Source organism: Scyliorhinus torazame, chromosome 11 (assembly GCF_047496885.1).
Source record: "Scyliorhinus torazame isolate Kashiwa2021f chromosome 11, sScyTor2.1, whole genome shotgun sequence".
NCBI classification, from domain to species: Eukaryota; Metazoa; Chordata; class Chondrichthyes; order Carcharhiniformes; family Scyliorhinidae; genus Scyliorhinus; species Scyliorhinus torazame.
Window position 1 is genome coordinate 214,181,662 of NC_092717.1, and position 144,179 is coordinate 214,325,840.

At 51.2% G+C, this 144,179-nt stretch overlaps 1 long non-coding RNA gene across 2 annotated transcripts; it reads right to left on the bottom strand.

The window, feature by feature from the left end:
- Window positions 1–8,923: 8,923 nt before the first annotated feature.
- Window positions 8,924–81,776, bottom strand: LOC140385781 (uncharacterized). 2 transcript variants are annotated; one of them, XR_011933475.1, is made up of 4 exons: window positions 80,879–81,776; window positions 76,633–76,817; window positions 19,510–19,633; window positions 8,924–10,095 (listed from the first exon to the last, which is right to left on the bottom strand). It is a non-coding gene; the product is annotated as an uncharacterized lncRNA (long non-coding RNA). The 2 variants fall into 2 exon arrangements; XR_011933474.1 differs by lacking the exon at window positions 80,879–81,776 and having other exon boundaries at window positions 76,633–76,963.
- Between the last annotated feature and the right edge of the window lie 62,403 nt (window positions 81,777–144,179).

A 144,179-nucleotide genomic window follows, 5' to 3' on the forward strand; every position in this document is an offset into this window, starting at 1 on the left:
GGGACACCCAAAATGGCGATTCTCCGCTGCACCCGCTACTCTCTGGCCCGGATGGGCCGAGCGGCCTGCCCAAAACGACGGCTTCCCGCCGACGCCATCCACACCTGGTCGCTGCCGGCGGGAACAGCGCGGGAACGGCCTGTGGGGGGGTGGGGGGGCGAGGGGGGTTCTTTCACCGGGGTAAGACTCAAAAGGGGTCTGGCCCGCGATCGGTGGACACCGATCGGTGGGCCGGCCTCTCTGAAGGAGGACCTCCTTTCCTCCGCGCCCCGCAAAATCCATCCGACATCTTCTTGCGGGGCGGCCTCGGAGAGGACGGCAACCACGCTTGCGCAGGTTGGCGCCGGCTGGCGCGGGGTTGGGGTGTCGCCAGTTATGCCTTTTACGCGGCGCCAATGGCCGGCGGGCGCTGACACGCCCCCCGAGTTTCTCGCGGCCCCGATCCTAGCCCTTTTTCGGGCCCTGAATGGGTCGAGATCGGGGCTGTTTTGCGACGGCGTGGGCACTTAGTCGCGGGAGCGGAGAATCACGCCCAGGATATTTGGTAGCCATGAGAGGGGAAGATAAGGCTGGCTACATGCAACAACAATGGAAAACAACAGGCAGTGCAAATGCAACATGCAATGATTGGGCCTGGGTTCATTGCACACCAGGATCCCGGCCAACATTCTCAAAGGTCATCCAATTTAACGCTCAAGCCTTACAGTGACATCTGCTGGCAGGTCCATGCAAATGATTGACAGACGACAAAGAAGCTGTAAAACCTTCCTCTGTTGAAGAGCCTGCTGAATATCCCACAGGGGTCTGCATGTTACATGGGCAATGATCGTGTAGAGCTCGCTACATTGTCAGCGCTGACGCACAGATCTCGACTTCCACCTGCTGCTCTGTTTAATTTTGGTGACCAAATTCCAGGAAGGATCTATAGGAGAGTGTGGAGCTCACAAAGAAACAATATACCCCAATCGGGGAATCCAGAACAAGAACTCTGCCATATGACTTTATTTTGGGATCAATAGAGCCTTTCCAAACCTTTGTTTTTCCCCCATAATTGGTGGAGAGGGAGAAAGCCAAGAAACATAATTCAACTGGGTTCTGATGGCAACAGACACTTCCAGGAAATAAAACAATGAATGTTGGTGCGATTGAACTGATAGTTGCCATCTAATTAAATGTTCAGTGATTTACCACAGTGTGATTAAAAATGTTAATTGCAATGATGAAAAAAAATGATAATTATGGTGTGAATGATATTAATTGCAGTGTGTCTCAAATCAATAATTCAGAGCAGTATGATTTGTGGAGATTAAGAATAAAGTAGCAGCTCAAATGCGAAGTCACTCCCTGCACCCCCTCCTTTACCCAGACCTGCCCACAGCTCCATTTTATAGCTAATAACCTGTCCACGAAGCAAAGGAGCGATATGGCGTGTCTGTATCGGGGAAAATCAATTCAGCTGCAATTGTGGAAAGTTTCTATTCATACTGACACCTTCAAAGAAGTGGTAACTGAGCCCAAAGTATTAGCCACTCGGTATAAAATACTGATGCTGCATTTTGCTAAATCGAGATAATCGACCATGGAAGGAACTGGACTTCAACAAGTTGTATTTAAGTCTTAAAACCTACTTTATTTTTAAGTTTGAAACATCTGCAAACCAGGTTAACTATACGTTTTGCCTGAAGGGCAGAAATACAATGGATTTTCAAATGTTGGAAAATGCATCAAGCGTCTGGGGCAATACCTGGAAAATAAACATTGTGCCTTTAATGTCTCTTTCATATTCCTCGAAATGTACAAATCAGTTTCTGCAAAACCCCAGGTTTTGGGGATACATTTGGGGATACCCCAGGTAAATACACTTTAGAGTGTATTTCTTTTTCTCTGATAGAATATTGTGTCGAACTAGTTTAATTCACAACATACCAGTGTGCTACTGTACTTAGTGTAACTACTTGCTTTGACATACAACACAGCCAGGCTTTTGCCCAGTTGGGCGATCTCAGGAACCCTTTAAAAATGTTGGTATTCCTGCTCCATTCCAATTTCCAGCCATTTTTGCAGCTGTAGGACAAGCGTGTGGGCAGCCAACACCGCACAGTACTCCCGCCCTTATTGGCTTCAGTTGAAGGGTCGGGAAGTCCAACTGATACCCCTGTGATTTTTGTGGAGTTGGGTTCCGCCAGTAAGAATATGTGAACATGATCACTCAGAGGGGGAATGAACCATGTGGGGCCCCAGCCCCAAGGTTGGAGAGGGGGCCAGTCGGGAAGTCGCGCCGTCGGCTGAAGGACCTGCAGGAGAATGGACATGTGGTCAGTGGGAGGGATGGGTCAGTCAGCAAGGCAATAGCAACTCACGTTTGACAGGTCCTCAGGGTGGAGCCCGATTGTTCCTCACCTCTGCGACATCCACCCTGTCCTCAGCCACCCCAGTCATCTCCAGGGCCCATTCCTCAAAGAAGCTGAGGATTCTTATGTCCGGCACACCTCCGCCAGCCAGGTCCCTCTCCCGGTGATTGCGGGGGACCTTTTCCTGAGGAGACACTGAGAGGACATCGTTAACCACATGCATGGTTGACAGTGGTGGGAGGGGAGGGGGTGAAGGGAGGGTTGGGGGGGGTTGAAGGGTGATGAAGGGAAGGTTGGGTGTCACATGGAGTAATGGGGAGGATGCTCGTGTGAGGGCGGAAAGGTCTCAGGCGGATTGGTGTTGACGCACTCGTTCTGCCCGTTGTAGGTTGTTGACCTTGCTTTGGCACTAGAGGCCGGAGCTTACCACCACCTCATCCCAGGCAGCACTGGCTGGCCTGTGGCTGAGCCTCTGGGGCCCTCGGGGGAACAGGACATCTCTCCTGGCCTCCATTGTGTCTAGGAGCCTCCCCAAGTCTGCAACCCCGAATCATGGGGCCGGTCTCCTGGACGCCATTGTTGCAAGTTGGCTGGGGTTGGCTGACCAAGTGCTGCTTAAGTGCAGCTTGACATTTTTAGCGAGGGGCTGGCGAGCGTAGTGCTGGTGAATAGGCTGGCAAGCCTTCATTAGTGGCGAGAAGCCTGTGCAGCCTCGTTAAGTCGACCAATTAACGGTGAATATCATTGCCGGCCTCACTGGGCCGAGCGCCGGATGCTCGTGGCAATTCCCGCTCACTGCCACACCTCGCCCGAAGGGTCATAATGTGGATCTGTATTGCTCTGAATTTGAAATGAAATTAAAATCGCTTATTGTCACAAGTAGGCTTCAAATGAAGTTACTGTGAAAAGCCCCTAGTCGCCACATTCCGGCACCTGTTCGGGGAGGCTGGTACGAGAACTGATTCACTTCAACAATGCATCAGTGCTCAGAACATGACAAAAGAATGCAAAACTAGAAATATGTTATGATGTGGAGATGCCGGCGTTGGACTGGGGTGAGCACAGTAAGAAGTCCTACAACAGCAAGTTAAAGTCCAACAGGTTTGTTTCAAATCACGAGCTTTCGGAGCACAGCTCCTTCCTCAGGTGAATGTGTTGTCACTGAGCTCACAGCGCAGTTGAGGTAGCTTATGAACATAGGAACTGGAATAGACCATTCAGCCCCTCGAGCCAGTCCCACCATTTAATGAGATCATGGCTGACCTGTGGCCTAACTCCAGCCTTTGGTCCATATCCTTTAATACCTCTGCTTAACAAAAATCTATCCATCTCAGATTTAAATTTAACAACTGTTCTATCTTCACCTGCTGTTTGTGGGAGAGACTTCCAAACCTCTACCACCCTTTGAGTGAAGAAATTCTTCCTAACATCTCTCATGAACGGTCTAGCTTTAAGTTTTAGATTATGGTCTCTAGTTTTAGAATCTCCAACCAGTCCACCCTGTTTTTACCTGTTAATATATTGAATACTTCAATCAGATCACCCTTCAACCTTCTAAATTCTAGTGAAAACAGGTCCATTTGAGTAATCTCTCCTCGTAACTTAACCCCTGTAGTCCAGGTGTCATTTTTGTAAACCTAGGCTGCACTCCCTCCACGCTAAAATATGCTTCCTAAGGTGTGGTGCCCAGAACTGCTCACAGTGACTCCAAGTGGGACCTAATCAGGGTTTTGTACAGCTGCAGCATTACCCCTGTGCCTTTATACTCCAATCCTCTGGATATAAAGGCTAGCATTCCATTAGCCTTTTTGATTACTTTCTGCACTTGTTCGTGGCATTTTAAAGATCTATGCACCTGAACCCCCAAGTCTCTTTGGACATCCACTACACCTAACCTCTTCCCATTTAGAACGTACTCTGATCTATTCTTATTGGTCCAAAATGGATAACCGCACACTTGCTTACATTAAATTACGGCTGCCACAATTTTGCCCATTCACCTAGTCTGTCAAAATCTACTTGTAATTTTCTGCTATCATCTATGCTGCCTACCTGTGTATCATCCGCAAATCTGGATACATGACTTTCTATGCCATCATCCATGCCATTAATGAGTAGTGTGAATATTTGAGGCCCCAACACAGATCCTTGTGGTACATCACAGGCAGGCTCAGTTGTAAGCTGATTAAAACCACGGTTTACTTCTCAACGTGTCTCTCAGTGAATTGATGGTCACATCACGTGGTGAAGAGCAATGGAGACCCACTAAAAGCTGTAAATGGAAGTATTGTCAGTGATAATGGGAAAATGGCATTTCCTGCCAATTAAGAGTAATTACCCATTATCCCCACCCTCTGTTACCTGTCACTCAACCAATTTCCTAACCATGTCAATAGTTTGCCCTCAGCTCCGTGGGCTTCCACTTTAGTGAACGGTCTCTTGTGTGGGACTTTATCAAATGCCTTCTGGGAGTCCATATAAATGACATCCTTTAACACCCTTGGATGGAAACCGTCAGGTGCTGGGGATTTGTCAGTCTTTAATTCCATTGATTTCCTAGTTACTGATGCTGTACGTACATATATTGTATTAAGTTCCTGTCCTCTATCGATTAGTAATATTTTCAATACTTCCGGCAAGATGTCCTCCTTTTCAACTGCAAATACTGAGGCAAAGTCATTGTTCAACATGTCTGCCATTTTCCCATTATCACTGACAATACTTCCATTTACAGCTTTTAGTGGGTCTCCATTGCTCTTCACCACGTGATGTGACCATCAATTCACTGAGAGACACGTTGAGAAGTAAACCGTGGTTTTAATCAGCTTACAACTGAGCCTGCCTGTGACCGGTACAACAATGAATGTGGCCCCGCAGGTCAGCTGCCTTTATACTTCCTGTAAGGGGTGGAGCCATGGGCGAGCCCATACATGCCCCGACATATCCCCCTGTGGGTGAAGCCGTACAATGGCCCATAGGTGGAGCCCACAGGGTTAAACACATAACGTAACATGATACAGCAGTGACATAATATCACAGTGCACTGGTGAATTAACAGTAGTTCCATTCACCACATTCACCCCCTGTTTAAAAACTGAAGTCCGGCAGGGGTGATGGGTTTACAGACTCAGTCGGTCTGGTGCCCGGATCGTACGTTGCGACCGCCAAGCACTGGTGTTGCAGCCGTTTTGGGTGGCTGTGGAGCTGGGCCCGGAGCAGGCACAGGCGTGGACTCCTGGAGCGGCTCTTCCGGAGCTTCATTCCTGTGGACCGGTGCGGCGGGTGGGAGGGAGTGCGAGAACCATATCGGGGTAGGGACGCTGAACATGGGAGGTTGGATAGGGGTAGGGGCGCTGAACATGGGAGGTTGGACGGGACCTAGTGTGGGGGATGCAGTAGTGGTCGTGGTGTCAGAGCCTGCGGGCGCCAGGTCCCGGAGGGAGACGGTATCCTGCCGGCCATCGGGGTGTCTGGGTGTCTGTGGGTTGGAGTGCAGGAGCTGGACCCTCTCTACCAGGGGGTCGGTCTTATGGCTCCGAACATGTTTTCAGAGGAGGACTGGACCTGGTGTCATCAGCCAGGGTGGAAGCGAGGTCCCCGAGGTAGCTCCCCTAGGGAAAACAAACAAGCGGTTATGAGGGGTCTGGGTTGTGGCCGTGCAAAGGAGGGACCTAACAGAGTGGAGCACATCGGGGAGGACCTCCTGCCAGTGAGAAATCGGGAGATTCCTGGACCGTACTGTCAGTAGAACGGTCTTCCAGACCATCGCGTTCTCCCTCTCCATCTGCCCGTTTCCCCTGGGGTTATAGCTGGTAGTACTGCTCGAGGCGATGCCTACCCGAGTACCTGACTACCTGAGCAGGTACTGATGCAGTTCGTCGCTCATGAACGACGAGCCCCTGTCGCTGTGGACATTGCTGGGGAAACCGAACAGGGTGAAGACACTACGCAGGGCTTTGATGACTGTGGGAGTGGTCATATCGGGGCAGGGAATGGCGAACGGGAAATGGGAGAAGTCGTCTATGATGTTCAGGAAGTACATGTTGCGATTATTGGAGGGGAGGGGCCCTTTAAATCGATACTAAGGCGTTCAAAGGGCTGGGACGCCTTTACCAGGTGGGCCTTATCTGGTCGATAGAAGTGCGGTTTACACTCCGCGCAGATTTGGCAGTCTCTGGTTACAGCTTTGACCTCCTCGATGGAGTAGGGCAGGTTGCGGGCCTTGATGTAGTGGGCGAGCCGGGTGACCCCCCCGGTGGCAGAGGTCATCGTGGATAGCACGTAATCGGTCATCTTGCGCGCTGGCGCACGTGCCGCGGGACAGGACATCTGGGGGCTCGTTGAGCTTCCCAGGACGATATACTATATCGTAGTTATAGGGAGAATTCGATCCTCCACCTCAAGATCTTGTCATTCTTGATCTTGCCCCGCTGCGTATTGTCAAACATAAAGGCAACCGATCGTTGGTCGGTGATGAGGGTAAACCTCCTACCAGCGAGGTAGTGCCTCCAGTGCTGTACTGCTTCCACGATGGCTTGGGCTTCTTTTTCGACCGAGCAGTGTCGAATTTCAGAGGTGGTGAGGGTGCGGGAAAAGAACGCTACCGGTCTGCCTGCTTGGTTGAGAGTGGCGGCGAGAGCGACCTCTGAGGCATCGCTCTCCACCTGGAAGGGGGCGGACTCGTCCACCGCGCACATTTCAGCTTTGGCGATGTCCGCCGTGATGCAGTTAAAGGCCTGGCGAGCCTCGGCTGCCAGTGGAAAAATGGTGGCCTTAAATAGTGGGCGGGCTTTGTCCGCATACTGGGGGGCCCACTGGGCGTAATAGGAGAAAGATCCAAGGCACCTCTTCAGGACCTTGGGGCAGTGAGGGAGAGGGAATTGGAGGAAGGGGCGCATACGGTCAGGGTCGGGCCCTAGGACCCCGTTTTCCACGACGTAGCCGAGGATGGCTAGCCTGGTTGTGCGGAAAACGCATTTCTCCTTGTTGTAGGTGAGGTTGAGTTTTTGGGTGGTTTGGAGAAATCGGTGGAGGTTGGAGTCATGGTCCTGCTGATCATGGCCGCAGATGGTTACATTGTCCAAGTACGGAACCGTGGCCCGCAGCACGTACTGGTCCACCATTCGGTCCATTGCTCGTTGGAACACCGAAACCCTGTTTGTGACGCCAAATGGGACCCGGAGGAAATGGAAAAGGCGGCCATCTGCCTCAAACGCCCTATAGTGGCGGTCCTCCGGGCGGATTGGGAGCTGGTGATATGCAGACTTCAGATTTACCATAGAGAACATGCGGTAGTGCGCGATCTGATTTACCATGCCTGCAATCCGAGGAAGGGGGTACGCATTGAGTTGCGTAAAGCGGTTAATGGTCTGGCTTGTAATCAACCACCATCCAAAACTTTTCCCCGGTCTTGACGACCACCACCTGAGCTCTCCAGGGGATATTGCTGGCTTCTATGACCCCCTTTCCGCAAGAGACGCCGGACGGCGTGATCGGAGGTGCTGGGGCGGCCCCGCGATGGCTGCTGTCCATGTCGTTCGTACATCTCGGGCGGTGTAGCAGATGACAGCCAAGATGACGGCCCCCGTTGGTCAAGCGTGGCGGGCGGTGAGGATGATGGCGTCCAAGATGGTGGCCCCCATGGATCGCACGTGGCCGGCCGCGTGGGGGAGGATGGCCAAGATGGCGGCCCCCATGAGTCGCACGTATTGTGTGGAAGCGGAGTCGGCAGACACGCTGCCACTTTGCGGGGTCTGCGGGCCTGTGGATCGGGTCTGTGAGTTCAAGTTTTTAGACCTGGCCAGGCAGACCTTGGCGAAGTGTCCTTTTCGCCTGCAGTTTCTACAGTTCGCGTTGCGGGCTGGGCAGTGCTGTCGGGGGTGTTGGGACTGCCCGCAAAAATACCAGGGCAGCTCCCCATGATGGGCGGGTGGCCGCGCGGCACAAGCCTGGGGTAGTCTCTAGTCGGGGGCCCACGAGGGGGTCGCGTGTGGGGAACGCAGTAGGGCTCTGAAACGTGACCTCCAGAGAGGTAGCTAGTGTTACCGTGTCCTCCAGGTCCTGGGCCCCTTTTTCGAGCAGGCGCTGTCTTACATAGTTCGATCGGACCCCCGCCACGTAAACGTCTCGGATAGCGAGCTCTATATGCTGAGGGGCCGTAATGGCCTGGTAGTTACAGTTGCGTGCGAGGGCTTTGAGGTCGCGTAGGTAGTCATCTAGCGACTCCCGGGGGCGCTGGCGGCGAGTGCTGAAGATGTGTCGCGCGTAGACCTCGTTCACGGGCCGTATATATATATATGCGTTCGAGTAGTGCGAGGACATCTGTATAGGACGCGGCGCCGTCGAGCTGGACAGAAATACGATGGCTCACCCGTGCGTGGAGAAGACTCAGTTTCTGTCCGTCCGTGACGGATGGCGTAGACGACACGGCGAGATAGGCCTTGAAGCATCAAAGCCAGTGCGAAAAAATTTCTCTTGCCTCTGCGGCCTGTGGATCGAGTTCCAGTTTATCAGGTTTGAGGGCTGATTCCATAGTAGTATTTTAAGCTGATTAAATTGATGCGAGAGACACGTTGAGAAGTAAACCGTGGTTTTAATCAGCTTACAACTGAGCCTGCCTGTGACTGGTACAACAATGAATGCGGCCACGCAGGTCAGCTGCCTTTATACTTCCTGTAAGGGGTGGAGCCATGGGCGAGCCCGTACATGCCCCGACATATCCCCCTGTGGGTGAAGCCGTACAATGGCCCATAGGTGGAGCCCACAGGGTTAAACACATAACGTAACACGATACAGCAGTAACATGATATCACAGTGCACTGGTGAATTAACAGTAGTTCCATTCACCACACCATGCTTTCCCTTTATATAACTATAAAATGTCTTCTTATTGGTTTTGATGTCCCTTGCAAGTTTCCTTTCATGATCCCTTTTAGTAGCTCCGATAAGCTGCTTTGTGATCCTTTTCTGGTCTTTGTATCTATCCCATTCTTCCAGATCTGTGCACTTTTGTCAGCCCTTTCTTCAAGTTTTATGCTGTCCCAACCTCTTTCATTGGCTCTTTTTGTTTGTGAAGTGGCAGGCTAATTTTTTGTGAAGCATGCAGTCTATAATGTTCTGTTATACTCTCAGCATTTTAAGGTTCATAATATATGGCTGCAACTGAGTCAGGTCAAGCAGAGGGAAGTGTTAGAAGGGCCTACCTTTTTGCACTTGTTGGCTGATGTTCTCGATCGACAGGTTTTAATCTATACTGAGAGTTCTTCCACATAGATCTGACAGCTTAATTGAACGTTAATGGATAATTTAAAGCTGCAGCGGATTGTGGTTAATCACAATTCTCCTGCGAGGTAGTCAAAATTATTTAATTGTTGTGCAATTTTGTTCATGAGTGGAATGTTTATTGTCTCTCTCCAATAAAGCACCTTGGGAATTCTGATAGCATAATATGCACTGTGTAGCCCTTAATAATAAATGCTAATTCTGTGGGAAATTCAATAGCTTGAGATATTTAATGAATAAATGACTCACACTGTTAGTTGTTGTCAACACATGCCATTCTTATTGTAAAAATCAAAGGAGTTCAGTGTTTCTAGGCCACAAGATTATAAGACAAAGGTAATCTTCCACTTTCCATGACTTGGTGTTGAAAGTTTTGGGATTTCTCATCTTTTTGCGATTCTCTTTAAGTAGCAGCAGAAGTCAAGGAGTTTGAAGGAAAGTGTTGGCTAGCAGAAAAAGGATTCTGAAAAATGCAAAAAGTAGTGGAAAATATAACAAAGCAAACACTCTTCGTTAATCAGTCTTTTATTAGCCTACTGAAACAAAATAAGCTCCAACATTCTTAACGGCCCAATTATTAATGGGTGAAGGGCGCATTCAGAGAATCATGGTCGAGGGTCATTTAGCTCATTATGTCTGTGCTTAGACACTGTGGATGTAGCATCAGCCAAAAGCAAGTAAGTAAGTGATCATGTGGAATCCTTGTGTATTTAAATTAACTAAGACTGCACACGTTTGGGCTTTGAAATGCAATCATTACCAGATGCCCTACCCGGCTTGCAGTAGTCATGTGACGTCTGCCATAAGGCACAGGGTTAAGGGGAGCCATCTTAAATTCAGTTCAATAATGACATTTCACGAGGAACACTCCAGACTTTGAGCTTATAGGATGATGCCAGAGGAGGAGCTGAGATTTAATTTTGAAAAGTTGGAAAAGCTGGAGGGAAACTACCGCTACTAAAAAAGAATCACATAAATTTTCATGCCTGCTAAAAAATGCTGAAAGAAAGCCATTGACATGGAAACGCACAGGATTCAAGAAGCAAAATTATGTTTAATGAGAACACGGGAAGTCCACACCGAGTAAAGAAATAAAGAAACATAGTTTTATTTACACACAATATATTGTTGTGGGCCAGCGTTTAGAAACTCCAAAGTATATCATGGAGTTCACCTGACCTCCAGCTGTTTATTAATTTTGGTTATGAGGAGCACACGGGCCTACCTTTCAGGAGCTATTCACGTTTATGCAGAGGCCTTATGCAGACGGATGAAAAGTGGTCAGAAGTTCATCAAGTAGTATTGCCAGTCGGGTATAGAAAGGAGGTGTTGTGAGTTGCACATGAGGTTCCAGGGGGAGGTCATTTGGGAGTAAGGAAAACTCAAGCTAAAATACAAAAACATTTTTATTGGTCTGGACTACACAAAGATGTAGTTAAATTTTGTTGATCATGTCACACATGTCAAGTGATAGGGAACCTCAAAGAGTGATTAAACCAACGCCCTTTATACCCAGTCCAGCATTTGAGGAACCTTTTACAAGGGTCTTAAATGATTGCGTAGGACCGCTCCTTAAACAAAAAGTGGGAATCAATATCTTTTGACTAATGGATGTGTCCACTAGGTTTCCAGAGGCCATTCCAGTACGCAATATTGCAGCTAAAAAGATTGTTGTGGAGTTACTTAAATTCTTTACTAGATATGGACTACCCACGGAAATATAATCGAATCAAGGATCAAATTTTACCTCAAGGTTATTCAAAGAAGTTATGGATAGTTTAGGAATAAAACAATTTAAATCAACTGCATACCATCCAGAATCGCAAGGAGCATCAGAAAGGTGGCATCAGACATTCAAGACAATGTTGAGGGCTTATTGTCAAGATTATCCAGAGGATTGAGATAAAGGAATTCCATTCGTACTGTTTGCAATTAGGGATGCACCTAATGAGTCAACCAAATTCAGTCCTTTTGAACCAATTTTTGGTCATGAGGTAAGAGGACCACTTAAACTGATCAAGGAAACATTGGTGAGTGAGGAATCAGAACTTACATTATTGGATTACGTGTAAATTTTAGGGAACTATTAAAGAGAGCAGGGGAATTGGCTGGACAACATTTAAAAGTTGCACAACATGTGATGAAACGGGTAACAGACAAGAAATCCAAAGTTCATAGTATTGCCTGTGGAGACAAAGTTTTAGTATTGTTACCAGTGGTAGGTGAACCTTTAAAAGCAAAGTTTAGTGGACCTTATCAGATTGAAAGGAAATTAAGTGAGGTGAATTCTGTGGTAAGAACGCCAGATAGAAGGGAAACTCACTGAGTGTGTCATGTGAATATGTTTAAAAGCTACTTTGAAAGGGAAGGAGAGAAAAAGGAGGAAGTTTTAATGTTCTTAACTCAAAGTGACGAAGCAAATCCAGATGACTGTGAATTTGACATACCTCAAATTAAATTAAAAATTGGGATAAATTAGGGCAGCACGGTGGCCTAGTGGTTAGCACAGCTGCCTCACGGCGCTGAGGTCCCAGTTTCGATCCTGGCTCTGGGTCACTGTCTCTGTGGAGTTTGCATTCTCCCCTGTCTGCGTGGGTTTCGCCCCCACAACCCAAAAACGTGCAGAGTAGGTGGATTGGCCACGCTAAATTGCCCTTTAATTGGAAAAAATAATTGGGTAATCTAAATTTATAAAAATAAACTTGAAAAAAATTTGGGATAAATTGTGGAGTTATCTTCCAGAGGAAAAACGGACTGACCTGAAAGAGTTAATGATATGAATGAAATGAAAATGAAAATCGCTGATTGTCACGAGTAGGCTTCAATGAAGTTACTGTGAAAAGCCCCTAGTCGCCACATTCCGGCGCCTGTTCGGAGAGGCTGGTACGGGAATATCACGTGGGCAAGTTTGTGGAGATAAGTTGGGAAGCACTAAAATGACTATACATGACGTAGATGTGGGAAATGCTGTTCCAATCAAACAACATCCATATAGACTTAACCCTTTCAAATGATGTGGAGATGCTGGCGTTGGACTGGGGTGAGCACAGTCAGAAGGGGCTGGTTTAGCACAATGGGCTAAATAGCTGGCTTGTCGTGCAGAACAAGGCCAGCAGCGCGGGTTCAATTCCCGTACCGGCCTCCCCGAATAGGCGCCGGAATGTGGCGACTAGGGGCTTTTCACAGTAACTTCATTGAAGCCTACTTGTCACAATAAGCGATTATTATTATTATTAAGGGCCTTCCGGTGGCGGCTATGAAGGAGTAAGTCGCACATTTGGTGGCTCCTGCTCTAATCGGACTTTTGGACCTTTTCCCCCGATTTTTTACCAGATTTGAATTGTAGAATGGATGTTAGTGGCAATTCTCTACTGAATTCCCACTTCGGTGCATGGAGAAAAGGACTAGAAGTGTTCGTAAGGGCAGAAACAAGAAGAGGGAGAAGACTTCGGCTGTAGTTGCAAAAGGGGACTGCATGGCGGAGGAGCGAACGTCTGGCTTGTCGATCCAGCAGTCTATGGAGCAGCTGATGCAAGTCATCAAGAAGGGCTTTGCTACACAGAAACGGGACTGCTTGGACCCAATAAAAGCGTTGATTGAGCGGTTGGAGCTCAGGTTGGACACCCAGGATCGGGCGATCCAGAAGGTGGAGAAGGCGCTGGCTGAGCACGAGGAGCATCAGACTGCGGTGGAGCTGGAGGTGGGGATGCTGAGGGACCAGCAAAAGAAGCTTCTGGAGAAGGTGGAGGACCTAGAGAATAGGTCCCGCCGGCAGAATCTAAGAATTGTCAGGCTCCCGGAGGGGTCCGAAGGAACGGATGCTGGGGCATACGTCGCAGGCATGTTTGAGAAGCTGCTGGGGGATGGGGCATTCTCCCGGCCCTTGGAGGTAGATAGGGCTCACAGAGCACCTGCGAAGAAGCCGCGAATGGGAGACCCCCTGAGAGCTATGGTAGTGAAATTCCACAGGTTCAAGAAAAAGGTGAAGTTTGGACTGTTATACCCAGCCCGTCTCTGGGTTACGCATGAGGATCAGCACTTTTACTTTGAGTCGCCGGAGGACGCGTTGGACTTTGCAAGAAAGGGCTGACGAAGGACTGAAAACTTTTGAATTTCGCTGCAACGTTCGTGTCTCTGTTTTCTCTGTTTTGTTTCTCTGTTTTTGTAGAGTTTCTCGTTTTGCTTGGAACCAGCAGTAGAGCTGGTCGAGTTTAGGTTTTCATTTGCACTGTTGGGGGATGGAGGTGTGTTAGTTTTGATCTTGGTGTTTTTCGGTTGGGCAATTGTGTGGGGATTGTTGGATGTTGGAGTTTGTTTGCATGAGCGGGGGGGAGGGAATAATAGGTGGGAGACTGTCTGGCGCCGGGGATGGGGGCCACCAAGCTAGCTGGGTGAACTAGCTCTCGGAAGCGAAGTGGGGGGGGAGGGGGGGGTGCATATGTTTGATTTAGGAAAGGGATTGGGTTACAGGGTGTTGTTGCTGGAGGGGGGAAGGGGGGGGCGAATGTTCTGCTGGCGAGGGAGGGACTTGGGCTGAGAGACAGAGAGGTGGTCAGGGGCTGCCTGGGGATGGACCAGTGGAGGCGCGGATCACGGGCTGGTGACGGGCCTAAAAAAACGGGATGACTGATCGGCGGAGGGGGGGGGGCGGGGGGTGGCAATGAGCCCCTCAACTAGGCTGATCACCTGGAATGTTCGAGAGTTAAATGGGCCGGTAAAAAGGCAATTGTGTTTGCGCATCTTAGGGGATTGAAGGCAAACGTGGTAATGTTGCAGGAGACGCATCTTAAGGTAACGGACCAGATTAGACTGAGGAAAGGCTTGGTCAGTCAGGTGTTTCATTCGGGACTAGATTCAAAGACTAGAGGGGTTGCAATCCTGATCAATAAGCGGGTGGTGCTTGAGGCGGGTAGAATAGTCTCGGATGTGGGAGGTCGGTATATTATGGTCAGTGGGAAACTGGAGGGGGTGCAGTTGGTATTAGTGAATGTATATGCGCCAAATTGGGACGATGTGGAGTTTATAAAGAGTATGCTGGGGATGATACCGGACCTGGACTCGCACAGGTTGGTCATGGGAAGGGACTTCAATACAGTTATGGACCCTGGCTTAGACCAGTCAAGCTCAAAACGGGCAGGGTGCCAGCAATCGCAAAGGAACTAAGAGGGTTCATGGAGCTGATGGGGGAGGTGGATTCATGGAGGTTCGGGCAGCCGGGGGCGAAGGAGTTCTCCTTCTATTCACACGTGCATAAAGTGTACTCCCGGATTGATTTCTTTATTTTGAGCAGGGTCTTTCTGGCTGGGGTAGTGGACACGGGGTACTCGGCGAACACAATCTCAGACCATGCACCGCACTGGGTTGACCTGCAGGTTAGTAAAGACAGTAATCAGCGCCCTCACTGGAGGTTGGATGTGGGACATTTGGCGGATGAAGGGGTGTGCGAGCGGCTGAGGAAATGCATTCAGAGCTACCTGCAGGTCAACGACACGGGGGAAATTTCGGCAGCGGTGGTCTGGGAAGCACTAAAGGCAGTGGTCAGAGGGGAGCTGATCTCGATCCGGGCTCATAGCAAGAAGGTTGACAGGGCAGAGACGGACCGACTGGGACAGGAGATATTACAGATCGATAGGTGGTATGCGGAGACCCCAGAGGCAGGGCTCCTGAGGGAGCAGCGGACGCTGCAGGCGGAGTTTAGCTTGCTGACTACAGGGAGGGCGGTGCCGCAGCTGAGAAAGGCGAGGGGGGCGATTTATGAACATGGGGAGGCCAGCAGAATGCTTGCACAGCAGCTTCGGAAGAGGGAGGCAGCTAGGGAGACAGAGAAAGTAAAGGACGGTGAGGAGAACCTGGTTGGCGATTCAGTAGGGGTGAATAAAGCGTTTCGAGATTTTTACAGCAGGCTGTACAGGTCGGAATCCCCTACGGGGCCGGAGGGGATGAGACGCTTCTTGGAGGGGCTGAATTTCCCAACGGTGGACGGAGAGCGGGTAGAAGGGCTGTGTGCCCCAATTGGGCTGGAAGAAATAGTGGAGGGCTTGAAGGCCATGCAGGCGGGTAAGGCCCCGGGTCCGGACGGGTACCCAGTGGAGTTTTATAAAAAGTTCTCGGGGATACTGGGGCCAGTGTTGTTGAGGATGTTCAATGAGGCAAGGGAAAGACGGGTGCTGGCCCCGACGATGTCACAGGCAACGATTTCGCTGATTCTTAAGCGGGACAAGAACCCGGAGCTATGTGGGTCCTACAGGCCTATCTCCCTGCTGAATGTGGATGCCAAGTTGCTGGCCAAAATCCTGTCCGCCAGGATTGAGGACTGTGTCCCAGGCGTTATTGGGGAGGACCAGACGTGGTTTATTAAGGGTAGGCAGTTGGTGGTCAATGTAAGAAGGCTGTTAAATGTGATCATGATGCCCCCGGAAGGTCGGGAGGTTGAGGTAGTGGTTGCAATGGATGCAGAAAAGGCTTTTGATCGTGTAGAATGGGATTAACTGTGGGATGTACTGGAACAGTTCGGACTCGGCGGGGCTATTGACTGGGTCAGGTTACTGTATCAGGCTCCTGTGGCAAGTGTGCGGACGAACAGGACAACTTCGGACTATTTTAGACTGTACCAGGGGACGAGACAGGGATGCCGCCTCTCCCCACTGTTGTTTGCGCTGGCTATAGAGCCTTTGGCAATTGCTCTGAGAGCTTCAAGGGGCAGGAGGGGACTGGTCGGGGGGGCGGGGGGACACACCCAGTAGAGGGGATGGAGGAAATCATGAAAATTTTAGGGGAATTCGGCCGGTTTTCGGGGTATAAGTGAAACATGGATATGAGTGAGATGTTTGTGGTTCAGGCGACGGGACAGGAGGGGGGACTGGGGGTGCTGCCATTTAGGTCAGTAGGGGGTAGTTTTAGGTACTTGGGCATCCAAGTGGCGCGGGAATGGGACCGGCTGCATAAATTGAATCTGGCCCGGCTAGTGGACCAAATGAAGGATGATTTGCGGAGATGGGACCCGCTCCCGTACAAACGGTGAAAATGATGGTCCTCCCGAGGTTCCTATTTGTATTTCAATGTCCCCCATTTTATTCTGCAGTCCTTTTTTAAGCGGGTCAACAGGGTGATCACGGGCTTCGTCTGGGCGGCCAAGACCCCGCTGGTAAGGAAGGTAATGCTCGAGCGGAACCGGGGAGAGGACGGTCTGGCGCTGCCAAATTTTGGCAACTATTATTGGGCGGCTAACATAGCCATGATCAGGAAGTGAGTGGTGTGGGAGGGGTCGGCGTGCGAATGGAGGCCGCTTCTTGTAACGGCACCAGTCTGGGGGCGTCAGTAACTGCGCCTCTGCCGCTCCCACCTCCTCCCCATGGTGGTGGCGGCCCTGAGAGTTTGGAGCCAGTGGAGGCAGCATGTGGGAGCAGTGGGAGCATCGGTCTGGGCCCCAATTTGTGATAACCACCGGTTTGCTCCGGGGAGTATGGATGGGGGGTTCCGGGTATGGCGGAGAGCGGGTATTTAGAGGATGGGGGCTGTGTTCATAGAGGGGAGCTTTCCGAGTATGGGGGCGCTGGAGGAAAAGTTTGGGTTGGCGAGGGGAAACAAATTCAGATATCTGCAGGTGTGGGACTTCCTTCATAAACATGTGGCAAACTTCCCTCTCCTACCGCTGCGGGGGATTCAGGATAGGCAAATTTCCAGATGGTGGATAGGGGAGGGGAGCGTCTCGGACATCTATAAGGAGCTTATGGGGTCGGAGGAGACGCAGACCGAGGAGCTGAAGCGTAAGTGGGAGGAGGAGCTGGGAGGTGAGATGGAGGACGGTTTATGGGCAGACGCGTTGAGTAGAGTGAACGCGTCCCGCAACATGTGCCAGGCTCAGCCTGATACAATTTATGGTTGTGCACCGGGCTCACATGACAGTGGCCCGGATGAGCAGATTCCTTTGGGTGGAAGACAGGTGCACAAAATGCGCAGGAGGACCAGCAAACCATGTCCACATGTTTTGGGCATGTCCAAAGCTTCAGGGATATTGGCAGGGGTTTGCGGGCATCATGTGCAAGGTTTTAAAAACAAGGGTGGCGCTGGGCCCAGAGGTGGCGATTTTTGGTGTGTCGGAAAATCCAGGAATCCAGGAGGAGAAAGAGTCAGACGTTCTGGCCTTTGCTTCCCTGGTAGCCGGATACTGTTAGCATGGAGGGACCCAAAGCCCCCGAAGTCGGAGATCTGGCTATCGGATATGGCTAGCTTTCTTTGTATGGGGAAAATTAAGTTCGCCTTGATAGGTTCACTGTTCGGGTTCACCTGGAGGTGGCAACCGTTCGTCGACTTCCTTGCGGAAAATTAATCATCAGCAGAAGTGGAGGGCGGGGGAGTAACTTAGGTTAGATTAGGGGGGTAATAGGGTGGGACCTGTACGAAAGGTAAATGTTTTTTGCACAATGTTTATGGTTTCATGTATATTGTCTATTTTGTTGTTGTTTCTTTCCCAAAAATACCTCAATAAAATGTTCATTAAAAAAAAATTTGCACCAAATTTTAGCAGTGTGGTCGGTCCACTGACGGACTTTCTGAGGATGCGTAACTAATTCCAGTGGACATCGGAGTGTCAACAGGCATTTGCCGGCCTGAAGGCTGTGTTAACAACTGCTCCTGTGTTAGCCATCCCAAATTACGCAAAACCATTCAAAGAGGCTGTCGATGCGAGTGATGTGGGTGTAGGTGCGGTGCTTCTACAAGATGATGATGAAGGACTAGGGCGGCCTATTTGTTAATTTTCAAAAAATTGAATTCTCACCAGAAGGAATATTCCACGATTGAGAAGGAGACTTTGAGCTTGGTGCTGGCTTTGCAACATTTTCTAATTTATCTGACCAGCAATCCGTCTGACACAATTATCTGTACTGATCATAATCCACTGACGTTTTTGCCGCAATTCCTGAATACCAATGCCAGACTGTTTTGATGGAGTTTATTGTTACAGCCATTTCATTAAAAGATAATACATGTGGCAGGACGAGAAAACGTGATAGCCGATGCTTTGTCAAGAATGTGATGACGAGGAAGAAGAACTGAAATGGACTATGTTATTATGCCTGTTTGAGTGTGTTGTTTTTTTAAACGAGAAAGTACATTTACTGTCTGCATTTCTCAAAGGAAAGTGAAAAGGTGAAAAATGAAACCATCTTGAAGTTGATTGTTTATTTTTTTGGGGGGGGGAGGTGTCATGGGAATGTCACATTAAGAAATGTTTGTCTGCTCAAGTGGCTGCAGTGATGTCAGAGTGTGGGTGGATCTGAGCTCTGGCTCTGCTTTTTTGTTTCGCTTTGAGGAAAAGCTTGGATGTGTCTGTGTTTTTAGGTTTCGTTTTAGTGTTGGAGCTGAAGCCAGCCAATAAAGGTGTAATTTTGATCTCTCTGCCATCTCAAGGCTATCTCTAGATCATTTGGTCAATTCAGAGTGATAACTGCTCTCAGTAGAGAATTTAAACTTCTGTAAAAAGGATGTTTGTCTTATGGATGTCAAAAGGAAAGTTTAAGGATTACTGAGAGTGTTGTATTCTTTGGGGGGGGGGGGTGTATTTGAATTGATGGCTGCGAAGATGTTCACTGTATGTTTTAAAAAGGTCAACTGAGTTCATAGACGAAACATTGTTCTGCTTTAAAAATTACTTTTAAATTTCTGCTGCAGAACACCTGTAGAGTGGGCCGTGTGCTCCCCAGACCACAATCTCGTAAAAGTCGTGGGTCAGGTGAACTCCATGATACACCTTGGGGTTCTCTAAACCGTGGCTCATAACAAGTTAATGTTGCAGGACGGGGTTGCCTTGGTAGAATGTTTTTTCAGAGGGTCGGTGCAGACTCCATGGTGTTGTAAGACTTCTTACTGTACTCACCCCAGTCCAACGCCGACATCTCCACATCAGTGTCGGAGGGGACAGCTCCCTGTGGTTCATTCTTGTTCCAGCTCCTATGGTCCTTATCAATAATGGTGGCCACGTTCCCCGCAGCTGTCGCCATCTTTGTGAGGGGCAAAGATCAAAAGGAAATTTCAAAACAGGGACAACAATCAATCACCGTCCGTTCAGAAACAAAGAAATATAATTCATAGCAGGATGTCTCCGAACGGGTAGAGGGCATCCTGAAGGGGGAGGGCAAACAGACAGAGGTCGTTGTACATATTGGTACTAACGTCATAGGCAGGAAGGGGCATGAGGTCTTGCAGCTGGAGTTGAGGGAGCTAGGCAGAAAATTAAAAGACAGGACCTCTAGGGTTGTAATCTCGGGATTACTCCCTGTGCCACGTGCCAGTGAGGCTAGAAATAGGAAGATAGAGCAGCTAAACACGTGGCTAAACAGCTGGTGTAGGAAGGAGGGTTTCTGTTATCTGGACCACTGGGAGCTCTTCCGGGGCAGGTGTGACCTATATAAGAAGGGTTGCATCTGAACTGGAGAGGCATAAATATCCTGGCCGTGAGGTATGCTAGTGTCACACGGGAAGGTTTAAACTAGTATGGCAGGGGGGTGGGCACGGGAGCAATAGGTCAGAAGGTGAGAGCATTGAGGGAGAACTAGGGAATAGGGACAGTGTGGCTCTGAGGCAGAGCAGACAGGGAGAAGTTGCTGAGCACAAGGGTCTGATGGCCTGAAGTGCATATGTTTTAATGCAAGAAGTATTACGGGTAAGGCAGATGAATTTAGAGCTTGGATTAGTACTTGGAACTATGATGTTGTTGCCATTACAGAGACCTGATTGAGGGAAGGGCAGGATTGGCAGCTAAACGTTCCAGGATTTAGATGTTTCAGGCGGGATAGAGGGGGTTGTAAAAGGGGTGGCGGAGTTGCGCTACTGGTTAGGGAGAATATCACAGCTGTACTACGGGAGGACACCTCAGAGGGAAGGGAGGCTATATGGGTAGAGATCAGGAATAAGAAGGGTGCAGTCACAACGTTGGGGGTTTACTACAGGCCTCCCAACAGCCAGCGGGAGATAGAGGAGCAGATAGGTAGACAGATTTTGGAAAAGAGTAAAAACAACAGGGTTGTGGTGATGGGAGACTTCAACTTCCCCAATATTGACTGGGACTCACTTAGTGCCAGGGGCTTAGACGGGGCAGAGTTTGTAAGGAGCATCCAGGAGGGCTTCTTAAAACAATATGTAGACAGTCCAACTAGGGAAGGGGCGGTATTGGACCAGGTATTGGGGAATGAGCCCGGCCAGGTGGTAGAAGTTTCAGTAGGGGAGCATTTCGGGAACAGTGACCACAATTCAGTAAGTTTTAAAGTGCTGGTGGACAAGGATAAGAGTGGTCCAAGGGTGAATATGCTAAATTGGGGGAAGGCTAATTATAACAATATTAGGCGGGAACTGAAGAACATAGATTGGGGGCGGATGTTTGAGGGCAAATCAACATCTGACATATGGGAGGCTTTCAAGTGTCAGTTGAAAGGAATTCAGGACCGGCATGTTCCTGTGAGGAAGAAGGATAAATACGGCAATATTCGGGAACCTTGGATAACGAGAGATATTGCAGGCCTCGTCAAAAAGAAAAAGGAGGCATTTGTCGGGGCTAAAAGGCTGGGAACAGACGAAGCCTGTGTGGAATATAAGGAAAGTAGGAAGGAACTTAAGCAAGGAGTCAGGAGGGCTAGAAGGGGTCACGAAAAGTCATTGGCAAATAGGGTTAAGGAAAATCCCAAGGCTTTTTACACGTACATAAAAAGCAAGAGGGTAGCCAGGGAAAGGGTTGGCCCACTGAAGGATAGGCAAGGGAATCTATGTGTGGAGCCAGAGGAAATGGGCGAGGTACAATATGAATACTTTGCATCAGAATTCAACAAAGAGAAGGAATTGGTAGATGTTGAGTCTGGAGAAGGGTGTGTAGATAGCCTGGGTCACATTGAGATCCAAAAAGAGGAGGTGTTGGATGTCTTAAAAAATATTAAGGTAGATAAGTCCCCAGGGCTGGATGGGATCTACCCCAGAATACTGAAGGAGACTGGAGAGGAAATTGCTGAGGCCTTGACAGAAATCTTTGGATCCTCGCTGTCTTCAGGGGATGTCCCGGAGGACTGGAGAATAGCCAATGTTGTTCCTCTGTTTAAGAAGGGTAGCAAGGATAATCCCGGGAACTACAGGCCGGTGAGCCTTACTTCAGTGGTAGGGAAATTACTGGAGAGAATTCTTCGAGACAGGATCTACTCCCATTTGGAAGCAAATGGACGTATTAGTGAGAGGCAGCACGGTTTTGTGAAGGGGAGGTCGTGTCTCACTAACTTGATAGAGTTTTTCGAGGAGGTCACTAAGATGATTGATGCAGGTAGGGCAGTAGATGTTGTCTATATGGACTTCAGTAAGGCCTTTGACAAGGTCCCTCATGGTAGACTAGTACAAAAGGTGAAGTCACACGGGATCAGGGGTGAACTGGCAAGGTGGATACAGAACTGGCTAGGCCATAGAAGGCAGAGGGTAGCAATGGAGGGATGCTTTTCTAATTGGAGGGCTGTGACCAGTGGTGTTCCACAGGGATCAGTGCTGGGACCTTTGCTCTTTGTAGTATATATAAATGATTTGGAGGAAAATGTAACTGGTCTGATTAGTAAGTTTGCAGACGACACAAAGGTTGGTGGAATTGCGGATAGCGATGAGGACTGTCTGAGGATACAGCAGGATTTAGATTGTCTGGAGACTTGGGCGGAGAGATGGCAGATGGAGTTTAATCCGGACAAATGTGAGGTAATGCATTTTGGAAGGGCTAATGCAGGTAGGGAATATACAGTGAATGGTAGAACCCTCAAGAGTATTGAAAGTCAAAGAGATCTAGGAGTACAGGTCCACAGGTCATTGAAAGGGGCAACACAGGTGGAGAAGGTAGTCAAGAAGGCATACGGCATGCTTGCCTTCATTGGCCGGGGCATTGAGTATAAGAATTGGCAAGTCATGTTGCAGCTGTTTCGAACCTTAGTTAGGCCACACTTGGAGTATAGTGTTCAATTCTGGTCGCCACACTACCAGAAGGATGTGGAGGCTTTAGAGAGGGTGCAGAAGAGATTTACCAGAATGTTGCCTGGTATGGAGGGCATAAGCTATGAGGAGCGATTGAATAAACTCGGTTTGTTCTCACTGGAACGAAGGAGGTTGAGGGACGACCTGATAGAGGTATACAAAATTATGAGGGGCATAGACAGAGTGGATAGTCAGAGGCTTTTCCCCGGGTAGAGGGGTTAATTACTAGGGGGCATAGGTTTAAGGTGAGAGGGGCAAAGTTTAGAGTAGATGTACGAGGCAAGTTTTTTACGCAGAGGGTAGTGGGTGCCTGGAACTCACTACCGGAGGAGGTAGTGGAAGCAGGGACGATAGGGACATTTAAGGGGCATCTTGACAAATATATGAATAGGATGGGAATAGAAGGATACGGACCCAGGAAGTGTAGAAGATTGTAGTTTAGTCGGGCAGTATGGTCGGCACGGGCTTGGAGGGCCGAAGGGCCTGTTCCTGTGCTGTACATTTCTTTGTTCTTTGTTTTGTTCTCTGCCATGCTCCAAATCCCCCATCTATTCTCCCTGGGACAAACCTATGATTATTTCTTATCGGGGACCGCACCGAGGCTCCCGTCCTTCCCCTATGTCGTCTCCACTGCCCCCAAATTTTTAGCGTTGCCACCACCACTGGACTTGTGGTGTATTTCTTCGGGGAGAAGGCAACGGCGCCGTCACCAGTGCTTGTAGGCTGGTTCCTTTGCAGGACGCCATCTCCAATCTCTTCCACGCCGCTCCCTTCCCTTCTCCCATCCACTTACACACCACTGAGATATTAGCAGCCCAGTAGTATTCACTTAGGCTCGGTAGTGCCAGCCCCCCCTATCCCTGCTACGCTGCAAGAACCCCCTCCTCACTCTCGGGGTCTTCCCGGCCCACAAAAAACTCATGACACTTTTCTCAATTTTCTTGAAAAAAGCCTTCGTGACCATCACCGGAAGGCACTGAAACACAAAAAGGAATCTCGGGAGGACTACCATTTTGACCGCCTGCACCCTACCCACCAGTGTCAGGGGCACCATGTCCCATCTCTTAAAATCCTCCTCCATCTGTTCCACCAATCTTGTTAAATTAAGCCTATGTAAGGTTCCCCAACTCCTGGCTATCTGAATCCTTAAGTACCGGAAATCTCTTGTTACCTTCCTCAGCGGTAAATCATCTATTCCCCTGCTCTGCTCCCCGGATGCACCACAAACAACTCACTCTTCCCCATATTCAATTTGTACCCCGGAAATTCCCCAAACTCCCTGAGTGTCTGCATTATCTCAGGCATCCCCTCCACTGGGCCCGCAACATACAGCAATAAATCATCTGCATACAAAGATACCCGGTGTTCTTCTCCTCCCCTGAGTACTCCCCTCCACTTCCTGGAGCCCCTCAGTGCTATGGCCAGGGGCTCAATCGCCAATGCAAACAGTAATGGAGACAGGGGACACCCCTGCCTCGTCCCTCTATGAAGACGGAAGTAGTCAGACCTCTGCCTGTTCATGACCACACTCACCACCGGGGCCCTATACAGCAGCTGTACCCATCCAATAAACCCTTCTCCAAAACCAAATCTCCTCAGCACCTCCCACAGATAATCCCACTCCACTCTGTCGAATGCTTTCTCGGCGTCCATCGCCACCACTATCTCCGCCTCCCCCTCTGGTGGGGGCATCATCATTACCCCTAGCAACCTCCGTATGTTCGTGTTCAGCTGTCTCCCCTTAACGAACCCAGTTTGATCCTCGTGGACCACCCCCGGGACACAGTCCTCTATCCTCGTCGCCATCACCTTGGCCAGGAGCTTAGCATCTACATTTAAAAGGGAAATGGGCCTGTAGGACCCACACTGCAGCGGGTCTTTTTCCTTCTTCAAAAGGAGCGATATTGTCGCCTCCGACATAGTCGGGGGCAACTGCCCCCTTTCCCTGGCCTCATTAAAGGTTCTCGTCAAAAGCGGGGCCAGTAGGTCCATATATTTCCTATATAATTTCACCGGGAATCCGTCTGGTTCCGGGGCCTTCCCCGCCTGCATGCTCCCAATCCCTTTTACCACCTCCTCCATCTCAATCTGTGCTCCTAGTCCCGCCCTGTCCTGCTCTTCCACCTTCGGAAATTCCAGCTGATCCAGGAAACACCTCATTCCCTCCTTCCCTTCCGGGGCTGTGCCTTATATAACCTCTCATAGAATGCCTTGAACACCCCCTTTTCCTCGGCTCCCACTGTGCGAGGCCCCCTCCTTCCTGCGTCCCTGTTCCCGCCATAATTACCATAGCGCGGGAACAAAGCCCGCGTTTCCCACTCGGCCCCGCCCCTAATGGCCGGCGCCCACAGTTCCTCATGCTCCCCCCCCCCCAACATGGGGAAGAGAGAAAAGTTACACAATCACAAAATTAACAAATTGAAAAATCATCCCCCCCCCCTTCCTCGCCCCACATAATCACCCCACCACTTTGTCCCAAAAGCTCTTTCTCTCGCCAGACTATTCCAGCTTCTCGTCCACAATGAATGTCCACGCCTCTTCTGCCGTCTCAAAGTAGTGGTGCTTCCCTTGGTGTGTGACCCACAATCTCGCCGGTTGCAACATTCCAAACTGGACCTTCTTTTTGTGAAGCACCGCCTTAGCCCGATTGAAACTTGCCCTCCTTCTCGCCACCTCCGCACTCCAATCCTGGTATACGCGGATCGCCGCGTTCTCCCACCTACAGCTCCGAGTTTTCTTCGCCCATCTGAGAACCATCTCTCTGTCATTGTAGCGGAGAAACCTCACCACTATAGCTCGAGGTATTTCTCCAGCCTTTGGTCTTCGCGCCAGAACTCGATAAGCTCCCTCCACCTCCAAAGGGCCCGTCGGGGCCTCCGATCCCATTAGCGAGTGAAGCATCGTGCTCACATATGTCCCGACGCCGCCCCTTCTGCGCCTTCGGGAAGACCCAGGACTCTTAAATTCTTCCTCCTTGAATTATTCTCCAGCGCTTCCAACCTCTCCACACACCTTTTATGCTGTGCCTCGTGCGTTTCTGCCTTCACCACCAGGCCCTGTCTTTCATCTTCGTTTTCAGCAGTCTTTGCCTTCACGACCCGAAGCTCCAGCTCTTGGGTCCTCTGCTCCTCCTTTAGTCCTTCAATCGCCTGCAATATCGGGGCCAACAGCTCCTTCTTCAACTCCTTCTTCAGCTCTGCCACACAGCGCCGCAGGAACTCTTGTTGCGCCGGGCCCCATAACAAACAGCCACCTTCCGACGCCATCTTGCTTTGAGCTTCCCTTCCTTGCCGCTGCTCCAGAGGATCCTCCGCAATCCGGCCGCTATCCTCTCCCTTTTCCATGCGTGTCCGGGGGGATTCCCTTCCGGTTTACCGCACAGTGTTTTTGCCGTTTAAATTGCCGTTGGGGCTCCTATTAAGAGCCCAAAAGTCCGTTCCAACGGGAGCTGCCGAAACGTGCGACCTAGCTGGTCATCGCCGCACCCGGAAGTCCGATGATAAATATGGTTGCGAGCTCTGCACATGCGGACCCGCTCCCGCACTAACGCCTGCGCATCGCTCTCCCCGGATCCACACACTCAACTTCCCTGCCTCCACCCCGGCAACAGGGATTCCCGCTCTGCGCATGCGGACCCCCTCCCGCACTCACACCTGCGCATCGCTCTCCCCGGATCCCCACACTGGTCTCCCCTCCCACCAACCCCGGCCACAGGGATTCCCGCTCTGCGCATGCGGCACTTTCTGCCCAGCGCGGCGGTTTAGAATGTGAGGAGTGAGGAATATGGAGGGTTAATTGTGAAGGAGGAAAGTGGAAGGAGCATTGGGAGAGGGAATGGGGAGGGATAATTCGAAAGGGGTAATTGGGATCATGTAAAATGGAAGTTTGATTGGGAAGAGGTAATTGGGAAGCGGAAATGAGGAGTAATTGGGGAGGGGTAAATGGGGGAGGGGTAATGAGGTGGAGTAATTTGGAAGGGGTAATAGGGAGGTGTAATTCAGGAGGGGTAATGGGGAGGGGTAATGAGGAGGGGTAATTACGAGGGGTAATTGGGGAGGGCTAATGATGAGGGGTATTGGAAAGAGGTAATGAGGTATAATTGGTGAGGGGTTAATGAGGAGGGATAATTGGGAAGGGGAATGGGAGGATGAATTGGGAGAGCGAATGGGGGTGGTAATTGAGGAGAGGAATTGGGAATGGTAATTGAGGAATGCAGAGGGGAGATTGGGAAAGGGATTGGGGAAGGTGTAATGGTGGAAAGTAATTGGAAAGAAGAATGAGGAGAGGAAATAGGGCGAAGGAATGGGGAAACGGAGTACAGAAGGGTAACTGGGAGGGGTTATGGGGAAGGGTAATTCGGACATCGGTCTGTGCATTTGGAGTGGAGGGAAAATTGGGATGGATATTTTTTGATAATGAATTTTAAAATTTGGAGGTTGCAATGGGGAGAGATAATTGGGGGAGAGAAATGGGAAGGGTAATTTTCAGAGGAAATAGGGATGGGGTAATCCAGACAAAGAAAGGTAATTGAAAGCTGAAGGGGGAATGGATAGTTGTAATTGTGAGGAGGTGAAAGGGTATAGTAATGGAGAGGAGAATAGGGAGGTGTAATGGGGAATCCTTAAGGGGATGGGAGGGAGGCTTGTGAGGGGTTAATGAGAGAACGTGGAAACGGAGGGGTGTGAGGGAATGATAGGTGAAATAAAGTAGCAGGGAGTTAATCAAGAGGGATAGTGTGTGTGGTGATATGCCTGTGAAATTGCTGTAGGCCAGGGCTTACAAGCTCAAAAGTGTCTTCTCAAGTTCACCTGACCGACAACCTTTATGTTGAATTTGGCTAGGATGAGCACATAAATTTTCGCTGCAGGTGTGATTCATCAGACTTCCCAGACATTTTAATCAAAACAAGGTTTATTCTAAGAATGTAGTTAACACATATATATCTAGAAACACAGGAAGAGTTTTTATCAATTACAAACATAATGACACCACACAGCTACTGTAATCTACGCAATAATACTTAACAAATTCCCCCTTAACTGTTCCAATTCAATAACAAAATCCAATAAACCAACCCCCTTTTCAAGGGTGTGGTCCAGCACAATGCATTCCCACTTGAATGGGACTGGTCCTTTCCCTGAAATTCTGATCCAGTCTAAACCAGCAGATTCAAACTCTTTCCGGAAACTAAACTATATCTTTAAAGTTACCAAGGCAGTTAGCCACAACCACATGTTTTGTACTGGAACAGATTTTGAAATGAAAAAGTAGAAAGACAGGGAAAAATCACTTTTTTCTCCTTCTGTTGTACAAAACAGTAAAACTGAATCAGAAACCCAAAACACCTCACAGCCACAGCCCAGCTCCACTCACAAAATGACATCACTGAAGCCATGTGATAAGACAAAAACATTTCTTAAAGGGACACACATGACAATAGCATTGCACATAGTTCGCAGGTGGCATCAGACATTGGTCATGGGACGTGCAACATTCGCCAGTTGGTAGTAAGGCCTACAACAGGACAGTCGTATATAGGGTAGTTCCAGGTGAGTTTATGGAACTCAAGTAGTAACCTAGTCTGCATAGTATTGTGTTCATCAATCATCCACATGTTCATCAACCATGCATCATTCTAGTTTTTTAAAAATATATTTTTATTGAAGTATTTGCAAAATGTTTATATAACAAACATAATAATAACATAAACATCAACATGGTAAACTAAACATTTCCCACCCAACCCCTTCGTACATCCCTTATCCATATTGCACCTAACCGCCGCCCCCCCCTTCAGAATGCTGCTTCCGCTGACATTTTAATTTTCCCCGAGAAAGTCGACGAACGGCTGCCACCTCCGAGAGTACCGCAGGATTGACCCCCTCAAGGCAAACTTAATTTTCTCCAGCTTGAGAAACCCAGCCATGTCACTGACCCAAGTCTCCACACTCGGGGGCTTTGAGTCCCTCCACATTAAAAGGATCCGTCTCCAGGCTATAAGGGAGGCAAAGGCCAAAACGTCGGCCTCTTTCACTTCCTGAACACCCGGGTCTTCCGAAACTCCGAAGATCGCCATCTCTGGACTCAGCACCACCCACGTACCTAGAACATTGGACATTGCCTTGGCAAATCCCTGCCAGAATCCTTCAAGCTTCGGGCATGCCCAGAACATGTGGACATGGTTTGCTGGGTTTCCCGCACACCTCGCACATCTGTCTTCTACCCCAAAAAACTTGCTCATACTCGTCTCCGTCATGTGTGCCCGATGGACCACCTTCAAATGTATTAGGCTAAGCCTGGCACATGAAGAGGAGGAATTAACCATGCTTAGGGCGTCCGCCCACAGACCCGCCTCTAACTCCCCACCTAGCTCCATCTCCCACTTGCATGTCAGTTCCTCCACCGGAGTCTCCTCCGCCTCCAACAACTCCTGATAGATATCCAACACTTTCCCCTCCCCTACCCAGTACCAGACACTACTCTGTCCTGTATCCCCCGCAGCGGCAACAGCGGGAAAGCCAACACCTGTTGCCTCAGAAAGTCCCGCACTTGCAGATATCTGAAACCATTCCCCGGCGGCAGCTTGAACTTGTCCTCCACGCCTTCAGAGTGGGAAAACTCCAGTCTATGAATAGATCTCCCTTCCGTCTAATTCCTGCTCTCTGCCAGCTCCGGAACCCTCCATCTATCCTGCCCGGTGCGAACCTGTGGTTATTGCAAATCGGGTCCAGACCGACGCACCCTCCACCCTCTTATACCTCCTCCATTGTCCCCAAATCCTCAGTGCCGCCACTACCACCGGACTTGTGGAGTAACGGGCCGGCGAGAACGGCAGAGGTGCCGTTACCAGTGCTCCCAAAATGGTGCCTTTGCATGACGCCGCCTCCATCCGCTCCCATGTCGACCCCTCCCCACCACCCACTTCCTAATCATTGCTATATTCACCGCCCTGTTGTAGTTGCAGAAGTTTGGCAGCGTCAACCCACCCTCCCCCGACTGCGCTCCAACAACATTTTCTTCACACGGGAGGTTTTATTCGCCCATACAAAGCCCAAAATAATCTTGTTTACTTACCCACTTGAAAAAGGCCTTAGGGATGAAGATGGGAAGGCACTGGAAGACAAACAGAAATCTGGGGAGGACCGTCGTTTTCACGGTCTGTATCCTCCCTGCCAGCGAAAGCGGGAGCATATCCAATCTTTTAAAGTCCCCCTCCATTTGCTCCACCAGCCGGGTGAGGTTGAGCCGATGTAATGCCTCCCATTTCCAAGCCACCTGTATTCCTAGGCAGTGAAAGCTCCTCTCTACCATCCTGAGCGGCAGCTCCTTCAGTCTCCTCTCTCGCTCGCTACCAGCGCCTGGTAGAGAAATCACACCCAGTCGATGAAGCCCTCACCAAACCCAAACCTTCCCAGCATCTCCCACAGATACTCCCACTCCACCCGACCAAAAGCCTTCTCCGCGTCCATCGCAATCATCACCTCCGCCTGCTCTTCTTCTGAGGACATCATAATTACACTCAAAAGCCTCCGAATGTAAGCACTGAGCTGTCTACCCTGAACAAATCCAGTTTGGTCCTCCCCTATCACCCCCGGGACACAGCCTTCAATCCCAGTGGCCAAAATCCTAGCCAGCAGATTGGCATCTATGTTCAAAAGCGAGATCGCCCTATATGACCCACATTTCTCCGGGTCGTTCTCTCGTAAAAGGATGAGTGAAATCGAGGCCTGTGACATCGTTGGGGGGAGGATTCCCCTCTCTTTAGCCTCGTTAAAGGTCCTCATCAGCAGTGGGCACAACAAATCTGAGAACTTCTTCTAAAATTCCACCGGGGAACTGGCCGGCCCCGGAGCCTTACCCGACTGCATGCCCTCCAGTCCTTGAACAATTTCCTCTGCCTCAATCGGGGCCCCCAGCCCCTCGACCAGGTCCTCCTCCACCCTCGGAAACCTCAACTGATCAAGGAACTGCCTCATCCCTTCTATACCAGGCGGGAGTTCCGACTCATATAATTTGCTATAAAATTCTTTCAAAACATCGTTCACCTCCCCTGGGTCCAAGACCATGTTGCCCTCCCTATTCCTTACTCTCCCAATCTCCCTGACCGCTTCTCTCTTCTGAGCTGGTGCGCCAGCATCCTGCTCGCCTTTTCCCCATATTTGCAGACCGTCCCCCTTGCCCTCCACTGCTCCAACACCCTCCCCGTGGTCAACAACTCAAACTCTGCGTGTAGTTTCCAGCACTCCCTCAGGAGCCCCGCGTCCGGGTCCTCCGCATATCTCCTATCCACTCGGAGTATTTCCTCCATTAATCTCTCCCTCTCTGCTCATTCCACCTTTTCTCTGTGGGACCGAATCAAAATTAGTTCCCCTCTTACAACTGCTTTCAGAGCCTCCTAAACCATTGCTGCTGATAACTCCCCCGTATCATTTGTATCCAGGTAATTCTGGATGGACTTATTCACCTGCCCGCAGACCGCTTCGTCTGCTAACAACCCCACTTCCTGTCTCCACGGCAGGTGCTGCCCTCTCTCCTCACTCAACCGCAAATCCACCCAATGCGGGGCATGATCAGAGACTGCAATTGCTGAATATTCCGTCCCGCCACCTTCGGAATTAGCGCCCTGCTCAGAACAAAAGAATCAATGCGGGAGTGAACTTTATGGACATGGGAAAAGAACGAAAACTCCTTCGTCCTCGGCCGTTCGAATCTCCACGAGTCTACCCCGCCCCCACCCCCCCCCCCCCCCCCTCCCCCCCCACCCCAACCCCACCTGCTCCATAAAATCCTTTGACTCCTTCGCCAGGGCAGGTCTCCTTCCAGTCCTGGATTTTGACCGGTCCAGATTGGTATCAATGACCGTGTTAAAGTCTCCCCCCATGATCAGGCTGTGAGACTCCAGGTCCGGGATCTTGCCTAACACCCGCCTCATAAATCCCACATCGTCTCAGCTCGGAGCATATACATTCACAAGCACCACCCATACACCGTCCAACTTCCCACTCACCATAATATATCTACCCCCCTTATCTGCCACAATTCTTCCAGCCTCAAACACCACCCGCTTGCTGGTCAATATCGCTACCCCCCTGGTCTTTGAGTCCAGCCCAGAGTGAAACACCTGATCAACCCACCCCTTTCTCAATCTCGTCTGGTCAATAATCTTTAGATGTGTCTCCTGGAAGAATTGCTACGTCTACCTTCAGCCCCTTTAAATGCACGAAAACGCGACCCCTTTTGACCGGCCCATTCAAACCCCACATTCCACGTAATCAGCCTGGACGGGGGGTTGCCCTGCCCACGACCCCCCCCCACCCCCCCCCCCATGCCGACGAGCCATAACCTTTTTTTGCCAGGCCAGAGCCCACGCCCCCCACTTCCCCCACAAGCAGCAACTGCCCCCGACCTCCCTTTTGTTCCCCGATAATAGTTCCTCCCCTGTCAGTAATGCAGCCTCCCCCTCCCCCCCTCAACGGCACCGGAAACCTGCTCCCCCAGGTCAAGCCCCATCATAGCACATGTTCATCCCCCACCTCGCTTCAGAGAGTCAGGTGAACCATGCTGACCCCGACAGCCCCCGCCCCTGATGCCAAACAGTCTGGCATCCTATTGTTCAAACCCCTCAAACATGAATAAACCATTTAACAACATTGCATTCCCCAGTAAGTAAACAACCTCAAGTAAAAGAAGTTAACATAAACCAATGAAGAAACAATCGCTTGAAACCAGACCCAACCTCGCACAGAATAGCACCAACTTCGGGGCCCCTCTCCCCCCTCCGCATCCAATCTCTGCAAAAACAAAGCACCTTCAAACCAGCACCCCAGCCCAATACTTAACCCAGAACTACATAGTCTTATTTAAACCGATACAAGAATTACAAAAATTACAAACCGCCGCCACATAACTCCTTCAGAACTTAAGTGTACTTTAAGACGTTTCCAACTTCTTTTCTTTGATAAATGACCACACATCGTCCGGTGCCTCAAAGTAAAAATGCCGGTCTTCGTGCGTAACCCACAACCGGGCTGGATACAGCATCCCAAATTTCACCCCCTTCTTGAGGAGGATCGCCTTCACCCTGGGGGGAGGGGGGATATGGGGGAGGGGGGGATATGGGGGAGGGGGGGATATGGGGGAGGGGGGGATGGGGATATGGGGGAGGGGGGGATATGGGGGAGGGGTGGATATGGGGGAGGGGGGATATGGGTGAGGCTCACCCTGCCTGCTCTGACGAGGTCGTTCACCTTCTTGTGGCACTGGGTGCCTGTCCGTGGTGTCAGGGCCGCAGCGGTGACGGCCTCTGCCACCTCCCTCCACAGACGCCGGCTGTGGTGTGGGGCAACTCTGCGGCCGTGCCCGGGATACAGGGCGTCCGTCCTCTGCTCCACTGCGTCCAGGAGCGCCTCCACATCCCGTGACAGGAACCTCGGGGCTAAGTGGCGGCCAGCCATCCAGTCGGGTGTTCCGGTCGGTGTTCCGGTCGGGTGGGGGGGAGCAGCGCGGCCTTATGAGCCGTCACGCCGTGCGGCGTGTATGCTGCACGGCGTGAACCACATGCGCAAGCGCGGATCCCGTCACGTCGCTGCTAGCCCATTTCGGGCCGGAGACTTTTGAACCATTTCTCCAGCGTGACGCAAGTCAGATTTGCGCCGTTTTTTGCGCCGATCTGCGGATTTTGCGCCGATAACGGAGAATTTTGCCCCTTTTCTTTGATAAATGGCCACACATCGCCCGGTGCCTCAAAGTAAAAATGCCGGTCTTCGCGAGTAACCCACAACCGGGCTGGATACAGCATCCCAAATTTCACCCCCTTCTTGAAGAGGATCGCCTTCACCCTATTAAACTCGCACGTCTCTTGACCAGCCCCACTCCCAGGTCCTAAGAGATGCGCACCTCGCTGTTCTCCCATCTGCTGCTCCGCTCTTTCTTGGCCCACCACAAGACGAGTTCTTTGTCCGAAAAACGGTGGAAATGCACCACCATGGCCCTCGGTGGGTCAATCGCCTTAGGCTTCCTTGCGAGGGCTCGATGCTCTCCATCCGCTTCCAGGGGCCGAGAAAACGCCCCAGCTCCCATCAGCGTCTCCAGCATGCTCGCCACATATGCTCCCGCATTCGACCCCTCAATTCCTTCGGGGAGGCCAACGATCCTTAAGTTCTGCCTCCTGGACCTGTTCTCCAGGTCCTCCAACTTCTCCTGCATTCTCTTGTGGCGCTCATCCAACACCTCAACCTTGTGCTTCAGTGAGGTTTGATAGTCCTCCTGGCTAGATAATTTCAGCTCAATTTATTGTATTGCTTTCCCTTGGGCCGCCTGATTCAATACCACTTGATCGATCGCAGCCTTGATCGGGTCCAGCGTTTCCTTTTTCAGCTCAGCGAAACAGTCCTTAAAGAACATCATCTGTTGCTCCTTAGACAACTGAGCCACCGCTCCCTGGTCCTGACCCTTCGCCATGCTGCGCCGCGGTACCAGCTCCGTCTGCTTCACTCTATCCGGGCTGAGTCTTTTCACACGGCCACTTCTAGTCCAATTAGCGATACATCGAAGGGGGAATCTTTCTTAATATCGTCCACTGCACCGATCTATCCCCTAAAGTCCGAGAAAAGTCGTGAGAAAAGGTCTGAAAGTCCGTTCCAGGCGGGAGCTATCGAATGTGCGACCTACTCCTCCATGGTCGTCACCGGAAGCCTTATCATTCTAGTTAAGACACCAGATGTTCTGTGTACATCATTACAATGGCAAGGTCACAGAATACAACATGGTAGTAGGAATGTTGAACATTTAAAGGTAACAGCAGAAAAGGCGAGCTGCAATCGGCCGGAGAACGAAAAAGAGAAGATTCTTCCACCGACCTGGCGAACTACGGCCATTGGCGACTCAACGCAACAAACAATGGTGAAGTTCGAAATGGAAGGTTTGAAGGCCCCCCACCAGCTTCATGTCTCGGGTAACGTAGACGAAAACTGGTGCGTTTGTAAACCGCAGTTTAAACTATGTTTCAGCTCTTGGTCTGCAGGCACAGCCTGACGAGAGGGGCGTTGTGTTGCTGCTCATGGTGGCAGGTCGCGAAGCAATCAAAATCTACAATACTTTCTCTTTTGATCGCGAAAAGGAAAGCAAGAGCTACAATGAGGTGATCAAGTACTTCGATCGGCATTGCTCTCCAAATAAAAATGAAACACTTCAAAAATACATTTTTCGAACCGTACCCAGGAACAATGCAAATCTTTTGACAGCTTTGTAACTGACTGGAGGCTGAAGGTCCAGTCCTGCAATTTCAGTAATCTAAAATCATCGATGATCCGTGAGCAAATTGTGTTTTGCATATCGAATGATATGATTGAAATTGGGAAATGCGATTAAGATTTGCCATGCGAGTGAGTTGGCTGTACAGCAGATCAGGAACTCAGTTTGAAACATTTTGGCACCAACATGGAAGAAGACGCCAGCGCCATCAGCGCTGTGACTCAGTTCAATAAAAAAACGTGGTCTCAGTGTGGGCAGCCATTTTTAGTGGCCGACCTGAGCCGCCATCTTATGCCAGAAATATGGCAATCAACATGGCCCAAGGCCATGTCCAGCATACGGAAAAGTATGCTCCAGGTGTGGCCATACAGATTATTTTGCAAAACAATGTTTTTTGCAACCTATTACAGACCTAATCAGATCAGTCAACGCAGTTGATGAGATGCCCCTGGAAGAACAGTTCTTCATTGATCTCATTTCAACCAAGGACTTGATGAGTCCAACCATAAAAAGTGAAGAAGTCTTCCTGAGCTGTCATAGAATTTACAATGCAAAAGGAGGCCATTTGGTCCATTGAGTCTGCAGCAGCCCTTGGAAAGAGCACTCCACTTAAGGCCACACTTCCAACCTATCCCCATTACCCAGTAACCCAATCTAACTTTTTTGGACACGAAGGGTAATTTAGCATAGCCAATCTACCTAACCTACACATCTTTGGACTGTGGAAGGAAACCAGAGCACCCGGAGGAAACCCACGCAGACACGGGGAGAACGTGTGGACTCCGCACAGACTGTGACCCAAGCCGGGAATCGAACCTGGGACCCTGGAGCTGTGAAGCAACTGTGCTAACTACTGTGCTACTGAGCTGTTGTGACAATAGTAATGACAAAGCTGATACCATCAAAAGCAGATGGACAACTCCTAGTGTTGATGAACATGGGAACTAGGGCCAACCTCTTCTGTCTGCCCAATTTGCACGGGCTCCACGTCAAACTGAAAGTTGTCGAACAGCCGATACACTACAGTGGGAAGGAGATTGAGTCACTGGGTGTATGTGAACTCGAATAATGGGTGCACAACACAACTCACATGATACCATTTTCTATTATGGACATGAAAAGCGAGTCCATCATAGGAGCGAATGCATGTGAGGTCTGCACTTAGTTGAGCGGATGTATGTTCCAGACAGCGAGTGGCCAGATGATTACTGCGACTCACAACAAGATATGCTGCCACAGTTATTCGATGAAAGTCCACTGAGAAATGTCACACTGAATACCATCAAAACGAAGCCAAAGCATGAGGGTCTGAGTACTCGTAAAATAGTCATGAAAACTACAGCAAAACCAAATGACTCATTCAGTCCTCCTGAAGTTGCACAGCACAGAGTGTCAAATAAACGTTCTGCAGCAAGACTCACTGCTGACTTTGAAATTGGTCGTCTCCTGCATGAACACATAATTCCATGTGCAATGTCGTACTTTACAGGTCGTCTTTGCAGATGATATTGACTCTGATGATGATAATTACGAAGACCATGAATACGATGAAGAAAATAAAGGCTTGGAGAGTGAGCCAGATGAGGACAACTATGAAACGCTAGTCAGGTTGTTTCGTGGGAGTGATGGTGAACTAGATGAGGGATCCTGTGAAGCACTGCTCCGGTGGATTGGCAGGAATGACGTGATCACAAGGGACACGCAGTCTGCGTAGGACACCGAGGGGTGTGAAAGCTCTAAGATGGCGTATGCAGAGACTGAAAGTGAGTTAGCACTAGCAAACACTTCGGATGAAAACGACTCAGCTGTGAACAAATTAATAACAGAAGATATAATACCCATTCTGATTGAATGACTGAGTGTGTGACTGACTGCATGTTTATGAGTGACTTGAGTACAGGCATTTATGTGTGGGGGTGCAAATTTGTGGGTGGATGCATGTTTATTTCTGGGGGAGTGCATGTATTTGTGCGTGATGTGAGGGTGAGTGCCTGTCACAGATTACATGTATGTGTGTGAATGATATGTGAGAGTTTCTGTGTCAGTGAGTGTGTGTCAAAGAGTGCATGCATGCTTGTGTGAGTGAATCTCCGTCTGCCTGATTCCCCTCGTAGCCGATAAGCTCTGCGTGTTCCCACCATGGCGATTGGAGTTCAGCCTGTGTCTGTCTCCGCAAAGCCCATGGCATGATGCCCCCATAGCTGATTAGTTGGGACAGAGTGTTGCCCCCACAGCTGCATTTTCCCTGTCTCCATCCCGCTTCGTGGCCTCCCTCGGGGGAGGGGGGGCGGCTTGAGGCGCGTCTCTCCCACTATGAGCTCAAGACAGGCCCCGCCCACCCCTGACCCGGGATTGACCCCTCCCGTTAACTCAGGCCTCTTCCCAGTTCAGTCAGGCCCTGCCCCAGTTCACACAGGCCCCGCCCCATTGGCCGGGCGACCCCGCCGCCCTCTCACCGGCGGGGCCCACAGCTTGATGACGTCACAAAGCGAGAGCCTGCTGACGGAGGCGGCCCCACCCCCTTATTAGGTCACAGTCCCTGATGACGACACAGAGCACCGCCTCCACCCACACAGACGGAGGAGGGGTTTAGGCGGGCCGCATGTGTTCCTGTAAGTGTGTCAATGTTTACAGGTGTGTTCAGGGAGTGTGTCAATGTTTACAAGGTGTGTTCAGGGACTGTGTCAATGCTTACAGTGTGTTCAGAGAGAGTGTCAGTGTTTCCAAGGTATGTTCAGGGACTATGTCAATGTTTAAAGTGTGTTCAGGATGTGTGTCAATGTTTACAAGATATGTTTAGGGAGTTAGTTAATGTTTACAGAGTGTGTTCAGGGAATGTGTCAATGTTTACAGAGTGTGTTCAGGGAGTGTGTCAATGTTTCCAAGGTATGTTCAGGGACTATGTCAATGTTTAAAGTGTGCTCAGGATGTGTGTCAATGTTTACAAGATATGTTTAGGGAGTTAGTTAATGTTTACAGAGTGTGTTCAGGGAGTGTGTCAATGTTTCCAAGGTGTGTTCAGGGTCTATGTCAATGTTTAAAGTGTGTTCAGGGAGTGTGTCAATGTTTCCAAGGTGTGTTCAGGCAATGTGTCGATGTATACAGTGTGTTCAGGGAGTGTGTTAATGTTTAAAAGGTATGTTCAGGAAGTGTGTTAATGTTTACAGAGTGTGTTCAGGGAGTGTGTCAATGTTTCCAAGGTGTGTTCAGGGACTATGTCAATGTTTAAAGTGTGTTCAGGGAGTGTGTCAATGTTTCCAAGGTGTGTTCAGGGAGTGTGTTAATGTTTACAGAGTGTGTTCAGGGAGTGTGTCAATGTTTACAGAGTGTGTTCAGGGAGTATGTCAATGTTTCCAAGGTGTGTTCAGGGAGTGTGTCGATGTATACAGTGTGATCAGGGAGTGTGTCAGTGTTTCCAGTGTGTTCAGGGAGTGTGTCAATGTTTACAGAGTGTGTTCAGGGAGTGTGTCAATGTTTCCAAGGTGTGTTCAGGGACTATGTCAATGTTTAAAGTGTGTTCAGGGAGTGTGTCAATGTTTCCAAGGTGTGTTCAGGGAGTGTGTTAATGTTTACAGAGTGTGTTCAGGGAGTGTGTCAATGTTTACAGAGTGTGTTCAGGGAGTATGTCAATGTTTCCAAGGTGTGTTCAGGGAGTGTGTCGATGTATACAGTGTGATCAGGGAGTGTGTCAGTGTTTCCAGTGTGTTCAGGGAGTGTGTCAATGTTTACAGAGTGTGTTCAGGGAGTGTGTCAATGTTTCCAAGGTATGTTCAGGGACTATGTCAATGTTTAAAGTGTGTTCAGGGAGTGTGTCAATGTTTCCAAGGTATGTTCAGGGAGTGTGTCAATGTGTACAATTTGTGTTCAGGGAGTGTGTCCATGTTTACAGAGTGTGTCAGTGTTTACAATTTGTGTTCTGCGAGTATGTCAGTGTGTACATGGGGGTTCATGGAGTGTGTCAGTGTTTACAGAGTATGTTCAGGGAGTGTGTCTGTGTTTACAATTTGTGTTCAGGGAGTGTGCCAGTGTTTACCTGGGGGTTCAGGGAGTGTGTCAGTGTTTACCTGGGGGATCAAGGAGTACGGCAGTGTTTACCTGGGGGCTCAGGGAGTATGTCAGTGTTTACCTGGGGGTTCAGGGAGTATGTCAGTGTTTACCTGGGGGTTCAGGGAGTGTGCCAGTGTTTACCTGGGGGCTCAGGGAGTATGCCAGTGTTTACCTGGGGCTCAGGGAGTGTGTCAGTGTGTAGCGCACAAAGACTCCGAGAGACGAATAGAGTGAAGTCGATGAGGCTTTATTAAGCGTGTCTGTTCCCCCGCAGCTCGATAGTAGACTGGCCTGCGGGGGAAGACTCCGGCTTCTTATACTCCGCCTTCAGGGCGGAGCTAGAGGTCAACGGCCAACCAGGACCCGGGATCTGTCAGCCAATGACATTAGGGCTTCCAGTCCCACATGACCCCTAATACATACTACCACATTCACCCCTTGTCAAAAATGAACCCGGCAGGGTGATGCTTTGCATGGTGGTAAGGGTTTACAGGGCTGGTCCTGGGAGGAAAACATTCATATGGTAATACAGTATGTACAATTTTGTCCTGTTTCAACTATTTACAGAAGGTATCGGGAGAAAAGCAAAATGTTCTTGTGAAAAGTCCATATATTGATTTAGATCGACGCCACGAGTCGGTCGGGCGGTCTGGTCGTCCGTGTCGATCGCCTCGGCCCCGGTGGTGGTGGTGGTGCTTGTTCCGGTATTGTCGTCTCCGGGAGCCTTACGGTTTCAGCTTGGGTTTTATTCCTGGTCGGGCCTGGGAGGAGGACTGATCCTCCTGGGAAGGGGGCGGTCGCGGGGTGCGGCGGTGGCAGGAAGAGGGGGGGTTGGGTGAATGGTGTCGGGGGGGTGTGTGTGTTGCCGGCGGGCGCCAGATCTCGCAGGGAGACCGTGTCCTGTCGGCCGTCGGGGTACTCCACGTAAGCGTACTGCGGGTCCGCGTGGAGGAGGTGAACGCTTTCGACCAACGGGACCGCCTTGTGTGCCCGCACATGCTTTCGGAGCAAGATGGGTCCTGGGGCTGCCAGCCAGCTCGGCAGCGACGTTCCACAGGTGGACTTCCTAGGGAAGACAAGGAGACGCTCATGAGGCTTTTGATTAGTGCTCGTACACAATAGCGACCGGATGGAGTGGAGAGCGTCCGAGAGGACCTCCTGCCACCGTGAAACTGGGAGGTCCCTGGACCGTAGGGCCCAGACCGTGCCGTTCTCCCTCTCTACTTGCCCGTTCCCCCGGGGGATGTAGCTGGTCGTCCTGCTTGAGGCTATGCCCTTGCTGAGCAAGAACTGGCGCAGCTCGTCACTCATGAAAGAGGACCCCCTGTCGCTGTGGACGTATGCGGGGCAACCGAACAGTGTGAAGATGGTGTTCAGGGCTTTAATGACTGTGTTGCGGTCGGTGGAGGGGAGGGGCCCTTTGAAATCCAGACTAAGGCGTTCAAAGGGGCGGGAAGCCTTAATCAGGTGCGCACCATCCGGCCTGGAAAAATGCGGTTTGCATTCTGCGCAGATGTGGCAGTTCCTTGTGACTGTACGGACCTCCTCTAAAGAGTATGGGAGGTTGCGGGACTTGATAAAGTGGAAAAACCGAGTGACCCCCGGGTGGCAGAGGTCCTCGTGGAGGGTTTGGAGGCGGTTAATTTGTGCGTTGGCACATGTGCCGCGGGATAGGGCATCGGACGGCTCGTTCAGCTTTCCGGGTCGATACAAGGTCTCGTAGTTGAAGGTGGAGAGTTCGATCCTCCACCTTAAGATCTTGTCGTTTTTGATTTTGCCCCGCAGTGCATTATCGAACATGAAGGCTACCGACCGTTGGTCGGTAAGGAGAGTGAATCTCCTGCCGGCCAGGTAATGCCTCCAATGTCGCACAGCTTCCACTATGGCTTGGGCTTCCTTTTCCACTGAGTGGCGGATTTCTGAAGCGTGGAGGGTTCGGGAGAAAAAGGTCACGGGTCTGCCCGCTTGGTTAAGGGTGGCCGCTAGAGCTACGTCGGAGGCGTCGTTCTGGACCTGGAAGGGGAGGGACTCGTCGATGGCGCGCATCGTGGCCTTTGCGATATCCGCTTTGATGCGGCTGAAGGCCTGGCAAGCCTCTGTCGACAGAGGGAAGGTCGTGGTCTGTATTAGGGGGCGGGCCTTGTCTGCGTACTGGGGGACCCACTGGGCGTAGTATGAAAAAAAACCCAGGCAGCGTTTCAGGGCTTTTGAGCAGTGCGGGAGGGGAAATTCCATGAGGGCGCGCATACGTTCGGGGTCGGGGCCTATTATCCCATTGCGCACTACGTAGCCCAGGATGGCTAGCCGGTTGGTGCTAAAAACGCACTTGTCCTCGTTGTACGTGAGGTTCAAGGCTTTGGCGGTCTGGAGGAATTTTTGGAGGTTGGCGTCGTGGTCCTGCTGGTCGTGGCCGCAGATGGTTACATTGTCGAGATACGGGAACGTGGCCCGCAACCCATGTTGATCAACCATTCGGTCCATCTCCCGTTGGAAGACCGAGACCCCGTTTGTGACGCCAAATGGGACCCTTAGGAAATGGTATAATCGCCCGTCTGCCTCGAAGGCTGTGTACTTGCGGTCACTTGGGCGGATGGGGAGCTGATGGTAGGCGGACTTGAGGTCCACGGTGGAGAAGACTTTATACTGGGCAATCCGATTGACCATGTCGGATATGCGGGGGAGAGGGTACGCGTCTAGCTGTGTGTACCTGTTGATGGTCTGGCTATAGTCTATGACAATCCTTTGTTTCTCCCCTGTCTTCACTACTACCACCTGTGCTCTCCAGGGACTATTGCTGGCCTGGATTATGTCTTCCTTTAGTAGCCGCTGGACTTCCGACCGAATGAAGGTCCGGTCCTGGGCGCTGTACCGTCTGCTCCTACTGGCGACGGGTTTGCAATCCGGGGTGAGATTCGCAAACAAGGACGGGGGTTGCACGTTGAGGGTTGCGAGGCCGCAGATAGTGAGTGGGGGTATTGGGCCGCCGAATTTGAAGGTAAGGCTCTGTAGATTGCACTGGAAATCTAATCCCAGTAATGTGGGGGCGCAGAGTTGGGGAAGGACGTGTAGTTTGTAGTTTTTGAACTCCCTCCCCTGCACCGTTAGGGTAACTATGCAGAAACCTTTGATCTGTACGGAGTGGGATCCTGCAGCTAGGGAAATCTTTTGTGCGCTGGGATAGGTGGTCAAGGAACAGCGTCTTACCGTGTCGGGGTGGATAAAGCTCTCCGTGCTCCCGGAGTCGACTAGGCATGGTGTCTCGTGCCTGTTTATTAGCACCGTTGCCGTCGTCGTCCGGGGCCGAGCTTGGTCGAGCGTTATTGAAGCGAGACGTGGTTTTAGTAGTGGAGCGTCTTCCTCGAACCCCGTGGAGCCGTCGACACTGGGGTCCGTTGTTGCCGTCCAAGATGGCGTCGGGGATGAACAAAATGGCTGCCCCCATACATCGCACATGGCTGGGGGTCACAAGATGGCGGCGGGGGTGGACAAAATGGCCGCCCCCATGCGCGTACAGGTCTGGGGTGGTCCAAGATGGCGGCGCCCTTCCTCCCCTCGTGGTGGCCGGGACGCAAAATGGCGGCGTCTGCGGGTCGCACATGGGGCGCTGGGGGGGTTGGGGAGCGTTAGGAACGCGCGGGGATCCCTCATCTCTGGGGACAGCGGTGGTCGGGACCCAAATTGGTTGCGCCGGCGGGTCATACATGGGGCGCGGGGGGGGGGGTTTGGGGGGCGTTAGAGCCGCGCAGAACTCCCTCTTCTCCGGGGAGAGCGGTGGTCGGGACCCAGAGTGGCTGTGCCTGCGGGTCGTACATGGGGCGCTGGGGGGGGTTGGGGAGCGTAAGCGGCGTGCAGGGCTCCCTGTTCTCCCGGGACAGCGGCGACCTCGCAGCTTTTTCCCGCAGCTCTTGCAGATTGCTGCATGGGCCGGGCAGCGCTGCCGGGCGTGTTTCACCTGGCCGCAGAAGTAGCAGCGGGCACCCCCGGTGCGACTTGGCGTTTGGACCGCGCAAGCCTGTGGGGTGTCCGGGGGGGGGGGGGGTGGGTTTGTCGCGACGGGTACGTACGGAGCCCAATGGCCTGCCGCGCGGTCGGGGCCGTAGGCGCGGGTATTACGCGCGGCCACGTCTAGGGAGGCTGCTAGGGCCCGTGCCTCTGAGAGTCCTAGCGACTCTTTTTCTAGAAGTCTTTGGCGGATTTGGGAGGAGTTCATACCTGCCACAAAAGCATCGCGCATTAACATGTCCGTGTGTTCATTTGCGTTCACCGAAGGGCAGCTGCAGGCTCGTCCCAAAATCAGCAGCGCGGCGTAGAATTCGTCAATCGATTCTCAGGGACTTTGCCGTCTCGTCGCGAGCTGGTAGCGAGCGTGGATTTGGTTAACTGGGCGGACATAGAGACTTTTCAGTGCTGCGAACGCCGTCTGGAAATTCTCCGCGTCTTCGATGAGGGAGAAAATCTCCGTGCTTAACCTCGAGTGCAGGACCTGTAGTTTTTGGTCTTCTGTGACCCGGCCGGTGGCCGTTCTGAGGTAGGCCTCGAAACAAGTCTGCCAGTGCTTGAAGGCTGCTGCCGCGTTCACTGCGTGGGGGCTGATCCTCAGGCATTCCGGGATGATCCTAAGCTCCATAGTCCTTTTTAGGCACGCTTAATAAATTGTAGCGCACAAAGACTCCGAGAGACGAATAGAGTGAAGTCGATGAGGCTTTATTAAGCGTGTCTGTTCCCCCGCAGCTCGATAGTAGACTGGCCTGCGGGGGAGGACTCCGGCTTCTTATACTCCGCCTTCAGGGCGGAGCTAGAGGTCAACGGCCAACCAGGACCCGGGATCTGTCAGCCAATGACATTAGGGCTTCCAGTCCCACATGACCCCCAATACATACTACCACACCTAGGGAATCAGAGTGTGCCAGTGTTTACCTGGAGGCTCAGGGAGTGTGTCAGTGTTTACCTGGGGTTCAGGGAGTTTGTCAGTGTTTACATGGAGGCTCAGGGAGTGTGTCAGTGTTTACCTGGGGGCTCAGGGAGTGTGCCAGTTTTTACCTGGAGGCTCAGGGAGTGTGTCAGTGTTTACCTGGGGTTTCAGTGAGTGTGTCAGTGTTTACCTGGGGGCTAAGGGTGTGAGTCAGTGTTACCTGGGGGTTCAGGGAGTTTGTCAGTGTTTACCTGGGGGTTCAGAGAGTGCGGCAGTGTTTACCTGGGGGCTCAGGGAGTTTGTCAGTGTTTACCTGGGGCTTCAGAGAGTGCGGCAGTGTTTACCTGGGGGCTCAGGGAGTGTGTCAGTGTTTACCTGGGGGCTCAGGGAGTGTGTCAGTGTTTGCCTGGAGGGTCAGGGAGTGTGTCAGTGTTTGCCTGGCGTTTCAGGGAGTGTGCCAGTCTTTACCTGGAGGCTCAGGAAGTGTGTCAGTGTTTACCTGGGGGCTCAGTGAGTGCGCCAGTGTTTACCTGGGGCATCAGGGAGTGTGCCAGTGTTTACCTGGGGACTCAGGGAGTGTGTCAGTGTTTACCTGGGGGCTCAGGGAGTGTGCCTGTGCTCAACTGGGGGAACAGGGAATGTGTCAGTGTTTACCAGTATCCTCAGGGAGTGTCTCAGTGTTTACTTGGGGGCTCAGGGAGTCTGCCAGTGTTTACCTGGAGGCTCAGGGAGTGTGTCAGTGTTTACCTGTAGCCTCAGGGAGTGTCTCAGTGTTTACCTGGAGGCTCCGGGAGTATGCCAGTGTTTATTTGGGGGTTCATGGAGTGTGTCAGTGTATATGCAGAGGTTCAGGGTGTCAGTGTTTGCAGGGTGGGGGAGGGGGGGGAGGGGTTCAGGGAGTGTGTCAGTATTTACAGGGGGCTCAAGGAGTGTGTCAGTGTTTACATGCGGGCTCAGGGAGTGTGCCAGCGTTTACCTGGGGGCTCAGAGAGTGTGCCAGTGTTTACCTGGTGGCTTTGGGAGTGTGCCAGTATTTACCTGGGGGTTTAAGCGAGGGTGTCAGTGTTCACCCGGGGGTTCAGGGAGTGTGCCAGTGTTTACCTGGGGTTTCAGGGAGTGTGTCTGTGGTTACCTGGGGGCTCAGGGAGTGTGCCAGTATTTACCTGGGGGCTCAGGGAGTGTGCCAGTGTTTACCTGGGGACTCAGGGCGCGTGCCAGTGTTTACCTGGAGGCTCAGGGAGTGCGCCACTGTTTACCTGGAGGCTCAGGGAGTGTGCCAGTGTTTACCTGGGGCACAGGGAGTGTTTCAGTGTTTACCTGGGGGCTCAGGGAGTGTGTCAGTGTTTACCTAGGGAATCGGAGTGTGCCAGTGTTTACCTGGAGGCTCAGGGAGTGTGTCAGTTTTTACCTGGCGGCTCAGGGAGTGTGTCAGTGTTTACCTGGGGCTCAGGGAGTGTGTCAGTGTTTACCTGGGGGCTCAGGGAGTGTGCCAGTTTTTACCTGGAGGCTCAGGGAGTGTGTCAGTGTTTACCTGGGGTTTCAGTGAGTGTGTCAGTGTTTACCTGGGGGCTAAGGGAGTGAGTCAGTGTTTACCTGGGGGCTCAGGGAGTTTGTCAGTGTATACCTGGAGGCTCAGGGAGTGTGCCAGTGTTTACCTGGGGGCTAAGGGTGTGAGTCAGTGTTTACCTGGGGGCTAAGGGTGTGAGTCAGTGTTTACCTTGGGCTTCAGAGAGTGCGGCAGTGTTTACCTGGGGGCTCAGGGAGTGTGCCAGTGTTTACCTGGAGGCTCAGGGAGTGTGTCAGTGTTTGCCTGGAGGCTCAGGGAGTGTATCAGTGTTTACCTGGGGGTTCAGGGAGTGTGCCAATCTTTACCTGGAGGCTCAGGGAGTGTGTCGGTGTTTACCTGGGGGTTCAGGGTGTGTGCCAGTCTTTACCTGTAGGCTCAGGAAGTGTGTCAGTGTTTACCTGGGGGCTCAGAGAGTGCGCCAGTGTTTACCTGGGGCATCAGGGCGTGTGTCAGTGTTTACCTGGGGGCTCAGGGAGTGTGCCTGTGCTTAACTGGGGGTACAGGGAGTGTGTCAGTGTTTACCTGGGGGTTCAGGGAGTTTGTCAGTGTTTACCTGGGGGCTCAGGGAGTGTGCCAGTGTTTACCTGGGGGCACAGGGAGTGTGCCAGTGTTTACCTGGGGGCTTAGGGAGTGCGCCAGTGTTTCCTGGAGGCTCAGCGAGTGTGTCAGTGTTTACCTAGGGAATCGGAGTGTGCCAGTGTTTACCTGGAGGCTCAGGGAGTGTGTCAGTGTTTACCTGGGGTTCAGGGAGTTTGTCAGTGTTTACATGGAGGCTCAGGGAGTGTGTCAGTGTTTACCTGGGGGCTCAGGGAGTTTGTCAGTGTTTACCTGGGGCTTCAGAGAGTGCGGCAGTGTTTACCTGGGGGCTCAGGGAGTGTGCCAGTGTTTACCTGGGGGCTCAGGGAATGTGCCAGTGTTTGCCTGGAGGCTCAGGGAGTGTGTCAGTGTTTGCCTGGGGGCTAAGGATGTGAGTCAGTGTATACCTGGAGGCTCAGGGAGTGTGTCAGTGTTTACCTGGGGGCTCAGGGAGATTGTCAGTGTTTACCTGGGGCTTCAGAGAGTGCGGCAGTGTTTACCTGGGGGCTCAGGGAGTGTGCCAGTGTTTACCTGGGGGCTCAGGGAATGTGCCAGTGTTTGCCTGGAGGCTCAGGGAGTGTGTCAGTGTTTGCCTGGGGTTTCAGGGAGTGTGCCAGTCTTTACCTGGAGGCTCAGGGAGTGTCTCAGTGTTTACCTGGGGGCTCAGGGAGTCTGCCAGTGTTTACCTGGAGGCTCAAGGAGTGTGTCAGTATTTACCCGTAGCCTCAGGGAGTGTCTCAGTGTTTACCTGGGGGTTCAGGGTCTGTACAAGTATTTACAGACGGTTCAGGGAGTGTGTCAGTGTTTACCTGGGGGTTCAGGGAGTGTGTCAGTGTTTACCTGGGGGTTCAGGGAGTGTACCAGTGTTTACCTGGGGGTTCAGGGAGTGTGTCAGTGTATATGCAGAGGTTCAGGGTGTCAGTGTTTGCAGGGTGGGAGAGGGGGTGGGGGTTCAGGGAGTGTGTCAGTATTTACAGGGGGCTCAAGGAGTGTGTCAGTGTTTACCTGCGGGCTCAGGGAGTGTGCCAGTGTTTACCTGGGGGCTCAGAGAGCGTGCCAGTGTTTACCTGGTGGCTTTGGGAGTGTGCCAGTATTTACCTGGGGGTTTAAGCGAGGGTGTCAGTGTTTACAGGGGGTTCAGGGAGTGTGCCAGTGTTCACCCGGGGGTTCAGGGAGTGTGTCAGTGTTTACCTGGGGATTCAGGGAGTGTGTCTGTGTTTACCTGGGGGCTCAGGGAGTGTGCCAGTATTTACCTGGGGGCTCAGGGAGTGTGCCAGTGTTTACCTGGGGACTCAGGGCGCGTGCCAGTGTCTACCTGGGGCATCAGGGAGTGTGTCAGTGTTTACCTGGGGGCTCAGGGAGTGTGTCAGTGTTTACCTAGGGAATCGGAGTGTGCCAGTGTTTACCTGGAGGCTCAGGGAGTGTGTCAGTTTATACCTGGAGGCTCAGGGAGTGTGTCAGTGTTCACCTGGGGGCTCAGAGAGTGCGCCAGTTTTTACCTGGAGGCTCAGGGAGTGTGTCAGTGTTTACCTGGGGGCTAAGGATGTGAGTCAGTGTATACCTGGGGGCTCAGGGAGTGTGTCAGTGTTTACCTCGGGGCTCAGGGAGTTTGTCAGTGTTTACCTGGGGCTTCAGAGAGTGCGGCAGTGTTTACCTGGGGGCTCAGGGTGTGTGCCAGTGTTTACCTGGAGGCTCAGGGAGTGCGCCACTGTTTACCTGGAGGCTCAGGGAGTGTGCCAGTGTTTACCTGGGGCATCAGGGAGTGTGTCAGTGTTTACCTGGGGGCTCAGTGAGTGTGTCAGTGTTTACCTAGGGAATCGGAGTGTGCCAGTGTTTACCTGGAGGCTCAGGGTGTGTGTCAGTTTTTACCTGGAGGCTCAGGGAGTGTGTCAGTGTTTACCTGGGGCTCAGGGAGTGTGTCAGTGTTTACCTGGGGGCTCAGGGAGTGTGCCAGTTTTTACCTGCAGGCTCAGGGAGTGTGTCAGTGTTTACCTGGGGTTTCAGTGAGTGTGTCAGTGTTTACCTGGGGGCTAAGGGTGTGAGTCAGTGTTTACCTGGGGGCTCAGGGAGTGTGCCAGTGTTTACCTGGGAGCTAAGGGTGTGAGTCAGTGTTTACCTGGGGGCTAAGGGTGTGAGTCAGTGTTTACCTGGGGCTTCAGAGAGTGCGGCAGAGTTTAGCTGGGGGCTCAGGGAGTGTGCTAGTGTTTACCTGGAGGCTCATGGAGTGTGTCAGTGTTTGCCTGGAGGCTCAGGGAGTGTGTCAGTGTTTACCTGGGGGTTCAGGGAGTGTGCCAATCTTTACCTGGAGGCTCAGGGAGTGTGTCAGTGTTTACCTGGGGGTTCCGAGAGTGTGCCAGTCTTTACCTGGAGGCTCAGGAAGTGTGTCAGTGTTTACCTGGGGGCTCAGAGAGTGCGCCAGTGTTTACCTGGGGCATCAGGGCGTGTGTCAGTGTTTACCTGAGGGCTCAGGGAGTGTGCCTGTGCTTAACTGGGGGTACAGGGAGTGTGTCAGTGTTTACCTGGGGGTTCAGGGAGTTTGTCAGTGTTTACCTGGGGGCTCAGGGAGTGTGCCAGTGTTTACCTGGGGGCACAGGGAGTGTGCCAGTGTTTACCTGGCGGCTCAGGAAGTGTGCCACTGTTTACCTGGGGGCTCAGGGAGTGTGTCAGTGTTTCCCTGGGCGCTCAGGGAGTTTGTCAGTGTTTACCTGGGGCTGCAGGGAGTGTGTCAGTGTTTACCTGGGGGCTCACGGAGTGTGCCAGTGTTTACCTGGGGGCTCACGGAGTGTGCCACTGTTTCCCTGGGGGCTCACGGAGTGTGCCAGTGTTTACCTGGGGGCTCACGGAGTGTGCCAGTGTTTACCTGGGGGCTCGGGGTGTGTGTGCCAGTGTTTACCTGGGGGCTCAGGGAGTGTGCCAGTGTTTACCAGGAGGCTCAGGGAGTGTGCCAGTGTTTACCTGGGGGCTCAGGGAATGTGCCAGTGTTTGCCTGGAGGCTCAGGGAGTGTGTCAGTGTTTACCTGGGGGTTCAGGGAGCGTGCCAGTGTTTACCTGGGGTTCAGGGAGTTTGTCAGTGTTTACATGGAGGCTCAGGGCGTGTGTCAGTGTTTACCTGGGGGCTCAGGGAGTGTGTCAGTGTTTACCTGGGGGCTCAGGGAGTTTGTCAGTGTTTACCTGGGGCTTCAGAGAGTGCGGCAGTGTTTACCTGGGGGCTCAGGGAGTGTGCCAGTGTTTACCTGGGGGCTCAGGGAGTGTGCCAGTCTTTACCTGGAGGCTCAGGGAGTGTGTCAGTGTTTACCTGGGGGTTCAGGGAGTGTGCCAGTGTTTACCTGGGGTTCAGGGAGTTTGTCAGTGTTTACATGGAGGCTCAGGGCGTGTGTCAGTGTTTACCTGGGGGCTCAGGGAGTGTGCCAGTTTTTTCCTGGAGGCTCAGTGAGTGTGTCAGTTTTTACATGGAGGCTCAGGGAGTGTGTCAGTGTTTACCTGGGGTTTCAGTGAGTGTGTCAGTGCTTAACTGGGGGCAAAGGGTGTGAGTCAATGTTTACCTGGGGGCTCAGGGAGTGTGTCAGTGTTTACCTGGGGCCTCAGGGAGTTTGTCAGTGTTTACCTGGGGGCTCAGGGAGTGTGTCAGTGTTTACCTGGGGGCTCAAGGAGTTTGTCAGTGTTTACCTGGGGCTTCAGAGAGTGCGGCAGTGTTTACCTGGGGGCTCAGGGAGTGTGTCAGTGTTTGCCTGGAGGCTCAGGGAGTGTGTTTGTGTTTACCTGGGGGTTCAGGGAGTGTGCCAATCTTTACCTGGAGGCTCAGGCAGTGTGCCAGTGTTTACCTGGGGGCTCAGTGAGTGCGCCAGTGTTTACCTGGGGCATCAGGGAGTATGTCAGTGTTTACCTGGGGGCTCAAGGAGTGTGTCAGTGTTTACCGGGGGCTCAGGGAGTGTGCCGGTGTTTACCTGGGGGCTAAGGATGTGAGTCAGTGTATACCTGGGGGCTCAGGGAGTGTGCCAGTGTTTACCTGGGGGCTCAGGGAGTTTGTCAGTGTTTACCTGGGGCTTCAGAGAGTGAGGCAGTGTTTACCTGGGGGCTCAGGGAATGTGCCAGTGTTTACCTGGGGGCTCATGGAATGTGCCAGTGTTTGCCTGGAGGCTCAGGGAGTGTGTCAGTGTTTGCCTGGGGTTTCAGGAAGTGTGCCAGTCTTTACCTGGAGGCTCAGGGAGTGTGTCAGTGTTTACCTGGGGGCTCAGGGAGTGTGCCAGTTTTTACCTGGAGGCTCAGGGAGTGTGTCAGTGTTTACCTGGGGGCTAAGGGAGTGTGCCAGTGTTTACCTGGAGGCTCAGGAGTGTGCCAGTTTTTACCTGGAGGCTCAGGGAGTGTGTCAGTGTTTCCCTGGGGTTTCAGTGAGTGTGTCAATGTTTACCTGGGGGCTAAGGGTGTGAGTCAGTATTTACCTGGGGGCTCAGGGAGTGTGTCAGTCTTTACCTGGGGGCTCAGGGAGTTTGTCAGTGTTTACCTGGGGGCTCAGGGAGTTTGTCAGTGTTTACCTGGGGCTTCAGAGAGTGTGGCAGTGTTTACCTGGGGCATCAGGGAGTGTGTCAGTGTTTACCTGGGGGCTCAGGGAGTGTGCCTGTGCTTAACTGGGGGTACAGGGAGAGTGTCAGTGTTTACCTGTAGCCTCAGGGAGTGTCTCAGTGTTTACCTAGGGGCTCAGGGAGTCTGCCAGTGTTTACCTGGAGGCTCAGGGAATGTGCCAGTGTTTATTTGGGGGTTCATGGTGTGTGTCAGTGTTTACCTGGGGGTCCAGGGTCTGTACAAGTATTTACAGACGGTTCAGGGAGTTTGTCAGTGTTTACCCGGGGGTTAAGGGAGTGTGTCAGTGTTTACCTGGGGGTTCAGGGAGTGTACCAGTGTTTACCTGGGGGCTCAGGGAGTTTGTCAGTGTTTACCTGGGGGCTCAAGGAGTGTGTCAGTGTTTACCGGGGGCTCAGGGAGTGTGCCGGTGTTTACCTGGGGGCTCAGGGAGTGTGCCAGTCTTTACCTGGAGGCTCAGGGAGTGTGTCAGTGTTTACCTGGGGGTTCAGGGAGTGTGCCAGTGTTTACCTGGGGTTCAGGGAGTTTGTCAGTGTTTACATGGAGGCTCAGGGCGTGTGTCAGTGTTTACCTGGGGGCTCAGGGAGTGTGCCAGTTTTTTCCTGGAGGCTCAGTGAGTGTGTCAGTTTTTACATGGAGGCTCAGGGAGTGTGTCAGTGTTTACCTGGGGTTTCAGTGAGTGTGTCAGTGCTTAACTGGGGGCAAAGGGTGTGAGTCAATGTTTACCTGGGGGCTCAGGGAGTGTGTCAGTGTTTACCTGGGGCCTCAGGGAGTTTGTCAGTGTTTACCTGGGGGCTCAGGGAGTGTGTCAGTGTTTACCTGGGGGCTCAAGGAGTTTGTCAGTGTTTACCTGGGGCTTCAGAGAGTGCGGCAGTGTTTACCTGGGGGCTCAGGGAGTGTGTCAGTGTTTGCCTGGAGGCTCAGGGAGTGTGTTTGTGTTTACCTGGGGGTTCAGGGAGTGTGCCAATCTTTACCTGGAGGCTCAGGCAGTGTGCCAGTGTTTACCTGGGGGCTCAGTGAGTGCGCCAGTGTTTACCTGGGGCATCAGGGAGTATGTCAGTGTTTACCTGGGGGCTCAAGGAGTGTGTCAGTGTTTACCGGGGGCTCAGGGAGTGTGCCGGTGTTTACCTGGGGGCTAAGGATGTGAGTCAGTGTATACCTGGGGGCTCAGGGAGTGTGCCAGTGTTTACCTGGGGGCTCAGGGAGTTTGTCAGTGTTTACCTGGGGCTTCAGAGAGTGAGGCAGTGTTTACCTGGGGGCTCAGGGAATGTGCCAGTGTTTACCTGGGGGCTCATGGAATGTGCCAGTGTTTGCCTGGAGGCTCAGGGAGTGTGTCAGTGTTTGCCTGGGGTTTCAGGAAGTGTGCCAGTCTTTACCTGGAGGCTCAGGGAGTGTGTCAGTGTTTACCTGGGGGCTCAGGGAGTGTGCCAGTTTTTACCTGGAGGCTCAGGGAGTGTGTCAGTGTTTACCTGGGGGCTAAGGGAGTGTGCCAGTGTTTACCTGGAGGCTCAGGAGTGTGCCAGTTTTTACCTGGAGGCTCAGGGAGTGTGTCAGTGTTTCCCTGGGGTTTCAGTGAGTGTGTCAATGTTTACCTGGGGGCTAAGGGTGTGAGTCAGTATTTACCTGGGGGCTCAGGGAGTGTGTCAGTCTTTACCTGGGGGCTCAGGGAGTTTGTCAGTGTTTACCTGGGGGCTCAGGGAGTTTGTCAGTGTTTACCTGGGGCTTCAGAGAGTGTGGCAGTGTTTACCTGGGGCATCAGGGAGTGTGTCAGTGTTTACCTGGGGGCTCAGGGAGTGTGCCTGTGCTTAACTGGGGGTACAGGGAGAGTGTCAGTGTTTACCTGTAGCCTCAGGGAGTGTCTCAGTGTTTACCTAGGGGCTCAGGGAGTCTGCCAGTGTTTACCTGGAGGCTCAGGGAGTGTGCCAGTGTTTATTTGGGGGTTCATGGTGTGTGTCAGTGTTTACCTGGGGGTCCAGGGTCTGTACAAGTATTTACAGACGGTTCAGGGAGTTTGTCAGTGTTTACCCGGGGGTTAAGGGAGTGTGTCAGTGTTTACCTGGGGGTTCAGGGAGTGTACCAGTGTTTACCTGGGGGCTCAGGGAGTTTGTCAGTGTTTACCTGGGGGCTCAAGGAGTGTGTCAGTGTTTACCGGGGGCTCAGGGAGTGTGCCGGTGTTTACCTGGGGGCTAAGGATGTGAGTCAGTGTATACCTGGGGGCTCAGGGAGTGTGCCAGTGTTTACCTGGGGGCTCAGGGAGTGTGCCAGTGTTTACCTGGGGGTTCAGGGAGTGTGCCAGTGTTTACCTGGGGTTCAGGGAGTTTGTCAGTGTTTACATGGAGGCTCAGGGAGTGTGTCAGTGTTTACCTGGGGGCTCAGGGAGTGTGCCAGTTTTTACCTGGAGGCTCAGGGAGTGTGTCAGTGTTTACCTGGGGGCTAAGGGAGTGTGCCAGTGTTTACCTGGAGGCTCAGGAATGTGCCAGTTTTTACCTCGAGGCTCAGGGAGTGTGTCAGTGTTTACCTGGGGCTTCAGTGAGTGTGTCAATGTTTACCTGGGGGCTAAGGGTGTGAGTCAGTGTTTACCTGGGGGCTCAGGGAGTGTGTCAGTGTTTACCTGGGGGCTCAGGGAGTTTGTCAGTGTTTACCTGGGGGCTCAGGGAGTTTGTCAGTGTATACCTGGGGCTTCAGAGAGTGCGGCAGTGTTTACCTGGGGCATCAGGGAGTGTGTCAGTGTTTACCTGGGGGCTCAGGGAGTGTGCCTGTGCTTAACTGGGGGTACAGGGAGAGTGTCAGTGTTTACCTGTAGCCTCAGGGAGTGTCTCAGTGTTTACCTAGGGGCTCAGGGAGTCTGCCAGTGTTTACCTGGAGGCTCAGGGAGTGTGCCAGTGTTTATTTGGGGGTTCATGGTGTGTGTCAGTGTTTACCTGGGGGTCCAGGGTCTGTACAAGTATTTACAGAGGGTTCAGGGAGTTTGTCAGTGTTTACCCGGGGGTTAAGGGAGTGTGTCAGTGTTTACCTGGGGGTTCAGGGAGTGTACCAGTGTTTACCTGGGGATTCAGGGAGTGTGTCAGTGTATATGCAGAGGTTCAGGGTGTCATTGTTTGCAGGGTGGGGGAGGGGGGTGGGGGTTCAGGGAGTGTGTCAGTATTTACAGGGGGCTCAAGGAGTGTGTCAGTGTTTACCTGCGGGCTCAGGGAGTGTGCCAGTGTTTACCTGGGGGCTCAGAGAGTGTGCCAGTGTTTACCTGGGGGCTCAGGGAGTGTGTCAGTGTTTACCTGGGGGCTCAGGGAGTTTGTCAGTGTTTACCTGGGGGCTCAGGGAGTATGTCAGAGTTTACCTGGGGGCTCAGGGAGTTTGTCAGTGTTTACCTGGGGCTTCAGAGAGTGCAGCAGTGTTTACCTGGGGGCTCAGGGAGTGTGTCAGTGTTTGCCTGGAGGCTCAGGGAGTGTGTTAGTGTTTACCTGGGGGTTCAGGGAGTGTGCCAATCTTTACCTGGAGGCTCAGCGAGTGTGCCAGTGTTTACCTGGGGGCTCAGTGAGTGCGCCAGTGTTTACCTGGGGCATCAGGGAGTATGTCAGTGTTTACCTGGGGGCTCAGGGAGTGTGTCAGTGTTTACCTGGGGGCTCAGGGAGTGTCTCAGTGTTTACCTGGGGGCTCAGGGAGTCTGCCAGTGTTTACCTGGAGGCTCAGGGAGTGTGCCAGTGTTTATTTGGGGGTTCATGGTGTGTGTCAGTGTTTACCTGGGGGTTCAGGGTCTGTACAAGAATTTACAGACGGTTCAGGGAGTTTGTCAGTGTTTACCCGGGGGTTAAGGGAGTGTGTCAGTGTTTACCTGGGGGTTCAGGGAGTGTACCAGTGTTTACCTGGGGATTCAGGCAGTGTGTCAGTGTATATGCAGAGGTTCAGGGTGTCATTGTTTGCAGGGTGGGGGAGGATGAGGGGGGGGGGGGGGGGGGGGAGTTCAGGGAGTGTGTCAGTATTTACAGGGGGCTCAAGTAGTGTGTCAGTGTTTACCTGCGGGCTCAGGGAGTGTGCCAGTGTTTACCTGGGGGCTCAGAGAGTGTGCCAGTGTTTACCTGGTGGCTTTGGGAGTGTGCCAGTATTTACCTGGGGGTTAAGGGTGTGAGTCAGTGTTTACCTGGGGGCTCAGGGAGTGTGTCAGTGTTTACCTGGGGGCTCAGGGAGTTTGTCAGTGTTTACCTGGGGGCTCAGGGAGTTTGTCAGAGTTTACCTGGGGGCTCAGGGAGTGTGTCAGTGTTTACCTGGGGGTTCAGGGAGTGTGCCAGTCTTTACCTGGAGGCTCAGGAAGTGTGTCAGTGTTTACCTGGGGGCTCAGTGAGTGCGCCAGTGTTTACCTGGGGCATCAGGGAGTGTGTCAGTGTTTACCTGGGGGCTCAGGGAGTGTGCGTGTGCTTAACTGGGGGTACAGGGAGTGTGTCAGTGTTTACCTGGGGGTTCAGGGACTGTACCAGTGTTTACCTGGGGGTTCAGGGAGTGTGCCAATGTTTATCTAGGGGTTCAGGGAGTATGCCAGTGTTTATCCGGGAGCTCAGGGAGTGTGTCAGTGTTTACATTGGGTTTCAGGGAATGTGTCAGTGTTTACCTGGGGGTTCAGGGTCTGTACAAGTGTTTACAGAGGGTTCAGGGAGTGTGTCAGTGTTTACCCGGGGGTTAAGGGAGTGTGTCAGTGTTTACCTGGGGGTTCAGGGAGTGTACCAGTGTTTACCTGGGGGTTGAGGGAGTGTGTCAGTGTATATGCAGAGGTTCAGGGTGTCAGTGTTTGCTGGGTGGGGGGGTTCAGTGAGTGTTTCACGTATTTACAGGGGGCTCAAGGAGTGTGTCAGTGTTTACAGGGGCAGTTCAGGGAGTGTGTCATTGTTTGTAATTTGGAAGTTTATTGTCAATGAACAAACCTAACTGACGTCAAGTTTATCCAACTTTGATGAACCTGCACTCAATTTTAGTTAGGTCGCTGCCAAGCTATGAAACATGGCAAAGTGTGAGAAAACATTCAGTATTTTTGCTAAGACAGCGCACGCACTCAGCTAATTTTGACAGTCACCAATTAATCTCAAGTAATGTCCAATGTTGATTAACAAGTTATCCACAAAGTAACAGGCAATCATTTGAACAAACCGGGAGGTCCCAGCTAAGAATTAGAAGCCAATGACGCAAGTGAGGGGTTAAACCTGAGATGAGAACTCCCGTAAAAATAGGACCTCGTGGTCGAGGTGCTTTGTTCCTCAATTCTTGAATCTTCTTTTGTGTTTAGTGATTTCTTTTGTGCTTATGCTTTTGCCATGTGCTGGACGTTTTTCTAAGTTTTCTTCAGTCCTGCAGTGTGGTGTGTGTCAGTGTTTACAGGAGGGTTCATGTCATGTGTCAGAGTTTACAGCGGGTTCACAGAGCGTGTGTTTACGGGGGCATTCAGAGAGTGTAAGTGTTTAAGGGGGTATTCAAGGAGTGTGCCAATGTTTACGGGGGCTCAGCGAATGTCAGTGTTTATAATTTAGAAGTTTATAGTCAGTGAACAAACCTAATTGAATAGTCAAGTTTATCCAACTTTGAAATACCTGTGTTCATTACTGAAGGTGGTTTTATTTAAAAGTTGGACAGTTTTGTTTTTATGTTAATAGGGAGTACGTCAGTGTTTATGTTAATAAAATATCACCACAGGATTCCCATTAAATGAAAGACATGGCACAGTAATAATAATAATAATCTTTATTAGTATTACAAGTCGGCTTGAAGTCACTGAAAATCCCATCGTCGCCACACCGGCGTCTGTTCGGGTACAGTGAAGGAGAATTCAGGATGTCCAATTTGTCTTTCGAGACTTGCGGAAGGAAACAGTGACCCAAGCCGGGAATCAAACCTGGGTCCTTGGCGCGGTGAAGCAACAGTGCCAACAACTGTGCTATCTTGTATGCAATCCATTGGTCCTATTCAGCCCTGACAGTACGTCATCCCAGTCTGGTTAGATGTCATGAAGGTCGCCGGATCAATCGACCCATACCCTCCCAGTAAGCAGTGACACACTCCCGGAACTCCCAGTAACCTCTGACACACTCCATGAACCCCCCTGCAAACACTGACGTACTCCCTGAACCCACCCTGTAAACCTGACGCACTCGCTAAACCCACCCTGTAAACACTGATACGCAGGGGTTCAGGCAAACACTGACAACACAGAAAGCAAGTAAAGTAAACATTAACAAGCGAAGCAAACATTAACAAGCGAAGCAAACATTTAAAACGAAGCAAACATTAACAAGCGAAGAAACTTTGACAGACATTAACAAGCGAAGCAAAGTGACAAGCCATGTAAACACTGACAAACGAAGCAAAGTGACAAGCCATGCAAATAACAAGCGAAGCAAAGACTGACAAGCGAAGCAAAGACTGACAGGCCATTCAGACAAGCCATGCAAACACAAACACTCCATGCAACTCACACACCATGCAAATACACCATGCAAATACTCATACCCCATGCAAACACTCATACCCCATGCAAACACTCATACCCCATGCAAACACTCATACCCCATGCAAACACTCATACCCCATGCAAACACACATACCCCATGCAAACACTAACACGCCATGAACCCCTATTCAATGTTTACAGGGTGTGTTCAGGGATGCATCCAGTGTTCACAGGGTGGGTTAAGGGAGTACACCAGTATTTACAGGGGGGTTCAAGGAGGGTGTCAGTGGTTACTGGGAATTCAGGGAGGGTGTCAGTGGTTACTGGGAGGGTTGATGGTTCGCCGTGGGCCGATTGGCATGGCAACCTCCATGCTGCTTTAGCTTCAACTCGGAAGTGGGATTCCGTCAAGTCAGGGCTGAAAGAAATTGGACCAATTCCTCCCACAGTCCCGGCGTATTTCCCCACAGCGATCATCTGGGTCTCGGTTATCCCAGAATCGATCATCTGCGTCTGACTCCCCCAGGGTCAATCATCTGGGTCTAGGTTATCCCAGAATCGATCATCTGCGTCTGACTCCCCCAGGGTCAATCATCTGGGTCTAGGTTATCCCAGAATCGATCATCTGCGTCTGACTCTCCCAGGGTCAATCATCTGGGTCTCGGTTATCCCAGAATCGATCATCTGCGTCTGACTCCCCCAGGGTCAATCATCTGGGTCTCGGTTATCCCAGAATCGATCAGCTGCGTCTGTCTCCCCCAGGGTCAATCATCTGGGTCTAGGTTATCCCAGAATCGATCATCTGCGTCTGACTCCCCCAGGGTCAATCATCTGGGTCTCGGTTATCCCAGAATCGATCATCTGCGTCTGACTCCCCCAGGGTCGATCATCTGGGTCTAGGTTATCCCAGAATCGATCAGCTGCGTCTGACTCCCCCAGGGTCGATCATCTGGGTCTCGGTTATCCCAGAATCGATCAGCTGCGTCTGTCTCCACCCCCTTCGCCGGCCCCCACACTTTGACGTTTGCGGAGGTGGCATTAGGCGGGTCCATCGCACTTTGACTCAAGGCAGGCTCCGCCCGCTGACCTTTCACCCGGCATTGACAACGCCGCTGGTCTCACAGGCCCTGCCCCGAGGACGGCAAAAGCCCCATTGGCTGATGCCCGATTGGCCCCGCCTTCTGCAGGAGCGATGACCCGCCCCGCTGCTTATAACCAGGCCGAACTGATGACGACACAAACCCACAGCCTGATGATGACACAATCCAGCCTCCCAGCTGCACAGACCACAACCCTTATTAGGGCACAGGGCCCACCCCTTGTGACGACACAATCCAGACTCCCAGAGGCACAGACCACACCCCTTATTAGGGCACAGACCCCTATCTGTCATCTGTGATGACGGCTAGGACCTCACCCCTTGGTGATGGTTTGGCCCCGCCTCCTCATGACCGCAGTCTCTTGATGACGGCACCAACATCACTCTGATGATGTCGCCCCCCACCCCATAGATGGCTTGGCCCCGCCTCCTGATGATGCCACGTGACCCAAAGATGGTTAAGGGGAGGGGCTATCCCCTTATGACACATGTGAATGCCGCCATTCTGATTCCCACATTCCCAGCAGCTGAAAGAATCAGTCCAAAACTGCACAGAATTTACACAACAAAGAATTTACAGTGCAGAAGGAGGCCATTCGGCCCATCGTGTCTGCACCAGCCATTGGGAAAGAACACCCTACTTCAGCCCACGCCTCCACCCTAACCCAGTAACCCCGCCTAACCTTTTGGATAGTAGGGGGCAATCCATTTAACCTGCACATCTTTGGACTGTGGGAGGAAACCGGAACACCCGGAGGAAACCCACACAGACACCGGGAGAACGTGCAGACTCCGCACAGACAGTGACCCAGCGGGGAATCGAACCTGGGACCCTGGAGCTGTGAAAAAAGTGTGCTAACCACTGTGTACCGTGCTGCCCTAATTGCACAGATTAATAGTAGCCCTGAATATTGGTAAATCGGTTCACACAAGCTGAGGTTTTAGGAAAATATTCCACTGCACACTTCGAAAATAATTCAAAACATCTGGCATGTAAGGAAATCAATGCAATTTACCTGTCTTCTGTGTGTAACCATAAGACATAGGAGCAGATTTAGGACACTCGGCCCATCAAGTCTTCTGCCATTCAATCATGGCTGATATTTTTCTTGTCCCCATTCTCTTGTCTTTTCCCCATAACCCCTGATTCCCCCTATTAATCAAGAACCTATATATCTCTGTCTTGCAAGGTAGCACAATAGTTAGCATTGTGGCTTCACAGCGCCAGAGTCCGAGGTTCTATTCCTGGCTGGGTCACTATTTGCGGAGTCTACACTTTCTCCCCGTGTCTGCGTGGGTTTCCTCCGGGTGCTCCAGTTTCCACTCACTATGTTCCAAAAGACGTGCTGTTAGGTCATTTGGACATTCTGAATTCTCCCTCTGTGTACCCGAACAGGCGCTGGAATGAGCCACTAGCTTTTCACAATAACTTCATTGCAATGTAATAATCTTTATTGTCACAAGTAGGCTTACATTAACACTGCAATGTAAGTCTACTTTTGACAAAGATGATTATGAAAGACAGTCAGTGATTTGGCCTCCACAGCCTTCAGCGGCAAAGGGCTCCACAGATTCACCACCCTCTGGCTGAAGACATTCCTACTCATCTCTTTTAAAGGATCGTCCCGTTAGTCTGGTATTGTGTCCTCTGGTTCTAGTTGTTCCTACAAGTGGAAACGTCTCTCCACATCCGCTCTATCCAGGCCTCGCAGTATCCTGTAAGTTTCAATAAGATCCCCTCTCTTCCTTCAACGACTACAGACCCAGAGTCCTCACCTTTTCCTCATACGACAAGGGATCATTCTTGTGAACGTCCTCTGGACCCTTTCCGAGGTCAGCACATCCTTCCTTAGACATGGGGCCCAAAACTGCTCACAATACTCCAAATGGGGTCTGACCAGAGCCTCATACAGCCTTAGAAGGACATCCCTGGTCTTCAGGTTTGTCAAGTAATTCCAAATAAAAAGAAACATGAACATTTCGGCTGATGCATCAAAATTAATTATTTTGTTTCCGCAGCACCGAAAATGGATAAATGTAACTTATGTTTCAAATAGACACGTTTGATTCTAAAAGGCTGTTCAGAATTGTGATGTTAATTTTTGTTTGATTTCACATCAAATTCACAAGTTTTAAGGAGTGCAGTATGATGACTCCCACAAGTCCAGAAAGACATGCTTGTTAGGTGAATTGGACATTCTGAATTCTCCCTCAGTTTACCTCAACAGGCGCCGGAGTGTGGCAACTCGAGGATATTCACAGGAGCGCATGGCAGTATTAATGTAAGCCTACTTGTGACACTAATAAAGATCATTATTTCTACTTGGGACATGATAACAGACATTATGTTGATGTTGGTACACATTCCAAAATTAATTCTCCAGTAAGAGGGCAAACATTGGAGGAATCAATATTTGTATGGACTGGAGAAAGTTATAGTGATAGGGAGCATTGTAAAAGCTGGAGGCAGTTACAGTTATCGTTGGGCGATTGTGGCTGGAGAAGGTAACTGAAATGGGGAGGGCAGTAGGGGCTGCAGGAAGTTAGAGAGATAAAGGGCTGTTGTGGCTGGAGAAGGTTACAAATATGGGAAGGGTGTATGGGCTGGAGGAGATTACAGAGGTAAGTAGGGTTGCAGGGACCGGGGACCATTGCTGGGATCGGGAAGCTGGTAGTAGCTGATCTGTGCTGTGGGAATACAGAGGGACAAGGGTATAGAGCCATTTGATAATGAATTTTAAAATTGAGATATAAACTAGGATCTAATGTCCGTCAGTGAACACATGGGAGATGAGGCAATGGGACCTGCTGCAAGGTAGGATATGAGGCAGCAGAGTTTTGGATGAGCTGCAGTTTATTAAGTGTTGAAAATAAGAGGCCAGTCAGGCGTTTGGGAGAATAATAAGGTTTGAAGATAATAAAGGCAGGGACGAGAGTGTCAGTGGCAGATGCGCCAGATATTGTTCACCCAGCCGCCAACATTAACATGCTTAGAGACTACATTCAGAATACATAACGCAGGATAATCTCCTCAATCCCCAGAGTGTGTCCCTGGTAACTGGACACGATATCGTTTGTCATGGAGATGTCACTTGAAATGTTTAGCTGCAATGATGTCAGAGTGTGAGTGGAGCGGAGCTCTGGCTCTGCTTTTTAGTTTCACTTTGAGGCAAAGCTTGAGTGTGTCTGTGTTTCTTGATTTCGTTTTAGTGTTGGAGATGAAGCTAGCCAAAGAAGGTGTAATTTCGATCTCTCTGCCATCTAAAGACTTTCAAAAAGAAAGGGAAGGGGAGATACAGATCAGGGAAAAAGATAAAGAGAGAGAGTTTGAACTTCAGAAAATGACCATGAAACATGACAGTCAGTTAAAATTGTCGGACGTAAAGGGAAACGTATAGTTGGAGGATAGTGATGAGGATAGTGAGAAGGAGCGTCTTAGTCGAAGGCTTCGTGGGGATCTATTTAAATATGTCCATGCTGTGCCAAGGTTTAATGAGAAGGAGGTAGAAGCCTTTTTTATTTCATTTGAGAAGGTAGCTAAAGAAGTGAAATGGCCACAGGACCTGTGGTTATTGCTGACTGAAACAAAGCTAGTAGGGAGGGCTAGTGAAGTGTTTGCATCACTATCGGAGAAGGTATCTGTGACGTATGAGGAGGTGAAAAAAATCAATCTTAGGTGCATATGAACTAGTGCCTGAAGTCTACAGACAAAGTTTAGAAATTTAAGGAAAGAATTTGGTCAAACATACATGGGGCGGGATTCTCTAATCCCGAGGCAGAGTGGCCACACCATCGTAAACGCCGTCGCGTTTTACGACGGCGTGAACGGGCCGGCCCGACAAATAATTCTGGCCCCTACAGAGGGCCAGGATGGCACTGGAGCGGTTCACGCAGCTGCAGCAGCTGATACCGGCGCAAATTGTGTGGATCCGCACATGCACAGTGGCACCAACGCTCACATGCAGAGTGGCGTCGGCGCCAACGCGCACATGAGCAGTGGCTTCCTTCAATGCGCCAGCTCCGACGCAACATGGCGCAGGGCTACAGTGGCCGGCGAGGAAGAAACGAGGCCCCCAGCCAGAGAGGCCGGCCCGCCGATCGGAGGGCCCCGATCATGGGCTACGATACATCGGAGGCCCCCCCCGGAGTTGGACACCCCTTCACAGGCCACCCCCAGACCATTCCATGCCTAGGTCCCGCCGGCTGAGAACAGTGGTGGACGAATCCAGAGGGACTCTGTGTTTTTACGATGGCCGCTCGGCCCATCTCGGGCCGGGAATCGGCTGGCCGGTCGCGTAGAGCGGCCCCCGACCGGCGCCGCGCTAACCACGGCCCAGGCCTGGGCTGATAGAATCCCGCCCATGGAGTTTGAAAGGATGACACAAAGTAATTTTGGTGGATGAGGGCTTTGAAATTAGACCAAACGTATGAAGCTCTCAAAGAAAATATACTTTTGGAGGAGTTCAAAAATTCAATTCCTGAAGTATTGAGAACTCATGTGGAAGAGCAGAGGGTTAAAACTGTGAGGTTAGCAGCAGAAATTGCAGATGATTATGAATTAGTTCATAAATCAAAGCTTGGTTTCCATCATCAGTTTCAGCCTGTGAGGGATAGAAACTGGGGACATGAGAAATACTCAAGTGGTAGAGGCAAAGGTGATCTGATGGGAGATGAGAGTGTACCTCAGATTAAAGAAGGAATCTAGGAGGGTGGAAGAGACATGAAAAGTTTAAAATGTTTTCACTGTAATAAACTAGGCCATGTAAAGTCACAGTGTTGGTGGTGGAAGAAAAGCACTGGGAAGGCTGATATGGTAAAGCAGGATAAGACAGTCGGGTTTGTTAAAGTGGCAAATGAAAGCTCATGTGAAGCAAAGGAGGTGCAAAAGGTTGTACAAACTGATCAAGAGTTGATAAGAAGGTGCCAGATCTCTTTAAAGAATTTACTTGTGGGGGTAAAGTTTACTCATGTGTATCAGGTGGAGCAGGTAAAGCGATCACAATTTTAAGAGATACGGGAGCTCGTCAATCTTTAATGGTATGAGATGAGGAGTTATGTAGTTGGGGAGAATATTGCCAGAAAAGATGGTAATATGTGGAATTCAGGGTGAGAGGAGCAGTGTTCCGTCATATAAGGTAAGGTTGGAAAGTCCAGTGAAGAGTGGTGAAGTGGTAGTCGGAGTAATAGGGAAACTATCTTGTCCAGGAATATAATTTATCTTGGGGACTGATATAGCTGGATTGCAGGTGGGAGTGATGCCTACTGTAGTTGATAAGCCAGTGCAAAATCAGACAATTGAAGTGTTGAAGGACGAGTATCATGGGATTTTTCCGGATTGTGTAGTAACAAGGTCGTAAAGTCACAGGTGAAGACAAGAGGAGAAATCAAAGAGTGAAGATAAAGTTGAAGTGCAGTTCTCAGAAACGATTTTTGATCAGATAGTTGAAAAAGAACAAGAACAGGTGGAGGATGAGGCGGATATTTTTAGTTCAGGAAAATTGGCGGATTACAACAGAAAGATGTAGAAATAAACTGGATGTATCAGAAAGCATACACGGAAGAGGAATCTGAGTGTATACCAGAGTGTTATTACCGTAAAATGGTGTCTTGGTGAGAAAATGGAGACCTCTACATATGCAGACGGATGAAAAGTGGGCAGAAGTTCATCAAGTAGTATTGCCAGTCGGGTATAGAAAGGAGGTGTTGTGAGTTGCACATGAGGTACCAATGGGAGGTCATTTGGGAGTAAGGAAAATTCAAGCTAAAATACAAAAACATTTTTATTGGCCTGGACTACACAAGGTGTAGTTACATTTTGTTGATCATGTCACACATGTCAAGTGATAGGGAACCTCAACGAGTGATTAAACCAACGCCCTTAAAACCCATTCCAGCATTTGAGGAACCTTTTACAAGGGTCTTAAATGATTGCGTAGGAACGCTCCTTAAACAAAAAGTGGGAATCAATATCTTTTGACTATAATGGATGTGTCCACTAGGTTTCCAGAGGCCATTCCAGCACGTAATATTACAGCTAAAAGATTGTGGTGGAGTTACTTAAATTCTTTACTAGATATGGACTACCCACAGAAATATAATCGGATCAAGGATCAAATTTTACCTCAAGGTTATTCAAAGAAGTTATGGATAGCTTAGGAATAAAACAATTTAAATCAACTGAATACCATCCAGAATCGCAGGGAGCATTAGAAAGTTGGCATCAGGCATTCAAGACAATGTTGAGGGCTTATTGTCAAGATTATCCAGAGGATTGGGATAAAGGAATTCCATTTGTACTGTTTGCAATTAGGGATGATACACCTAATGAGTCAACCAAATTCAGTCCTTTTGAACTAATTTTTGGTCATGAGGTAAGAGGGCCACTTAAATTGATAAAGGAAAAATTGGTGAGTGAGGAATAAGGGGCAAAATTCTCCCCCAACGGCGCGATGTCCGCCGACTGGCGCCCAAAACGGCGCCAATCAGACGGGCATCGCGCCGCCCCAAAGGTGCGGAATTCTCCGCATCTTTGGGGGCCAAGCCCCAACATTGAGGGGCTAGGCCGACGCCGGAGGGATTTCCGCCCCGCCAGCTGGCGGAAATGGCGTTTGTCGCCCCGCCAGCTGGCGCGGAAATGACATCCCCGGGCTGCGCATGCGCGGGAGCGTCAGCTGACAGTTTCCCACGCATGCGCAGTGGGGAGAGTCACTTCCGCCTCCGCCATGGTGGAGGCCGTGGCGGAGGCGGAAGGGAAAGAGTGCCCCCACGGCACAGGCCCGCCTGCGGATCGTTGGGCCCCGATCGCGGGCCAGGCAACCGTGGGGGCACCCCCCGGGGTCAGATCGCCCCCCCCCCCCCAGGACCCCGGAGCCTGCCCATGCCGCCTTGTCCCGCCGGTAAATACCTATTTTAATTTACGCCAGCGGGACAGGCAATTTCTTGGCGGGACTTCGGCCCATCCGGGCCGGAGAATTGAGCGGGGGGACCCGCCAACCGGCGCGGCCCGATTCTCGCTCCCGCCCAATCTCCGGCACCGGCGGGGGGGTCGGAGAATGACGCCCCAGAACTTACATTATTGGATTACGTGTAAATTGTACGGAATTATTAAAGGGAGCAGGGGACAAATGTTGGCTGGACAACATTTAAAAGTTGCACAACATGTGATGAAACGGGTAGCGGACAAGAAATCCAAAGTTCGTAGTTTTGCCTGTGGAGATAAAGTTTTAGTATGTGTTACCAATGATAGGTGAACCTTTAAAAGCAAGGTTTGGTGGACCTTATCAGATTGAAAGGAAATTAAATGAGGTGAATTATGTGGTAAGAACGCCAGATAGAAGGAAAACTCACCGAGTGTGTCATGTGAATATGCTAAAAAGGTACTTTGAAAGGGAAGGAGAGAAAAAGGAGGAGGTTTTAATGATTCTATCTCAAAGTGACGAAGCAAATCCAGATGACTGTCAATTTGACATACCTCAAATTAAATTGGAAACGAGGATGTCCTTAAAAATTGGGATATATCAGGGCAGCACGGCGGCCTAGTGGTTAGCACAGCTGCCTCACGGCGCTGAGGTCCAAGGTTCGAACCCGGGTCTGGGTCACTGTCCGTGGGGAATTTGCACATTCTCCCCGTGTCTGCGTGGGTTTTGCCCCCACAACCCAAAAATGTGCCGAGTAGGTGGATTGGCCACTCTAAATTGCCCCTTAATTGGAAAAAATAATTGGGTAATCTAAATTTATAAAAATAATTTTTTTTTTTTTTTTTAAATTGGGATAAATTGTGGAGTTATCTTCCAGAGGAAAAACGGACTGATCTGAAAGAGTTAATGATATCACGTGGGCAGGTTTGTGGAGATACGTTGGGAAGCACTAAATTGGCTACGTTGGGAAGCACTACATGATGTAGATGTGGGAAATGCTGTTCCAATCAAACAACATCCATTTAGACTTAACCCTTTCAAATGATGTGGAGATGCCGGCGTTGGACTGGGGTGAGCACAGTAAGAAAGGGCTAGTTTAGCACAGTAGGCTAAATAGCTGACTTGCAGTGCAGAACAAGGCCAGCAGCGCGGGGTCAATTCCCGTACCGGCCTCCCCAAACAGGCGCCGGAATGTGGCGACTAAGGGCTTTTCACAGTAACTTAATTGAAGCCTACTTGTGATAATAAGCGATTATTATTATTATTATTAAGGGACTTCCGCTGGTAGCTAGGAAGGAGTAAGTCGCACATTTGGTGGCTCCCGCTCTGATCGGACTTTTGGACCTTTTCCTGCGATTTTTTAACGGACTGGAATTGTAGAATGGATGTTAGTGGCAATTCTCTACTGAATTCCCACTTCGGTGCATGGAGAAAAGGACTAGAAGTGTTCTTAAGGGCAGAAACAAGAAGACAGAGAAGACTTGGGCTGTAGTTACAACAGGGGACAGCATGGCGGAGGGGCGAACCTCTGGCTTATCAACCCAGCAGTCTATGGAGCAGCTGATGCAAGTCATCAAGAAGGGCTTTGCTACACAGAAACAGGACTGCTTGGACCCAATAAAAGCGTTGATTGAGTGGTTGGAGCACAGGTTACACGCCCAGGATCGGGCGATCCAGAAGGTGGAGAAGGCGCTGGCTTAGCAGGAGGAGCATCAGACTGCAGTGGAGCTGGAGGTGGGGATGCTGAGGGATCAGCAAAAGAAGCTTCTGGAGAAGGTAGAGGACCTAGAGAATAGCTCCCGCTAGCAGAACCTAAGAATTGTCAGGCTCCCGGAGGGGTCCGAAGGAACGGACGCTGGGGCATACGTTGCAGGCATGTTTGAGAAGCTGCTGGGGGACGGGGCATTCTCCCGGCCCTTGGACGTAGATAGGGCTCACAGAGCACCTGTGAAGAAGCCGCGAATGGGAGACCCCCCCGAGAGCTATGGTAGTGAGATTCCACAGGTTCTCGGGTAAGGAGCGGATTCTGCAGTGGGCCAAGCAGACACGGAGCTGTAAGTGGGACAATAGCATCCTGCGGGTTTACCAAGACCTGAGTATGGAGGTGGCCAGGTGGAGAGCAGGCTTCAATCAGATCAGGGCGATCCTTTTCAAGAAAAAGGTGAAGTTTGGACTGTTATACCCAGCCCGTCTCTGGGTTACGCAGGAGGATCAGCACTTTTACTTTGAGTCGCCGGAGGACGCGTTGGACTTTGAAAGAAAGAAAGGGCTGACGAAGGACTGAGAACTTTTGAATTTGGTTGCAACATTCGTGTTTCTGTTTTCTCTGTATTTTTTCTGTGTTTTTGTAAAGACTTTCTCGTTTTGCTTGGAACCAGCAGTAGAGCTGGGTGAGTTTAGGTTTTTATTTGCACTGTTGGGGGATGGAGGCGTGTTAGTTTTGATCTTGGGTGTTTTTCAGTTGTGCAATTGTGTGGGGATTGTTTGATGTTGGAGTTTGTTTGCATGAGCGGGAGGGGGGGGGGGGACAATAGGTGGGAGACTATCTGGCGGCGGGGATGGGGGCCACCAAGCTAGCGGGGTGAGCTAGCTCTCGGAAGCGCAGTGGGGGGTGTGCATATGTATGATTTAGGAAAGGGATTGGGTTACAGGGTGTTGTTGCTAAGGGGAGGAGGGGTGAATGTTCTGCTGGTGAGGGAGGGACTTGGGCTGAGGGACAGAGAGGAGGTCGGGGGCTGCCAAAAAAGGGGATGACTGATCGGCGCCGGGGGGGGGGGGGGGTCAATGAGCCCCCCAACTAGGCTGATCACCTGGAATGTTCGTGGGTTAAATCATAGAAGTTTACAGCATGGAAACAGGCCCTTCGGCCCAACCAGTCCATGCCGCCCAGTTTTTACCATTAAGCTAGTCCCAGTTGCTCGCACTTGGCCCATAACCCTCTATACCCATCTTACCCATGTAACTATCTAAATGCTTTTTAAAAGACACAATTGTACCCGCCTCTACTACTACCTCTGGCAGCCCATTCCAGACACTCACTACCCTCTGAGTGAAGAAATTGCCCCTCTGGGCCCTTCTGAAACTCTCCCCTCTCACCTTAAACCTATGCCTTCTAGTTTTAGACTCCCCTTCCTTTGGGAAAAGATGTTGACTATCTACCTTATCTATGCCCCTCATTATTTTATAGACCTCTATAAGATCACCCCTAAGCCTCCTACACTCCAGGGGAAAAAGTCCCAGTCTATCCAGCCTCTCCTTATAACTCAATCCATCAAGTCCCGGCAACATCCTAGTAAATCTTTTCTGCACTCTTTCTAGTTTAATAATATCCTTTCTATAATAGGGTGACCAGAACTGCACACAGTATTCCAAGTGTGGCCGTACCAATGTCTTGTACAACTTCAACAAGACGTCCCAACTCCTGTATTCAATGTTCTGACCAATGAAACCAAGCATGCCGAATGCCTCCTTCACCACCCTGTCCACCTGCGACTCCACCTTCAAGGAGCTATGAACCTGTACTCCTCGATCTTTTTGTTCTATAACTCTCCCCAACGCCATACCATTAACTGAGTAGGTCCTGGCCTGATTCGATCTGCCAAAATGCATCACCTCACATTTATCTAAATTAAACTCCATCTGCCATTCGTCGGCCCACTGGCCTAATTGATCAAGATCCCGTTGCAATCCTAGATAACCTTCTTCACTATCCACTGTGCCACCAATCTTGGTGATATCTGCAAACTTACTAACCATGCCTCCTAAATTCTCATCCAAATCATTAATATAAATCACAAATAACAGTGGCCCCAGCACTGATCCCTGAGGCACACCACTGGTCACAGGCCTCCAGTTTGAAAAACAACCCTCTACAACCGCCCTCTGTCTTCTGTCGTCCAGCCAATTTTGAATCCAATTGGCAACCTCACCCTGGATCCCGTGAGCTTTAACCTTCTGCAACAACCTACCATGCGGTACCTTGTCAAAGGCTTTGCTAAAGTCCATGTAGACAACATCTACTGCACTGCCCTCATCTACCTTCTTGGTCACCCCCTCAAAAAACTCAATCAAATTTGAGAGACATGATTTTCCATGCACAAAGCCATGCTGACTGCCCCGAATCAGTCCTTGCCTCTCTAAATGCTTGTAGATCCTGTCTCTCAGAATACCTTCTAGCAACTTACCTACTACAGACATTAGGCTCACCGGACTGTAGTTCCCAGGCTTTTCCCTGCTGCCCTTCTTAAACAAGGGCACAACATTCGCCACTCTCCAATCTTCAGGCACCTCACCTGTGGCTGCCGATGATTCAAATATCTCTGTTAGGGGACCCGCAATTTCCTCCCTAGCCTCCCACAACATCCTGGGATACATTTCATCAGGTCCCAGGGATTTATCTACCTTGATGCGCTTTAAGACTTCTAGCACCTCCTCCTCTGTAATATGCACACTTCTCAAGACATCACTATTTATTTCCCTTAGTTTCCTAACATCCATGCCTTTCTCCACCGTGAATACCGATGAGAAATATTCATTCAGGATCTCACCCAACTCTTGTGGCTCTGCACATAGATGTCCTTGTTGATCCTTAAGAGGCCCTACTCTGTCCCTAGTTACTCTTTTCCCCTTTATGTATCTGTAGAATCTCTTTGGATTCTCCTTTGCATTATTTGCCAAAGCAATTTCATGTCCCCTTTTTGCCCTCCTGATTTCCCTCTTAACTCTATTTCGACAATCTCTATACTCTTCAAGAGATCCACTTGATCCCAGTTGTTTATGTACGTCATATGCCTCCTTCTTCTTTTTGACCAGAGTCTCAATATCTCGAGTCGTCCAGGGTTCCCTACCCCTTCACTCTAAAGGGAATGTGCTTACCCTGCACCCTGGTTAACACATTTTTAAAAGCCTCCCATTTACCAGCCGTCCCTTTGCCTGACAACAGTCTCCCCCAATCTACCTCTGAAAGTTCCTGTCTGATACCATCAAAATTTGCCTTGCCCCAATTAAGAATTTTAACTCTTGGGCCAGACCTTTCATTCTCCATAGCTATCTTAAAACTAATGGAGTTATGGTCACTTGTCCCAAAGTGATCCCTCACTAACATTTCTGTCACTTGCCCTTCCTTATTTCCCAAGACGAGGTCAAGTTTTGCCCCCTCTCTAGTCGGTCCATCCACATACTGAATGAGAAATTCCTCCTGAATACACTCAACAAATTTCCCCCCATCCAAGCCCCTAATGCTATGGCTGTCCCAGTCAATGTTGGGAAAGTTAAAGTCCCCTACTATTACCACCCTATTTTTCTTGCAGCTATCTGTAATCTCCTTACATATTTGCTCCTCAATTTCCCGCTGACTATTTGGGGCCTGTAGTACAGTCCTATCAAGGTGATCTCTCCCTTCTTATTTTTCAGTTCCACCCATATAGACTCAGTGGGCGAACCCTCGGATATATCCCCTCTAAGTACTGCCGTAATGTTCTCCCTAATCAAAAACGCCACTCCCCCTCCTCTCTTACCTCCTGTTCTATCCTTTCTATAGCATCTGTACCCCAGAACATTGAGCTGCCAGTCCTGCCCCTCCCTTAGCCATGTTTCAGTCATAGCTATAATATCCCAGTCCCATGAGCCCATCCATGCCCTGAGTTCATCCGCTTTGCCCGTCAGGCCCCTTGCATTGAAATAAATGCAGTTTAATGTAGACTTTCCTTGCTCTCTGCCCTGCTTTCTCTGGTCATGCTTTACACACTCTCCCTTCCTGCCTTTCGTTTCCGTCCCCTCTGACTTCCTACATCGGTTCCCATCCCCCTGCCACATTAGTTTAAACCCTCCCCAACTGCACTAGCAAACACACCCCCGAGAACATTGGTTCCGGTCCCACCCAGATGCAGACCGTCCTATTTGTACAGGTCCCACCTCCCCCAGAACCGGTCCCAATGTCCCAGGAATTTGAAACCCTCCCTCTTGCACCATCTCTCAAGCCACGTATTCATCCTAGCTATCCTGTCATTCCTACTCTGACTATCACGTGGCACTGGTAGCAATCCTGAGATTACTACCTTTGAGGTCCTACTTTTTAGTTTAACTCCTAACTCCCTAAATTCAGCTTGTAGGACCTCATCCCGTTTTTTACCTATATCGTTGGTGCGTATATGCACAACAGCTGGCTGTTCACCCTCCCCCTCCAGAATGCCCTGCAGCCGCTCCGAGACATCCTTGATCCTTGCACCAGGGAGGCAACATACCAACCTGGATTCTCGTTTGCGTCCGCAGAAACGCCTGTCTATTCCCCTTACAATTGAATCCCCTATCACTATAGCTCTGCCACTCTTTTTCCCGCCCTTCTGTGCAGCAGAGCCAGCCACGGTGCCATGAACCTGGCTGCTGCCACCTTCCCCTGGTGAGCCATCTCCCCCAACAGTTTCCAAAACGGTAAATCTGTTTTGGAGGGAGATGGCCGCAGGGGATCCCTGCACTGCCTTCCTACTCTTCCTCTGTCTGTTGGTCACCCATTCCCTATCTGCCTCAGTAATTTTAATCTGCGGTGTGACCAACTCACTGAATGTGCTATCCACAACTTCCTCAGCATCGCGGACGCTCCAAAGTGAATCCATCCGCAGCTCCAGAGCCGTCAAGCGGTCTAACAGGAGCTGCAGTTGGACACACTTCTTGCAGATGAAGGAGTCAGGGACACCAGAAGGGTCCCTGACTTGCCACATCTCACAAGAGGAGCATGACACGGGTCTGAGCTCTCCTGCCATGACTTAAACCTGAAGTTAAATTTGAACTACACTACACAGCTAAGAGAAAGTCAAAGAGAGAGAAATCACTTACCAGTCACAAGCCAATCACTTACCTGCTGGCTGTGATGTAATTGCTCCTGAGACTCCTTCACAGGTCTGCTTCTCTGCACCTCCTTAAGATGAGCACCAAATTCCCTTAACTAGTTAATTAATTTACTTAATTAATTGGATTTTTTTTTTGTTATTTTTGTTTTGGAAACTCACCCCCAAACACCAAAAAACACAGCCCTCACTCACCTCTTACCCGAACTCAGCCTTACCCAAACTCAGATACACTCTGTTTGCCTCCAGCACTCTGTTTCTAAAGGCACTTCAGCCACACCCTTTGTATCCTTCCTGATTTACAGTCAGCCAATAGGCCTGCTCCCGAAACTGATCTCCCGAAACTAACAGCTGACCTGCAAGGTAAGGAAGTTGTTAAGCCGGTCAAAAGAGCACGTGTGTTCGCGCATCTTAGGGGATTGAAGGCGGACGTGGTAATGTTGCAGAAGACGCACCTTAAAGTAACGGACCAGGTTAGGCTGAGGAAAGGCCTGGTCAGACAGATCTTTCATTCAGGACTAGATTCAAAGATTAGAGGGGTCGCGATCATGATCAACAAGCGGGTGGTGTTTGAGGCAGGTAGAATAGTCTCGGACGTGGGAGGTCGGTATATTATGGTCAGTGGGAAACTGGAAGGGGTGCAGGTGATATTAGTGAACGTATATGCGCCAAATTTGGATGATGTGGAGATTATAAAGAGGATGCTGGGGAGGATACCGGACCTGGATTCGCACAGGTTGGTCATGGGAGGGGACTTCAATACAGTTATGGACACGGGCTTAGACTGGTCAAGCTCGAAAACGGGCAGGATGCCAGCAATGGCAAAGGAACTAAGAGGGTTCATGGAGCTGATGGGGGAGGTGGATTCATAGAGGTTCGGGCAGCCGGGGGCGAAGGAGTTCTCCTTCTACTCCCACGTGCATAAAGTGTACTCCCGGATTGATTTATTTATTTTGAGCAGGGTCTTTCTGGCTGGGGTAGTAGACACGGGGTATTCAACGATCACAATCTCAGACCATGCACCGCACTGGGTTGACCTGCAGGTTAGTAAAGACAGTAATCAGCGCCCTCACTGGGGGTTGGATGTGGGACTTTTGGCGGATGAAGGGGTGTGCAAGCGGCTGAGGAAATGCATTCAGAGCTACCTGCAGATCAATGATACGGGGGAAACTTCGGCAGCAGGTGGTTTGGGAAGCACTTAAGGTAGTGGTAAGGGGGGAGCTGATCTCGATCCGGGCTCATAGGGAGAAGGTTGACAGGGCAGAGGCGGACAGACTGGGACAGAGATATTACAGATCGATAGGAGGTATGCGGAGACCCCAGATGCAGGGCTATTAAGGGAACGGCGGAGGTTACAGGTGGAGTTTAGCTTGCTGACCACAGGGAGGGCGGTGCAGCAGCTGAGAAAGGCGAGGGGGGCGATTTATGAACATGGGGAGAAGGCCAGCAGAATGCTTGCACAGCAGCTTAGGAAGAGGGAGGCAGCTAGGGAGACAGAGAAAGTAAAGGACGGTGAGGGGAACCTGGTTGGTGATTCAGTAGGGGTGAATAAAGCGTTTCGAGATTTTTACAGCAGGCTGTACAGGTCGGAATCCCCTACGGGGCCGGAGGGGATGAGACGCTTCTTGGAGGGGCTGAATTTCCCAACGGTGGACGGAGAGCGGGTCGAAGGGCTGGGGGCCCCAATTGGGCTGGAAGAGATAGTGGAGGGCTTGAAGGCCATGCAGGCGGGTAAGGCTCCGGGTCTGGATGGGTACCCAGTGGAGTTTTATAAAAGGTTCTCGGGGATACTGGGGCTGGTGTTGTTGAGCATGTTTAATGAGGCAAGGGAAAGAGGGGTGCTGCCCCCGACGATGTCACAGGCAATGATTTTGCTGATTATTAGGCGGGACAAGAACCTGGAACTGTGTGGGTCCTACAGGCCGATCTCCCTGCTGAATGTGGATGCCAAGTTGCTGGCCAAAATCTTGTCCTCCAGGATTGAGGACTGTGTTCCGGACGTTATTGGGGAGCACCAGACAGGGTTTGTTAAGGGTAGGCAGTTGGTGGCCAATGTAAGGCTGTTAAATGTGATCATGATACCCCCGGAAGGTAGGGAGGTTGAGGTAGTGGTTGCAATAGATGCAGAAAAGGCTTTTGATCGTGTAGAATGGGATTGTGTGTGGGAGATACTGGAACAGTTCGTATTTGGGCGGGGCTTTATTGACTGAGTCAGGTTACTGTATCAGGCTCCTGTGGCAAGTGTGCGGACGAATAGGACAACTTCTGACTATTTTAGACAGCACTGCGGGACGAGAAAGGGATGCCCCTCTCCCCACTGTTGTTTGCGCTGGCCATGGAGCCATTGGCAATTGCTCTGAGAGCTTCAAGGGGCTAGATGGGACTGGTCCGGGGGGAGGGGGGGGGGGGGGGGGGGGGGAGCATGGAGCACAGGGTTTCGCTCCATGCGGATGATCTGCTTCTGTACGTTTCGGACCCAGTTGAGGGGATGGAGGAAATCGTGAAGATTTTAGGGAAATTCGGCCGGTTTTCGGGGTATAAGGTAAACATGGATAACCTGTGCATAGTTGCAGCGAAACTCACAATCAATGGCAACAAGAGATGGGGGAACAAATGTTTTCACAGAATTTACAGTGCAGAAGGAGGCCATTCGGCCCATCGAGTCTGCACCGGCTCTCCGAAAGAGCACCCCACCCAAGGTCCACACCTCCACCCTATCCCCATAACCCAGTAACCCCACCCTACACTAAGGGCAATTCTGGACACTATGGGCAATTTAGCATGGCCAATCCACCTAACCCGCACATCTTTGGACTGTGGGAGGAAACCGGAGCACCCGGAGGGAACCCACGCACACACGGGGAGGATGTGCAGACTCCGCACAGACAGTGACCCAAGCTGGAATCGAACCTGGGACCCTGGAGCTGTGAAGCATTTGTGCTATCCACAATGCTACCATGCTGCCCGAAAAATCACTTGTTGTCACAAGTAGGCTTCAATGAAGTTACTGTGAAAAGCCCCTAGTCACCACATTCTGCGCCTGTTTGGGGAGGCTGGTACAGGAATTGAACCTGCGCTCCTGGCGGGTTCTCAATATCTCACTATCTCAATAAGAGTGAGATGTTTGTGGTTCAGGCGATGGGACAGGAGGGGTGACTGGGGGAGCTGCCGTTTAGATCAGTAGGGGGTAGCTTTAGGTACTTGGGCATCCAACTGCCGCAGGAATGGAACCGGCTGCATAAATTGAATCTGGCCCGGCTAGTGGACCAAATGAAGGACGATTTCCGGAGATGGGACATGCTCCTGTTGTCGCTGGCCGGGAGGGTTCAAACGGTGAAAATGACGGTCCTGCCGAGGTTCCTATTTGTATTTCAATGTTTCCCCATTTTTATTCCGCGGTCCTTTTTTAATCGGGTCAATATGGTGAGCACGGGCTTCGTCTGGGCGGGAAAGACCCCGCGGGTAAGGAAGGTAATGCTCGAGCGGAACCGGGGAGAGGGCGGGCTGGCGCGGCCAAATTTTAGCAACTATTACTGGGCAGCTAATATAGCCATGATCAGGAAGTGGGTGGTGGAGGAGGGGTCGGCGTGGGAGTGTGTGGAGGCAGCTACTTGTAAGGGCACCAGTCTGGCGGCGTTGATACCTGCACCTCTGCCGCTCCCGCCGGCGCAGTACTCCACCAGCCGCGTGGTGGTGGCGGCCCTGACAGTTTGGGGCCAGTGGAGGCGGCATGTGGGAGCAGTGGCAACATCGGTCTGGGCCCCAATTTGTGACAACCACCGGTTTGCCCCGGGGTATATGGACGGGGGGGTTCCAGTTATGGCGGAGAGCGGGGATTGAGAGGATGGGAGATGTGTTCATAAAGGGGAGCTTTCCGAGTATGGGGGCGATGGAGGAAACGGTTGGGCTTGCGAGGGGAAAGAAATTCAGATATCTGCAGGTCCGGAACTTCCTTCGTAAACAGGTGGCAAACTTCCCGCTCCTACCGCTGAGGGGGATTTCAGGATAGGGTAATTTACTGTCTGCATTTCTCAAAGGAAAATGAAAAGGTGAAAAATGAAACCATCTTGAAGTTGATTCTTTTGTGTGTTTTTTATTTTTTGGGGGGGGGGGAAGGTCTCATGGGAATGTTGCTTTCAGAAATGTTTGTCTGCTCAAGTGGCTGCAGTGATGTCAGAGTGTGGGTGGAGCTGAGCTCTGGCTCTGGTTTTTAGTTTCGCTTTGAGGAAAAGCTTGGGTGTGTCTGTGTTTTTTGGTTTTGTTTTGGTGTTGGAGCTGAAGCCAGCCAAAGGTGTAATTTCGATCTCTCTGCCATCTAAAGACTAACTCTAGATCATTTGGTTAATTCAGAGTGATAACTGCTCTCAGTGGAGACTTTTATCCTGATATGCTTCTGTAAAAAGGATTTTTGTCTTATGGATGTTAAAAGGAAAGTTTAAGGATTACGGAGAGTTTTGTATTCTTTGGGGGGGGGGGGGGTATTTGAATTAATGGTTGCTAAGATGTTCACTGTATGTTTTAAAAAGGTCAACTGAGTTCATAGAATAAACATTGTTCTGCTTTAAAAATTACTTTTCAATTTCTGCTGCAGAACACCTGTAGAGTGGGCCGTGTGCTCCCCATACCACAATCTCGTAAAAGTCGTGGGTCAGGTGAACTCCATGATACACCTTGGGGTTCTCTAAACCGTGGCCCATAACAAGTTAATGTTGGAGGACGGGGTGGCCTTGGTAGAATGCTCTTTCAGAGAGTCGGTGCAGACTCCATCGTGTTGTCAGGCTTCTTATTGTACTCACCCCAGTCCAACGCGGACATCTCCACATCAGTGTAGGGGGAGACAGCTCCCTGTGGTTCATTCTTGTTCCAGCTCCTATGATCCTTGTCAATAATGGTGGACAACCTGCAGCGGTCGCCATCTTTGTGAGGGGCAAAGATCAAAAGGAAATTTCACAACTGGGCCAACAATCAATCACCGTCCGTTCTGAAACAAAGAAATATAATCCATAGCAGTCGGACATGAATCATGTTTTACGCGGTTGCATGGGTTCCCGGGCTTGACATTTTTCCGTCGTCAATTGCCGGCCCAATGATGATAAATATGGGCGCGCTCTGCGCATTCGGACCCGCTCCCGCACTGACGCATGCGCATCGCTCTCCCCGGATCCACACACTGATCTCCCCGTCCAAAGGGATTCCCGCTCTGCGCATGCGGCACTTTCTGCCCAGCGCGGCGGTTTAGAATGTGAGGAGCGAGGAATATGGAGGGTTAATTGTGAAGGAGGAAAGTGGAAGGAGCATCGGGAGCGGGAATGGGGAGGGATAATTCGAAAGCGGTAGTTAGGATCAGGTAAAATGGGGAGGGATAATTGAGAAGCGGTAATGAGGAGAAGTAATTGCGGAGGGGTAAATGGGGGAGGGGTAATTGGGGAGGGGTAATGAGGGATAATTGGGGAAGGGTAATTGGGTAATGAGGAGTAATTGGGGAGGGGTAATGAAGAGGAGTAATTGGGGAGGGGTAATGAGGGATAATTGGGGAAGGGGTAATGAGGAGGGGTATTAGGAAGAGGAATGGGGTGAGATAATTGGGAAGGGGGATAGGAGGATGATTTGGGAGAGCGAATGGGGGTGGTAATTGAGGAGAGGAATTGGGAATGGTGATTGAGGCATGCAGAGGGGAGATTGGGAAAGGGAATGGGGAAGGTGTAATGGTGGAAAGTAATTGGAAAGAAGAATGAGGAGAGGAAATAGGGCGAAGGAATGGGGAAATGGAGTACAGAAGGGTAACTGGGAGGGGTTATGGGGAAGGGTAATTCGGACATCGGTCTGTGCATTTGGAGTGGAGGGGAAATTGGGATGGATATTTTTTGATAATGAATTTTAAAATTTGGAGGTTACAATGGGGAGAGATAATTGGGGGAGAGAAATGGGAAGGGTAATTTTCAGAGGAAATAGGGATGGGGTAATCCAGACAAAGAAAGGTAATTGAAAGGTGAAGGGTAATGGATAGTTGTAATTGTGAGTAGGTGAAAGGGTATTGTATTGGAGAGAATAGGGAGGTGTAATGGGGAATCCTTAAGGGGATGTGAGGGAGACCTGTGAGGGGTTAATGAGAGAAAGTGGAAACAGAGGGGTGTGAGGAAATGATAGGTGAAATAAAGTAGCAGGGAGTTAATCAAGAGGGATAGTGTGTGTGGTGATATGCCTGTGAAATTGCTAAAGGCCAGGGTTTACAAGCTCAAAAGTGTCTTCTCAAGTTCACCTGACTGACAACCTTTATGTTGAATTTGGCTAGGATGAGCACAAAACCCTTCGCTGCAGGTGTGATTCATCAGACTTCCCAGACATTTAAATCAAAACAAGGTTTATTCTAAGAATGTAGTTAACATATATATCTATAAACACAGCAAGTGTTTTTATCAATTACAAACATAAAGACACCACACAGTAATCTATGCAATAATACGTAACAAATTCCCCCTTAACTGTTCCAATTCAATAACAAAATCCAATGAACCAAACCCCTTTTCAAGGGTGTGGTCCAGCACAATGCATTCCCACTTGAATGGGACTGGTCCTTTCCCTGAGATTCTGGTCCAGTCTCAACCAGCAGATTCAAACTCTTTCCGGAAAGTAAACTATATCTTTAAACTTACCAAAGCAGTTAGCTACAACCACATGTTTTTTTTATACTGGAACAGCTTTTAAAATGAAAACGTAGAAGGACAGGGAAAAAACACTAATTTCTCCTTCTGTTGTACAAAACAGTAAAACTGAATCAGAAACCCAAAACACCTCGCACCCACAGCCCAGCTCCACCCACAAAATGACATCACTGAAGCCATGTGATCAGACAAAAACATTGCTTAAAGGGACACACATGACAATAGCATTGCACATAGTTAGCAGGTGACATCATACATTGGTCACGGGAGGTGCGACACTCGCCAGTTGGTAGTAAGGCCTACAACAGGACAGTCGTATATAGGGTAGTTCCAGGAGAGTTTACGGAATTCAAATAGTAACCTAGTCTGCATAGTATTCTATTCATCAATCATCCACATGTTCATCAATCATACATCATTCTAGTTAAGTCACCAGGTGTTTCGTGTACATCATTGCACCGGCAAGGTCACAGAACACAACATGGTACAACGAATGTTGATGGTTTAACTGTAACAGCAGAAAGGATGAACTGCAATCGGCCGGAGAACGACAAAGAGAAGATTCTTCCACCGACCTGGCGAACGACGGCCATTGGCGACTCAACGCATCGAAACAACGGTGAAGTTCGAGATGGAAGGTTTGAAGGCACCCCACCAGCTTCATGTCTCGGGTAACGGAGACGAAAACCGGCACGTTTGTAAACCGCAGTTTAAACTATGTTTTAGCCCTTGGTCTGCAGGCACAGCCTGACGAGAGGGGCGTTGCGTTGCTGCTCATGGTGGCAGGTCGAGAAGCAATCAAAATCTACAATACTTTCTCTTTCGATCGCGAAGAGGAGAGCAAGAGCTACAATGAGGTGATCAAGTACTTCGATTGGCATTGCTCTCCGAAAATAAATTAAAAACTTGAAAAATACATTTTTCGAACGCGTACCCAGGAACCATGCAAATCTTTTGACAGCTTTGTAACTGACTGGAGGCTGAAGGTCCAGTCCTGCAATTTCAGTAATCTAAAATCATCGATGATCCGTGAGCAAATTGTTTTTTGCATATCGAATTATATGATTGTTACGAGAAGCGGACCTGAAATTGGGAAGATTTGCCATGCGAGTGAGTTGGCTGTACAGCAGATCAGGAACTCAGTTTGAAACATTTTGGCACCAACATGGAAGAAGACGCCAGCGCCATCAGTGCTGTGACTCAGTTCAATAAAAAAACGTGGTCTCAGTGTGGGCAGCCATTTTTAGTGGCCGACCTGAGCCGCCATCTTATGCCAGAAATATGGCAATCAACATGGCCCAAGGCCATGTCCAGCATACGGAAAAGTATGCTCCAGGTGTGGCCATACAGATTATTTTGCAAAACAATGTTTTTTGCAACCTATTACAGACCTAATCAGATCAGTCACCGCAGTTGATGAGATGCCCCTGGAAGAACAGTTCTTCATTGATCTCATTTCAACCAAGGACTTGATGAGTCCAACCATAAAAAGTGAAGAAGTTTTCCTGAGCAGTCGTCGAATTTATAGTGCAGAAGGAAGCCATTTGGTCCATCGAGTCTGCACCAGCCCTTGGAAAGAGCACTCCACTTAAGCCCACACTTCCAACCTATCTCCGTTACCCAGTAACACCGTCTAACCTTTTTGGACACTAAGGGCAATTTAGCATAACCAATCTACCTAACCTACACACCTTTTGACTGTGGAAGGAAACCGGAGCACCCAGAGGACACCCACGCAGACACAGGGAGAACGTGCAGACTCCGCACAGACAGTGACCCAAGCCGGGAATCGAACCTGGGACCTTGAAACTGCGAAGCAACTGTGCTAACCACTGTGCTACCGAGCTATTGCGACAATAGTAATAACAAAGCTGATACCATCAAAAGCAGATGGACAACTCCTAGTGTTGATGAACATGGGAACTAGGGCTCTTCTGTCTGCCCAATTTGCACGGGCTCCATGTTAAACTGGAAGTTGTCGAACAGCCGATACACGACAGTGGAAAGGAGATTGAGTCACAGGGTGTATGTGAACTCGAATAATGGGTGCACGACACAACTCACATGATACCATTTTCTTTTATGGACATGAACAGCGAGTCCATCATAGGAGCGAATGCATGTGAGGCCCTGGACTTATTTGAGCGGCTTTGTGGCCAAACGATTACTGCGACTCTCAACAAGATATGCTGCCGCAGTTATTCGATGAAAGTCCACTGAGAAATGTCACACTGAATACCATCAAAACGAAGCCAAAGCATGAGGGTCTGAGTCCTCGTAAAATAGTCATGAAAACTACAGCAAAACCAAATGACTCATTCAGTCCTCCTGAAGTTGCACAGCACAGAGTGTTAAATAAAAGTTCTGCAGCAAGACTCACTCATGACTTTGAAATTGGTCGTCTCCTGCATGAACACACAATTCCATGTGCAATGTCGTACTTTACAGGTCGTCTTTGCAGATGATACTGACTCTGAAGGTGAAGATTACGTTGATAATTACGAAGACCATGAATACGATGAAGAAAATAAAGGCTCGGAGGGTGAGCCAGATGAGGACAACTATGAAACGCTAGTCAGGTTGTTTCGTGGGAGTGATGGTGAACTAGATGAGGGATCCTGTGAAGCACTGCTCCGGTGGATGGGCAGGAATGACGAGGTGATCACAAGGGACGCCGAGTCTCCGTAGGACAAGAGGTGTGAAAGGTCTAATATGGAGTATGCAGAGACTGAAAGTGTGTTAGCAGGAGCAGACACTTCAGATGAAAACGACTCAGCTGTGAACAAATTAATAACGGAAGATATAATACCCATTCTGATTGAGTGTGTGAGTGTGTGACTGAGAGTGCATGTGAGTTCACGAGTGACTGACTGCATGTTTATGAGTGATACATGCATTTATGTGTGGGGCTGCATGTTTGTGGGTGGGTGCATGTTTATTTCTGGGCGAGTGCATGTATTTGTGCGTGATGTGTGGGTGAGTGTCTGTCACAGATTACATGTGTGATGTGTGTGTATATGTGAGAGTTTCTGTGTCAGTGAGTGTGTGTGTCAGAGTGCATGCATGCTTGTCTGAATGATCTCCGTCTGCCTGATTCCCCTCGTAGCCCATGAGCTCTGCGTGTTCCCACCATGGCGATTGGAGTTCAGCCTGTGTCTGTCTCCGCAAAGCCCATGGCATGATGCCCCCATAGCTGATTAGTTGGGACAGAGTGATGCCCCCACAGCCGCCTTTCCCTGTCTCCATCCCGCTTCACGGCCTCCCTCGGGGGAGGGGGGGCGGCTTGAGGCGCGTCTCCCCCACTTTGAGAGCTCGGACCGAGCCCCACCCCTGACCCGGGATTGACCCCGCCCCTGTTAACTCCGGTCCGGCCCCAATTCAGTCAGGCCCTGCCCCAGTTCACACCGGCCCCGCCCCATTGGCCGGGCGACCCCGCCGCCCTCTCACCGGCGGGGCCCACAGCTTGATGACGTCACAAAGTGAGAGCCTGCTGGCGGAGGCGGCCCCACCCCCTTATTAGGTCACAGTCCCTGATGACGACACAGAGCACCGCCTCCACCCGCACAGACGGAGGTGGGATTTAGGCGGGCTGCACATTTCCCTGTAAGTGTGTCAATGATTACAGGTGTGTTCAGGGAGTGTGTCAATGTTTACAATGTGTGTTCAGGGACTGTGTCAATGCTTACAGTGTGTTCAGGGACTGTGTCAATGTTTACAGTGTGTTCAGGGAGTGTGTCAATGTTTACAGTGTGTTCAGGGAGTGTGTCAATGTTTACAGTGTGTTCAGGGAGTGTGTCAATGTTTACAGGTGTGTTCAGGGAGTGTGTCAATGTTTACAGGTGTGTTCAGGGACTGTGTCAATGTTTACAGTGTGTTCAGGGACTGTGTCAATGTTTACAGTGTGTTCAGGGAGTGTGTCAATGTTTACAGTGTGTTCAGGGAGTGTGTCAATGTTTACAGGTGTGTTCAGGGACTGTGTCAATGTTTACAGTGTGTTCAGGGACTGTGTCAATGTTTACAGTGTGTTCAGGGAGTGTGTCAATGTTTACAGTGTGTTCAGGGAGTGTGTCAATGTTTACAGGTGTGTTCAGGGACTGTGTCAATGTTTACAGTGTGTTCAGGGACTGTGTCAATGTTTACAGTGTGTTCAGGGAGAGTGTCAATGTTTACAGTGTGTTCAGGGAGTGTGTCAATGTTTGCAGAGTGTGTTTCTGCAAGTGTGTCAATGTTTACAGTGTGTTCAGGGACTGTGTCAATGCTTACAGTGTGTTCAGGGACTGTGTCAATGTTTACAGTGTGTTCAGGGAGTGTGTCAATGTTTACAGGTGTGTTCAGGGAGTGTGTCAATGTTAGCAAGGTATGTTCAGGGACTATGTCAATGTTTCCAGTGTGTTCAGGGAGTGTGTCAATGTTTACAGTGTGTTCAGGGAGTGTGTCAATGTTTGCAGAGTGTGTTCAGGGAGTGTGTCAATGTTTACAGTGTGTTCAGGGAGTGTGTCAATGTTTACAGTGTGTTCAGGGAGAGTGTCAATGTTTACAGTGTGTTCAGGGAGTGTGTCAATGTTTGCAGAGTGTGTTTCTGCAAGTGTGTCAATGTTTACAGGTGTGTTCAGGGAGTGTGTCAATGTTTAAAAGGTGTGTCCAGGGACTGTGTCAATGTTTACAGGTGTGTTCAGGGAGTGTGTCAATGTTAGCAAGGTGTGTTCAGGGAGTGTGTCAATGTTAGCAAGGTGTGTTCAGGGAGTGTGTCAATGTTAGCAAGGTGTGTTCAGGGAGTGTGTCAATGTTAGCAAGGTGTGTTCAGGGTGTGTGTCAATGTTTACAAGGTATGTTTAGGGAGTGAGTTCATGTTTACAGAGTGTGTTCAGTGAGTGTGCCAGTGTTTACAATTTGTGATGTGAAGATGCCGGCGTTGGACTGGGGTGAGCACAGTAAGAAGTCTTACAACACCAAGTTAAAGTCCAACAGGTTTGTTTCAAACACTAGCTTTCGGAGCACTGCTCCTTCCTCAGGTGAATGAAGAGGTATTGTAAACACTGACACACTCCCTGAACACACTCTGTAAACACTGACACACTCCCTGAACACACTCTGTAAACACTGACACACTCCCTGAACACACTCTGTAAACACTGACACACTCCCTGAACACACTCTGTAAACACTGACGCACTCCCTGAACACACTCTGTACACACTGACACACTCCCTGAACACACTCTGTACACACTGACACACTCCCCGAACACACTCTGTAAACACTGACACACTCCCTGAACACAAATTGTATACATGATGTGGAGATGCCGGCGTTGGACTGGGGTGAGCACAGTACGAAGTCTTACAACACCAGGTTAAAGTCCAACAGGTTTGTTTCGATGTCACTAGCTTTCGGAGCGCTGCTCCTTCCTCAGGTGAATGAAGAGGTCTGTTCCAGAAACACATATATAGACAAATTCAAAGATGCCAAACAATGCTAGGAATGCGAGCATTAGCAGGTGATTAAATCTTTACAGATCCAGAGATGGGGTAACCCCAGGTTAAAGAGGTGTGAATTGTCTCAAGCCAGGACAGTTGGTAGGATTTCGCAGGCCAGATGGTGGGGGATGAATGTAATGTGACATGAATCCCAGGTCCCGGTTGAGGCCGCACTCATGTATGCGGAACTTGGCTATAAGTTTCTGCTCGGCGATTCTGCGTTGTCGCGGGTCCTGAAGGCCGCCTTGGAGAACGCTTACCCGGAGATCAGAGGCTGAATGCCCTTGACTGCTGAAGTGTTCCCCGACTGGAAGGGAACATTCCTGCCTGGTGATTGTTGCGCGATGTCCGTTCATTCGTTGTCGCAGCGTCTGCATGGTCTCGCCAATGTACCACGCTTCGGGACATCCTTTCCTGCAGCGTATGAGGTAGACAACGTTGGCCGAGTCGCACGAGTATGTACCGCGTACCTGGTGGGTGGTGTTCTCACGTGTAATAGTGGTATCCATGTCGATGATCTGGCACGTCTTGCAGAGATTACCATGACAGGGTTGTGTGGTGTCGTGGTCACTGTTCTGAAGACTGGGTAGTTTGCTGCAAACAATGGTTCGTTTGAGGTTGCGCGGTTGTTTGAAGGCAAGTAGTGGGGGTGTGGGGATGACCTTGGCAAGATGTTCATCGTCATCAATGACGTGTTGAAGGCTGTGAAGAAGATGACGTAGTTTCTCCGCTCCGGGGAAGTACTGGACGACGAAGGGTATTCTGTCGGTTGTGTCCCATGTTTGTCTTCTGAGGAGGTCGGTCCGGTTTCTCGCTGTGGCGCGTTGGAACTGTCGGTCGATGAGTCGAGTGCCATATCCCATTCGTACGAAGGCATCTTTCAACGTCTGTAGATGTCTGTTACGCTCCTCCTCGTCTGAGCAGATCCTGTGTATACGGAGCGCTTGTCCATAGGGGATGGCTTCTTTAATGTGTTTAGGGTGGAAGCTGGAGAAGTGGAGCATCATGAGGTTATCCGTGGGTTTGCGGTAAAGCAAAGTGCTGAGGTGACCGTCCTTGATGGAGACGAGTGTGTCCAAGAATGCAACTGATTTTGGAGAGTAGTCCATGGTGAGTCTGATGGTTGGATGGAACTTATTAATGTCATTGTGTAGTCGTTTCAGTGATTCTTCGCCGTGGGTCCAAAGGAAAAAAATGTCATCGATGTATCTGGTGTATAACATCGGTTGAAGGTCCTGTGCGGTGAGTAGGTCCTGTTCAAACTTGTGCATGAAGATGTTGGCGTATTGGGGTGCGAATTTGGTCCCCATGGCTGTTCCGTGCGTCTGAATGAAGAAATTGTTGTCGAAGGTGAAGACGTTGTGATCCAGAATGAAGCGGATGAGTTGCAGAATTGCGTCTGGAGATTGGCAGTTGTCGGTGTTGAGTACTGAGGCTGTTGCAGCAATGCCGTCGTCATGGGGGATGCTGGTGTAGAGTGCCGAGACGTCCATTGTGACGAGGAATGTTCCTGGTTCAACTGGTCCATGGGTGCTGAGTTTCTGTAGGAAGTCCGTCGTGTCGCGACAGAAGCTGGGTGTACCTTGTACGATGGGTTTCAAGATGCCCTCGATGTAGCCAGAGAGGTTCTCACATAGGGTCCCATTGCCTGAAACGATAGGGCGGCCTGGTGTGTTGGCCTTATGTATTTTTGGGAGGCAGTAGAGATCTCCAATGCGGGGAGTACGTGGGATGAGAGCACGTAGGGTGCTCTGAAGATCTGGATCCAAGGTCTTGATCAGTCTGTTAAGTTGGCGGATGTGTTCCTTGGTCGGATCTGCGGGTAACTGTCTGTAGTGTTCTTGGTTGTTCAGTTGTCGGTATACTTCTTTGCAGTAGTCCGTTCTGTTCAGTACGACAGTGGCCCCCCCTTTGTCTGCTGGTTTGATGACGATGCTGTGGTTGGTCTTGAGAGCGCGGATGGCATTGCGTTGTGCTTGGGTGACGTTCGGGGTTGTCTTGTGAATGCGACTGATGAATCTGGCATTGACGCGACTCCTGACGGCTTGAGCATACATGTCGAGTCTAAGGCAGCGGCCTTCCGGAGGGGTCCAATTCGACTCTTTCCTCTTCGGTTGCGGCACCGCAGATCTCTCGGTCTGATGTTCTGGTTCGTTGGTAGTCTGCTTGGGTTCGCTGTTGGCCTCTTGGGGTCTGTGGAAGAATTCCAGGAGCCTCATTCGCCTGATGAATTCCTCCGTGTCTGTCGCAAGACTGATGGGGTCCATTTTGGTGGTGGTGCAGAAATTAAGCCCTCTGCTGAGGACTTCGATTTCGTCTGGTTGAAGGGTGTAGTCTGACAAGTTGACAATAGATTTCCCTGTATTGTTTTCTACTGTGACACCGGGGGTGGCTTGGTGGCTCCGGGAATTCTTCCACAGACCCCAAGAGGCCAACAGCGAACCCAAGCAGACTACCAACGAACCGGAACAGCAGACCGAGAGATCTGCGGTGCGGAAACCGAAGAGGAAAGAGTCGAATTGGACCCCTCCGGAAGGCCGCTGCCTTAGACTCGACATGTATGCTCAAGCCGTCAGGAGTCGCGTCAATGCCAGATTCATCAGTCGCATTCACAAGACAACCCCGAACGTCACCCAAGCACAACGCAATGCCATCCGCGCTCTCAAGACCAACCACAGCATCGTCATCAAACCAGCAGACAAAGGGGGGGCCACTGTCGTACTGAACAGAACGGACTACTGCAAAGAAGTATACCGACAACTAAACAACCAAGAACACTACAGACAGTTACCCGCAGATCCGACCAAGGAACACATCCGCCAACTTAACAGACTGATCAAGACCTTGGATCCAGATCTTCAGAGCACCCTACGTGCTCTCATCCCACGTACTCCCCGCATTGGAGATTTCTACTGCCTCCCAAAAATACATAAGGCCAACACACCAGGCCGCCCTATCGTTTCAGGCAATGGGACCCTGTGTGAGAACCTCTCTGGCTACATCGAGGGCATCTTGAAACCCATCATACAAGGTACACCCAGCTTCTGTCGCGACACAACGGACTTCCTACAGAAACTCAGCACCCATGGACCAGTTGAACCAGGAACATTCCTCGTCACAATGGACGTCTCGGCACTCTACACCAGCATCCCCCATGACGACGGCATTGCTGCAACAGCCTCAGTACTCAACACTGACAACTGCCAATCTCCAGACGCAATTCTGCAACTCATCCGCTTCATTCTGGATCACAACGTCTTCACCTTCGACAACAAGTTCTTCATTCAGACGCACGGAACAGCCATGGGGACCAAATTCGCACCCCAATACGCCAACATCTTCATGCACAAGTTTGAACAGGACCTACTCACCGCACAGGACCTTCAACCGATGTTATACACCAGATACATCGATGACATTTTTTTCCTTTGGACCCACGGCGAAGAATCACTGAAATGACTACACAATGACATTAATAAGTTCCATCCAACCATCAGACTCACCATGGACTACTCTCCAAAATCAGTTGCATTCTTGGACACACTCGTCTCCATCAAGGACGGTCACCTCAGCACTTCGCTTTACCGCAAACCCACGGATAACCTCATGTTGCTCCACTTCTCCAGCTTCCACCCTAAACACATTAAAGAAGCCATCCCCTATGGACAAGCGCTCCGTATACACAGGATCTGCTCAGACGAGGAGGAGCGTAACAGACATCTACAGACGTTGAAAGATGCCCTCGTACGAATGGGATATGGCACTCGACTCATCGATCGACAGTTCCAACGCGCCACAGCGAAAAACCGGACCGACCTCCTCAGAAGACAAACATGGGACACAACCGACAGAATACCCTTCGTCGTCCAGTACTTCCCTGGAGCGGAGAAACTACGTCATCTTCTTCACAGCCTTCAACACGTCATTGATGACGATGAACATCTTGCCAAGGTCATCCCCACACCCCCACTACTTGCCTTCAAACAACCGCGCAACCTCAAACGAACCATTGTTTGCAGCAAACTACCCAGTCTTCAGAACAGTGACCACGACACCACACAACCCTGTCATGGTAATCTCTGCAAGACGTGCCAGATCATCGACATGGATACCACTATTACACGTGAGAACACCACCCACCAGGTACGCGGTACATACTCGTGCGACTCGGCCAACGTTGTCTACCTCATACGCTGCAGGAAAGGATGTCCCGAAGCGTGGTACATTGGCGAGACCATGCAGACGCTGCGACAACGAATGAACGGACATCGCGCAACAATCACCAGGCAGGAATGTTCCCTTCCAGTCGGGGAACACTTCAGCAGTCAAGGGCATTCAGCCTCTGATCTCCGGGTAAGCGTTCTCCAAGGCGGCCTTCAGGACCCGCGACAACGCAGAATCGCCGAGCAGAAACATATAGCCAAGTTCCGCACACATGAGTGCGGCCTCAACCGGGACCTGGGATTCATGTCGCATTACATTCATCCCCCACCATCTGGCCTGCAAAATCCTACCAACTGTCCTGGCTTGAGACAATTCACACCTCTTTAACCTGGGGTTACCCCATCTCTGGATCTGTAAAGATTTAATCACCTGCTAATGCTCGCATTCCTAGCATTGTTTGGCATCTTTGAATTTGTCTATATATGTGTTTCTGGAACAGACCTCTTCATTCACCTGAAGAAGGAGCAGCGCTCCGAAAGCTAGTGACATCGAAACAAACCTGTTGGACTTTAACCTGGTGTTGTAAGACTTCGTACAAATTGTAAATGAAGAGGTATGTTCCGGAAATATATATACAGACAAATTCAAAGAGGCACAACCATGCTTTGAATGTGAGCATTTGCAGGTAATTAAGTCTTTACAGATCCAGAGATAGGGGTAACCCCAGGTAAAAGAGGTGTGAAATGTCTCAAGCCAGGACAGTTGGTAGGATTTCGCAAGCCCAGGCCAGGTGGTGGGGGGTGAATGTAATGCGACATGAATCCCAGGTCCCGGTTGAGGCCGCACTCGTGTGCGGAACTTGTGCGGAACCTCTGGATCTGTAAATAGTTAATTACCTGCAAATGCTCGCATTCTCAGCATTGTCTTGCATCTTTGAATTTGTCTATATATATATGTTTCTGGAACATACCTCTTCATTTACAATTTGTGTTCAGGGAGTGTGTCAATGTTTACAGAGTGTGTTCAGGGAGAGTGTCAATGTTTACAGAGTGTGTTCAGGGAGTGTGTCAATGTTTAGCGTGTGTGTTCAGGGAGTGTGTCAGTGTTGTTGCTAACTTTTGGTTGGTTCAATTGGCTCTGTTTTATAACCTTTGCTCTCGAGTCGCTAGGTATCTTTATGATACCGCCACGAGGTTCAAGTTCAAGTAATGATCGATAAATCAATACACCGATTAGTAAGATTCAAATCAAAGCACATTTATTATACACAGTAATCGCTACTCATGCACAAATTCTACTTCTAAGCTACTTCTACAACTAACAGGCCTATACTTAGCTTCGGACTGGCCCACCAGGTCAGGGGAACAAATGGCCTTTCGTTTGGGTTCTGAGTCTGCGGGATTCGAAGTTCGTACGGATTGGTAGCTAGGAGCGCCTATCTCGTAGCGAGCGTTGACTTAAGACTTACTGGATTTCGGCGACAGCTGAGGTCACTGTCAAGGTTGGTTCGCGTTGCTGAGTGACCCGGTCAAGAAGAACGATTTGAACTTGGGGGCTTAACTTTATAGTCCCCAGGGGCTTTCCGCCTTTCCGGGTGGACCCTGTACCTGGTTCCAAGTGATTGGACTTCGTTCCAATCGCTTGGTTCGATTTCTCAAATGCTGGAGTGGTGCCCTGATCGATGGGCGAACTTGAGGTGCCCGTTAACCTCTTTTGTGTTGGCTCCTGCTGCGCCGGGGAGTCTGGCTTAGCTTTGTTTGTCCCAAATGTTGTGATTGTTCCCGGGGATCGCTTATTATTTTTGTAGGTGGCTGCTACATTATTATGCAGATGGCTGTTTGTCGATGCTGTCTGGGCTTTTGCAAAGTTTAATACACAGTAACTTACACCTTATACATTTGAGTTTAAAACACTTACCTTGCAGGAGCAGCACTTTGAATTGCGGCGTGCAGGGGCTGCCGGGAGGTGAGTATTTGAGTCTAAAACACTTACCTGGTCCCGTTTCTGTTCTTCTTTTCTGTTTTATTTTTTATTTTATTTTTTTTAAGGCGGGAACCAGAAGTTCGACCCGGAACCGGAAGTTCGACCCGCGGACTTCTGGGAAGGTTTCCCGCCCCCCCCCCCCCCACCAATAAATTCTGGTGGAGAGGAAACCCGAGACACTACACGTGTAGTGTCTCCCTCCCACCCGCCCTCCTCCGCTAACCTAATAATAAGACCCATTGGTGTGAGGTAAGTGCCATATTATATTATTTATTTATTTATTTTAAAAAATGTTTTAATTTATTAACCAGATCTTGGTTGGAAGTTAGAGGGATGGCAGGGAAGGGAGTGCAATGTTCCTCCTGCAGGATGTTTGAGGTGAGGGATGCTGTTAGTGTCCCTGCTGATTTTACCTGCAGGAAGTACAGCCATCTCCAGCTCCTCCAAGACCGAGTTAGGGAACTGGAGCTGGAGTTGGATGAACTTCGGATCATTCGGGAGGCAGAGGGGGGTCATAGATAGCAGCTTCAGGGAATTAGTTACACCAAAGATTGGAGATAGATGGGTAACTGTAAGAGGGACTGGGAAGAAGCAGTCAGTGCAGGGATCCCCTGCGGTCGTTCCCATGAGTAACAAGTATACCGCTTTGGATACTTGTGGGGGGGGGGGACTTACCAGGGGTAAGCCATGGGGTACGGGCCTCTGGCACGGAGTCTGTCCCTGTTGCTCAGAAGGGAAGGGGGGAGAGGAGCAGAGCATTAGTAATTGGGGACTCGGTAGTCAGGGGCACAGATAGGAGATTTGGTGGGAGCGAGAGAGACTCGCGTTTGGTATGTTGCCTCCCAGGTGCAAGGGTACGTGATGTCTCGGATCGTGTTTTCCGGGTCCTTAAGGGAGAGGGGGAGCAGCCCCAAGTCGTGGTCCACATTGGCACTAATGACATAGGTAGGAAAGGGGACAAGGATGTCAGGCAGGCTTTCAGGAAGCTAGGATAGAAGGTCAGAACGAGAACAACCAGAGTTGTTATCTCTGGGTTGTTGCCCGGGACACGTGATAATGAGATGAGGAATAGGGAGAGAGAGCAATTAAACACGTGGCTACAGGAATGGTGCAGGCGGGAGGGATTCAGATTTCTGGATAACTGGGGCTCTTTCTGGGGAAGGTGGGACCTCTACAGACAGGATGGTCTACATCTGAACCTGAGGGGCACAAATATCCTGGGGGGGAGATTTGTTAGTGCTCTTTGGGGGGGGTTTAAACTAATGCAGCAGGGGCATGGGAACCTGGATTGTAGTTTTAGGGTACGGGAGTTTGAGAGTATAGAGGTCAGGAGCACAGATTTGACTTCGCAGGAGGGGGCCAGTGTTCAGGTAGGTGGTTTGAAGTGTGTCTACTTCAATGCCAGGAGTATACGAAATAAGGTAGGGGAACTGGCAGCATGGGTTGGTACCTGGGACTTCGATGTTGTGGCCATTTCGGAGACATGGATAGAGCAGGGACAGGAATGGATGTTGCAGGTTCCGGGGTTTAGGTGTTTTAGTAAGCTCCGAGAAGGAGGCAAAAGAGGGGGAGGTGTGGCGCTGCTAGTCAAGAACAGTATTACGGTGGCGGAGAGGATGCTAGATGGGGACTCTTCTTCCGAGGTAGTATGGGCCGAGGTTAGAAACAAGAAAGGAGAGGTCACCCTGTTGGGAGTTTTCTATAGGCCTCCAAATAGTTATAGGGATGTAGAGGAAAGGATGGCAAGGATGATCCTGGAGAAGAGCGAAAGTAACAGGGTAGTTATTATGGGAGACTTTAATTTCCAAATATTGACTGGAAAAGATATAGTTCGAGTACATTAGATGGGTCGTTTTTTGGACAATGTGTGCAGGAGGGTTTCCTGACACAATATGTTGACAGGCCAACAAGAGGCGAGGCCACTTTGGATTTGGTTTTGGGTAATGAACCAGGCCAGGTGTTAGATTTGGAGGTAGGTGAGCATTTTGGGGACAGTGACCACAATTCGGTGACGTTTACGTTAATGGTGGAAAGGGATAAGTATACCCCGCAGGGCAAGAGTTGTAGCTGGAGGAAGGGCAATTATGATGCCATTAGACATGACTTGGGGGGGTGGGGTAGGTTGGAGAAGTAGGCTGCAAGTGTTGGGCACACTGGATATGTGGAGTTTGTTCAAGGAACAGCTACTGCGTGTTCTTGATAAGTATGTACCGGTCAGGCAGGGAGGAAGGCGTCGAGCGAGGGAACCGTGGTTTACCAAAGAAGTGGAATTTCTTGTTAAGAGGAAGAAAGAGGCCTATGTGAAGATGAGGTGTGAAGTTTCAGTTGGGGCGCTTGATAGTTACAAGGTAGCGAGGAAGGATCTAAAGAGAGAGCTAAGACGAGCAAGGAGGGGACATGAGAAGTATTTGGCAGGTAGGATCAAGGAAAACCCAAAAGCTTTCTATAGGTATGTCAGGAATAAAAGAATGACTAGGGTAAGAGTAGGGCCAGTCAAGGACAGGGATGGGAAGTTGTGTGTGGAGTCTAAAGAGATAGGCGAGATACTAAATGAATATTTTTCGTCAGTATTCACTCAGGAAAAAGAGAATGTTGTGGAGGAGAATGCTGAGACCCAGGCTATTAGAATAGATGGCATTGAGGTACGTAGGGAAGAGGTGTTGGCAATTCTGGACAGGTGAAAATAGATAAGTCCCCGGGGCCTGATGGGGTTTATCCTAGGATTCTCTGGGAAGCCAGGGAAGAGATTGCTGAGCCTTTGGCTTTTGATTTTTATGTCATCATTGGCTACAGAAATAGTGCCAGAGGACTGGAGGATAGCAAATGTGGTCCCTTTGTTCAAGAAGGGGAGCAGAGACAATCCCGGCAACTATAGACCGGTGAGCCTCACGTCTGTTGTGGGTAAAGTCCTGGAGGGGATTATAAGAGACAAGATTTATAATCATCTAGATGGGAATAATGTGATCAGGGATAGTCAGCATGGCTTTGTGAAGGGTAGGTCATGCCTCACAAACCTTATCGAGTTCTTTGAGAAGGTGACTGAACAGGTAGACGAGGGTAGAGCAGTTGATGTGGTGTATATGGATTTCAGTAAAGCGTTTGATAAGGTTCCCCACGGTAGGCTATTGCAGAAAATACGGAGGCTGGGGATTGAGGGTGATTTAGAGATGTGGATCAGAAATTGGCTAGCTGAAAGAAGACAGGATGGTGGTTGATGGGAAATGTTCAGAATGGAGTTCAGTTACAAGTGGCGTACCACAAGGATCTGTTCTGGGGCCGTTGCTGTTTGTCATTTTTATAAATGACCTAGAGGAGGGCGCAGAAGGGTGGGTGAGTAAATTTGCAGACGACACTAAAGTCGGTGGTGTTGTCGACAGTGCAGAAGTATGTTCCAGGTTACAGAGGGACATAGATAAGCTGCAGAGCTGGGCTAAGAGGTGGCAAATGGAGTTTAATGTAGAGAAGTGTGAGGTGATTCACTTTGGAAGGAATAACAGGAATGCGGAATATTTGGCTAATGGTAAAATTCTTGGAAGTGTGGATGAGCAGAGGGATCTTGGTGTCCATGTACATAGATCCCTGAAAGTTGCCACCCAGGTTGATAGGGTTGTGAAGAAGGCCTATGGAGTTTTGGCGTTTATTGGTGGAGGGATTGAGTTCCGGAATCATGAGGTCATGTTGCAGCTGTACAGAACTCTGGTACGGCCGCATTTGGAATATTGCGTACAGTTCTGGTCACCTCATTATAGGAAGGACGTGGAAGCTTTGGAATGGGTGGAGAGGAGATTTACCAGGATGTTGCCTGGTATGGAGGGAAAATCTTATGAGGAAAGGCTGATGGACTTGAGGTTGTTTTCGTTAGAGAGAAGAAGGCTAAGAGGAGACTTAATAGAGGCATACAAAATGATCAGGGGGTTAGATAGGGTGGACAGTGAGAGCCTTCTCCCGCGGATGGAAATGGCTACCACGAGGGGACATAGCCTTAAACTGAGGGGTAATAGATATAGGACAGAGGTCAGAGGTAGGTTCTTTACGCAAAGAGTGGTGAGGCCGTGGAATGCCCGGCCTGCAACAGTAGTGAACTCGCCAACATTGAGGGCATTTAAAAGTTTATTGGATAAGCATATGGATGATAATGGCATAGTGTAGGTTAGATGGCTTTTGTTTTTTTGACTTCCCATGTCGGTGCAACATCGTGGGCCGAAGGGCCTGTACTGCGCTGTATCGTTCTATGTTTTATATGCTGGTTTCTGCCTGTGTTGGCTGAATTTCCCTGCAGCCTTTGCTGTTCTCCATTTTACATCGGGAGTTGGCCAACCCAGGTGGCTACACACCCTCTTTGTGATCCTAACGCGAAGCGTGAAGGATCACATAACTGTGTTGTTTTTCATTCCCTGACCCGGCGAGCACTCTTCTACGGCCTCTACACTGACCATAACTATGCAAAAATTTTTTAACTGACAACTCTTGGGGGCGCTATGTCAAACAGGGACATGCATTACAAAACAAGAAAATCAGAACCTCTAACTATCCTTAATAAACTACACTCACTCAAACATTTCATCGCACTAACTTCCTAAACCATACAAACAAAATCATAGCAGTATTATACACGTTTTCTGGCTTGGCAGTCAAGCTCAGGATTGTACAATTGCTCATGAACATCTCTTTATTTACAACAAATCGCAAACGAAAGCTCTTTATTATAGATCGCGGGGGTCGGGGGTCTGGTCATATCCGAAAATAGGGGATCTCATCCTATATACCGGGGTGCGAATGCGGTAGGCTCTCGATCTCCATTTTCTCAGACGAATAGTCTGCACGATGCAGCAGAGTATCGCCAAAACCAATAGGGATTCTATCAAGTAGGACAGGGAGTACCAGGTTATAAGCCTCTCACACCAAGATGGTGTGGTGTCGCTTGTGACTGGGCTCTGGGTACTGTGGGGAAGTGAATCATTAATGGCTGGGGGGGGGGGTTGAGGTCAGGGGGTTCGCGTTCATGCACAACCAAATGTCCATTAGGGTTGTGAGCCACGCGGAGGATGTCCTCGTGGTTCTTCTTCTTCCACTGTTCTCTTCTCTGGTCCTCGAGCTTCTGGAGTTCTGTGGGATCAAGCATAGTGTCTGTTACTATCTTGGTTTAATATCTGGTACGATAGCCTGTCTGTCCTTTAGTGCCAATTACTCCCTTTATAATTGGTCACTGTGTGACTCCCTCATTTTTCTTTTCAAAAACCGAATTTCAGGACAAGACACACTTACAAATAATGAAATGAAAATCGCTTATTGTCACAAGTAAGCTTCAATGAAGTTACTGTGAAAAGCCCCTAGTCGCCACATTCCGGCGCCTGTTCGGGGAGGCTGGTACGGGAATTGAACCGTGCTGCTGGCCTGCTTGGTCTGCTTTAAAAGCCAGCGATTTATCCCAGTGTGCTAAACCAGCCCAGAACCAGTGCGAGCCGTCTCGCAGGCTGTGCGATTTACCATCCAAATGTCTGAGGATGTAAATAGCATAACGTTGGCAACCTAAGGGTCACCTGAAAACAAAAGAAAACTTTTTGAACAAAACGTGCTGAAATGAGGTGCGTATGGGCCGCGACGGGTAAGATTTGGGTGGATTTCCCGGGTAGGACGGCGACCAAGTCCGTGTGTGCTCTACCCGAGCGTAGCTGACCACAGGGGGGTTCCCCAGGCAGGGCTGGGACCAATGCCGGTGGTCGTCGTGAGAGCTGCCTCTCGTGATTACCTTTGAATCAGGAGAGTAGTTATGATTGTTGTATGCCGACAGACTAGTTCCTCTGAACTAGTGTCTGGGACAAACTTGCACCTTTAACAGCCAGTGGGCATTAAGAGTGGTGGCGTGGGGCATGAAAACTTTTAAATTCACAAACAACATTTAACATGTACATTAAACGAACAAACATACAACAAACATGGTGCAGGTTCCATCAGAATACAGGACATCGTAAATCACATTTGGACTGGGGTGTAACTAGCATATGGAGTGAGTGCAGCGTGACCGAAGAAGAGAGGAAGGAGGAGTGAAACAAAAATGAAGTGGCCTTGCTGAGGTAAGGCTGCCATAAGAAGTGGTGGGTAAACGCTCACAGTTTGCATGGGGCAGCTGGGACCTTGTAGCTGCTGTGGGTGGTGTTCTCTTTCATATCTGGGGGCTAGTCTAGCTGGTGGGGGTCTCCTGCAATCTCTGGCGAAGTGTCCTGACTGCCCACAGTTATAACACGACCCCTGGGGCACAGAAGGTGGAGCAGGCTCTCTGGTGGATTGTTCCCTTGGGTATGGTTCCCTGGGTGGGGGGTCGGGGCTGTTGGTGTCTTTGCTGGTTCGGGGGGCATTTGTGGGCTGATTCCGTTGCTGTTTCAGGGGGGCTTGACATTCTCATGCGTAATGTCCTAATTGTCCGCAATTGTAACACTCCGGTGGTTTCTGTGGGGGGCTGTTCCTTCCTTCCTTTACCCATGCGGGGTTCTGGGGTGTTTTAACTGCTTGTATGTCTGCTTCTGCCTGCTGTTCTTTGGGATTTTTAACTGCAGGTTTGTTTTGTTCAGACTGCTCCCAGGCGCGAGACAATCTTTTTATGACCCACTTCTCGTTATGGGCCTCCTCTGAGGGATCATAATTCGCACAAGCTTTTTGTCCTGTTTCTGTGGCATGGGAGATAAGGGTGTGGGTCCACTTGGCCATGTTGTCTGGGGACAAATGGGCGTAGTCTAAGTCTCCAAAAACTGCTGCAAAATGGATCCACATGCGTCCAGCAAACGATGTGGGGTGCTTGGATTTCTTTTGCCTGCATTTATTGAGGCCATCTACGGGGTCACCTCTGTAATACCCGATCGCGTCTCGGACCGCGGTATGCATTTCTGCAAGCGTGCCTCCTCCTACATTCTGTGGGTCGGGAAGGGCTGCTACGACCGAAGGGTCTAGACTCAAAACTGTGAGCTTTACATGCTCTCGCTCATCCAGGCCGTCCATGGTCGCCTGATGCTTTACTCTGGCAAAGAAGTGGTGGGGCTCTGAGGTGGGGAGGAACGGTGTAATTTTCTCGCACGCGTCCCGTAATTGGGTCTGTTAAGGGGGTGGTGTACAGAAATTCCATATCGTCCGATGTGGCTGTGCGGTGGGTGGTTACAGGGTTCATTGGAGCCTGAGCTATCTGCTCTGTGGGGGGTTGGGGCGCTTTCCTCTTTTGGGGCTTTCCCTGCGCACATGTTCCCTGAACATATCTCTGTGCTGTCTCATTTAACTCTTCCCAATCAGGGCCGTCTTCTACATCTAAGGCAGTGTGTCAGTGTTTTCCTGGGGGCTCAGTGAGTGTGCCAGTGTTTACCTGGGGGCTCAGGGAGTGCGCCAGTGTTTACCTGGGGTTCAGGGCATGCGCCAGTGTTTACCTGGGGCTTCATGGAGTGTGCCAGTGTTTACCTGGAGACTCAGGGAGTGTGCCAGTGTTTACCTGGGGCTTCAGGTCGTGCGGCAGTGTTTACCTGGGGGCTCAGGGATTGTGTCAGTGTTTACCTGGGGGTTTAAGGGAGTGTGCCAGTGTTTTCCTGGGGGTTCAGGGAGTGTGCCAGTGTTTACCTGGGGGCTCGGTGAGTGTGCCAGTGTTTACCTGGGGACTCCGGGAGTGTGCCAATGTTTACCTGGGGACTCCGGGAGTGTGCCAATGTTTACCCGGGGGCTCAGGGAGTATGTCAGTGTTTACCTGAAGGCTCAGGGAGTGTGCCAGTGTTTAGCTGGAGGCTCAGGGAGTGTGTCAGTGTTTACCTGGGGGCTCAGGGAGTATGCCAGTGTTTACCCGGGGGCTCAGGGAGTATGTCAGTGTTTACCTGGAGGCTCAGGGAGTGCGCCAGTGTTTACCTGGGGGCTCAGGGAGTGCGCCAGTGTTTACCTGGGGTTCAGGGCATGCGCCAGTGTTTACCTGGGGCTTCATGGAGTGTGCCAGTGTTTACCTGGAGACTCAGGGAGTGTGCCAGTGTTTACCTGGGGCTTCAGGGCGTGCGGCAGTGTTTACCTGGGGGCTCAGGGATTGTGTCAGTGTTTACCTGGGGGTTTAAGGGAGTGTGCCAGTGTTTTCCTGGGGGTTCAGGGAGTGTGCCAGTGTTTACCTGGGGGCTCGGTGAGTGTGCCAGTGTTTACCTGGGGACTCAGGGAGTGTGCCAATGTTTACCTGGGGACTCCGGGAGTGTGCCAATGTTTACCCGGGGGCTCAGGGAGTATGTCAGTGTTTACCTGAAGGCTCAGGGAGTGTGCCAGTGTTTACCTGGGGGCTCAGGGAGTATGCCAGTGTTTACCTTGGGGCTCAGGGTGTGTGCCAGTGTTTACCTGGGGGCTCAGGGAGTTTGTCAGTGTTTACCTGGGGGCTCAGGGAGTGTGCTGGTGTTTACGGGGTTCAGGGAGTTTGTCAGTGGTTACCCGGGGGTTCAGGGAGTTTGTCAGTGTTTACCTTGGGCTTCAGGGAGTGTGTCAGTGTTTACCTGGGGGTTCAGGGAGTGCAGCATTGTTTACCTGCGGGCTCAGCGATTGTGCCAGTGTTTACCTGGGGGCTCAGCGAGTGTGCCAGTGTTTACCCGGGGGTTCAGGGAGTGTGTCAGTGTTTACCTGGGGCTCAGGGAGTGTCCCAGTGTTTACCTGGGGGCTCAGGGAGAGTGTCAGTGTTTAGCTGGGGCCTTCAGGGAGTGTGTCAGTGTTTACCTGGGGGCTCAGGGAGTGTGTCAGTGTTTACCTGGGGGTTCAGGGAGTGTGTCAGTGTTTACCCGGGGGCTCAGGGAGTGTGTCAGTGTTTACCTGGGGATTCAGGGAGTTTGTCAGTGTTTACCTGGGGCTCAGGGAGTTTGTCAGTGATTACCTGGGGCTTCAGGGAGTGTGTCAGTGTTTTCCTGGGGGTTCAGAGAGTGTGCCAGTGTTTACCTGGGGGCTCGGTGAGTGTGCCAGTGTTTACCTGGGGGCTCAGTGAGTGTGCCAGTGTTTACCTGGGGACTCCGGGAGTGTGCCAATGTTTACCCGGGGGCTCAGGGAGTATGTCAGTGTTTACCTGGGGGCTCAGGGAGTGCGCCAGTGTTTACCTGGGGTTCAGGGCATGCGCCAGTGTTTACCTGGGGCTTCATGGAGTGTGCCAGTGTTTACCTGGAGACTCAGGGAGTGTGCCAGTGTTTACCTGGGGCTTCAGGGCGTGCGGCAGTGTTTACCTGGGGGCTCAGGGATTGTGTCAGTGTTTACCTGGGGGTTTAAGGGAGTGTGCCAGTGTTTACCTGGGGGTTCAGGGAGTGTACCAGTGTTTACCTGGGGGTTCAGGGAGTGTTTCAGTATTTACAGGGGGCTCAAGGAGTGTGTCAGTGTTTACAGGGGCAGTTCAGGGAGTGTGTCATTGTTTGTAATTTGGAAGTTTATATTGTCAATGAACAAACCTAAGTGAAGTCAAGTTTATCCAACTTTGTTGAACCTGCACTCAATTTTAGTTAGGTCGCTGCCAAGCTATGAAACATGGCAAAGTGTGAGAAAACATTCAGTATTTTTGCTAAGACAGCGCACGCAAACACTCAGCTAATTTTGGCAGTCACCAATTAATCATCACCAAGTAATGTCCAATGTTGATTAACAAGTTATCCACAAAGTAACAGGCAATCATTTGAACAAACCGGGAGGTCCCAGCTAAGAAAAGAAGCTAATGACTCAAGTGAGGGATTAAAGTTGAGATGAGAACTCCCTTAAAAATAGGACCTCGTGGTCGAGGTGCTTTGTTCCTGAATTCTTGAATCTTTTGTGTTTAGTGATTTCTTTTGTGCTTATGCTTTTGCCATGTGCTGGACGTTTTTCTAAGTTTTCTTCAGTCCTGCAGTGTGGAGTGTGTACAGGAGGGTTCATGTCATGTGTCAGAGTTTACAGCGGGTTCACAGGGTTGTATGTGTTTACGGGGGCATTCAGAGAGTGTAAGTGTTTAAGGGGGTATTCAAGGAGTGTGCCAATGTTTACGGGGGCTCAGCGAATGTCAGTGTTTATAATTTAGAAGTTTATAGTCAGTGAACAAACCTAATTGAATAGTCAAGTTTATCCAACTCTGAAATACCTGTGTTCACTACAGAAGGTGGTTTTATTTAAAAGTTGGACAGTTTTGTTTTTATGTTCATAGAACCTTATTTAGCATTTACCCAAGTTTAATCATCAATATTGAATGGCCTAAAACCATCACAGGATTGCCATTAAATGAAAGACATGGCACAGTAATAATAATAATAATAATCTTTATTAGTATTACAAGTCGGCTTGAAGTCACTGAAAATCCCATCGTCGCCACACCGGCGTCTGTTCGGGTACAGTGAAGGAGAATTCAGGATGTCCAATGTCTTTCGAGACTTGCGGAAGAAAACAGTGACCCAAGCCTGGAATCGAACCTGGGTCCTTGGCGCTGTGAAGCAACAGTGCTAACAACTGTGCTATCTTGTATGCAATCCATTGGTCCTATTCAGCCCTGACAGTACGTCATCCCAGTCTGGTTAGATGTCATGAAGGTCACCGGATCAATCGACCCATACCCTCCCAGTAAGCAGTGACACACTCCCGGAACTCCCAGTAACCTCTGACACACTCCATGAACCCCCCTGCAAACACTGACGTACTCCCTGAACCCACCCTGTAAACCTGACGCACTCGCTAAACCCACCCTGTAAACACTGATACGCAGGGGTTCAGGCAAACACTGACAACACTGAAAGCAAGTAAAGTAAACATTAACAAGCGAAGCAAACATTAACAAGCGAAGCAAACATTTAAAACGAAGCAAACATTAACAAGCGAAGAAACTTTGACAGACATTAACAAGCGAAGCAAAGTGACAAGCCATGTAAACACTGACAAACGAAGCAAACAGTGACAAGCCATGCAAATAACAAGCGAAGCAAAGACTGACAAGCGAAGCAAAGACTGACAGGCCATTCAGACAAGCCATGCAAACACAAACACTCCATGCAACACTCACACACCATGCAAATACACCATGCAAACACTCATACCCCATGCAAACACTCGTACCCCATGCAAACACTCGTACCCCATGCAAACACTCGTACCCCATGCACTCATACCCCTTGCAAACACTAACACGCCATGAACCCCTATTCAATGTTTACAGGGTGTGTTCAGGGATGCATCCAGTGTTCACAGGGTGGGTTAAGGGAGTACACCAGTATTTACAGGGGGGTTCAAGGAGGGTGTCAGTGGTTACTGGGAATTCAGGGAGGGTGTCAGTGGTTACTGGGAGGGTTGATGGTTCGCCGTGGGCCGATTGGCATGGCAACCTCCATGCTGCTTTAGCTTCAACTCGGAAGTGGGATTCCGTCAAGTCAGGGCTGAAAGAAATTGGACCAATTCCTCCCACAGTCCCGGCGTATTTCCCCACAGCGATCATCTGGGTCTCGGTTATCCCAGAATCGATCATCTGCGTCTGACTCCCCCAGGGTCAATCATCTGGGTCTAGGTTATCCCAGAATCGATCATCTGCGTCTGTCTCCCCCAGGGTCAATCATCTGGGTCTCGGTTATCCCAGAATCGATCATCTGCGTCTGACTCCCCCAGGGTCAATCATCTGGGTCTCGGTTATCCCAGAATCGATCATCTGCGTCTGACTCCCCCAGGGTCAATCATCTGGGTCTAGGTTATCCCAGAATCGATCATCTGCGTCTGTCTCCCCCAGGGTCAATCATCTGGGTCTCGGTTATCCCAGAATCGATCATCTGCGTCTGACTCCCCCAGGGTCAATCATCTGGGTCTCGGTTATCCCAGAATCGATCATCTGCGTCTGTCTCCCCCAGGGTCAATCATCTGGGTCTAGGTTATCCCAGAATCGATCATCTGCGTCTGACTCCCCCAGGGTCGATCATCTGGGTCTAGGTTATCCCAGAATCGATCATCTGCGTCTGACTCCCCCAGGGTCGATCATCTGGGTCTAGGTTATCCCAGAATCGATCATCTGCGTCTGACTCCCCCAGGGTCGATCATCTGGGTCTCGGTTATCCCAGAATCGATCAGCTGCGTCTGTCTCCCCCAGGGTCGATCATCTGGGTCTCGGTTATCCCAGAATCGATCAGCTGCGTCTGTCTCCACCCCCTTCGCCGGCCCCCACACTTTGACGTTTGCAGAGGTGGCATTAGGCGGGTCCATCGCACTTTGACTCAAGGCAGGCTCCGCCCGCTGACCTTTCACCCGGCATTGACAACGCCGCTGGTCTCACAGGCCCTGCCCCGAGGACAGCAAAAGCCCCATTGGCTGATGCCCGATTGGCCCCGCCTTCTGCTGGAGCGATGACCCGCCGTTGCTTATAACCAGGCCGAACCGATGACGACACAAACCCACAGCCTGATGATGACACAATCCAGCCTCCCAGCTGCACAGACCACACCCCTTATTAGGGCACAGGGCCCACCCCTTGTGACGACACAATCCAGACTCCCAGAGGCACAGACCACACCCCTTATTAGGGCACAGGCCCCTATCTGTCATCTCTGATGACGGCTAGGACCTCACCCCTTGGTGATGGTTTGGCCCCGCCTCCTCATGACCGCAGTCTCTTGATGACGGCACCAACATCACTCTGATGATGACGCTCCCCACCCCATAGATGGCTTGGCCCCGCCTCCTGATGATGCCACGTGACCCAAAGACGGTTAAGGGGAGGGGCTATCCCCTTATGACACATGTGAATGCCACCATTCTGATTCCCACATTCCCAGCAGCTGAAAGAATCAGTCCAAAACTGCACAGAATTTACACAACAAAGAATTTACAGTGCAGAAGGAGGCCATTCGGCCCATCGTGTCTGCACCAGCCATTGGGAAAGAACACCCTACTTCAGCCCACGCCTCCACCCTAACCCAGTAACCCCGCCTAACCTTTTGGATAGTAGGGGGCAATCCATTTAACCTGCACATCTTTGGACTGTGGGAGGAAACCGGAGCACCCAGAGAAAACCCACACAGACACCGGGAGAACGTGCAGACTCCGCACAGACAGTGACCCAGCGGGGAATCGAACCTGGGAACCTGGAGCTGTGAAAAAAGTGTGCTAACCACTGTGCTACCGTGCTGCCCTAATTGCACAGATTAATAGTAGCCCTGAATATTGGTAAATCGGTTCACACAAGCTGAGGTTTTAGGAAAATATTCCACTGCACACTTCGAAAATAATTCAAAACATCTGGCATGTAAGGAAATCAATGCAATTTACCTGTCTTCTGTGTGTAACCATAAGACATAGGAGCAGATTTAGGTCACTCGGCCCATCAAGTCTTCTGCCATTCAATCATGGCTGATATTTTTCTTATCCCCATTCTCTTGCCTTCTCCCCATAACCCCTGATTCCCCCTATTAATCAAGAACCTATATATCTCTGACTTGCAAGGTAGCACAATAGTTAGCATTGTGGCTTCACAGCGCCAGAGTCCGAGGTTCTATTCCTGGCTGGGTCACTATTTGCGGAGTCTACACTTTCTCCCCGTGTCTGCGTGGGTTTCCTCCGGGTGCTCCAGTTTCCATTCACTATGTTCCAAGAGACGTGCTTTTAGGTCATTTGGACATTCTGAATTCTCCCTCTGTGTACCCGAACTGGTGCTGGAATGAGCCACTAGCTTTTCACAATAACTTCATTGCAATGTAATAATCTTTATTGTCACAAGTAGGCTTACATTAACTCTGCAATGTAAGTCTACTTTTGACAAAGATGATTATGAAAGACAGTCAGTGATTTGGCCTCCACAGCCTTCAGCGGCAAAGGGCTCCACAGATTCACCACCCTCTGGCTGAAGAAATTCCTACTCATCTCTTTTAAAGGATCATCCCGTTAGTCTGGGATTGTGTACTCTGGATCTAGTTGTTCCTACAAGTGGAAACATCTCTCCACATCCACTCTTCCAGGCCTCACAATATCCTGTAAGTTTCAATAAGATTCCCCCTCTTCCTTCAACGAGTACAGACCCAGAGTCCTCATACGACAAGGGATCATTCTTGTGAACCTCCTCTGGACCCTTTCCGAGGTCAGCACATCCTTCCTTAGACATGGGGCCCAAAACTGCTCACAATACTCCAAATGGGATTTGACCAGAGCCTCAAACAGCCTTAGAAGGACACCCCTGGTCTTCAGGTTTGTCAAGTAATTCCAAATAAAAAGAAACATGAACATTTTGGCTGATGCATCAAAATTAATTATTTTGTTTCCGCAGCACCGAAAATGGATAAATGTAACTTATGTTTCAAATAGACACGTTTGATTCTAAAAGGCTGTTCAGAATTGTGATGTGAATTTTTGTTTGATTTCACATCAAATTCACAAGTTTTAAGGAGTGCAGTATGATGACACCCACAAGTCCAGAAAGACATGCTTGTTAGGTGAATTGGACATTCTGAATTCTCCCTCAGTTTACCTCAACAGGCGCCGGAGTGTGGCAACTCGAGGATATTCACAGGAGCTTCATTGCAGTATTAATGTAAGCCTACTTGTGACACTAATAAAGATCATTATTTCTACTTAGGATTGATAACAAACATTATGTTGATGTTGGTACACATTCCAAAATTAATTCTCCAGAAAGATGGCAAAAATTGGAGGAATCAATACTTGTACGGACTGGAGAAAGTTATCGTGATAGGGATCATTGTAAAAGCTGGAGGCAGTTACAGTTATCGTGGGGCGATTGTGGCTGGAGAAGGTAACTGAAATGGGGAGGGCAGTAGGGGCTGCAGGAAGTTAGAGAGATAATGGGCTGTTGTGGCTGGAGAAGGTTACAAATATGGGAAGGGTGTATGGGCTGGAGGAGATTACAGAGGTAAGTAGGGTTGCAGGGACCGGGGACAGTTGCTGGGATCGGGAAGCTGGTAGTAGCTGATCTGTGCTGTAGGGATACAGAGGGACAAGGGTATAGAGCCATTTGATAATGAATTTTAAAATTGAGAAATAAACTTGGATCTAATGTCCGTCAGTAAACACATGGGAGATGAGGCAATGGGACCTGCTGCAAGGTAGGATATGAGGCAGCAGAGTTTTGGATGAGCTGGAGTTTATGAAGTGTTGAAAATAAGAGGCCAGTCAGGCGATTGGGAGAATAATAAAGTTTGAAGATAATAAAGGCAGGGACGAGAGTGTCAGCGGCAGATGCGCCAGATATTGTTCACCCAGCCGCCAACATTAACATGCTTAGAGACTACATTCACAATACATAACGCAGGATAATCTCCTCAATCCCCAGAGTGTGTCCCTGATAACTGGTCACGATATCGTTTGTCATGGGAATGTCACTTGAATTGTTTAGCTGCAATGATGTCAGAGTGTGAGTGGAGCTGAGCTCTGGCTCTGCTTTTTAGTTTCGCTTTGAGACAAAGCTTGGGTGTGTCTGTGTTTCTTGGGTTTTTTTAGTGTTGGAGCTGGTGCTAGCCAAAGAAGGTGTAATTTCGATCTCTCTGCCATCTAAAGACTATCAAAATGAAAGAGAAAGGGAGGTACAGTTCAGGGAAAAAAATAAAGAGAGAAAGTTTGAACATCAGAAAATGGCCATGAAACATGACAGTCAGTTAAAATTGGCAGACGTAAAGGAAAATGTACAGTTGGAGGATAGTGATGGGGATAGTGTGAAAGAGTGTCTTAGTCGTAGGCTTTGTGGGGATCTATTTAAATATGTCCATGCAGTGCCATAATTTGATGAGAAGGGGGTAGAAGCCTTTTTCATTTCATTTGAGAAGGTAGCTGAAGAAGTGAAATGACCACAGGACATTGCTGATTGAAACAAAGCTGGTAGGGAGGGCGAGTGAAGTGTTTACATCACTATCGGAAGAGGTATCTGTGACGTATGAGGAGGTGAAAAAAAATCCATTTTAGGTGCATATGAACTAGTGCCTGAAGCCTACAGACAAAGGTTTAGAAATTTAAGGAACGAATTTGGTCAAACATACATGGGGCGGGATTCTCTAATCCCGAGGCAGAGTGGCCACGTCATCGTAAGCGCCGTCGCGTTTTACGACGGCGTGAACGGGCCGACCCCACGACTAATTCTGGCCCCTACAGAGGGCCAGGACGGCACTGGAGCGGTTCACGCAGCTCCAGCTGCTGATGCCGGCGCGAACTGTGGGCCGTGGGTTCTGCACATGCACAGTGGCGCCGGTGCCAACGCGCACATGCACAATGGCGCCAGCGCCAATGCACGCATGCGCAGTGGCTTCCTTCAATGCGCCAGCCCCGACGCAACAGGGCGCAGGGCTACAGGGGCCGGCGCGGAAGAAACGAGGCCCCCAGCCAGAAATGCCGGCCCACCAATCTGTGGGACCCAATCGCGGGCGACGTCACGGGTTGGACCCACCCCCCCCCACAGGCCGCCCCCATACCATTCCATGCCTAGGTCCCGCCGGCTGAGAGCAGTCATGGACAGCGCCGGCGGGACTCGGTGTTTTTACGATGGCCGCTCGGCCAATCCGGGCCGGGAATCGGCTGGCCGGTCGCGTAGAGCAGCCCCCGACCGGTACCGGGCAAACCACGGCCCAGCCCTGTGCTGATAGAATCCCGCCCATGGAGTTTGAAAGGATGACACAAAGTAATTTTGGTGGATTAGGGCTTTGAAATTAGACCAAACGTATGAAGCTCTCGGAGAAAATATACTTTTGGAGGAGTTCAAAAATTCAATTCCTGATGTAGTGAGAACTCATGTGGAAGAGCAGAGGGTTAAAACTGCGAGGTTAGCAGCAGAAATGGCAGATGATTATGAATTAGTTCATAAATCAAAGATTGGTTTCCGACATCAGTTTCAGCCTGTGAGGGATAGAAACTGGGGACATGAGAAATACTCAAGTGGTAGAGGCAAAGGTGATCTTATGGGAGATAATAAGGAGCGTGTACTTCAGATTAAAGAAGGACTCTAGGAGGGTGGAAGAGACATGAAAAGTTTAAAATGTTTTCACTGTAATAAACTAGGCCATGTAAAGTCACAATGTTGGTGGTGGAAGAAAAGCACTGGGAAGGCTGATATGGTAAAAGAGGATAAGACAGTTGGGTTTGTTAAAGTGGCAAATGAAAGCTCATGTGAAGCAAAGGAGGTGCAAAAGGTTGTACAAACTGATCAAGAGTTGATAAGAAGGTGCCAGATCTCTAAAGAATTTACTTGTGTGGTAAAGTTTACTCATGTGTATCAGGAGGAGCAGATAAAGCAGTCACAATTTTAAGAGATACGGGAGCTGGTCAATTTTTAATGGTATGAGATGAGGAGTTATGTAGTTTGGGAAGAATATTGCCAGAAAACGTGGTATTATGTGGAATTCAGGGTGAGAGGAGCAGTGTTCCTTTATATAAGGTAAGGTTGGAAAGTCCAGTGAAGAGTGGTGAAGTGGTAGTAGGAGTAATAGAGAAACTATCTTATCCAGGAATACAGTTTATCTTGGGTACTGATATAGCTGGATTGCAGGTGGGAGTGATGCCTACTGTAGTTGATAAGCCAGTGCAAAATCAGACAACTGAAGTGTTGAAGGACGAGTATCCTGGGATTTTTCCGGATTGTGTAGTAACAAGGTCGTAAAGTCACAGGTGAAGACAAGAGGAGAAATCAAAGAGTGAAGATAAAGTTGAAGTGCAGTTCTCAGAAACGATTTTTGATCAGATAGTTGAAAAAGAACAAGAACAGGTGGAGGATGAGGCGGATATTTTTAGTTCAGGAAAATTGGCGGAGTTACAACAGAAAGATGTAGAAATAAACTGGATGTATCAGAAAGCATACACGGAAGAGGAATCTGAGTGTATACCAGAGTGTTATTGCCGTAAAATGATGTCTTGATGAGAAAATGGAGACCTTTACATATGCAGACGGATGAAAAGTGGGCAGATGTTCATCAAGTAGTATTGCCGGTAGGGTATAGAAAGGAGGTGTTGCGAATTGCACATGAGGTACCAGTGGGAGGTCATTTGGGAGTAAGGAAAACTCAACCTAAAATACAAAAACATTTTTATTGGCCTGGACTGCACAAAGATGTAGTTAAATTTTGTTGATCATGTCACACATGTCAAGTGATAGGGAAACCTCAAGCAGTGATAAAACCAGTGCCCTTAATACCCAGTCCAGCATTTGAGGAACCTTTTACAAGTGTCTTAAATGATTGCGTAGGACCGCTCCTGAAACAAAAGGTGGGAATCAATATCTTTTGACTATAGTGTCCACTAGGTTTCCAGAGGCCATTCCAGTACGCAATATTACAGCTGAAATGATTGTGGTGGAGTTACTTAAATTCTTTACTAGATATGGACTACCCATGGAAATATAATCGGATCAAGGATCAAATTTTACCTCGAGGCTATTCAAATGAATTATGGGTAGCTTAGGAATAAAACAATTTAAATCAACTGCATACCATCCAGAATCGCAAGGAGCATCAGAAAGGTGGCATCAGACATTCAAGACAATGTTGAGGGCTTATTGTCAAGATTATCCAGAGGATTGGGAGAAAGGAATTCCATTCGTATTGTTTGCAATTAGGGATGCACCTAATGAGTCAACCAAATTCAGTCCTTTTGAGCTAATTTTTGGTCATGAGGTAAGAGGACCACTTAAGTTGATAAAGGAAAAATTGGTGAGTGAGGAATCAGAACTTAGATTATTGGCTCATGTGTAAATTTTAGGGAACGATTAAAGAGAACAGGAGAACTGGCTAGACAACATTTAAAAGTTGCACAACATGTGATGAAATGAGTAGCGTACAAGAAATGCAAAGTTTGGAGTCTTGCCAATGGAGATAACATTTTAGTGTTACCAGTGGTAGGTGAAACTTTAAAAGCAAGGTTTAGTGGACCTTATCAGATTGAAGGAAATTAAGTGAGGTGAATTATGTGGTAAAAACGCCAGATAGAGGAAAACTCACCGAGTGTGTCATGTGAATATGCTAAAAAGGTACTTTGAAAGGGAAGGAGAGAAAAAGGAGGAGGTTTCAATGATTCTACCTCAAAGTGACGAAGCAAATCCAGATGACTATCAATTTGACATACCTCAAATTAAATTGGAAACGAGGATGTTCTTAAAAATTGGGATAAATTAGGGCAGCACGGTGGCCTAGTGGTTAGCACACTGCCTCACGGCGCTGAGGTCCCAGGTTCGATCCCGGCTCTGGGTCACTGTCTGTGTGGAGTTTGCACATTCTCCCCGTGTCTGCGTGGGTTTTGCCCCCACAACCCAAAAATATGCTGAGTGGGTGGATTGGCCACGCAAAATGCTCCTTAATTGGAAAAAATAATTGGGTAATCTAAATGTATAAAAATAATTTTTTTTAAAAATTGAGATAAATTGTTGAGTTATCTTCCAGAGGAAAAACGGACTGACCTGAAAGAGTTAATGATATCATGTAGGCAAGCTTGAGGAGATAAGTTGGGAAGCACTAAAATGGCTATACATGATGTAGATGTGGGAAATGCTGTTCCAATCAAACAACATCCATATAGACTTAACCCTTTCAAATGATGTGGAGATGCCAGGGTTGGACTGGGCTGAGCATAGGAAGAAGGGGCTGGTTTAGCACAGTGGGCTAAATAGCTGGCTTGCCGTGCAGAACAAGGCCAGCAGCGCGGGTTCAATTCCCGTACCGGCCTCCCCAAATAGGCGCCGGAATGGGGCGACTAGGGGCTTTTCACAGTAACTTCATTGAAGCCTACTTGTCACAATAAGCGATTATTATTATTATTATTGGACTTCCGGTGGTGGCTATGAAGGAGTAAGTCGCACATTTGGTGGCTCCTGCTCTAATCGGACTTTTGGACCTTTTCCCCCGATTTTTTAACGGATTTGAATTGTAGAACGGATGTTCGTGGCAATTCTCTACTGAATTCTCACTTTGGTGCATGAAGAAAAGGACTAGAAGTGTTCGTAAGGGCAGAAACAAGAAGACAGAGAAGACTTGGGCTGTAGTTACAACAGGGGACAGCATGGCGGAGGGGCAAACCTCTGGCTTGTCAACCCAACAGTCTATGGAGCAGCTGATGCAAGTCATCAAGAAGGGCTTTGCTACGCAGAAACGGGACAGATTGGACCCAATAAAAGTGTCGATGGAGCGGTTGGAGCTCAGGTTGCAAGCCCAGAATCGGGCGATCAAGAAGGTGGTGAAGGCATTGGCTGAGCAGGAGGAGTATCAGACTGCAGTGGAGCTGGAGGTGGGGATGCTGAGGGACCAGCAAAAGAAGCTTCTGGAGAAGGTGGAGGACCTCGAGAATAGATCCCGCCGGCTGAACCTAAGAATTGTCAGGCTCCCGGAGAGGTCCGAAGGAACGGACGCTGGGGCATACGTCGCAGGCATGTTTGAGAAGCTGCTGGGGGATGGGGCATTCTCCCGGCCCTTGGAGGTGGATAGGGCTCACAGAGCACCTGCGAAGAAGCCACGAATGGGAGACTCCCCGAGAGCTATGGTAGTGAGATTCCACAGGTTCTCGGGTAAGGAGCGTATTCTGCAGTGGGCATAGGTGGGAGACTATCTGGCACCGGGGATGGGGGCCACCAAGCTAGCCGGGTCAGCTAGCTCTCAGAAGCGAAATGGGGGTGTGTGCATATGTTTGATTTAGGAAAGGGATTGGGTTACAGGGTGTTGTTGCTGGGGGGGGAGAGGGGGTGAATGTTCTGCAAGCGACGGAGGGACTTGGGCTGAGAGACAAAGAGGTGGTCGGGGGCTGCCTGGGGATGGACCGGTGGAGGCGCGGATCACGGGCTGGTGGCGGGCCTAAAAAACGTGGATGACTGATCGGCGGAGGGGGAGGGGGGCAATGAGCCCCCCAACTAGGCTGATCACCTGGAATGTTCGAGGGTTAAATGGGCCGGTCAAAAGGGCACGTGTATTCGCGCATCTTAGGGGATTGAAGGCGGACGTGGTAATGTTGCAAGAGAGGCATCTTAAGGTAACGGACCAGGTTAGACTGAGGAACGGCTGGGTCAGTCAGATCTTTCATTCAGGACTAGATTCAAAGACCAGAGGGGTCGCGATCCTGATCAACAAGCGGGTGGTGTTTGAGGCGGGTAGAATAGTCTTGGACTTGGGAGGTCGGTATATTATGGTCAGTGGGAAACTGAAGGCGCAGATGTATTAGTGAATGTATATGTGCCAAATTGGGGTGATGTGGAGTTTATAAAGAGGATGCTGGGGAAGATACCGGACCTGGATTCGCACAGGTTGGTCATGGGAAGGGACTTCAATACAGTTATGGACCCTGGCTTAGACCAGTCAAGCTCAAAACGGACAGGGTGCCAGCAATGGCAAAGGAACTAAGAGGGTTCATGGAGCTGATGGGGGAGGTGGATTTATGGAGGTTCGGGCAGCTGGGGACGAAGGAGTTCTCCTTCTACTCCCACGTGCATAAAGTGTACTCCCGGATTGATTGATTTATTTTGAGCAGGGTCTTTCTGGCTGGGGTCGTAGACACGGGATATTCGACGATTACAATCTCAGACCATGCACCGCACTGGGTTGACCTGCAGGTTAGTAAAGACAGTAATCAGCGACCTCACTGGAGGTTGGATGTGGGACTTTTGGCGGATGAAGGGGTGTGCGAGCGGCTGAGGAAATGCGTTCAGAACTACCTGCAGGTCAATGACACGGGGCAAACTCCGGCAGCGGTGGTTTGGGAAGCACTGAAGGCGGTGGTAAGGGGAAGCTGATCTCGATCTGGGCCCATAGGGAGAAGGTTGACAAGGCAGAGACGGACAGACTGGGACAGGAGATATTACAGATCGATAGGAGGTATGCGGAGACCCCAGAGGCAGGGCTGTTAAGGGAACGGCGGAGGCTGCAGGCGGAGTTCGGCTTGCTGACTGCAGGGAGGGCGGTGGCGCAGCTGAGAAAGGCGAAGGGGCGATTTATGAGCATGGGGAGAAGGCCAGCAGAATGCTTGCACAGCAGCTTAGGAAGAGGGAGGCAGCTCGGGAGACAGAGAAAGTCAAGGACGGTGAGGGGAACCTGGTTGGTGATTCGGTAGGGGTGAATAAGGCGTTACAGGTCGGAACCTCCTACAGGGCCGGAGGGGATGAGGCGCTTCTTGGAGGGGCTGAATTTCCCACCGGTGGACGGAGAGCGGGTAGAAGGGCTGGGGGCCCCAATTGGGCTGGAAGAGATAGTGGACGGCGTGAAGGCCATGCAGGTGGGTAAGGCCCCGGGTCTGGACGAGTACCCCGTGGAGTTTTATAAAAGGTTCTCTCGGATACTGGGGCCAGTGTTGTTGAGCATGTTCAATGAGGCAAGGGAAAGAGGGGTGCTGCCCCCGACGATGTCACAGGCAATGATTTTGCTGATTGTTAAGCGGGACAAGAACCCGGAGCTGTGTGGGTCCGACAGGCCGATCTCCCTGCTGAATGTGGATGCCAAGTTACTGGCCAAAACCTTGTCCTCCAGGATTGAGGACTGTGTTCTGGACGTTATTGGGGAGCACCAGATGGGGTTTGTTAAGGGTAGGCTGTTGGTGGCCAATGAAAGAAGGCTGTTAAATGTGATCATGATACCCCCGGAAGGTAGGGAGGTTGAGGTAGTGGTTGCAATGGATGCCGAAAAAGCTTTTGATCGGGTAGAATGGGATTATCTGTGGAAGGTACTGGAACAGTTCGGATTCGGGCTGGGCTTTATTGACTGGGTCAGGTTACTGTATCAGGCTCCTGTGGCAAGTTTGCGGACGAACAGGACAACTTTGGACTATTTTAGACTGCAGCGGGGGACAAGACGGGGATACCCCCTCTCCCCACTGTTGTTTGCGCTGTGTTTGCACTGGCTTTAGAGCCGTTGGCAATTGCTCTGAGAGCTTCAAGGGGCAGGGGCGGACTGGTCCTGGAGAGGGGGAGTGGGGGGTGGAGCACAGGGTTTCGCTCTATGCGGATGATCTGCTTCTGTACGTTTCGGACCCAGTAGAGGGGATGGAGGAAATCATGAAGATTTTAAGGGAATTCGGCCGGTTTTCGGGGTATAAGTTAAACATGGATAAGAGTGAGATGTTTGTGGTTCAGGCGAGGGGACAGGAGGGGCGACTGCGGGAGCTGCCGTTTACGTCAGCAGGGGTTAGTTTTAGGTACTTGGGCATCCAAGTGGCACGGGAATGGGACTGGCTGCATAAATTCCCGTACCAGCCTCCCCGAACAGTCGCCGGAATGTGGCGACTAGGGGCTTTTCACAGTAACTTCATTGAAGCCTACTCGTGACAAGAAGCGATTTTCATTTTCATTTTTCAATTGAATCTGGCCCGGCCAGTGGACCAAATGAAGGACGATTTCCGGAGATGGGACGCGCTCCCGTTGTCGCTGGCCGGGAGAGTACAAACGGTGAAAATGACAGTCCTCTCGAGGTTCCTATTTGTATTTCAATGTCTCCTCATTTTATTCTGCAGTCCTTTTTTAAGCGGGTCAACAGGGTGATCACGGGCTTTGTCTGGGCGGGCAAGACCCCAGGAATGGAAGGTAATGTCCGAGCGGAGCCGGGGAGAGGGCGGGCTGGCGCTGCCAAATTCTAGCAACTATTACTGGGCGGCTAACATAGCCATGATCAGGAAGTGGGTGGTGCGGGAGGGGTCGGCGTGGGTGCATATGGAGGCGGCTTCTTGTTACGGCACCAGTCAGGTGGGCGTTGGCAACTGCGCCTCTGCCGCTCCCGCCGGCGCGGTACTCCACCAGCCCTGTGGTGGTGGCGGCCCTGAGAGTTTGGGGCCAGTGGAGGCGGCATGTGGGAGCAGTGGTAGCATCGGTCTGGGCTCCAATTTGTGATAACCACAAGTTTGCCCCGGGGAGTATGGATGGGGGGTTCCGGGTATGGCGGAGAGCGGGTATTTAGAGGTTCGGGGATGTGTTCATAGAGGGGAGCTTTCAGAGTATGAGAGCGTTGGAGGAAAAGTTTGGGTTGGCGAGGGGAAACAAATTCAGATATCTGCAGGTGCGGGACTTCCTTCGTAAACAGGTGGCAACCTTCCCACTCCTACCGCTGAGGGGGATTCAGGATAGAGTAATTTACAGAGGGTGGATAGGGGAAGGGAGCGTCTCGGACATCTATGAGGAGCTTATGGGGTCGGAGGAGACGCAGACCGAGGAGCTGAAGCGTAAGTGGGAGGAGGAGCTGGGAGGTGAGATGGAAGATGGTTTATGGGCAGACGCGTTGAGTAGAGTCAACGTGTCCGCAACATGTGCCAGGCTCAGCCTGATACAATTTAAGTTTGTGCACCAGGCTCACATGACAGTGACCCGCATGAGCAGATTCTTTGGGAAGGAAGACAGGTGCACAAAATGCGCGGGAGGACCAGCAAACCATGTCCACATGTTTTGGACATGTCCAAATCTTCGGGGATTTTGGCAGGGGTTTGCGGACGTCATGTGCAAGATTTTAAAAGCAAGGCCGGTGCTGGGTCCAGAGGTGGCGATTTTCGGGGTGTCGGAAGATCCGGGAATCCAGGAGGAGAAAGAGGCAGACGTTCTGGCCTTTGCTTCCCTGGTAGCCCGGAGACGGATACTGTTAGCATGGAGGGACCCAAAGCCCCCGAAGTCGGAGACCTGGCTATTGGACATGGCTAGCTTTCTCTGTATGAAGAAAATTAAGTTCGCCTTGAGAGGTTCACTGTTAGGGAAGACGCGGAGGTGGCAACCGTTCGTCGACTTCCTTGCGGAAAATTAATCGTCGGCAGAATGGGGGACGGGGGAGTAATTTAGGTTAGAGTAGGGGGGTAATAAGGGTGGGACCTGTACGAAAGGTAAACGGTTATTGCACGATGTTTATGGTTTCATGTATATTGTCTATTTTGTTGTTGTTTCTGTACCAAAAATAACTCAATGAAATGTTTATTAAAAAAAATATTATTATTAAGAAGCCTTGGGAGACTTCTCGACCGTAGGGCCAGAAGGACAGCCTTCCAAACTGTTGCGTTCTCCCTCTCCACCTGCCCATTTCCCCGCGGGTTATAACTGGTATTCTGCTCGAGGCGATGCCTTTGCTAAGCAGATTCTGACACAGTTCATCGCTCAAGAACAATGTACCCTGGTCGCTGTGGATATAAGCGGGGAAACCATACAGGGTGAAGATGCTGTGCAGTGCCTTTATCACGGTGGCAGAGGTCATGTCGGGGCAGGGGATGGCGAATGGGAAGTGGGAGAACTCATCGAGAACGGTGAGGAAATAGGCATTGCGGTTGGTGGACGGGAGGGGGCCCTTGAAGTCCACGCTTAGTCGCTTAAAGGGCCCTGAGGCTTTCACGAGCCGAGCCTTGCCTGGCCGGTAAAAGTGCGGTTTGCACTCCGCACAGATCTGGCAGGCCCTGGTCATGGCTTTGACCTCCTTGGTTGAATAAGGTAGGTTGCGGGACTTGATAAAGTGGACGAGCCGGGTAACCCCTGGGTGGCAGAGGTCATTGTGGATGGCTTGCAGGCAGTCCTCCTGCGCATTGGCACACGTGCCGTGGGACATGGCATCTGGGGGATCGTCGAGCTCCCCTGGACGATACTTGATATCGTATGTGTAGATGGAGAGTTCGATCCTCCACCTCAAAATTTTATCGTTTTTTATTTTGACCCGTTGTGCGTTATCGAACATAAAGGCGACCGACCGTTGGTCGGTGATGAGGGTGAACCTCCTCCCGGCTAGGTAGTGCCTCCAGTGCCGTACAGCCTCCACAATGGCTTGTGCCTCCTTCTCGACTGCAGAGTGCGAATCTCGGAGGTGGAGAGGATCCGGGTTGAGGGTAGCAGCCAGGACAATGTCTGACGCATCAATCTCTACCTGGAAGGGGATAGTTTTGTCCACCGCGTGCATAGCGGCCTTGGTGATATCGGCCTTGATGCAGTTGAAGGCCGATCGAGCCTCAGCCGACGGGGGAAATATCGTGGTCTTTATGAGTGGGCGGGCTTTGTCTGCATATTTGGGGACCCACTGGGCGTAATAGGAGAAGAGCCCCAAGCACCGTTTGAGGGCCTTGAGGCTGCGGGGGAGGGGGAGTTCCTTTTGGGGGTGCATGCGGTCGGGATCGGGACCTAGGACCCCGTTTTCCATGACATAGCCGAGGATGGCTAGCCGGGTTGTGTGGAAAACGCATTTTGCCTCGTTATAGGTCAGGTTGAGGGCTCGGGCGGTCTGGAGGAACTTTTCGAGGTTCGCGTCATGATCCTGCTGGTCATGGCCGCAGATGGTGACATTGTCCAAGTACGGGAATGTAGCCCGCAAACCCTACTGGTCCACCATTTGGTCCATCGCCCTTTGGAAGACGGAGACCCCAATTGTGATGTCGAAGGGGGCCCTGAGGAAGTGGAAGAGCCGGCCGGCTGCTTCGAAGGCAGTATAGGAGCGGTCTTTCAGTCGGATGGGGAGCTGGTGGTAGGCGGATTTGAGTTCGACCGTGGAAAATACCCGGTATTGGGCGATACGATTTACCATTTCTGCTATGCGAGCTGCGTGAAACGGTTTATGGTCTGGCTATAATCCACGACCGTCCGTTTCTTTTCCCCGGACCGGACTACCACCACTTGTCCCCTCCAGGGGCTGTTGCTAGCCTTGATGACCCCCTCTCCCAGTAAACGCTGGACCTCAGACTTGATAAAAGTCATGTCTTGGGCACTGTACCGCCGTCTCCTGGTGGCGACGGGCTTACAGTCGGGAGTGAGGTTCGCGAATAGAGAGGGGGGGTGCGACTTTCAGTGTCGCAAGGCTGCATACCATGAGGGGGGGCAAGGGTCCGCCGAACTTCAGTGTCAGGTTTCGGTGGCTGCACTGGAAATCCAGTCCGAGCAGCAGGGGGGCGCAGAGGTGAGGTCCACTAATCATCGTCTGAGACATGGCACCTGTTCCTTCGAGCACTTGAGAGTTCAGGAGCATGAAGTGTTATCACAAATAACAAGGCTAATCCCTCCTTTGAAATAGCCTTCAGCTGTGAAGCTAAAGTCACAGTTAAAGAGGATGAAATTGCCTTTAATGGGAGAAGCTGCAGCAGTGGTCTATCCTGCAAGATCTGGAAGGACAGACAGGCTGCAGCTGCGGTTACCCCTGTTAGGGGTCTCCACAATATTTAAAGATGGCTTGAAGGCCTCACAGATGCAAAACCACCCACCCCCCGGCCCAGGGGTGACCCCTGGCAATTCCGGATCGGCGTCGGGCACAATGCGGTGATTGAATTGCACCAGGTGTCTAACGTCAAATTCCTCTGAAACCACATTCTGTGTACTCCACCTCCACAGTGCCTTCCTCATGTATGTAGATGTGGTCAGAGTTCTGGATGGAGCTGGTCCATATCCTTGCTGCCCAATTTGCACCAATGATGACCTGCCACACTGGAGGGGGCTATTTTACAAAGCGAGCAATGAGGAATGTGCACCTGCTTTCTGATGAAGTGGCTACGACATGTGTGTGCCCCAACGTCTCCATGAGGAGGCTGGTGGATGCCATGGAGGTCACAGTCCAGTTTCTTCCAAAGATGTTACTGTCGTGTTGGATGTTCTGCTGCACAAATGATCCAATACGGCTGTAGATGGTACAACTCTGTTTTATTGTCTTGACAACGGTTACAACTAACGGCTGGCTTGGGTACGTGCTTCACCAGCTAACCTGTGGACCCAGCCCTATCACTATCTTAGCACATGGGCTATGTCTGAGTGGCACGCTGTGATGTGAGCTCTGTGCTCTGAGCTATCTCCTGGTGGAATGAGCGGGAACTGTGGTGTTCCCAGTTTTATAGTGCGCGTGCTCTCACTGGTGATTGGCTGCGATGTTATGTGTGTGCTGGTTGGTCCAACTGCCTGTCCATCAGTGTGTGTGATTGTACCATGATATGCTGATCTGGATATCATGACATCCTCCCCTTTCACAAGGATATGTGCCTACATGCTAATAAATAGAAATGTGTGCTGAGTGCATCTGAGTATGTGTGTGCAATATTTACCACATGTACATGAGGCTAAACTATATACAGAGGAAGGTGTCAGGTGCAACAGAGCAACGAGGTTGTACCAATAACAGAACAAATGCAATCAGCAAACAACGAGAGAAAACTTCTGGAACAATGAATGACAAGGAAAGAAACTCGTTCACAGTACTGTAAAACAATTCAGTGAGTCCAATGTGCTAACAGGCTCATCAGTCAAGTCTCTCAGGTGGGCGACGAATTTGGGTTGACCGTTAGGGTGGCACACCGCTCATCGCCCGGATCAATGCTGTGCACTGGCAGCGGCTGGTAGTTCCGACTTGGGGACATCCGGTTCTTGTGGATTACCGCAATGCAGAAGGGCTCCCTGTCTTCGGTATCGCTGGTCTGCATACTGTCTGGATATGACTCCGTGTAGGGGGGCTGAATCGCCTGCACGTCCCTGCGAGGCTGGCGGAATTGTTGGGAGTTGGCAGGTTTAGCTGCTCTACAGCAGGCAGCGTGGTGGCCCATCCTGCCACAGCGGAGGCATTGTCGCGCTTTGGCCGGATATTGCCGCTTTAAGTGGGCGGAGCCACAGTTGCCGCACGGCGTGACATCATGGCGTTCGTTGCGCCACCGTGCATGCGCGGTGCAGTCCTGCGTAGAGCGCGCCTGCGCATCACGTCCCTCTGCGTCAACGTCCCCTCTTTTGGCGGGTACAAGCGCGGGAGGCCTCGGAAAGCGCGTGAAATGGCCGTCCTCGTCCGGGCCGCGAGCCGGGAGGAATGAAATTAAATGAAAATGAAATGAAAATCGCTTATTGTCACAAGTAGGCTTCAAATGAAGTTACTGTGAAAAGCCCCTAGTCGCCACATTCCGGCGCCTGTTCGGGGAGGCTGTTACGGGAATCGAACCATGCTGCTGGCCTGCCTTGGTCTGCTTTCAAAGTCAGTGATTTCGCCCTGTGCTAAACAGCCCCATCAACAGAACCCGATCGACTGGTCCCGCTTCGCCTTGTAGGACCCGTTCCGTGCCGTTTCGGCCGCCTGGATTTGGGAATACCGGCTGGTCGCGTTCTCATGGAGGACGCAGGACTCGATGGCAGTCGCTAGGGTGAGGTGCTTTATTTTAAGGAGCTGCTGGCGTAGGGTGTGCGAGATGACCCCAAAAACTATCTGATCCCTTATCATGGAGTCGGAGGTGGCCTCATACCCGCAGGACTGCGCGAGGATATGGAGGTGTGTTAAGTAAGATTGGAAAGGCTCATCCTTACTCCGCAGGCACTGCTGGAATAGGTACCTCTCGAAGCTCTCATTGACTTCCACGTTGAAGTGTTCGTCGAACTTGAGAAGCACCGTCTTATATTTTGTTTTGTCCTCGCCTTCCGCGAATGGCAGGTGGTTATAGATGTGGATGGCGTGTTGCCCCGTTGTGGAGAGGAGGAGGGCGATCTTCCTGGTGTCCGATGCATTCTCCCTGTCTGTGGCTTCGAGGAAAAGCTGGAAGCGCAGTTTAAACAGCTTCCAGTTTACGCCGAGATTGCCAGCGATTCGGAGCGGCTGCGACGGGCTGATGTTTTCCATGGAGCAGGATGGCGGATTTCTGAAATGGTGCAGGTAGGTCTCACAATCGCTGGCTAGCTTCCACTACTGGTATCATGTCGTGTTGGGTGTTCTGCTGCACAAATGATCCAACACGGCTGTAGATGGTACAACTCTGTTTATTGTCTTAACAATGGTTACAACTAACTGCTGGCTTGGGTACGTGCTTCACCAGCTAACCTGTGGACCCAGCCCTATCACTGTCTTAGTGAGGCACTCAGCACATGGACTATGTCTGAGTGGCACGCTGTGATGTGAGCTCTGTGCTCTGAGCTATCTCCTGGTAGAATGAGCGGGAACTGTGGTGTTCCCTGTTTTATAGTGCATGTGCTCTCACTGGTGATTGGCTGCGATGTTATGTGTGTGCTGGTTGGTCCAACTGCCTGTCCATCAGTGTGTGTGTGATTGCACCATGATATGTTAATATGGATATCATGACAGTTACCATGGGTGAATTCATGCAGTGGCAATGTGAGAGGGGTAGGAGGCAGCTTGATATCCCTCTAGTTTCCCCTTCCTCTTAAGGAGTCAGGCTGGATCCCTTGGGCAACCAAAGGCAGGAGGAGCAGCAGCTGGGCACCATTGGGTTATCCACTCAGGACTGTGAGAGGTTGTCCGCCCCTATGGATCCGCTCAGCCTGTGACCCTTTCAGCCTTGTCCATGTTACCACAGAGGGAGCAGTCGGCCCTCCAGTGGAAAGCCAAAGTCTCAGCTGTCCAGAGGATGGCCGCCTGCGTCATCAAAGCACAGGACCTTGAACTCTACAGGGTTCCCCTACCTCTGCTGCGAATGTCAGGGCAGCACTTTGAAACAGTAGGCCAAGAAAAATAAAGACATGTTGATCACAAGTGGTTGCACGCGTGAACACTGTCACTGTATTATATGTAAATATATTCAAAAACGTCACAAACCACTCCGCCGTCGGGCCTCCCGGAATTTGCGGAATCCTCCGCCCCGGAAGGGTCTATCACCGGCGTGATGCCAATCGCGATGGCGTGACCTGGGAATGGGGTCACAGACGCGCGTGGCGTCGCTCCACAAAAGACGCCACCACTGGAGAGACGGCAAAATGGCCGCCCGCCACGCAGCACCGAGGTTCCAGGAGCGGGACATCGAGGTGCTCCTGGACGCAGTGGAGCAGAGGAGGGAGGCCCTGTACCCCAGACATGGCCGCAGGGTCGCACCAAACATCAGTCGGCGCCTGTGGAGGGAGGTGGCAGAGGCCGTCAGCACCGTGGCCGTAACAGCCAGGACAGGCGTCCAGTGCCACAAGAAGGTCAATGACCTAGTCATGGCGGCCTAGGTGAGTACCCTCCCCCCCCCCCTCCCCCCCCCCCCCACCCCACGATGGGCGGCACAGCCTTAGCTGAAACCGACATGGCTGCACCCACCCATGCAGGCTGCATTGGCAGGATGGGCTGTGAATCTAAGCCAACATATACTTGCAGACCAGCGGTTGTGTGTATGTCTGCCTAACACTGTTGCCCTTTATCTCTGTCACCCCTCCCCCTCCCACCAGGAGAAGCGCATCCATGTCAACCGGGAGCATGAGAGGACCGGAGGGGGTCCACCTGAACTTCGCCCCCTCACCGTTCATGAAGAGAGGGCCCTGGACCTTGCAGGTGGACCCGAGGACCGGGAGGATGCGGAAGCAGAGGTCGGGGGCGCAGCACCAAGTGAGACCCCCCCACTTTTGCCCCCCCTCCTCACCCATCCCCCTTCCACCCATCCGCCCATCGCCCCTTCCCCCCCTCTGCCCCCCCCCCCCCCCCCCATCTGCATGTCTGCTGTATTGTGTATCGCAGGACCAAACGTCGACCCACCCGTCCCTGCGGATGCCGACCTTACCCAGGACGTGCCAGGGCACCCACAGGACATGGAATGACCTGGGCCGTCAGGCATACGACGCCCCCACCCAGTGCCGGGGCGCCCACGAGCCAGGGATAGACCCAGATCATCAGGCGTCCGCCGCCCCCATCTAGTGCCAGTGCGGCAATGCCGTAGGGCCACACCCAGCGACGGGGAGGGCAGCCACACCACCAGGTCCCCGTCCCAGTCAACCCAGGACACTGCCACACAAGACACACCCACCCAGGACACTGACAAACAGGGCACACCCACCCTGGGCACTGCCACATAGGACACAGCCACCCTGGGCACTGACAAACAGGGCACACCCACCCTGGGCACTGCCACATAGGACACACCCACCCTGGGCACTGACAAACAGGGCACACCCACCCTGGGCACTGACACACAGGACACACCCACCCAGGACACCCACACACAGGACACACCCACCCAGGACACCCACACACAGGACACACCCACCCAGGACACTGACAAACAGGGCACACCCACCCTGGGCACTGCCACACAGGACACACCCACCGAGGACACTGACAAACAGAGCACACCCACCCTGGGCACTGACACACAGGACACACCCACCCAGGACACTGACACACCCACCCTGGGCACTGACAAACAGGACACACCCACCCAGGACACTGACACACAGGACACACCCACCCAGGACACTGACACACAGGACACACCCACCCTGGGCACTGACAAACAGGACACACCCACCGAGGACACTGACAAACAGGGCACACCCACCCTGGGCACTGACACACAGGACACACCCACCCAGGACACTGACAAACAGGGCACACCCACCCTGGGCACTGACACACAGGACACACCCACCGAGGACACTGACAAACAGGGCACACCCACCCTGGGCACTGACACACAGGACACACCCACCCAGGACACTGACACACAGGACACACCCACCCTGGGCACTGACAAACAGGACACACCCACCCAGGACACTGACACACAGGACACACCCACCCAGGACACTGACACACAGGACACACCCACCCTGGGCACTGACAAACAGGACACACCCACCGAGGACACTGACAAACAGGGCACACCCACCCTGGGCACTGACACACAGGACACACCCACCGAGGACACTGACACACAGGACACACCCACCCAGGACACCCACACACAGGACACACCCACACAGGACACTGACACACAGGACACACCCACCGAGGACACTGACACACAGGACACACCCACCCAGGACACCCACACACAGGACACACCCACCCAAGACACCCACACACAGGACACACCCACCCAGGACACTGACAAACAGGGCACACCCACCCTGGGCACTGACACACAGGACACACCCACCGAGGACACTGACACACAGGACACACCCACCCAGGACACCCACACACAGGACACACCCACACAGGACACCCACACACAGGACACACCCATATAGGACACCCACACACAGGGCACACCCACCCTGGGCACTGACACACAGGACACACCCACCGAGGACACTGACACACAGGACACACCCACACAGGACACCCACACACAGGACACCCACACACAGGACACACCCACACAGGACACCCACGCACAGGACACACCCACCCAGGACACTGACAAACAGGGCACACCCACCCTGGGCACTGACACACAGGACACACCCACCGAGGACACTGACACACAGGACACACCGACCCAGGACACCCACACACACGACACACCCACGCAGGACACCCACACACAGGACACACCCACCCAGGACACTGACACACAGGACACACCCACCCAGGACACTGACACACAGGACACACCCACCCTGGGCACTGACACACAGGACACACCCACACAGGACACCCACACACAGGGCACACACACCCAGGACACTAACACACAGGACACACCCACCCAGGACACCCAAAGACAGGGGAAGGACGGACAGGAAACACCACCCCAGAGGACTCCAAACTTCGGGTCCGATGAGGATCTCGACATGACACCACTGCTATCTCCTGCACCCTCCACCATCGCAGAGACACTCACCTCGGTTGGTCACTTTAGCGATGTGGTTTCTCAGACACTCACTGGTGTGCACCACACAGCTGTCCTGGTACAGCAGGTGGAGGTAGGAGCAGCCGAGGGGCCAGGCGGTCGGCGGTCAGCCCGGCCCCAGCAACCAGCTGCCACCCAGGCGGGTCCCGGTTTCGTGGAGTTGCCACACCCACCCATAGACACGATGCAGTCACGGATCCAGGGACGATCTAAGGGGGTGACGGCCGGCTTGCAGCACCTGCAGACGAAGGTGGAGGAGTCCACCTGTGTGCAGGAGCAGGGAGTGGTGCTGGTCATGCGTGCCACCCAGGCCGAAACCGCACGGGTGGCGTCCGCGGGGGAGGCAATGGGGGCGACAGTGTCAGACGTGGGTCGCAGTATGCAAGGCCTCGGGCTTTCCGTGCAGGCAGCGTCCGTGGCCCAGGACATGGCTGCCCTCTCACAGGAAGCCATGAGCCAGAGCCAGCTGCAGGTCGCAGTGGCACTCAACGCCGTGGCCCAGTCTCAGCAGGCCATCGCTGAGGGCATGGATGCCGTTGCCCAGGTGCTGGCCGGCGCCGCCCGGACACAGGCAGGGATGGCCAACGCCCTGAGCTCCATGGCTGCAAACATGCAGAGCCTTGTTGATACCAGGGCGGGCCTCCAGGACTGGCAGCGCCCGGTGCCGGGGGTACGTCGGGTGCTGGATCTGTTCGCATCTCCGACCCATGGAGAGGCCAGTGGGCCATCGGGCACCCCGAGGGAGGAGGAGGTGCTGGGGCCCGTTCCGGGTCCCCCTGCAGGGGAGGTCCCGGAACACCGCGACACCTTGGACTCCCCCCCCTTCCGTCCCAGGTGCATCTGCTGGGCAACGGGCAGAACAGGCTGGCAGTACGCCATCCCGCTCGCTCGAGGCGTAGCCTGGCGCATCCAGGGCAGGCCGCCCCAGGAAACGGCCGCCAAAGGGGCAGGAATCACAGGGCAGGAATCACAGGAGCCCACCTCCAGCTCTGCTGTACCGTCTCGGGGACCACCTAGACGTAGGCCAAAAAAATTAGACATTGAGTAATTTGGCACGGGTGCAGGGCCCATATTAGTTATAGGGACTAAAACACGTATGTGAACTGTTTGTAATTAAAATCACCTTCACACCTACAGAAGCTGCCTCTGTGCTCTGTCCGATGCGTGCGGGGGCGGGGTGTGAGATGATCGCCAGTGTGTGTGTGAGGGGGTGATAGGAAGTCGAGCTCAGGTGAGTGCCCCCCCCCCCCCCTCCCCCTCCCCGGATCTCCCTCACCATCCCGCCCCCGGGCAGACGACGGGACTGTACGCTGCAGTGTCACAGCCGCATGCAGGGACTGCCCAGGTGGAGGGTGTTACTGTGGCCATGAGTCAGACATTGTCTAATGATGTAGAGCCCGGAGCTCATCGCAGAGCGGGTTGTCATCATCCTCCATGGCATGTAATAGACCAGCTTCCACTGGCCGGCGTGTGAGCCCTGCCCATTGTGTCACAGGTAGGCCCCACCAGTACAATGGAAGGGTGGTGTGCATGCAGGTGATGCGGTGGTGGGCGGGGTGAGGGTGGTGGGTGGTGGGCAGGGTGAGGGTGGTTGGTGCCAATATGAATGAGTCATGCACACTGCCCAGGTACCGGGCGCGGACGTGCAGGATCTTCATACTGTGGCCACAGAACACTTGAATATTCATGGAGTAGCACCCCTTCCTGTTCATGAACACGGCCCTGTTATCCGCTGGTGGCCGCATGGCGACGTGCGCCCCATAGATCGCCCCCTAGAGTATGGGGAATCTGGCCACGGCAGCAAAGCCCACTGCCCGGGCATCCTGGTGGGCGCGGTCCACAGGAACTGAATATAGCGGTCCATGATGTCGTACAGGGCATCCTTCACTGCATGAATGCACCTGTGCACTGATGCCTGGGAGATACCGGACAGGTCCCCACTCGACGACTGGAATGACCCCGTCGCGTAGAGGTTCAGGGCCACCGTCACCTTGATATTCACAGGCTGAGGGGGTCCTCCCCCAATCCCATGCGGTGCCAGGTGTGCCATCAGGTGGCAGCTATGGGCGATGGTTTCCTGGCTCGTCCTAAGTCTCCTCCTGCATGCCCGGTCCGTGAGGTCCTGGTACGACGAGTGGCGCCAGTACATACGGGGACTCATCGAGCGCCTCCGTCGCCGTGGCCCCACCACCCCCTCCTCCTCGCCCTGTCGGGCGAGCGGCTCTCCAGCCTGGGCGGCTGCCACCTGCCCCTCTGCGGCACGCTCCTCTGTGGCAGCTTCCACCACCTCCCTGGCACGTCCCTGCTCCAGCTCCCCCAGGGCAACATGTAGAAGAGCGGCCCCCGCCACTGCGGCCAACGTTGCTGGGTGATGCCCAAACCTAACGGTCTGCAGTGGGTGGGGGTAGACGACATGTCATCATTGCCCATACCCCCTCTGCAGCCAGGTGCCATGGGCTGCATGGTCGCCACTGTTGCCAGCTAGCACCTGGCCAGGCAAACCCCCCTCCCACCCATCCTTGGCACTCCCATCCCCGGCACTCCCATTCCCGGAACTCCCCTCCCGGGCACCCCCGATACCCGGCACCACCGATCCCCTCCCGGCACTCCGATCCCCGGCACTCCAATCCCCGGCAACCCTGATCCCCTCCCTGGCCCTGGCACTCCCATTCCCGGAACTCCCCTCCCGGGCACCCCCGATCCCCGGCACCACCGATCCCCTCCCGGCACTCTGATCCCCGGCACCCCCAATCCCCGGCACCACCGATCCCCTCCCCGGCCCTGGCACTCCCATCCCCGGCACTCCCATCCCTGGCACCTCCGATCCCCGGCACCCCCGATCCCCTCCCCACCCCAACCCCCAACCACCCACCCCCGACCCCGATCACCGGCATGCACCCCCGGCCCTGGGAAGCATCCTCCACCGGCACCCGCGACCCCCTCCCCCAGCCACGGCCGTAGCTAGAGTGAGAGAAATATGAACTAGTTTGTTATAAAGTGTATAGTTATATGGTTATCTGTATTTTACTTCATTTCTTTATTATAAGTTTAGTATTAAGTAAAAGGACTCACAGTTTATTATTTTATTACTCATTACATAGTTCATCTTTCAGCAAGAAGACTATTAATCATTTTATCATCCTGGTGGATTCAAGAGTAAAATATATATTTTAGTTAAGTCATTATTTAAAATATAACAGTAGCTGCGGCCTCCAGCATCATCTTCATCCTAAAGCTAAGTCCCGACTTTTGATCCCAAAGTTGATGCAGACGTACTCTGGACCAGTGTGTTTTCCCGTGAAGATGCACGAGTGGGGGTAAGATTCCAATTGGGCTCTCTTTTGCATCCCATGAGCAGGATGGAAGCCAGTTTCATGGCAGCCTCCAGTGCCATTCACGAACCACCATGACGGGCATCAAACCCGCGGGGCAGGACTGTGCGGCCGGCGGGACCAGAGATTCCAGCCACCAACGAATGGCCGGAAAGTTCCGGCCTTAAACTTATCTTACAGCTGCTAGTGCTGTATAAATGCTTGTCTTCCCCTGAAGCTGCATTGCACATTTTCGGTGGATTGCAGGCTCTGCAAGAAGCTGAGCTTGGAAGACCCAGCCAGAAATGTGAGCTGTGTCGGGGCACAGCAGAGTATGGCGGGAGCAGCACACCGATAATGATTACCCCTTTTGTGGAAGATCCGGATTATAGCTACTGAGAGGCACCTATGTCCCTGCTGCTGCTGCAAGGTCCTTTCAAAGACCCACAGTGTGCAGTCATAAGATGCCCTTGGATAACTTTGCATTTTAATAGCTCCCTCTTCAACATGGAATTACCTACATCCTTTGCAGATAAATTCTACTCCTGAGTTATGTACCTTATTTATACCATGTAGACTAACTCTGTTATTAATAAAACATGTTGAAGATTGTTTGAGATAACAGCTTTCCTTTCTCGTGGAGGAGATGCAGGCAGTGATGCATGATAGAATGGGTCAGATGTCGGGTGATTCACTCAGAGAAAGGCCACCTTCATCGCGGTCAGTTGTTTCTGGCCCTCAGCACACAGGGCTACAAATGGAGTCATAAACCATAAAAGAAAATTGACTGAGTTACAGAGGGAAAAGAGGCCACGGAATGAATTCTGATGTGATATTGCTGTGAAGGCAGAAGTCCGAGGACTTTCGAAAGATGAGTTTGTAAGAGGGAAAGATATCGTGAGGGACTGAGTGAAAGTCTGCAGGACTTCGACTTTGGGGCAAATGTCAGCCAGCACCTGCCAGGATCTCTGGTTCTGACCCTGCCAAAGTGAGCAATGTCACGCAGACTGCCACATATGAATGCTGTGTTACAGCAGCTATGTTACTGGACTTAGTCATTCACAGAATTTGATTTTAAAATCACACCTCGGCAATTCCAGAATTTAAAAAGCTGATATCAGTGATTGTGACTATGAAGCTGCGGGAGGCCAAAGAAATCGGTTTTATGCATGAATTTGCCGTATCGCTGGCGGCGGGGTTCTTTGGTCCCGTCGGCCGCACAATCCCACCCCGCGGGTTTCCTGGCGGCATGGGGTGATTTCAATGGAAATTCGCATTGACACAGCCGGAAACAGAGAATCCCGAACAACGTGTCGCCTCCCGCTGCTGAGATACATGTGTTGGGAGGCTGAAGAATCCCACGCTAAATGTGGTGGGGTTACTGGGTTACAGAGATAGGGTGGAGGTGTGGGCTTAAGTCGGGGCTCTTTCTGAGGGCTGGTGCAGATCTGATGGGCCGAATGGCCTCCTTCTGCACTGTAAATTCCATGATTCTGTCTCGTGGGAGTACTAGTGAATGGGGGAATGGATGAACGAGTGAATGGATAGGGTGGATGGGATGTCTAGGTGAATGGGAAATCAGGCCCAGCGGCGGTTTGACGCTGGTCAGCCATCCTCCGCCCCCTCCAAAATGGCGTCATTGCGTCGCCCGCCGCACCCCATTGTAATGGCATTGGCACATCATCAGCTGGCGCTCCTGCGATGCTCTGCCCCCGATGGCCCGCTTTGCCGATGGCGCGGGACACGTGTGGCCTAGGCCTTGTGGGAACCCGGCGTGGCTGCTGTGGACTGTGCCCAGAGCTGCCACATTCGGCCGGGGTCCGTGCTGCTGGCCTGGGGGGCTTCTGCGAGCGCTGGCCATGGGTGGCTAGGGGGTGACCAGCGGGTAGGCTGTGGAGTCGCGGATGGCGGGTCGGGTCTGCGCATGGCCGGCAGCATGTTGTATGGCACGACCGCTGCAGGTCGTAAGCTGAGCACGTGTGCGGCCAGGGACCCGGCCATTCTCCAGGCGTTTTCGACGTGGGAGGCGGGAGTTTCACCCAGCGATGCTGCTAGCCCCTCACCAGTCATAAAAGACCACAAATGCTCCACTACCTGGTAAGACCCCTCCCGTGCCAGTTCCAAGGCACTGGCACCCTGGCAGCCTGGCAGTGTCACCTGGCAGTGTCACAGAAGGCGTGCCAGTGTGTCACCCTGCCCTGTCCCCGACCACCCAGGGGTCTATTATAGCCTGGGGGTCCAGGTACATAGCACATAGAACATTACAGCGCAGTACAGACCCTTCGGCCCTCGATGTTGCGCTGACATGTGAAACCACTCTAAAGCCCATCTACACTATTTCCTTATTGTCCATATGTCTATCCAATGACCATTTGAATGCCCTTAGTGTTGGCGAGTCCACTACTGTTGCAGGCAGGGCATTCCACGCCCTTACTACTCTCTGAGTAAAGAACCTACCTCTGACATCTGTCCTATATCTATCTCCCCTTAATTAAAGCTATGTCCCCTCGTGCTGGACGTCACCATTCGAGGAAAAAGGCTCTCACTGTCCACCCTATCCAATCCTCTGATCATCTTGTATGCCTCAATTAAGTCACCTCTTAACCTTCTCTCTAACGAAAACAGCCTCAAGTTCCTCAGCCTTCCTTCATAAGATCTTCCCTCCATACCAGGCAACATTCTGGTAAATCTCCTCTGCACCCTTTCCAATAATTCCACATCCTTCCTATAATGCGGCGACCAGAATTGCACGCAATACTCCAAATGCGACCGCACCAGAGTTTTGTATAGCTGCAACATGACCTCATGGCTCCGAAAGTCAATCCCTCTACCAATAACAACTAACACACCGTACGCCTTCTTAACAACCCTCTCAACCTGAGTGGCAACTTTCAGGGATCTATGTACATGGACACCGAGATCTCTCTGCTCATCCACACTACCAATAATCTTACTATTAGCCCAGTACTCTGTCTTCCTGTTATTACTTCCAAAATGAATCACCTCACACTTTTCTGCATTAACTCCATTTGCCACCTCTCAGCCCAGCGCTGCAGCTTATCTATGTCCCGCTGTAACTTGTAACATCCTTCCGCACTGTCCACAACTCCACCGACTTTAGTGTCATCTGCAAATTTACTCACCCATCCTTCTACGCCCTCCTCCAGATCATTTATAAAAATGACAAACAGCAGTGGCCCCAAAACACATCCTTGTGGTACACCACTAGTAACTGGACTCCAGTCTGAACATTTCCCATCAACCACCACCCTTTGTCTTCTTCCAGCTAGCCAATTTCTGATCCAAACTGCTAAATCACCCTGAATCCCATGCCTCCGTATTTTCTGCAGTAGCCTACCATGGGGAACCTTATCAAACGTTTTTACTGAAATCCATGTCCACCACATCAACTGCTTTACCCTCATCCACCTGTTTGGTCACCTTCTCAAAGAACTCAATAAAGTTTGTGAGGCACGACCTACTCTTCACAAAACCGTGTTGACTCGCTAATCAAATTATTCCTTTCCAGATGATTATACATCCTCTCTCTTAAAAACCTTTCCAAGACTTTGCCCACAACAGAAGTAAGGCTCACTGGTCTATAGTTACCGGGGTTGTCTCTACTCCCCTTCTTGAACAAGGGGACAACATTTGCTATCCTCCAGTCTTCTGGCACTATTTCTGTAGACAAAGATGACTTAAAGATCAAAGCCAAAGGCTCAGAAATCTCCTCCCTAGCTTCCCAGAGAATCCTAGGATAAATCCCATCCGGCCCAGGGGACTTATCTATTTTCACACTTTCCAGAATTGCTAACACCTCCTCCTTACGAACCTCAAGCCCTTCTAGTCTAGTAGCCTGAATCTCAGTAATCTCCTCGACAACATTGTCTTTTTCCTGTGTGAATACTGACGAAAAATATTCATTTAGCATATGATTGGTCCAAGTTTGTGGAAACCATTACTGAACAGCGCCCTGGCAAGGTCACCCAGGCATGGCTATCGGGTCCCAGGTGCTGGGAGAATCTTGCGAACGTATTTTTAAATGACCTACTGGCTCTTTTAAGTATGCACATCTGGATCATGGCCAGAGTGGGAGAGATCCAAATCGCGACATCCCGCGAGACTCTGTTAAATTTTTCAAACGTTTCTAGAGTCGCAAATCTCCATAGAGGCCTGTCATGAGATTTAATGGCCTTGTTCAGTCAGTAAGTCGGGCGTGATGACGCTGTTAAATTGCGCCCCTCGTACATTTTACTCTGTGTACCTCATGTCTAATTTCTAAAATTTTACAAGCTGCACAATGACCTTTTACAATTGCTGAAGCTCTGTCTGTCTGTGACTCTGAACAAAAGGGGCTAATAGGCAGTATCAAAGAAATTTGGACCATATTATCTCTGAAAAGACCCAAATGACCCCCTTCAGGTTGCAAATACCAAATGCAAAGACATCCATAAGCCAGCCCTGGCCACCCAGAGCTGATCCATCTGTTGGGACAAAAGACCCCACAACCCCCCTTTAAGACTTCCCTTGGAAGGTTAACATTCACAGGAACCCAGACAAAGGACACCCTTTTTCAAAGTCAAAGTAGAGAGGTGGTTGTGGAGCCATTAATATTTCCTTGTGGTACCAAATAAATCTCTGTCCGTCATATTTCCATCTACCTAGCAGCAGCACAGTAAAGTGGCTTGATGTAGATTTGAGGGTCTGGCGCCCATCTACACTCTGAGTCAAATTTCTCTCCCTTCACCTACAAGACTGATTCATCTCTGCACACCTGCATCCTGGAAATAATTTAGACTGGAAAAGTGAATTCTCCAGCATCAGTTCAATCTGCTGCCTTCCGTGAAGGAATATACCACTGGACTTTGGTTGTGAACTCTGGACTCAACACGTGAAACAATAATTATTTTCCCTGTGGTCTTTCCCCAGTAAATATTTATTTCTCTCTTTCGCTGTTTGAGTGAAAAGGAGGCACCATTGCTACCCACCTCCTGCATTTTGAGTGTGTGCAAATAAAGTTTATCCTATCTCGAATTTGCTGTGGGGTTATTAATATAAATTGGATCACACCAAAACCAATGTTTTGGGAAATATGCCATGGCTTATAAAGGGGGAAGCAAATCGAAATACCTTTCTGTTTACAGACCGGTAATGAGAGGACAAATCAGGGCAATTTAAATTAACCCTGTAATGATATGTATAATCTAAGGAGAGTAAAGGGTTAACAAGATGATGTTCATATATCTCAACACTAGATGGCATCACTGAGTAGTCTTATAAAAGGCCGCATCTGTAAGCATTCTGGGAGAAGCTTATGGAGAAGGATAGTGAGAGGTTGAGATAGAGTGTTACTTGCATTGGAAAAACATTATAGATTACTGTAGCATAGATTTAATACTGTTGTTTTGTTAGCTATTACTTAGTAGCGTGTGTGAACCATTTAAAGTATCGTAAAATAAACTAGCTTTGTTTTAAATACATAGCTTGATGGCCTTTGTAAACACTACAAATTTTAGCTATCTTAGAGAACTATACAAGGAACATCACATGGTACCAGGTAATTACTGAAGTAATTTTGCAAAAATTAGATAGAATCTAAGAAGACCGAAAAACAACACGTGCTCAGACTGCACTGTTACATCAACTCACCCAAACAAGTCGAGACCTCATGGAGAAACTGCAGTCTCTGAAACAGTTCCGGACTTCTGGTAAAATAGATGTTAATTGGAAAATTTTCAAGCGGCAATTTCAACTTTACCTATCCGCCTCAGATTTAGATTCAGCTCGTGATAACAGAAAAATTGCATTATTTTTAACAGTGGCTGGACCACAGGCAATTGAGCTATATAACTCCTTCCAATTCTCCACTGAAGATGATAAAAAGACATTTAGTGTAGTGATGGAAACATTTGACCATCACTGCAAAGCTCAAATGAATGAAACTGATGAGAGATTTGTCTTTAAAACAAGAGTGCAGAAAGATGGAGAATCCATAGATTGCTTAATTACTAATTTAAGATTAAAGCCACAAACCTGCAACTTTTTAATCCTTTCAGAGTCAATGATTTGGGATCAAATTGTTTTTGGCATCAAAGATGAAAAGCTAAGAGAACGTTTATTAAGGCAAAAAAGATTTAAAATTTGAAGATGCAATTGAAATGTGTTGAGCTGATGAAATATCAAGGAATCACTATTCCGATATACAGATTAAAGAAAAGGGTGTGAAAACGCACCTCCGGGGCGACTGCATGAGATCTGTGGTGCAGTTGAGAAATAAGCGCGTTTCGGACGGCAACCGTATTGCGCATGTGCAAAGCCGTTCTGCGCGTGTGCACTTCAACAAACTACGCGATTTGGACGAAGACCGTCTGTGCATGCGTGCAGCCATTTGCACATAACAAAAGCAACGTCATGACGTGTGGACGTTGTGGACACGCCCACCCACATGGAAATGTTTGCTCCAAATGTGGCAAAATGAATCACTTTGCTGTGCAGTGCAGATCTGCATTAAAAGGGATACACTTTAAAACATCAAATTCAATAAAGAAAAATATGAATGTTCAGAGTGTTCACACAAGTGCAGATACCTCAAAGATGGATAATCCCAATGTTAATATAGATGCTTATTGTCTTGAAGATTCTTTCTTTTTGGGTATTGTTGAGAAGTACCAGACAACTGTAAAGAACACTTCCTGTTCACAGATATTGCATCCAACACAATCGATTAACTCGGAAGCTGAATGGAACAAGTTAATGGTTCCAAAATTGTGTTCAAACTGGACACTGGAGCAGCTGCTAATTTAATCAGTACTCTTGATTTATCCCAACTATGTCATCGTCCTAAGATTCAGAAAACTGTCTGCCAGTTACGTGACTACAATGGGAACACGATTACTTCTTTAGAGTTATGCTATCTCTTAGTGACAAACAACAACATTGCGATATCTTTGCGGTTCGAAATTGTTGAAGCTAGAAATGTATCACTATTAGGTGTAGAAGCCTATCTTGGAGACCTATACAAGGAACATCACAAATTCCACTTCCTGTCCGTAACACAAATTTAAACACCAACGGTGGAGAACTCCAATCTGCCGGATGTAACACAAGATGATACTACAAAGGAGTCCTGCTCTGGACACAACAGGTGGATGAAAGGGCTGCCACTAGACATAAAAGCCTCCTTTGATTGAGAATGCACAAACTTGATTCGTCAAGGTTTTTGCAGGGGAGCCAGGAGAACATTTCAGATGCTCGAAACGTAATCCTCCAAAGTTCTCGTGGAAGAACCATTCCTTCAGATTGGAAAATTGTGCATGTCACTCTGCTATTTAAGACAGGTGAAAGAGGAAAACCAGGGAATGTAGACCAGCTTGCCAGGAATGTAGATCTGTTGTCAGGAAATTAATAGTCTATAATTAAGGTTCGAGTGACTGAATGCCTTAAAATTTTCAGCAGATCAGAGAGCGAGCCCGCAAGGATTTGTAAAGGCCAGGGTACACTTGGCAAACCTTTTTCTTAATAAATTTAGACTGCCCAATTATTTTTTCTAATTAAGGGGCAATTTAACGTGGCCAATCCACCTAATCGGCACATCTTTGGGTTGTGGGCGTGAGCCCCACGCATACACGGGGAGAATATGCAAACTCCACACAGAGAGTGACCTGGGGCAGGGATTGAACCCAGGTCTTCGGCACTGTGAGGCAGCAGTGCTAACCACTGCACCACCGTGTCACCATTATACTCAGCAAACCTAAACAAATATTTTATAGAGGTTGCGGAAGTAGTGGACAAGGGAATGATCAAGGGTTTTATTTATATGGGTTTCCAGAAGACACTCATTTCCCTCATAAGAGACTGTCAGATAAAGTTGAAGTCCATGGAATTATAGGCAAAATATTGACCTGGTTAGGAAATCAACCGAGCCACAATAGACAGAGTGTAGGGATAATAGGCAGGTACTTGAATTGGTAGGATGCTGCCCGTGATGTATGAAGTTAGGTCACTGCCATTAAATGGTGGGGCAGGTTTGAAGGGCTCAGTGGCCTACTCTTGTTCCTATGCTCCTAATGTTTCTAAATCAGCAGCGTCATGATGATTCCCACTTTGCTTGTCTGATTTATTTATTCCGATGGCACTAACTCATGCTTTTCTGTGGCCATCAGCAAAACTGTGAAAGCTCTCCCAGGTAGCCTCTTTACAGATGTACTGGGGAGTGTGTGCTGGACAACCATGCATTATTGAGGAGATCAAAACTGATCTAATCCTATCCACCCTCAGCATTTACATCTGCTAAGATTCCTTTCAACCTTGTTTATGATCAGGAATTGAACCCTCATTGATTTTTGTTTTGTCCATTTTCCAGATGCAATGAGGCTAATTGTAACATTCCCACTATCATCTCAACTAGGATCAGTTAAATGACACAGCTTATTTACACACTAATATATCAAGGGATTATTACCATACTTTCAAAGAACAATAAACATTCACTGTTAAAGCACTAACCTAGTAGGATTCAACCCTGTCCAAGGGCTATTCGTCCCATCAATCCTGTTCAATACAATTGATATTGAACAACTTTCACCGCCATGGATTTACATGAAGTGCAGGAATCTCCTGAGGGAAGTCAATAATTTCAAACAAGGTGCACAGTTGTTAACACTGCTGCCTCACAGTTCCAGGGACCCGGGTTCAATTCCAGCCTTGGGTGACTGTGTGGAATTTGCACGTTCTCCCCATGTCTGCATGGGTTTCCTTCAGGCGCTCCGGTTTCCTCCCACAGTCCAAAGATGTACAGGTTAGGTTGATTGGCCATGCTAAATTGTCCCTTAGTGTCCACAGACGTGTAGGTTAGCTTAAGGGGTGTTATTGGGTTAGGGCAGGTGAGTGGGCTTGGGTGGGGAGCTATTTCAAAGGGTCGGTGCAGAGTCGATGGGCCGAATGGATTCTATGGTTGTATCTCTTTCACAATGTAACCATGAAATTTCACAAATAATACATGCAAAACACATTGTTTCAGCAAACAAAACTGTAATGTTAGCTAAATGATACTAAAGAACCCTGCAATGAACAACTATTAGGCATTTGACTAAGTAAAAGGAAGCCAACAGCTTCAGTTGTCTGAGATTAAACCAAAGCCTATACCATTGTGATGATGTATACATAACTGGGGCGGGATTCTCTGCAAACTGGCGCGATGTCCGCTACCCGGCGCCAAAAACGGCGCGCATCAGTCCGGCGTCGGGCCCCCCCAAACATCGCTAATTCTCCGGCCCGGAATGGGCTAGCAGCAGTGTGACGCCATTCGCAATGGCTCATGTGGCTCACGCCGTGCGGCGTCATTCAGGCCGCATGGTGTGACGGCTCAAAAGACGCGTTGCTCCCCCCACACGACCCGATTGGATGGCTGCCCGCCGCGCAGCCCCAAGGTTCCAGCACCACCACATCGAGGTGCTCCTGGATGGAGCAGAAGAGGGTGGCCCTGTATCCCGGACATGGCCGCAGGGTCGCCCCACGCCTCAACCGGCCTCTGTGGAGGGAGGCGGCACAGGCCGTCAGTGCTGTGGCTCTGATACCACAGACAGGCACCCAGTGCCACAAGAAGGTGAACAACCTCGTCAGGGCAGCCAGGGTGAGCCCCCCCCCCTCCCTGCCCGATATCCACCTCCCCCATATCCCCCCTCCCCCATATTGCCCCTCCCCATATCCCCATATCCCCCCTCCCCATTTCCCCCTCCCCCATATCCCCCCTCCACCATATGCCCCATATCACCCCTCCCACATATCTCCCCTCCCCATATCCCCCTTCCCCATATCCCCCATATCCCTCATATCCCCCTCCCCCATATCCCCCATGTTCCCCCTCCCCATAAACCCCCTCCCCCCATCCCCCTCCCCCATATCCTCCATATTCCCCCTCCCATATCCCCTACCCCATATCCCCCCTCCCCATATGCCCCGTATCCCCTACCTCATTTCCCCCTCCGCATATCCCCCCTCCCCCATATCCCCCATCCCCATATTCTCCATGTCTCCCATATCCCCCTCCCCATATCCCCCTCCCCATATACCCCCTCCCCCATATCCCCCACATCCCCCCTCCCCCATATTCCCCCTCCCCATATCCCCCCTCCCCCATATTCCCCTCCCCATATGCCCCATATCACCCCTCCTCCATATCCCCCTCCCCATATCCCACCTCCCTTATATCCCCCATATCCCCCCTCCCCATATCCCCCATGTCTCCCATATCCTGCCTCCCCATATCCCCCCTCCCCCATATCCCCCCTCGCCATATCCCCCATATCCCCCTCCCCATATCCCCCATCCCCATATCCCCATACCCCCCTCCCCCATATGCCCCATATCCCCCTCCCCATATCTCCCCTCCCCAAATCACCCCTCCCCATGTCCCCATATCCCCCCTCCCCATATCCCCCATATCCCACATCCCCCATATCCCTCATATCCCCCCTCCCCCATATCCCCCATGTTCCCCTCCCCATAAACCCCCTCCCCCATATCCCCCATATTCCCCCTCCCATATCCCCTACCCCATATCCCCCTCCCCCATATGACCCGTATCCCCTACCTCATTTCCCCCTCCGCATATCCCCCCTCCCCATATCCCCCATCCTCATATTCTCCATGTCCCCCATATCCCTCTCCCCATATCCCCCTCCCCCATATACCCCCTCCCCCATATGCCTCATATCCCCCTCCCCATATCCCCTCCCCCATATCCCCCATATGCCCCTCCCCATATCCCCCACATCCCCCCTCCCCATATTCCCCCTCCCCATATCCCCCCTCCCCCATATTCCCCTCCCCATATGCCCCATATCACCCCTCCTCCATATCTCCCTCCCCATATCCCACCTCCCTTATATCCCCCATATTCCCCCTCCCCATATCCCCCATGTCTCCCATATCCTGCCTCCCCCATATCCCCCCTCCCCCATATCCCCCCTCGCCATATCCCCCATATCCCCCTCCCCATATCCCCATCCCCATACCCCCCTCCCCCATATGCCCCATATCCCCCCTCCCCATATCTCCCCTCCCCAAATCACCCCTCCCCCATGTCCCCCATATCCCCCCTCCCCCATATCCCCCCTCCCCCATATTGCCCCTCCCCATATCCCCATTTCCCCCCTCCCCATATCCCCCCTCCCCCATATCCCCCCTCCACCATATGCCCCATATCCCCCCTCCCACATATCTCCCCTCCCCCATATCCCCCCTCCCCATATCCCCCATATCCCACATCCCCCATATCCCCCCTCCCCCATATCCCCATGTTCCCCCTCCCCATAAACCCTACCCCATATCCCCCCTCCCCCATATGCCCCGTATCCCCCTACCTCATTTCCCCCTCCGCATATCCCCCTCCCCCATATCCCCATCCCCATGTTCTCCATGTCCCCCATATCCCCCTCCCATATCCCCCTCCCCATATCCCCTCCCCCATATCCCCCATATGCCCCTCCCCCATATCCCCCACATCCCCCCTCCCCCATATTCCCCCTCCCCATATCCCCCCTCCCCCATACTCCCCTCCCCATATGCCCCATATCATCCCTCCTCCATATCCCCCCTCCCCCATATCCCACCTCCCTTATATCCCCCATATCCCCCATGTCTCCCATATCCTGCCTCCCCATATCCCCCCTCCCCCATATCCGCCATATGCCCCTCCTCCATATCACCATATCCCCCTCCCCCATATCCCCCCTCCCCATATCCCCCCTCCCATATGCCCCATATCCCCCCTCCCCATATCCCTCCTCCCCATATTCCCCATAACCCCCCTCTGCCATATACCCCATATCCCCTCCCCCATATTCCCATATCCCCCCTCCCCCATATCTCCCATATCCCCCCTCCCCATATGCCCTCTCCACCATACCCCCATATCCCACCTCCCCCATATCCCCCAGGTGAATCCAGCCCTAACCCTATCCTCTGCAATATATGCGCAACCGATGGCGTGCATTCATATACCTGTCTAACACTGTTGCCTTTCACCCCTGCCACCCCCCCCCCCCCACAGGAGGAGCGCGCACACAACAATAGGGAGCATGAGAGGACTGGAGGGGGCCCAGCTGATGAGAGGCCACTCACCGTACATGAGGAAAGGGCCCTGGAACTGGCTGGCGGACCTGAGGACCGTGAGGTTGCCGATGCAGAGGTCGGGGGCCCACCAGCAAGTGAGCCACCGACAGCCTGTCCGCATATCCCCCCTCCCCCATAACGCCCCTCCCCATATCCCCCATATCCCCCCTCCTCCATTGTGGTAATACCAGGTATTGCAGTACCTGAGAGGTGGATGACCATTGGCTAGACCTAGGAGTCTACCATTGGCTAACGGACATAGGACCGCCCTGAGAGGCGGGGTATAAGAGCCAATGCCATTCCAGCAGCCTTCACTTTCTGTGTCGAAGCTGCTGGGTACAGTTCTAGCTGATTAAAGCCTATTAGTTATGACTCGCCTTGTCTCGAGAGTAATTGATTGTGCATCACCCATATCCCCCCTCCCCCATAGCCCCCCTCCCCCATATCCCCCTCCCCCATATCCCCCCTCCCCCATATCCTCCCTCCCCTGTATCACCTGATCACTGCCTGCGTGTCTAACCATGCATGCTTCATTGTGTATCACAAGAGCAAATGTCGAGGCACCCATCCCCGCAGATGCCGACCGCCCGCAGTATGCCCCTCGGAGACCACGGGAGACGGAGAGACCTGGAGCAACAGGGAGACGACGCCCCCATCTCATGCGGGTGCGGCGACGCAGGCGTGTGCCACCCAACACCGAGGGCGGCAGCCAAAGGCTCCCGTCGCAGCCGAGCCACAAAACCACAACCCAGGACACCCCTACCCGTCGTACAGTCACAGACAGGGAGGGGCAACTCCCTGAGCTCCATGGCTGCAAACCTGCAGACCCTTGTCGATACCAGCACGGCCCTCCAGGACTGGCAGCGCCAGATGTCGGGGGGGCGTCGGATGGCCGGTCCGTTCGCATCCCCGACCCATGTAGAGGCCCGGGGGCCATCGGGCACCCCGAGGGAGGAGGAGGTGCTGGGGCCCGTCCCGGGTCCCCATGTAGGGGAGGCCCCGGAACACCGCGACACCTCGGACTCCCCCCCTTCCGTCCCAGGTGCATCAGGTGGGCAATGGGCAGGAAAGGCTGGCAGCACGCCATCCCAGTCGCCCGGGCTGCAGCCTGGCCCATCTAGGCCAGGACGCCCCAGGAAACGGCCGCCAAAGGGATCCCGAGTCAGAGGGCAGGAATCGCAGGAGTCCACCTCCAGTTCTGCTGTACCGTCTGGGGTACCACCTAGGCGCAGTCAAAGGGCCCGTAAGGCCAAACAATTAGACACTGAGTAAGTTGGCACACGTGCAGGGCACAGATGGGTTTTAGGGACTAGGGCACGTGTATGCACTGTTTTTGTTATTAAAATCAATTTTACACCTACAGAAGCTGCCTTTGTGCTCTGTCCGAAGCGTGCTGGGGTGTCATGTACATTGAGCACCAGTGTGTGTGAGGGGTGGTCTTACGTCAGCCTCAGGTGAGTCTTCCCCCTGGGCCGCCCTCACCATCCCCCCGGGCAGAGGACGGGATCGTGCGCTGCAGTGTCACAGCCGCATGCAGGGATGTTCCGGGTGGATGGTGGTACTGCGGCCATGGGTCAGACATCGTCCAATGATGTGGAGCCAGGAGCTCATCGCAGAGCGGGTTGTCATCATCCTCCATGGCCTGCAATAGACACGCTTCCACCGGCAACTGTGTGGGCCCGGCCTGTTGTGCCGCAGGTAGATCTGTAATGGAGGAGTGGTGTGCATGCGGGTCGGGTGGGTACGGTTGGGGGGAGTGAGGGTGCTGGGTGGGTGGATTGGTGGGGGGGGGGTGAGGGTGTTCGGGTGTTGCCATGGTGTGTGGTATGTGGCCATACTCGCCGATTCCCACGTCCCCTAGTCAGTGAAGCGGGTATCTATCAGCCTGTCCCGTGCCCGCTGGCCTAGCCGGTAACGGTGGACAGCCACCCGCCCATGTCTAGCCCGTCTGCCCTGACCATTGCCCCCATCCCCCTCATCTGGGGAGAACTGCGCCTCTTCCTGCTGCTCCTCCACTCTGCCCTCCTCTGCCTGCGGCACATCGCCCCTCTGCTGGGCTATGTTGTGCAGGACGCAGCACACCACAATGATGCGGCCGACCCTATCTGACGGAAACTGAGAGGTCCAGGCACCTGAAACGCATTTTGAGCACGCCAAAGCACCTCTCTATCACACCCCTTGTCGCGGCATGGGCATCATTGTAGCGGTTCTCCGTGTCATTCTGTGGCCTCCGTATAGGCGTCATCAGCCACGACCGCAATGGGTAACCCCTATCGCCCAGCAACCAGCCCCTCAGCCGGGGATGGCGTCCCTTGTACATGCCAGGGATGTAAGACCGCTACAACACGTATGAGTCATGTACACTCCTCGGGTACTGGGCGCAGACGTGCAGGATAATCATGTGGTGATCGCAGACCACCTGGATGTTCATGGAATAGGTCCCCTTCTTATTGGTGAACACGGCCCTGTTATCTGCAGGTGGCCGCACGGCGATGTGCATCCCATCGATCGCGCCCTGAACCATGGGAAACCCGGCCACGGCAGAGAAGCCCACGGCCCGGGCAGCCTGGCTGGCCCGGTCCACAGGGAAGCGGGTGTAGCGGTCTGCAATGGCATATTGGCCGTCTGTCACTGCCCGGATGCACTGGTGCACCGATGTCTGCAAGATGCCGGACAGGTCCCCACCTGGCGTCTGGAATGACCCCGTGGCATTAAGGTTCAGGGCCACCGTAACCTTGACGGACACGGGGAGAGGGTCCCCCCCCCCCTAGTGCCATGCAGTGCCAGGTGTGCCAGCAGGTGACAGATGTGTGCCACGGTTTCCCGGCTCATCCGGAGTCTCCTCCATTCCCGGTCCATGAGGTCCTGGCACGACAGCCGGGCCGGTACACACGGGGCCTCCGTTGCCGTGATGCCGCGACGTCCTCCTCCCCCTCCTCGTGTTCCTCCTCCACTACGTGCTCCTTCTCCTCCTCGTCCAGTCGGGCGGGTGTCCCTCCAGCCTGCGCAGCTGCCGCCTTCCCCTCTGCGGCAGCCTGCGCCGCCTCTCTGGCACGCTCCTCCTCCTCCTCCAGGGCAACATGGAGGATAGCGCCTGCCGCCATGGCGGCCAACATCGCTGGCTGATCGTAAAACATGACGGCCTGCGGAGGGGGGGGAACAACAACATGTCATCATTGCCTGTACCCCACCCCCCAGCCAGGTGGCATGGACTGCATGGGCGCGACTGTTGGAGGATGGCACCTGGTGAGTGCCGGGGATGGGGGGGTTGGGGCCGGGGCCGGGGGGGTGCGTGCCGGGGACGGAGGGGTGAGTGCCGGTGGGGGGTGAGTGCCGGGGACGCGGGGATGCGTGCCGGGGAGGGGGCAGGGGGGGTGAGTGGTGGGGATGGTGGGGGTGCGTGCTGGGGACGGAGGGATGAGTGTCGGGGACTGGGGGGTGCGTGCCGGGGAGGGGGATGGAGGGATGAGTGCCGGGGACGGTGGGGGTGCGTGCCGGGGAGGGGGATGGAGGGATGAATGGTGGGGGTGCGTGCCGGGGAGGGGGGGGGTGAGTGGCGGGGATGGTGGGGGTGCGTGCTGGGGATGGAGGGATGAGTGCCGGGGGGGGGGGGGGGGGTGGTGGTGCATGCCGGGGAGGGAGGGGTGAGTGCCGGGGAAGGGGGCGGGGGTGAGTGCCGGGGACGGGGGGGATGCGTGCCGGGGAGGGGGGGGGGGGTGAGTGGCGGGGATGGTGGGGGTGCGTGCTGGGGATGGAGGGATGAGTGTCGGGGATGGGGGGGTGCGTGCCGGGGAGGGGGACGGAGGGATGAGTGCCGGGGACAGTAGGGGTGCGTGCCGGGGAGGGGGATGGAGGGATGAATGCTGGGGACGGTGGGGGTGTGTGCCGGGGAGGGGGACGGAGGGGTGAGTGTGAGGGACAGGGGGTGCGTGCCGGGGAGGGGGACGGAGGGATGAGTGCCAGGGATGGTGGGGGTGCGTGCCGGGGAGGGGGACGGAGGGATGAGTGCCGGGGACGGTGGGGGTGCGTGCCGGGGAGGGGGATGGAGGGATGAGTGCCGGGGACGGTGGGGGTGTGTGCCGGGGACGGAGGACGGGGGGTGAGTTCCGGGGGACGGGGGGATGAGTGCTGGGGACGGGGGAGGGGGGGATGTGTGCCGGGGAGGGGGGATGGGGGGATGAGTGCTGGGGACGGGGGGATGAGTGCCAGGGACGGGGGGATGAGTGCTGAGGACGGGGGACGGGGGGATGAGTGTCGGGGACGGGGGGATGAGTGTCGGGGACGGGGGATGCGTCCCTTGCCCTCGCACCCCCCGTCCCCGATAATCATCCCCCCCCCTCACCGGCATTCATCCCCCCCGTCCCCCTCCCTGGCACGCACCCACCCCGTCCCCGGCACTCACCACCCCCCTCCCCGGCACTCCCCCGAAGCCCACCTCACCACTCCCCCGCTGCACACACACCCACACACACCTCGCCCCCACACACACACACTGCGGCCACGCTATCACCTCTCCTGCGGCCACTCCCCAGGCCGTGACCTACCTCCACGCTGGACGGCGTCAACCATCAGCACTGGTTGACGCCGTTCAAAAGGTGTTTTGATTTAAGCCGACGTGACCCATGGTCCCGTCGGCGGGACTTAGGCCCATCCGGACCGGAGAATATCGGCAGCCCCGGAGTCCATTGTCTCGCGCCCGCCCCTGCCATTCTCCGAGGCGGGCGGCGCGATTGACGACGCGTCGACTTTTCACCCTTCGGAGAATTCGGCGGGTGGCGGGGGCGGGATTTACGCCCCCCCCCCCCCCAGCGATTCTCCGACCCGGTGGGGGGTCGGAGAATCGCGCCCCACATGTATCGTATTTTTATCCCAGTAACGCTCAAACATTACACAGTGTAATTATTTCAAAATCTTGATCGTTATTATGCAGGCAATGTTACTTTGCCATTCCATGAATAAAATTCCAATTGTGTATTGAACACATTACCCTGTTGCTTCAGATGCTCAATATAAAGCTTTAGCTGTCCTTTCTTCTGGTTAGATTCTGGTTGTGATTTAAAGATAATGAAGCAGGCACGTCGAGCAAGGTACATTTGCAGCGAGAAAACCCTTTGAAATGAAAATTGCATGAAAGATTAAGTAAAGCACTTTTGAAAAGGGTCTTTCAAAAAAAAAACCTATGAGTGTTTTTTCTGAATGTTTCAATGCATAAAAAATAACGTGTTTGTTTGAAGGGACATTACCTTCATGTAAATGT